The 144,179-nt window shown below is 47.9% G+C and overlaps 1 long non-coding RNA gene and 1 pseudogene across 2 annotated transcripts; one reads left to right on the top strand and one right to left on the bottom strand.

The window, feature by feature from the left end:
* Positions 1–62,766: 62,766 nt before the first annotated feature.
* LOC307096319 lies at positions 62,767–99,643 on the top strand. Its single transcript, XR_013813257.1, has 3 exons — positions 62,767–62,880; positions 94,237–94,358; positions 99,310–99,643. It is a non-coding gene; the product is annotated as an uncharacterized lncRNA (long non-coding RNA).
* Positions 63,372–64,043, bottom strand: LOC307096027 (elongation factor 1-beta-like; annotated as a pseudogene). Its single transcript has one exon. The product of its transcript is annotated as an elongation factor 1-beta-like (transcript).
* Positions 99,644–144,179: the final 44,536 nt, after the last annotated feature.

Genomic DNA, 144,179 nt, shown 5'->3' with positions numbered 1-144,179 from the left:
CCTTAGATTCCTTTCTTGAAGCAGATTTCTCTGTCTTAATCTCTTGGGCAGAGAAAGGGTACGGTCAAAGTTCTTTCTGAGTTTTGTTTATTCATAAACAGCTTAAAATGAATATCCCAAAAAGGCAACTTCAGGAAGGCAAAATTTTGGTTCCCTTAACCACCATCACCATCATCATCATTTTTTTCATCATCATCACTATGATTATCACTATCATTTTAATTATTTATATCATCATCATCAATATCTTCACCATTATCATTATTTTCATTCTCTTATCATTACCATCATTATTATCATCTCATCTTCATCACCATCATCAGCAACTCATTACTCATTTATTTTTAAAAAAAATTTATTGTTTAAGGTATTACAAATAGTAGTACATATGTCTCTTCCCCCGCCCCCACTGACCTCCCCTACCCCCTGGCACTTGCCCTCGTCCCCCTGCCCCCAGTGTCTTGAGTCTGTTGGTTGTGCTTATATGCATGCATACAAGTCCGTTGGTTGATCTCTTAACCCCTCAACCCTCCCCTACCTTCCCGCTGTAGTATGACAGTCTGTTTGATATTTCTTTGCCTCTATTTTTGTTCAACAGTTTGTAATGTTCTTTATTATCCATAAATGAGTGAGATCATGTGGTATTTATCTTTCACTGACTGGCTTATTTTACTTAGCATAATGCTCTCCAGATCCATCCAAGCTGTTGCAAATGGTAAAAATTCCTTCTTTTTTATGGCAGCATAGTATTCCATTGTGTAGATGTACCACAGTTTTCTAATCCATTCATCTGCTGATGTGCATTTAGGCTGTTTCCAAATCTTAGCTATTATAAATTGTGCTGCTATGAATATAGGACTGCATATATCCTTTCTGATTGGTGTTTCTGTTTTCTTGGGATATATTCCTAGAAGTGGTATTGCTGGGTCAACTGTCAGCAATATTTTTAATTTTTGGAGGAAACACCATACTGTTTTCCACAGTGGCTGCACCAGTCTGCATTCCCACCAGCAGTGAAGACTGGTTCCTCTTTCTCCGCATCCTTTCCAGCACCTGTCATTTGTTAATTTGTTGATGATAGCCATTCTGACAGGTGTGAGATGGTATCTCATTGTTGTTTTGATTTGCATCTCTCGGATGATTAGTGACTTTGAGCATATTTTCATATGTCTGTTGGCTTTCTGAATGTCCTTTTTCAAAAAGGGTCTATTTAGGTCCTATGTCCATTTTTTGATTGGATTGTTTATCTTCCTATTGTTAAGTTGTATGAGTTCCTTATAAATGTTGAAGATTAAATCCTTATCGGAGATAACATTGGCAAATATGTTATCCCATGCAGAGGGCTTTCTTGTTGTTTTGTTGATGGTTTCTTTTGCTGTGCAGAAGCCTTTTATTTTGATGTAGTCCCATTTGTTTATTTTCTCTTTAGTTTTCATTGCCCTAGGAGCTGTATCGGTAAAGATATTGCTACAACAAATGTCTACTTGGTTCCCTATGGCTTCTTCTAAGATGTTTATGGTTTCCCATCTTACATTTAAGTCTTTTATCTATTTGGAGATTATTTTTGTGTATGGTGTAAGTTGGTGGTCTAGTTTCTTTTTTTTTTGCAACTATCTGTCCAGTTTTCCCAACACCATTTATTGAAGAGACTGTCTTATCTCCATTGTATGCTCTTGCCTCCTTTGTCAAATATTAATTGAGCATACTGGTTTGTATTGATCTCTGGTTCTCTGTTCTGTTTCCACTGGTCTATAGGTCTGTTCTTGTGCCAGTACCAGGCAGTTTTAAGAACAGTGGCCTGTAGTTTAGCTTGATATCTAGTACTGTGATCCCTTCAACATTGTTCTTCTTTCTCAAGATTGCTGCAGCTATTCAGGTCTTTTTTTATTCCAGATGAATTTTTGGAGAATTTGTTCGAGGTCTTTGAACTATGCCCTTGGTATTTTAATGGGGATAGCTTTGAATTTATAAATTGCTTTGGGTAGTATAAACATTTTAATGATGTTGATTCTACCAATCCACAAACATGGTATATACTTTAACTTGTTCATGTCTTCCTCTATCTCTTTTTTTAGAGTCTGGAAATTTTCTGAGTATAGGTCCTATGTCTCCCTGGTTAACTTTATTCCTAGGTATCTTAATTTTTTGGTGCAATGCTAAATGGGATTGCTTTTTTAATTTCTCTTTCTATGAGTTCATTATTGGAGTATAAAAAAGCAATAGACTTCTGGGTGTTAATTTTGTATCCTGCTACATTGCAGAATTCATTTATTAAGTCCAGTAGTTTTTTATGGAGTCTTTGGAGTTTTCTATGTACAATATCATGTCATCTCTGAATAAAGACAGTTTTACTTCTTTTCCAATTTGGATGCCTTTATTTCTTCTTCTTGTCTGAACATTTCACCCCAAAGCCACAGAATATACATTCTTCTCAAGTGCACATGGGTCATTTTCAAAGATAGACCATATGCTGGGTCACAGGCAAAGTCTCTTCAAATTCAAGAAGATAGAAATTATATCAAGCATCTTCTCAGATCACTGTGGCATAAAACTGGAAATCAACTACAATAAAAACAATCCAAAGAAATCAAACACATGGAGACTAAACAGCATGCTATTAAACAATGACTGGGTTGCCAAGGACATCAAGGAAGAAATAAAAAAACTTCATGGCAACAAATGACAATGAAAACACAACAATCCAAAATCTATGGGACACAGCGAAAGCAGTCTTGAGAGGGAAGTTCATAGCTCTGCAAGCCTACTGCAAAAAACAAGAAACAATGCTAATAAATTACCTAACCCTACAACTCAAAGAGTTAGAAAGAGAGCAACAAGAAAAGCCCAGTGTAAGCAGAAGGAAGGAAATAATACAGATCAGAGCAGAGATAAACAACATAGAGACCAAAGAAAAAATACAAAAGATCAACAAAACCAAGAGCTGGTTCTTTGAAAGGATAAACAAGATTGATGAACCTTTAGCCAGACTCACCAAGAAACAAAGAGAGAGGACCCAAATAAACAAAATCAGAAATGAAAGAGGCCAAATAACAACAGACCTCACAGAAATACAAAGGATTGTTAAAAAATACTATGAAATGCTCTATTCCAACAAACTGGACAACCTGGAGGAAATGGACATATTCCTAGAAAAATATAACCTTCCAAAACTCAATCAAGAAGAATCTAAACAGCTCAATAGCCCAGTAACTATGGACGAAATTGAAGCAGTCATCAAAAAGCTTCCGGCAAACAAAAGCCCGGGGCCAGATGGCTTCACAGGAGAGTTTTACCAAACATTCAAGGAAGAACTAAAACCTATCCTCCTCAGACTATTCCAAAAAATTCAAGAGGAAGGAAAACTTCCAAGCTCCTCTGTAAAGCCAGCATCACCCTAATACCAAAACCAGATAAAGACAACACAATGAAAGAGAATTACAGACCAATATCCCTCATGAACATAGATGCCAAAATCCTAAACAAAATCCTAGCAAATCGGCTCCATCAGTACATCAGAAAGATCATACACCATGACCAAGTAGGATTTTTCCCAGGGATGCAAGGATGGTACAATATCCGTAAATCAATAAACGTGATACATCACATCAACAAACTAAAAGACAAAAATCACATAGTCATATCAATTGATGCAGAAAAAGCATTTGACAAAATCCAACACCCTTTCTTGATAAAAACTCTCAACAATGTGGGAATAGAAGGATCATACCTCAACATAATAAAAGCTATATATGATAAACCCACAGCAAACATCATACTCAATGGACAAAAACTAAAACAATTTCCCGTAAGAACAGGAACAAGACAGGGATGCCCACTCTCACCACTCTTGTTTGACATAGTACTGGAAATATTAGCCATTGTTATCAGACAAGAAGAAGAAATAAAAGGCATCCAAATTGGAAAAGAACAAGTAAAGCTGTCCTTATTTGCAGATGACATGATACTGTACATAAAAAAACCAAAATACTCCATCAAAAAATTAATAGACTTAATAAATACATTTGGCAATGTAGCAGGATACAAAATTAATGCCAAGAAATCTATGGCCTTTCTATACACCAATAGTGAACTCATAGAAAGAGAGATTTAAAAAGCAATCACATTTACCATCACGCCAAAAAAATTAAGATACCTAGGAATAAACTTAACTAAGGAGGTAAAAGACTTATACGCGGAAAACTACAGGACACTGAAAAAAGAGATAGAGGAAGACGTAAACAGATGGAAGAACATACCATGTTCTTGGATTGGTAGAATCAACATCATTAAAATGTCCATACTACCCAAAGCAATCTATAGATCCAATACACTTCCCATTAAAATACCAACGGCATATTTCACAGATTTAGAAAAAACTCTCCAAAAATTCATCTGGAATAAAAAAAGACCACAAATAGCTTCAGCAATTCTGAGAAAGAAGAATAAAGTAGGAGGGATCTCAATACCAGATTTCAAGCTGTATTACAAAGCCACTGTTCTCAAAACAGCATGGTACTGACACAAGAACAGACATATAGATCAATGGAATAGAATAGAGAATACAGATATCAGCCAAACCAATATGCTCAATTAATATTAGACAAAGGAGGCATGAACATACAATGGTGTCAAGACAGTCTCTTCAATAAATTGTGTTGGGAAAACTGGACAAATACATGCAAAAAAATGAAACTAGATCACCAACTTACACCATACACAAAAATAAACTCAAAATGGATACAGGACTTAAACATAAGATGGGAAACCATAAAAATACTAGAGCAATACACAGGCAGCAAAATCTCAGACATATGCCGAAAGAGCTTCTTCACTGATACTGCCTCTAGGGCAATGGAAGCTAAAGCGAAAATAAACAAATGGGACTACATAAAAATAAAAAGCTTTTTCACAGAAAAAGAACCTGTCAACAAAACAACAAGAAATCCCACTGTATGGGAGAACATATTTGCAAATGTTATCACTGGTAAAGGTTTAATCTCCAACATCTACAGGCAGCTTATACAACTTAATAAAAGGAAGATAAATGTTCCAATAAAAAAATGGACAACGGACCTAAATACAATCTTTTCCAAAGAAGACAGAAGAAAGGCCAAGAGACATATTAAAACATGCTCAAAGTCACTAATTATCCAAGAGATGCAAATCAAAACGACAATGTGGTACCATCTCACACCTGTCAGAATGGCTATCATCAACAAATCAACAAATGACAAGTGTTGGCGAGGATGTGGAGAAAAAGGAACATGAGTGCACTGTTGGTGGGAATGTAGACTAGTGCAGCCACTGTGGAGAACAGTATGGAGTTTCCTCAAAAAACTGAAAATGGAACTCCCATTTGACCCAGTAATCCCACTCCTAGGAATATATCCTAAGAAACTGGAAACACCAATAAGAAAGGATATATGCACCCCTATGTTCATAGCAGCACAATTTACAATAGCAAAGATTTGGAAACAGCCTAGGTGCCCGTCAGCAGATGACTGGATCAGAAAACTATGGTACATCTACACAATGGAATACTATGCTGCCATAAAAAAGAAGGAATTCCTACCATTTGCAGCAACCTGGATGGAACTGGAGAACATCATGCTAAGTGAAATAAGCCAGTCCATTAAAGAAAAATACCACATGATCTCACCCATCTATGGATAATAAAGAAAATTATAAGCTGTTGAACAAAAAGATAGATACAGAGACAGTAGAGCATCAAACAGAAGGTCAAATTACAGCAGGAAGGTTAGGGAGAGGTGGGGGAGATAATAGATCAACCGAAGGACTTGTATGCAAGCATATAAGCATAACCAATGGACACAAAACTCTGGGGGGTGAGGGCATGTATGGTATGGGGGGGGGCCAATGATAAGATATGTACACATATAATACCTTAATAAAAAAATGAAGAAAAATAAATAAATAAATAAAAATCCAAAAAATTCAAACACGTGGAAGCTGAATCACATACTACTAAACAATGATTGGGTTACCAAAGATGTCAAAGAAGAAATTAAAAATATCCTGGAAACAAATGACAATGAAAACACAATAATCCAAAATTTATGGGACACAGTGAAAGCAGTCCAGAGAGGGGTGTTCATAGCACTAGAGGCCTACCTCAAAAAAGAAAGAAAGAAAGAAAGAAAGAAAGAAAGAAAGAAAGAAAGAAAGAAAGAAAGAAAGAAAAAGAAAAATAGTAATAAATTATCTAACTCTACAACTAAAGAATTAGAAAGAGAGCAACAAGAAAAGCCCAGAGTGAGCATAAGGAAGGAGATAAAAAAGATCAGAGCAGAAATAAATGGCACAGAGACCAAAAGCACAATACAAAAGATCAATGAAACCAAGAGTTGGTTCTTTGAAAGGATAAAAAAGATTGATGAATCTCTAGCCAGCCTCACCAAGAAGCAAACAGAGAGGACACAAATAAAAAAAAATTAGAAATGAAAGAGGGGTGTGAGTGGCTGGGCAGAAGTCAATGAGGAAAAAAGGAGACATATGCAATACTTTATTACAGGCCAATATCCTTATGAACATAGGTGCCAAATCCTCAGCAAAATACCAGGAAATCCGATCCAGCAGTATATCAGAAAGATCATATACCATGACCAAGTAGGATTTAACCCATTGATGCAAGTATGGTACAATATCCGCAAATCAATAAATGTGATATATCACATAAACAAATTGAGAGATAAAAACTACATAGTAATATCAATTGATGCAGGAAAAGCATTTGACAAAATCCAACACCCTTTCCTGATAAAAACCCTCAGCAAAGTGGTAATAGAGGGATCATATATCAACATAATAAAAGCCTTATATGACAAGCCCACACCCAACATCATACTCAATGGGCAAAAACTAAAACCATTTCCCCTAAGAACAGGAATAAGACAGGGATGCCCACTTTCACCATTCATGTTCAACATAGTCCTGGAAGTGCTAGCCATAGCAATTAGACAAGAAGACAACATAGCAGGTATCCAAATGGAAAAAGAAGATGCAAAACTGTCATTATTTGCAGATGACATGATACTGTTCATAAAAAAACCCTAAAGACTCTATAAAAAAAGTATTAGACTGAATAAATAAATTCAGCAATGTGGCAGGATACAAAATTAATGCCCAGAAATCTATGGCATTTTTATACACCAATAGTGAACTTATAGAAAGAGAGATTAAAAAAACAATTTCATTTACTGTCGCAACAAAAAAAATTAAGATACCTAGGAATAAACTTAACTAAGGCGGTAAAAGACCTATACTTGGAAAAGTACAGGACACTGAAAAAAGAGATAGAGGAAGACATAAACAGATGGAAGGACATACCATATTCATGGATTGGTAGGATTACCATCATCAAAATGTCCATACTACCCAAAGCAATCTATAGATTCAATGCACTCCCCATTAAAATGCCAATGGCATATTTCACAGACCTAGAACGAAATCTCCAAAAATTCACCTGGAATAAAAAATAGCCACAGCAATCCTGAGAAAGAACAAAGTAGGAGGGATCTCAATACCAGATATCAAACTATACTACAAAGCTACTATTCTCAAAACTGCCTGGTACTGGCACCAGAAAAGACATATAGACCAATGGAACAAAACAGAAAACCCAGAAATAGACCCAAGTCATTATGTTCAATTAATATTTGACAAAGGAGGCAAGAACATACAATAGAGTCTCGACCAGTGATCGGCAAATCGCGGCTCACGAGCCAGTGCGGCTCTTTGGCCTCTTGAGTGTGGCTCAACGTTAGAACCACTTCTTTAAAATAGACAAGCCCAGGCCGAAAACCTACTTCTGCGCATGGGCCACGAAGTTTTATTCGCACTGTACGTGCGCGCCCGCACGTGGTATTTTGTGGAAGAGCCACACACAAGGGGCCAAAGAGCCACATGTGGCTTGCGAGCCACAGTTTGCCAACCACTGGTCTAGACAGTCTATTCCATAGATGGTGTTGGGAAAATTGGACTTATACTGAAAAGGAAAATTGGGGGCGCTTGCAACCTAGTTAAGTATCTGGTTAAAACTGTAGTCTTACTTTGCCACTCTGACTGACTTGGGCAGAGCTGCAGAGCCTAACCCCAGGGCCCCACCACAGCTGACTTGAGCAGAGCTGCAGAGCATGCCCCCAAGGCCCCACCAAGACTTACTTGGGCAGAGCTGCAGGGATCCTCAGGGGCCTGACACAGGAGGAGATATTTAGGTCAGAGTCTCCCAATGAGTTCAGTTCAGGCTTTGGATCCGGAGTTCCCCTGGACTAGCAGATCTGAGAAATAAAGGTTAACCTTTCCTCCCTCAGAGTGCTGGCTGATCGTTCTCCCATGCATTCTGCCACAATACATGCAAAAAAATCACACTAGACCACCAACTTACACCATACACAAAAATAAACTCAAAATGGATAAAGGACTTAAACGTAAGAAGGGAAACCATAAAAACCTTAGAGCAAACCACAGGCAGCAAAATATCAGACATTTGTCGTAGCAATATCTTTACCAATACAGCTCCTAGGACAATGGAAAGTAGGAAGAAAATAAACAAATGGGACTACATTAAAATAAAAAGCTTCTGCACAGCAAAAGAAACCATCAAAAAAACAATAAGAAAGCTCACTGAATGGGAGAACATATTTGCCAATGCTATTTCAGATAATGGTTTAATCTCTAAAATTTACAGGGAACTCATGCAACTTAACAAAAGGAAGATAAACAATCCAATCAAAAAATGGGCAACGGACCTAAATAGATACTTTTGGAAAGAAGACAGAAGGAAGGCCAAGAGACATAAGAAAACATGTTCAAACTCACTAATCATCCAAGAGATGCAAATCAAAATGACAATGGGGTACCAACTCACACCTGTCAGAATGGCTATCATCAACAAATCAACAAATGACTAGTGCTGGCGAGGATATGGAGAAAAAGGAACCCTGGTGCACTGCTCTTGGGAATGCAGACTGGTGCAGCCACTGTGGAGAACAGTATGGAGTTTCCTCAAAAAAGTTAAAAATGGAACTCCCATTTGACTCAGTAATCCCACTTCTAGGACTATATCCCAAGAAACAAGAAACACCAATCAGAAAGGATATATGCACCCCTATGTTCATAGCAGCACAATTTACAATAGCTAAGATTTGGAAACAACCTAAATGCCATATCCCTGATGAACATATCCCAAAAAACAGAAACATCAATCAGAAAAAAAAATGCATCTCTATGTTCATAGCAGGAAAATTTATAATTGCTAAGATTTGGAAACTGCCTAAGTGCCCATCAGCCAATGTGTGGATTAAGAAACCATGGTACGCATTTGAGAGACTAATCCAAAAAGATGGTGACCGGCAGGAAGGTAGGGAGAGAGAGAGTGTGAGTGAGGAACCCATAGAGGAGAGTGTAGACGTATGAGGTGTGTGTGTGTGTATGAGCTAGGGTCAGTTAGATTCTGCAGGTCCTCCAAGGGGCTCCCTAAACAGGCAGTCCTAGACGACGGAGCCCCACGCACAAAGCGGACACTTCTCGGCGGCTGGTGCGGACGCGGAGACCACGCCATCTTGGGAAACAGAGCTGCCTGAGACCCGGATCCTGGCTTCTGACACAAACCAGGACCCTGCAGCCACTGGGGACAGAGAACTGCTATCACAGCTTCAGACCAACAAACAACAAGAATCCAGACTTCCCCGCAGATTTCCGTGAGTCAAAGAGCCTATCCCCCTCCCCGCAGGTGCGGGATAGCGCCATAGTAACTGATAGACCCGCCCCTCCCCCAAGCTGCTGAGCTTTGCTCGGGGACTCGCTCCCCCGTAGGGAATTTGGTTCACGCAGGCTGAAGTAGCTCCCAGTTGGGGAAATCTGTCAGTGTGCACAGAGGGCTCCCCTTCAGGGAATTTGGGGAAATTTGGCTTGCGGGTCACAGCTCCCCCTTCGGGGATTCCTAGAGCATGCAGAGAGGGGCTTCCCTTTGGGGAATTTGGCGCGCAGGAAGGACTCCGCCCCACTTCCGGGACTCTGGGAGAGATCAGGGAGCCAGCTTACCTTCAGGATTTTAAGAATGTGCGCTCTAGCCGGTTTGGCTCAGTAGAGAGAGCACACACAGGACGCAGCTCCACTTCAGGGAATTTGGCACGCTGGACACAGCTGCCTGGGATCCCTGACAAACAGCGCATTCACACTAAGAGCCAGCGACCCTAATTGTTGGTGCATGCACACAAAGGGACCCTGATTCTCAATGAGAAACCGCACAAGGCAACAGAGACTTTGACACTCGAGTCTTGGTGCCGACACAGGGAAACTCTTGACTCCTGTCACATGCTAAGGATCTCATTCTCGGCACATACCAACAGTGTGGTACAGACAGGGCCCCTGATTCTAAGTGTGCACACGAGACCACACGGAACACTGGGGACACTAACCCTGGGCAAGTCTGGTTCCCGCCAACCAAAGGCAGCCACACGTCCTAGTGTCAGAGCACTTCAGTGAAACTAGGGTGGAGCGAAGTCCCCACAGCACACGGCCCAGGTCCATGCAAACAGAAGCTTGAGCTTTCTGGTAAAAGCCAGAATGGGGAAACGAAATAACTCACAGAGGAAAGAAAATGTGGAGTCGCCAAGAAAGGAAATTAGTGAAACTGAACCTTGCAACATGACCGAAAAGAAGTTCAGAGTAATGGTCGTGGAATTTATACATCGGATGGATGAGAAAATCAACAACTTATGCAAGAATCAGGAAGAAATGAAAAGTGATATAGCTACAATCAAAAACACCATGGAAAGTTTCAACAGTAGACTACAAGAAGCAGAGGACCGAATTAGTGAGTTAGAAGATCAGGTACAGAAACAAGCTCAATCTGAACAGCAATTGGAGAAAAAAATTAAAAAGCAGGAGGAAAGCCTAAGGGAGCTTCGGGACAACATGAAACGAAGTAACATGCGTATAATAGGGCTGCCAGAAGGACAAGAAGAGCAGCAGGGATTAGAAAATCTATTTGAAGAAATAATGACAGAAAACTTCCCGGATATGGGAAAGATAAAAGTTACGCAAGTACAGAGAGTCCCAAGCAGGATCAACCCCAAAAGACCCACACCAAGACATGTCATAATTTCAATGGCAAATATAAATGATAAAGAGAGAATCCTAAAGGCGGCAAGAGAGAGACAGAGAGTTACCTACAAAGGAACACCCATCAGATTGTCAAATGATTACTCAACAGAAACACAACAAGCTAGAAGTGAATGGAAGGAGGTATACAAAGTGTTGCAAAGCAAAGGACTGAATCCAAGAATACTATATCCAGCAAGACTATCAATCAAAATTGAAGGGGAAATCAGGAGCTTTGCAGACAAGAAAAGCCTCAGGGAGTTTATCACCACCAAACCAGCAATGCAAGAATTGCTAAAGGGAATACTGTAAAAAGAAGAAATAAACAGGTAAGAAGGAATACATACACAAAAATAAATATGACTACAAAGAAATACCTTTCAGTAATAACTTTAAATGTAAACGGACTAAATGCTCCAATCAAAAGACATCGAGTAGCTGAATGGATAAAAAACACGACGCATACATATGCTGCCTACAAGAGACCCACCTCAGAACAAGAGACTCACACAGATTGAAAATGAAGGGATGGAAAAATATCTTTCAGGAAAATGGAAATGAAAAAAAAGCTGGGGTAGCAATACTTATATCTGACAAAACAGACCTCAAAGTAAATGCCATAACAAGAGATAAGGAAGGCCACTTCATAATACTAAAGGGAGAAATCCAACAAGAAGAAATAATTCTGGTAAACATATACGCTCCCAATATAGGAGCACCCAAATACATAAAAAACTCCTGGAAGATATCAAGGGAGAGATTAATAGCAATACAATCATAGTAGGAGACTGTAATACCCTACTATCACCACTGGACAAATCCTCTAAACAAAAAATCAGCAAATAAACAGCAATCCTAAATGACTCACTACACCAGATGGAATTAATTGACATCTTCAGAACATTTCACCCCAAAGCCACAGAATATACATTCTTCTCAGGTGCACATGGGTCATTTTCAAAGATAGACCATATGCTGGGTCACAGGCAAAGTCTCTTCAAATTCAAGAAGATAGAAATTATATCAAGCATCTTCTAAGATCACGGTGGCATAAAACTGGAAATCAACTATAATAAATACAATACAAAGAAATCAAACACATGGAGGCTAAACAGCATGCTATTAAACAAGGACTGGGTCACCAGAGAGATCAAGGAAGAAATAAAAAACATCATGGCAACAAATGACAATGAAAACACAACAATCCAAAATCTATGGGACACAGTGAAAGCAGTCTTGAGAGGGAAGTTCATAGCTCTACAAGCCTATTGCAAAAAAACAAGAAACAATGGTAATAAATTACTTAACCCTACAACTCAAAGAGCTAGACAAAGAGCAGCAAGAAAAGCCCAGTGTAACCAGAAGGAAGGAAATAACAAAGATCAGAGCGGAGATAAATGACATAGAGATCAAAGAAACAATACATAAGATCAACAAAACCAAGAGCTGGTTCTTTGAAAGGATAAACAAGATTGATGGACCTCTAGCCAGGCTCACCAAGAAGCAAAGAGAGAGGACCCAAATAAACAAATTCAGAAATGAAAGAGGTGAAATAACAACAGACCCCGCTGAGATACAAAGGATTGTTACAAAATACTATGAACAACTCCATTCCAACAAACTGGACAACCTGGAGGAAATGGACATATTCCTAGAAAAATATAACCTTCCAAAAATCAATCAAGAAGAAGCTAGACAGCTCAATAGGCCAATAACTATGGACGAAATTGAAGCAGTCATCAAAAAGCTTCCGGCAAACAAAAGCCCGGGGCCTGATGGCTTCACAGGAGAGTTTTACCAAACATTCAAGGAAGAACTAAAACCTATCCTCCTCAGACTATTCCAAAAAATTCAAGTGGAAGGAACACTTCCAAGCTCCTTCTATGAAGCCAGCATCACCCTAATACCAAAACCAGATAAAGACAACACAATGAAAGAGAATTACAGACCAATATCCCTCATGAACATAGATGCCAAAATCCTCAACAAAATTCTAGCAAATCGGCTCCAGCAGTACATCAGAAAGATCATACACCATGACCAAGTAGGATTTATCCCAGGAATGCAAGGATGGTACAATATCCGCAAATCAATAAACGTGATACATCACATAAACAAGTTGAAAGATAAAAATCACATAGTCATATCAATTGATGCAGAACAAGCATTTGACAAAATCCAACACCCTTTCTTGATAAAAACTCTCAACAAGGTGGGAATAGAAGGCTCATACCTCAACATAATAAAAGCTATATATGATAAACCCACAGCAAACATCATACTCAATGGACAAAAACTAAAAACATTTCCCCTAAGAACAGGAACAAGACAGGGATGCCCACTCTCACCACTCCTGTTTGACATAGTACTGGAAGTATTAGCCATTGCAATTAGACAAGAAGAAGAAATAAAAGGCATCCAAATTGGAAAAGAACAAGTAAAGCTGTCTTTATTTGCAGACGACATGATATTGTACATAAAAAACCCAAAAGACTCCGTCAAAAAACTAATAGACTTAATAAATGAATTCGGCAATGTAGCAGGATACAAAATTAACGCCAAGAAATCTATGGCCTTTCTATACACCAATAGTGAACTTACAGACAGAGAGACTAAAAAGGCAATCCCATTTACCATCGCACCAAAAAAATTAAGATACCTAGGAATAAACTTAACTAAGGAGGTAAAAGACCTATACACGGAAAACTACAGGACACTGAAAAAAGAGATAGAGGAAGATGTAAACAGATGGAAGAACATACCATGTTCATGGATTGGTAGAGTCAACATCATTAAAATGTCCATACTACCCAAAGCAATCTATAGATTCAATGCACTCCCCATTAAAATACCAATGGCATATTTCACAGACCTTGAAAGAACTCTCCAAAAATTCATCTGGAATAAAAAAAGACCCCGAATAGCCACAGCAATCCTGAGAAAGAAGAATAAAGTAGGAGGGATCTCAATACCAGATTTCAAGCTGTATTACAAAGCCACTGTTCTCAAAACAGCCTGGTACTGGCACAAGAACAGACATATAGATCAATGGAACAGAATAGAGAATCCAGATATTGACCCAAACCACTATGGTCAATTAATATTTGACAAAGGAGGCATGAACATACAATGGAATAAAGACAGTCTCTTCAATAAATTGTGTTGGGAAAATTGGACAGATACATGCAAAAAAATGAAGCTTGATCACCAACTTAGGCCATACACAAAAATAAACTCAAAATGGATACAGGACTTAAACATAAGACGGGAAACCATAAAAATACTAGAGCAATCCACAGGCAGCAAAATCTCAGACATATGCCAAAAGAAATTCTTCACTGACACTGCCCCTAGGGCACTGGAAGCTAAAGAGAAAATTAACAAATTGGACTACATCAAAATAAAAAGCTTTTTCACAGCAAAAGAAACCATCAACAAAACAACAAGAAGGCCCACTACATGGGAGAACATATTTGCAAATGGCATCACTGATAAAGGTTTAATCTCCAACATCTACAGGCAGCTTATACAACTTAATAAAAGGAAGATAAATGATCCAATAAAAAAATGGGCAACAGACCTAAACAGAATCTTTTCAAAAGAAGACAGAAGGAATGCCAAGAGACACATGAAAACATGCTCAACGTCACTAATTATCCGAGAGATGCAAATCAAAACAACAATGTGGTACCATCTCACACCTGTCAGAATGGCTATCATCAACAAATCAACAAAGGACAAGTGTTGGCGAGGATGAGGAGAAAAAGGAACCCTCGTGCACTGCTGGTGAGAATGCAGACTGGTGCAGCCACTGTGGAGAACAGTATGGAGTTTCCTCAAAAAACTGAAAATGGAACTCCCATTTGACCCAGTAATCCCACTCCTGGGAATATATCCAAAGAAACTAGAAACGCCAATCAGAAAGGATATATGCACCCCTATGTTCATAGCAGCACAATTCACCATAGCTAAGATTTGGAAACAGCCTAGGTGCCCGTCAGCAGATGACTGGATCAGAAAACTGTGGTACATCTACACAATGGAATACTATGCTGCCATAAAAAAGAAGGAATTCTCATCATTTGCAGCAACCTGGATGGAATTGGAGAACATTATGTTAAGTGAAATAAGTCAGTCAATGAAATAAAAATACCACATGATCTCACTCATTTATGGGTAATAAAGAACATTATAAATTTGAACAAAAAGATAGATACAGAGACAGTAAAGCATCAAACAGAGGGTCAAATTACAGGGGGAAGGTTAGGGAGAGGTGGGGGAGATAAGAGATCAATCAAAGGACTTGTATGCATGCATATAAGCATAACCAATGGATGCAAAACTCTGGGGGGTGAGGGCATATATGTGAGTGGGGTGGGCAATGGTAAGATATGTACACATATAATACCTTAATAAAAAGATTTACTCACTGGGAAAAAAAAAAAGAAACCATGGTACATCTACACATTTGAATACTATGCTGCTGTAAAAAAATAAAGAACTCTTACTATTTTCAACAGCATGGATGGAACTGGAGAGCATTATGCTAAGCAAAATAAGCCAGGCAGTGAAAGATAAATACCACATGATCTCACTCATTTGTGGAATTTAATGAACAAAATAAACCAGTGATGGGCAACCTTTTGAGCTTGGTGTGTCAAACTTTGCCAAAAAACTGAGCATAACTCGGGTAGTGTGTCACTTTGAGGAAAAAACATTATTTCGCAAATGTTTCATCCTCAGGAGCAGCAAATGTTTCATCCTCGGCATGCAGCCGCCTCAGCGGCCGGGTGTCATCAGAAATGGCTACGCGTGTCAGTGCTGACACGCGTGTCATAGGTTCACCATCACTGACATAAACTGATGAACAAAAATAGAGCAAGAGACCTAGCAGCACCACACAGACCAACAAACCTCAGAGGGAAGGCAGGGGAGGAGAGAGGGGAGCCAGGAGGGGTAAGAGATCAACCAAAGGACTTTTAAGCATGCATATAAGCATAACCCATGGTCACAGACACTCAGGGGGTGAGGGCAAGTGCTGGGGGTGGGAGTGGCTGGGCAGAAGTCAATGGGGGGAAAAGGAAACATATGCAATACTTTAAACAATAGCGAATTTTTAAGAAAATATATAGCATCTGAACAAAACAAACAAACAAAGAATTTTAAAAACCACCTGAAAAAAACAATTAACATAATAACAATAACAATGAAGGAATTTGTGGTATCTGTCCTGTTTCCCAAGGCATTTGGTTTTGACCTGAGGGGTAAGGGAAAAAAGGGAAGTTACAAGTTATCCTGATGTTTCAATGATATGTTATCATAGATGGAAAAAGACAATAAGCTCAGTTAAGGTAAAGACTGACCTTGTCAAAGACAATACAGGCCTAGGAGGTAACTACCCACCATAACTGTTTTTAGTTAAAGTTTTAGTTTCTGACCATCCTTGTGGTTACTTTAGGCCTTAAAGTTTGCAAGACTTCCATGCAGGCCTTCCCTGAGCTTGTCAGGTTAGCATGTGGCCCTTTTGTCTACACAACTATTTTGAACTTTTAACTCTTAGAAACTTCAGTTTCCAATAATAACCAAAGTAAATGACCAGCATCCCTTAGATTGACTTTAATGAACACAATTTATTTATTTATTTGTTTGTTTACTTATTTTTGTTAATCCTCACCCGAGGATATTTTTCCATTGATTTTTTAAAATATATTTTTATTGATTTCAGAGAGTAAGGGAGAGGGAGAGCTACAAACATCAATGATGAGAGAGAATCATTGGTCGGCTGCCTCCTGCACGCCCCCTACTGGGGATCGAGCACGCAACCCCAGGCATGTGCCCTTGACCAAAATTGAACCCAAGACCCTTTGGTCCACAACCCTACGCTTTATTCACTAAGCCAAACCAGCCAGGGCTCCATTGATTTTTAGGGAGAGTGGAAGAGAGAGGGAAAGACCGAAAGAAACATCGATGTGAGAGAAACACATCAATTGGTTACCTCCCACACAAGCCCCAATCGTGGCCCGGGCCTGGGAGGAGCCAGCAACCAAGGTATGTGCGTTTGACTGGAATCGAACCCGAAATCCTTTGGTCCACAGGCCAACACTCTATCCACAGAGCCAAACCAGCTAGGGCAGTGGTCGGCAAACTCATTAGTCAACAGAGCCAAATATCAACAGTACAACAATTGAAATTTCTTTTGAGAGCCAAATTTTTTAAACTTAAACTTCTTCTAACGCCACTTCTTCAAAATAGACTCGCCCAGGCCGTGGTATTTTGTGGAAGAGCCACACTCAAGGGGCCAAAGAGCCACATGTGGTTTGCGAGCCGCAGTTTGCCGACCACAGAGCTAGAGCTAAGAGCACATTACTGCCACGTGTCCAAAACGTATACCATCCCCACACGCCACGATATTTTAAATTAAATTTTAAAAATCAATTTGCAATGAATATTATAAAAATTAATATATTACTCACAATTTGGGTGTCTTGAATATTTTCAGCTGAAAATTCTCACAAAAAATGATGTTAAAGTTGGTCAGGGCTGCCACTTAGAGAAAACATTTTTTTTTTTATAGACACGTGTGGCATGTTAGGAAGGTCCGCCGCTTGTATCTACAGAAGCTTATGGCGCACAATGGGTTAAACATGCTCTTATTTTCAAGCAACACACCTTTAACCAAGACAATATACCAAGAGTTCCAAATCTATTTTCTAGCTTTTTTGTATTAAGAGGCCCAAAGTAAGTAAAGACATGTCTAGCAATCAATGTTTAACAGCTGAAGTGAGTTAATTTGATTTGCTCACATGGCTAAGGGGTTTTTGGTGTTTTTTGTTTTGTTTTGTTTTTCCTTTCAATAAGGGTAACCTCCCAAAAACTTGCAATTTAAAAGATAGCCTAGATAAGAGTTTTAGACAAGGTATTTGCATTTCAAAAGTCCTAGGAATTTGGTTTCACAAAGTCAATTATCTATAAGTATTTTGAGTCCCATAGGGAATGTTTCAGAAAGGTAAAAGCATTTGGTGGTTTCAATTGTTTTTGGAGCCACACCTCTGACCCTGTGAAGATTTTATCTGTAAAACAAGGACAGTCATTTCTAGTAACTCAGGGATTGGCAAATGTTGGCAAAGGACTAAAATTCATTCATCCAGTTTTTGGAATGTTTCTTTACATTTGGGTATATATTTTTTCAGGCTCTGTACCAATTACAGAGAGATCTAGTTTACAGGTAGCACATAGCTGAGGGTAATTTCTGAGCATCCAAATGGCTTGCACGTGTGGAAAAGACACTGCTCTAAGGAGGCCTCATTCTCCATTCACTTCCCCTGGGAAACAGCAAAACAGGTCTAACTGCAGGATAGCATGAAACTTAATGGTGCCACTAACTGGCCAAACCTCTCCATTTCCCACATTATAGTGGGGCCAGGCTATGTTGCAAAAGAAGCTTGAGGGATTCAGGGTCAAATTTCACCCAAAGGGGCATCTCCAGGCACTGTGCACCAATTCCCCATCTATGGAGACATATAAATTCCCAGCCGAGAGTTAGAGGTGGCCCAGCTAGCCTCTGGGCTGTCCTGGGTCATTGTCGTCCTATGGTCTGAATACCACAGTAGCCCAGGTATCTTTTCACCTGGCAAATACCTGGGGCATGAAATTTTACCCTGTGTCCTGAGGGCAGACTTACCAACGCTCCTCATGATGGCCAGTCACAGGGAGGATGGACTCACTTCACTCAGTCAAATGGACTCCACTCCACGGGGATATCCTGGCATCTGGGTGCCACCCAGCCCTATAGGTTTTCCCCATGTCCTGAGGACAGACTTACCTATGGCTTCAGTGATGGCTGGGCACTGAAACAATGGACTTATTCCGCTCAGACATGTGGACTCCACTCTACGAAAATCCCAAGTAAGGAGTCCCTGCTTGCCTGCCTCTGGACTTAGCCAGCCTCACTGGAGGTCCCCCCTATGGTATCTGTCAGTGCAAGGGGTACCTAATATCTCCATGGTCTTGGAACACTCGTTCTACAACTCTAGTTTGCAATTGTTGGGCTAGTGACCTGTAGCCCTGCCTTTCATGTTCCCCAAAATCCTGATCCCTTAAGAGGCCTAGGAGAGCAGCCATCCCTCAAAGGGAAAGGAGAGTCCCTATTAAGTTATCCCTGAGGTTCTCATAGAAGTTGGAAATAAAAAAAGGGTGGTTAAAAGAGTGTAGAAGTTGAGAGTGGTCCCCTTCCTGGTTTCAGGGACCTTAAGGAGCATATAGAAAAGGTGTATTAAAAGATAGGAGCCCTGCCCAGCCAAGTGTAGCTCAGCGGTTGAGTGTCGATCCAGGAACCAAGAGGTCACCAGTTCGATTCCTGGTCAGGACATATGCCCAGGTTGCGGGCTAGATCCCCAGTGTGGGGCGTGCAGGAGGCAGCCAATCAATGATTCTCTCTCATCACTGGTGTTTCTATCTCTCCCTCCCTCTCCCTTCCTCTCTGAAATCAATAAAATATACATTAAAAAAAAAAGACGAGAGGCCTTCAGGGATCAGAAAAGATTCCTAGTGACTTGTGTCTGGGCCAGCCAGACATAGGTAGCACCTCGGGCCTTGAAGGAAAATTTTGTTGGCCTTCTTTAGGAAAATTGGAAACTGCCAGGTGTCCCTTATTTTCCAAACTGGATGAGTTTAGGCTCTCATTTATCTAGCAAAAGGTCCTGCTCAGACCCTCAGAAAGCAATCCCAATTAAAAAGCCAAAGCTAAAAAGCAGCCACCCATTTTTTTTTTCTGTTTTCTGTCCTTAGTTACCTTGACCCTTATCTATAGCCTAGGGCAGTGGTCGGCAAACTCATTAGTCAACAGAGCCAAATATCAACAGTACAACAATTGAAATTTCTTTTGAGAGCCAAATTTTTTAAGCTTAAACTTCTTCTAACGCCACTTCTTCAAAATAGACTTGCCCAGGCCGTGGTATTTTGTGGAAGAGCCACACTCAAGGGGCCAAAGAGCCGCATGTGGCTCTCGAGCCGCAGTTTGCCGACCACGGGCCTAGGGTCTCAACTCTTAACCTTGGGGATTTCAAAAAGCTCCAAGAAAATCAGCATGAACTTAACCCAGACACAAAGGAAGAGAAAGGGAAGAAAAGAACATCCTTCCAGTGAAAGGGCAAGGATCTCTCTCTCTCTCTCTCTCTCTCTCTCTCCCTCCCTGGGAACTAGTAACCTGACAGGGAACAGCTGCAGGGAAGGGCCTTGTTCGATTTTACAGTGCTCCTGGGTGCATGGACATTGTCTTGCAGTGGGACGGGTGCCTAGTGAAAACTTCCCAGGTGCATGACTGACTCATCCTGTCATGGGAGTCTTCTAGTGGCAAGCACCATTATGGCTTTTAAATGCTTGATCTGTGCCCACTCAGTGTGGTAATCCACAGACATTGAGAGAAAACCCCATGGCCAGAGGAAAAGATGCAGGAGGAGATAGAACACGGTTAGTCATGTCCTTCAAGCCAAGGTGGCAAGGACAACTGGCTTACCATTGAGGAAATGAACAAGAACACTCCGAGTCACGCAGCACCCAATTTTTTGTAGGCAGTAAAAACAGGCACCGTGTGTCTGAACGGTGGAGTCAGGTCAAACCTGGGTTCAATAACCTCAATACTTGAATTCTCGCTAGGAAAGAATTCAGAGCAAGACCCAAACTGTAAGAGAACATTTACTGGGTAAATTACAGACGTAGAAAAAGTAATTCCCAGAAGAAATGGGCTTAAGAAATAAGTTATGGAAGTAAAGGAAGGGCCCTTGGAGCTTATGAGTGGGGAAGCTAATGGTAGCGTGCCTGGGGGGAGGAGTGAGGCGGGGGACAGGACAGCGCCCAAACACTTTCTTAATGCTGGAAATACAACCATGAAAGACAAAAACATACTTGCTCAGATGGGCTCACGTTCTAGTGGGAGAGACAGAAAAATAAGACCAATAAGACACGAATATCATGCTAGATAATGATGTGTGTTATGCAGGAAACCAAAGGCAAGGGGTGGAACAGGGCACAGGGAAAGTGTGGGGATTTGCACCTTCAGGTGTGTTGTGCAGCAAAATTCCCACTGAGAATTTGAAATGAGGACCCAAAGGAAGTGAGGGGAAGTGAGTGTCCTGTGGAGATGTGGGGATGAAAGTTGCTATGAGAGGGAATATCCTGTGCTTCTTACTGAAGCTGTTATGTAATCAGACAATCAATGGGTCTGCACTGCTTATCACTACCTGATCCAATTAAGCAGACACAGGGTTGAATCATATATGAGCTTTATTCCACTACTGCTGGCAGTATGGGAGAGCAGCAGGTCATCCACAAAAATCTGCTCTACCTCCCACCATAAGCCAACTGCTTATATTGGGTAGAAGGACAAAGATTACATGGGGAAGTAAGCAAAAGGGCATGCCAAATGGGCAGTTTACATGTAATGCGGGCTAGAGATCTACTTAGGCCCTTAGGCCTGCGGGTGTGCAAAGGCCGGGGGGGGGGGGGGGGTCTTCAAGGGGCTGGTGATATACAAAGAGCTGGGGGTCTTCAAAGGGCTGGCAACTCTGGTTTCTGCAACAAGGTTGTTAATCTTTCCATGATAATAGGCAGCTCCGAGATGGGGAGGATGGGCCACATTTCCAAGTGAGCTCCCAGGTCCCAGGTGCAACTCCCAGCCAGGTTGTTAAGTTGTAGGAGTTCCTTATATATTTTGGATATTAACCCTTTATCAGATATATCATTGCCATTTCTGTTCTCCCATATAGTTGGCTCCCTTTCATTTTGTAGATGGTTTCTTTTGCTGTGCAGAAGCTTTTTATTTTGATGTAGTCCCATTTGTTTATTTTCTCCTTAGTTACCTTTGCCCCATAAACATATTGCTATGAGAGATGTCTGAGATTTTGGTGCCTATGATTTCTTCTAGGAATTTTATAGTTTCACAACTTACATTTAAATATTGTATTCATTTTGAATGTAATATAATATAATATAATATAATATAATATAATATAATATACTGAATATAATATACTGAGTATATTCGTGTGTATTCTGTAAGTTGGTGATCTAGTTTCATATTTTTGCATGCATCTGTCCAATTTTGCAAGAACGATTTATTGAAAAGACTGTCTTGACTACATTGTATATTCTTGCCTCCTTTCTCAAATTTTAATTGAGCAATAGCTTGGATCAATTTCTGGATTCATTCTTGTGTTCCATTGATCTATATGCCTATTCTTGTGTCAGTACCAAGCTGTTTTGATTACAGTGGTATTGTAGTATAATTTGATATCTGGTATTGTGGTCCCTTCAACTATGTTCTTTTTTTAAATTTCTTTATTGATTAAGTTATTACATATGTGTCCTTATCCCCCCATTACCCCACATGCCCCCCACTCATGCCTTCACCCCCTTGTTGTCTGTGTCCATTGGTTAGGATTATATGCATGCATACAAGTCCATTGGTTGATCTCTCCCCCTTACTCCCACCCTCCCCTACCTTCCCTCTGAGGTTTGATGCTCTGATCGATGTTTCTCTGCCTCTGGATCTGTTTATGTTCATCAGTTTATGTTGTTCATTATATTCCATAAATGGGTGAGATCATGTGATATTTATCTTTCTCTGACTGGCTTATTTCACTTAGCACAATGTTCTCCAGTTCTATCCATGCTGTTACAAATGGTAAGAACTCCTTTTTTACCGCAGCATAGTATTGCACTGTGTAGATGTACCACAGCTTTTTAAACCACTCATCTACTGATGGGCACTTAGGCTGTTTCCAAATCTTACCTATGGTGAATTGTGCTGCTATGAACATAGGGGTGCATATATCCTTCCTAATTGGTGTTTCTAGTTTCATGGGATATAATCCTAGAAGTGGGATCACTGGGTCAAATGGGAATTCCATTTTTAGTGTATTGAGGAAACTCCATACTGTTCTTCACAGTGGCTGCACCAGTCTGCATTCCCACCAGCAGTACACCAGGGTTCCTTTTTCTTGGCAACCTCACCAGCACTAGTCGTTTGTGGATTTGTTGATGATAGCCCTTCTGACAGGTGTGAGGTGGTCATTTTGTCATTTTGTCATTTTGATTTGCATCTCTCAGATGATTAGTGACTTTGAACATGTTTTCTTATGTCTCTTGGCCTTTCTTCAGTCTTCTTTCCAAAAGTGTCTATTTAGGTCCATTGCCCATTTTTTGATTGGATTGTTTATCTTCCTTTTGTTAAGTTACAAGAGTTCCCTGTAAATGGTGGAGATTAAACTCTTATCGGAGATAACATTGGCAAATATGTTCTCCCATTCAGTGGGCTTTCTTGTTGTTTTGTTGATGGTTTCTTTTGCTGTGCAAAAGCTTTTTATTTTGATGTAGTCCCATTTGTTTATTTTCTCTTTAGTTTCCATTGCCCTAGGAGCTGTATCAGTGAAGAAATTGCTTCGGCATATGTCTGAGATTTCGCTGCCTGTGGATTCCTGTAGTATTTTTATGGTTTCCCGTCTTATGTTTAAGTCCTGTATACATTTTGACTTTATTTTTGTGTATGGTGTAAGTTGGTGGTCTAGTTTCACTTTTTTTTACATGTATCTGTCCAATTTTCCCAACACCATTTATTGAAGAGACTGTCTTGACTCCATTGTATGTTCATGCCTCCTTTGTCTAATATTAATTGAGCATAGTGGCTTGGGTTGATTTCTGAGTTCTCTATTCTATTCTATTGATCTATATGTCTGTTCTTGTGTCAGTACCTGCCCCGACCCGCGGGGCAACAACACGGACACCAGAGACGAACCTAAGAGAAAGAGACAAACAAGGGACACGGAGAATGGAGGCATGACAAATGGGTTTCTGATCAAGCCTCAAATTTTTATTCTTACAGCGGTGCCTTATATCCAAGTCAGGGAGTGGGAGGTGGGGCGCGGGGAGTGAACTGTGGACCTATCAGTGCTTGCCAGCAGGGGCTGCAGGCAGGGGAGGGGGTATGAGGAAGTTCTAGAAGGGGAGATGTCTAGGAGGGATAGGGGCTGAGCGGATCATGTGGACTTAGATAATTTGGCTAAGGTCGTAAAGGGTGTTGACTAAAGATAAAGGATGGGGCGGTTGAAGGGCAGCTATGCGAAGAATGCTTTGTCCTCAGGCATGAGGAAGTAAGCCAATGGTGAGGACCAAGTTTCCATGAGGTTCTGTTTCATTAGCTTACTGAAATAATGTTAGAATTAATTTGTCATTGACTCTTGGCTCCTGACATCTCCTCCCTCTCTGTTTAAGAGAAGGGAGTGGGCCTTAACCAACCGGGGAGACATTGACCTGGTTCCTCCCGTGGGCTTTGCACACCCACCGTGTGTGGCTCTTGACATCTTTTGGGGAGGAGAGGCAGAGCCATTATTTTTATTGATGTCAACCTCTATGCAAACCAGGTATACTCTCAGGGAAATCCAGAGGAGGTTGAAAATGTCTGAACCTTCCCTTGCAATGCTTTGCTCTGCACCCGGTTTGATACCCATACCTCTGGCTCTGGCCAGAGCGTAGGTAAGCATCCCTCTGGTTAAGATGCTGTCCCCGTAGGGAAGGAGCGAGTCTGGGTCTGGAGGTTTTCGCGCTCTTGGTAAACCGAGTCCCACCTATCGGCCATTTCCAGGCGTTGATAGTGAACCTGGATGGGTTTTGCTAAAGCTGAATCTATTTGCTGTTATTTTTCTAAATGCCCAAGGGCCAAATGTCTTCATGGCTGGAGCATTCCTGTTAATTCCTCTCTGTTGCAGGAGTCCACATGGTCTAGGAGTTGTTTTCTGAAAATATACAAACACATTCTCGACCAAAAGTTAATAGAGGAATCTTTTCTATAAATTTTACTTGGGATCCTTTATTTTTTGCCCAAACAATTTTCCTTTGGCTATTTTGACACCATATATGTTTTTCATGGGTGTCCTGCTGTATGAAAATTAATTTTCAAAGTAAAAAATTTTTTCTAGATGTAATTTACTTACAGGATATTTTTTCTTACATGGTATTTTTCCACTATCCCCCTTTTTTATTTAATTCTTAGGAGGCTTTGGAAGATTTTTATAACGCAGTCTTGATAACTTTAAATTTTAATTTTTGCACAAAATATGACTGCTTTAGGTTCATTGCATGTTAAGTAATTTTACCATGAAATGAACTATCAATAGAAATTTTGGTTAATACTTTAGGAACAGCTTTTGTACAATTACATTTTCTTGAATATTTACTTATTTTCAATTAGCCAATTTAATTTAATCTGAAAACTTGACTATTTTACTGTCAAATTTAATACTCATTAAATAACAACAATCTTAGTTTAAGCGCGAAGCAGCCATGGGGTAGGAGACCTCCCTCAGAAGGGGCGAGTGTTCAAGCCCCTGCAATGTTGGGGGGGTGAGGTTCTGTGCCCCACCTCTGTTGACCCCCAAGTTCTCTCCTGATGGCCCCTCTGCGACTATGCCTGTCTTAGGTTGTTCCTCCCTTGAGGAATCTTACCCGTCTTTGACTAACCAGCCATCCTCCGGGGCCAAGCAGGGTGATGTGAGGTTCAGTTCTGTCTCCTTGGTAGCCTATGCCCCTATGGCCTCCATGCCCAGCACCTGCCTTGGGATCCCTTCGCCTGCTGGTGGGGCCCTGGCATTGATCACAGATCTTGGGGTACCCAGGTTTCTTCTCCAGGGAGGGCCCATCTCACGCCATTGGGCGAGAGACAGATCCATGGTACCAGTCATTATGAGGCTTTAACCTCAGCATGAACAGAAAACTCAGGCAACAGCTATGGGCAATTGGATTGTGAGAAGAGGTTCCCTCTTGGCAAAAAGAGCAAGAAGGGTCAATATAGAATGCTCAAATGCTTTCCCAAGGGGCCTTCCACAGTGGAAGGGATTAAATTCTTTCATGTCCTTTTTAAATTGCTGCCAAACATTCAAAGAATTAATTTGTAAGTTTGGGATAATTGTACAATGTGCTGTTGTAAAATATCAAAAATTATAATGAAATTGTAAAATATCATGTAAGAATATTTTTTGTTCTAGGCCATGGCAATTCAATCTCAAACTGGCTATCAATTTCCTTTTATATAGAAAAGGTCTTAACCAGTTAAAGTCTCCTAATAATTTCTAAAAGTCATTTAATCTTTTTTTATCTACACCTTCTGAGGCCTAATGTATTGGTTATCAATAACAATCTCTATGATATTTGAAAGAAACCTCTCTTTATTTTCTTCCAAAATAATTTTCAGGCTACAGAGAGCTTCATTTAAGAATCTTTGTCTCTCTTTTTATAATAAGCAATTTGGATGGTTACAGCTTGAAAGGCAAGCCTCAGGCAACTAGCTAGCTATATTACAAGTATTCTTACAGTAAGGCTGACTACTAATTTACTTTCAGATTTAACATTTTAATAACAATTTTCAGTTTATACTGTAAATGTTAGTGAAATAGAATTTAAAATCTTAAAATTTCTTTTTTATAAATTTATAATTATATTTTTAAAGTATCCTCTTAGGCTTATTTGAATATACAGAGGGATCATGGGAAGCCTTCAGTAACCCTTTTAGAAAACTTATTTAAATTGCTTACAAAGACATTGGCTTATTTAAAGGAAGGGGACTGGCCTTTGTTATTACAAGATGGTGGGCAGTAACCACGTGGCCAGAGAGGCAGGCAAGATGGCGGCTGCCTCACAAGCGGCAAATGTTGCCCCGCCTCTAGCTTAATTAAGAATGCTGGCGGCTAAGAGTCAGGATTCAATTACTTATAAAAACATTGGCTTCTCATGTAACTTAATTTATATGAGACATTGATTATATTTTAAAAATCCAATTTATAAGGTAACTTAAGTAGGTATCTTTAATTTAAAAAGCAAAGAAACCTATTCAGTAAAACTTATTTGATACTTTATTGTTCTGATCCAAAAGTATAAACAGTGTCCCACCTCCAGCCGATCCAAAAATGCAGGTTGCTTGAGGCTTTTGTCTTTTTAGAAATTCTACTGCTGTTGAAAATGTTGGCTATATTTAAATATATTGTTTTTGCCCTTCTAACAGGCAAAAACTTTGATTATTTTATAAAGCTTTCCATGAAGAGAGAATAGACTTTTGAAATACATTTAAGGGCCTGTGAAATGTCTTAAAAGCTATTCTCAAAACCTTGAAATACCTTGGAAAGGTCAAACATATAATATATATATATATGTATATATGATTTAAAGATTATATACTTAAATTATCTTAAAGAATATCAATTAAATTTAAACTGTATCGCAGAATTAATTCTCTTTTTTAAATCAGACCAAGAAGTAACATGTTTTGAATTCCTAATTATTTAAGAGAAAACATTTTATTTTCTCAAAAATTAAGTTGCTATACTCTAGGCATTTAGTTACCACAATTATGTAAGTTCTCCCAATTCAATCTGAACCTTAAACTTCCAGAGTTTGTAAGTCAAATATTTAGCAGTTCTTTATTAATAACCCTTTATATTTTTAAGAATAAATTTTAAAATCTAATAGTTAACTTTAAATCATGTTTTTTTTTCTGGCTGGGTTTGGCCTAGCCACTTGACCTTTTCTGGGAAGGTCGGCTAGCAAAAGGTGTAGCCATTGAAATGCAAATTAACATTCTTCTAAGATGGCTGCTGGGGGGAACCAGCCTACCTGCATGCTAGGGGAAGGGCGTGTCCACCCCTCCCTCCATAAAAAAGGGTGTAGCTTTAAAACCTTTTAATGGAGAGTAAAGAGACCTTAAACTTTCAGAGCTTTAAATCCTAGGTAGCAAAATTAAATACTTAGCATTTCTCAAATCAATAATACTTTTACATTTTTAAGGATACATTTCAAATAAAATATAAGGCATAGTCAATTAATAGATTAACTTATATCATCTAGACTTCATACTAGGCATACTCAGATCAACATTTCATTATTTTAAATTTCAATACATTTAGATCATTTGAACTTAAAAGTTTTAAATTTCCAGCCAATAGGCTTGGCACAGCCACTAAATTTTTTAAAGAATTTTTCCTGCTGGGGAAGTCAAGAAACAAACCCATAGCTATTTACATGTAAATTTCAATACATTTCCTTGGGAAACTAGCCTGTATTTCTTTCCCCGGTTCATCTCCGCCATTTTTAAGGTCAAAACAGTCTCGGGTTTTTATTCTGTACACAGCAAAAGGTCAAGTTCAGCTCAAAACTATGCGCACTCGTTTTTAAACTGACCCTTTCCCCTTACATGTGCACAGAAATCCCGGATGCATTTATGAATTTGTAAAAAGCTTTAAGTCATTAGCTGGAAAATAAATAAAGATGACAAAGATGAGGCCTTTCAAATTGGCTGTCTTGGGGAGTGGCGTCCATATTGGATCGCCACGTGTCTCCCTTCCCCCACCTCCTTCTTTCTTAGGGAGAAGATTCAGTAATGGTCTGGCATCTACTGTTTTTATTTTATTTACTTTTTTCAATTTTTATTTATTTTTATTTTTAAGGAAAGAAAAGATTTTTAAGATAAAGAATTATTGGCCGTTGCTGAGAAGTTCCTTTTATTCTTTTTTACTTGGTTACAAGTAGTTTACACGTGGAGGCAGAAGAGGTGCAGATGGTATTATTAGAGACTTGCACCCTTCCATTGCAGGCTGTAAGGCCGTGGCTGCACCCCACTTAGACATTCTTAAACTCTCCTGTGCTGAATCAAGGCCATCACCAATTAAAATAGGAATTTTCTCTGGACCAAAAGTCTCATAATAATCCTGAAGGGCGTGTGGAAGGGGGATGGGAGTTTTCTTTAAGAATTTCCTCCCCCGTTTTAATAACTTCTTGAACGTCAGGGTCATGTGAGTGGATTTTTAGCATGTACGTTACAGGAATTTTTTCAGGGCCAAAGGCTTGATAAAAATCTTGTAAAGCATCTCCTACTCTAACCCATCGTCTATGATTGATGGTTCCTCCTAGGGGGAACCAGGGAATGCCCCATATCTGGTCGGCTGGATGGCTTTTTAGGTAATTATCCTCTCCCACGTAAGCCTCCGGGCTGTATAAACCCCACGCCAGGTCAGCCTGACTTTTCTCGCCAACTGTGAAATCAAAGCGGAACTTTCACCTTTCAATATTGCTCTTTACTCCCTTGCTTGCGTGAAACAGTCGGTAGGTATAACCCGCCTACTCGGACCCTCATAGACGAGGAAGATCCCTGATGTCCCCGTCCCGCAGGGACAGGGGAGGTGAACTCCTCGTGGTTGAGTCTATGAGGTGGACGACCTTTTGTTCGTAGCAAGCTCAAGGTTTGGAGAGCAAATTTACTCAGTGAGAAATTCACGACAGAGAAATCAAGCAGGGATACTAGGTCAGGTGATTCAGAGTTGTCACTACCGAGACTGGGTACCCTTCACTCTTCCCCAGTACGGTGAGGTGACTGCTTATTAGTGGGCTAGAGGAATTGACCCGAAAAGCCAATAATAACAGCCGAGCAGAGAGGGGTGAAAATGTTCTGAAATTCTTGTTTGTAAAATCATCTACTTACCTTACTCCGATCTGACTCGCGGCGGGTGCGCGGCGATCTAGGGCGGAATTTAATCCGAGGGTCGCGGAATTTAATCCGAAGGTCGCGGAATTTAATCCGAAGGTCGCGGAATTTAATCCGAAGGTCGCGGAATTTAATCCGAAGGTCGCGGAATTTAATCCGAGGGTCGCGGAATTCAATCCGAGGGTCGTGGAATTCAATCCGAGGGTCGCCTGGCCAGGCCTTTCCAGTGGATGTTCTCGTCAGAGGGTCTCTAGACCACGTTGGGCGCCATTTTGCCCCGACCCGCGGGGCAACAACACGGACACCAGAGACGAACCTAAGAGAAAGAGACAAACAAGGGACACGGAGAATGGAGGCATGACAAATGGGTTTCTGATCAAGCCTCAAATTTTTATTCTTACAGCGGTGCCTTATATCCAAGTCAGGGAGTGGGAGGTGGGGCGCGGGGAGTGAACTGTGGACCTATCAGTGCTTGCCAGCAGGGGCTGCAGGCAGGGGAGGGGGTATGAGGAAGTTCTAGAAGGGGAGATGTCTAGGAGGGATAGGGGCTGAGCGGATCATGTGGACTTAGATAATTTGGCTAAGGTCGTAAAGGGTGTTGACTAAAGATAAAGGATGGGGCGGTTGAAGGGCAGCTATGCGAAGAATGCTTTGTCCTCAGGCATGAGGAAGTAAGCCAATGGTGAGGACCAAGTTTCCATGAGGTTCTGTTTCATTAGCTTACTGAAATAATGTTAGAATTAATTTGTCATTGACTCTTGGCTCCTGACAAGTACCAGACTGTTTTGAGAACAGTGGCTTTGTAATACAGCTTGATATCTGGTATTGAGATCCCACCTACTTTGTTCTTCTTTCTCATGATTGCTGAAGCTATTAGGGGTGTTTTTTTATTCCAGATAAATTTTTGGAAAATTAGTTCTAGGTCTGTGAAATATGCCGTTGGTATTCAAGCATCCATCTTATATAAAAACTGCTGTTTAAATTTTAACCCTGCTATTTGGCTTCTGTAAATTCTTGCTTGCTAAGACTACTCCCACTTCAGAGAGGCCATTAAAATTTCCCCAGACAAGGTTATCAGTGTGGGCGCCAGACCAGGCCTCTGGTTGAGGTCTCAAGGCCCGAGCACATATGGGCTCTTTAAGAACTTGCAAAAGGGGCTGGAAACAACCCATATTTGGGAGACAAAGAAGGTAAAAACATATAAATAGGGAAAATTCCTGCATGTTGGAACCCAGAATTTGAGAGACATTTTCCTCTGGACCCGCGCGTAATAAATGTAACTCCATCTCTCTAAGTATAGCTTTGTTCTTCTTCGGTTTTCTGTAACATTATCTTAATGGGGAGTGCATTGAATTTATAGATTGCTTTGAGTAGTATGGAAATTTTGATGATGATGATTCTACCAATCCAGGAACATGGTATGTTCTTCCATCTGTTTATGTCATCCTCTATCTCTTTTTTCAGTGTCCTGTAGTTTTTTGCATATAGGTCTTTTATCTCTTTAGTTAAGTTTATTCCTAGGTATCTTAATTTTTTTTTGGTGCGATGGTAAATGGGATTGCTTTTTTAGCCTCTCTTTCTGTAAGTTCATTATTGGCGTATAGAAATGCCATAGATTTTGTGGCGTTAATTTTGTATCCTGCTACATTGCCAAATTCATTTATTAAGTCTAATAATTTTTTGATGGAGTCTTTAGGGTTTTCTATGTACATCATCATGTCATCTGTGAATAAGGACAGTTTTCTTCTTTTCCAATTTGGATGCCTTTTATTTCTTCTTCTTGTCTGATTGCAATGGCTAGTACTTCCAGTACAATGTCGAACAGGAGTGGTGAGAGTGGGCATCCCTGTCTTGTTCCTGTTCTTAGGTGAAATGATTTTAGTTTTTGCCCATTGAGTATGATGTTGGCCGTGGGTTTGTCATATAAGGCTTTTATTATGTTGAGGTATGATCCTTCTATTCCCATCTTGCTGAGAGTTTTTATCTAGAAAGGGTTTTGGATTTTGACAAATGCTTTTTCTGCGTCAATTGATATGACTATGTGATTTTTTTATCTCTCAATTTGTTTATGTGATGTATCACGTTTATTGATTTGTGGATATTGTACCATCCTTGCATCCCAGGGAAAAATCCTACGTGGTCATGGTGTATGATCTTTCTGATGTACTGCTGGATCTGATTTGCTAGAATATTTTTGAGGATGTTGGCATCTATGTTCATGAGGGATATTGGCCTGTAATTCTCTTTCATTGTGTTATCTTTATCTGGTTTTGGTATTAGGGTGATGCTGACTTTACAGAGGAGCTTGGAAGTTTTCCTTCCTCTTGAATTTTTTGGAATAGTCTGAGGAGGATAGGTTTTAGTTCTTCCTTGAATGTTTGGTAAAACTCCCCTGTGAAGCGGTCTGGCCCTGGGTTTTTATTTGCTGGAAGCTTTTTTATGACTGCTTCATTTTCTTCCATAGTTATTGGCCTATTGACATTTTTAGAATCTTCCTGATTGACTTTTGGAAGGTTATATTTTTCTAGGAATATGCCCATTGCCTCCAGGTTGTCTAGTTTGGTAGAATTGAGTTGTTCATAGTATTTTTTAATGATCCTTTTTTGTTTCTGTAGGGTCTGTTATTAGTTCACCTATTTCCTTTCTGATTTTGTTTATTTGGGTCCTCTCTCTTTGCTTCTTGGTGAGCCTGGCTAGAGGTTCATCAATCTTGTTTATCCTTTCAAAGAACCAGCTCTTGGTCTCATTGATCTTTTTTTTTTTCTTTTTTTTTTTTTTTTTTTTTTTTTTTTTGCATCTATGTCATTCTTTTCTGCTCTGATCTTTATTATCTCCTTCCTTCTGCTCACTCTGGGCTTTTCTTTTTACTCTCTTTCTAATTCTTTGAGTTGAAGAGTTAGATGATTCATTACCATTTTTTCTTATTTTTTGAGGTAGGCCTGTAGAGCTATAATCTTCCCTCTCAGGATAGCTTTCATTGTGTCTCATAGATTTCGGATTGTTGAGTTTTTCTTTTCATTAGTTTCCATGATGTTTTTAATTTCTACTTTGATCTCTTTGGAAACCAAATCACTGTTTAATAGCATGCTATTCAGCTTCCAAGTGTTTTCATTTTTTGGATTGTTTTTATTGTAGTTTATTTCTAATATTATGCAATTGTGGTCTGAGAAATGCTTGGTATGATTTCAATCTTCTTGAATTTGGGGAGACTTTGCTTGTGACCCAATATGTGGTCTATTTTTGAAAATATTTCAAGTGCAATTGAGAATAACATATATTCTGTGGCTTTGGGGTGAAAACTTATGAAGATGTTAATTAAGTCCATCTGATCTAGTGAGTCATTTAAGATTGCTGTTTCTTTGCTGATTTTTTTTCTAGAGGATTTATCCTGTGATGGCAGTGGTGAATTAAGGTCCCCTACTATGATTGTATTGTTGTCGATCTCTCCCTTGATATCTTTCAGGAGTTTTTTTTTTTTTTTTTTTATGAATTTGGGTGCTCCTGCATTGGGTGCATATATGTTTTTCAGGGTTATATCCGCTTGTTGTATCAATCCCTTTAGTATTATGAAGTGGCCTTTCTTATCTCTTGTTATGGCCTTCACTTTGAGGTATATTTTATCAGATATAAATATTGCTACCCCAGCTTTTTTTTTTCCTTTCCATTTGCCTGAAAGATATTTTTCCATCCCTTCACTTTCAGTCTGTGTGAGTCCCTTATTCTGAGGTGGGTCTCTTGTAGACAGCATATATATGGGTCATTTTTTTTAATCTATTTAGCCACTCAATTTTTTTTGATTGGAGCATTTAGTCTGTTTATGTTTAAAGTTATTATTGAAAGGTACTTGTTTGTAGCCATTTTTATTTTTTGTGCCCGTTTTCTTTCTTAGCTTTTTATTTCTTCTTTTTACACCAGTCCCTTTAGCATTTCTTGCATTACTGGCTTGGTGGTGATAAACTCCCTTAGCCTTTTTATTATCTCTGAAGCTCCTTATTTCCCCTTCAGTTTTGAATGATAGCCTTGCTGGATAGAGTATTCTTGGATTCAGTCCCTTGCTTTGCATCACTTTGTCAATTTCCTTACATTCTTTTCTGGCCTGATGTGTTTCTGTTGAGAAATTATTTGATAATCTAATTGGAGATCCCTTATAGATAACTTTCTGAATCTCTGTTGCAGACTTTAAGATTCTCTCTTTGTCCTGAACATTTGCCATCATAATTATGATGTGTCTTGGTGTGGGTCTTTTCGGGTTCATCTTGTTTGGGACTCTCTGTGCTTGTGTGAATTTTTCTTCCCCACATCAGGGAAGTTTTCTGACATTATTTCTTCAAATACGTCCTCTTCCTGTTGTTCTGGCACCCCTATTATTCATATGTTGCTTTGTTTCATGTTGTCCCATAGCTCCCTTAGGCTCTCCTCCTGTCTTTTAAATTTTTTCTCCAATTGCAGTTCAGTTTGGGTGTGTTTTGCTTCCCTGTCTTCTAAATCGCTACTTTGGTCCTCCAATTCTCCTAATCTACTGTTGAAACTTTCTATGGTGTTTTTGATTGCAGCTATATCACTCTTCATTTCTTCTTGATTCTTACATAAGTTATTGATTTTTTTCAACCATTTCTTCTTGATTCTTACATAAGTTGTTGGTTTTTTCATTCATCCAGTTTATGAACTGTATGACCCTTATTCTGAATTCTTTTTCTGACATATTACATGCCTCTGTTTCACTTAGCTGCCTTTCTTGTGATTCCTCCTTTTCTTTCCTTTGGGGTTTTCATTGCCTACCCATTTTTGGTCTCACCGACTGATCTAGATGTCGAGTCATGCAGGGGCTACTCCCCCGGGTGGCAATGGCTCCTCGTGCAGCAGGTGCTCCTCTGGTGGGTCCTGTTCACATCAGTGATGTCTCCTCTGGCTGGTGGTGGAGGCTGCTGCTACTGGGATGGGGGCAGGCTGCGCCTGGCTGCTGCTCCTTGGAAGAGGGCGGCCTGTTCACGTGGCTGCTGCTCCTCGGAGTGGGTGGACTGCTCACATGGCTGATGCTCCTTGGAATGAGGCTTGCTGCATGCTGCTACTGTTCCTCAGATGGGGAAGACTGCTCGTAAGGCTGCCCCATCTTGGACAGGGACCGGTTGCTTGCATGGCTACAGCTCCTCATACAGGTGTGGGCTGCTTACGCAGCTGCTGCTCCTCAGGCAGCAGTGAGTTGCCCATGCAGCTGCTGCTCCTCGGACAGTTATGGGCTGCTCAGCCAGCTGGTGCTCGTCAGACAGGTGCAGGCTGCTTGTGGCTGCTGGTCCTTGGACCAGTGCAGGCTACCCATGGCTGTTGCTCCTCGGACGTGGGTGGTCTGCCCGTGTGGCTGTTGCTCCTCAGACAGGGGTGGTGTGCGCAGGTGCCTGCTGCTCCTTGGGCTGGAGTGAGCTCCACCTGCAGCTGCTGCTCCTCGTATGGGGATGGTCTGCTAGAGCAGCTGCTGCTCCTTGGACAGGGGACGGGATGCTTGTGCGGCTGCTGCTCCTCGGGCAGGAGTGACCTGCATATGCGGCTGCTGCTCCTCAGAAGGTGGCGGGCCACTCACCCAGCTGCTGCTCGATAGACAAGTGCAGGCTGTGTGTGGCTGCTGCTCCTCGGACCAGAGAGGGCTGTGCAAGGCTGCCATTCCTCAGATGTGGGCGGTCTGCTCATGTAGCTGCTGCTCCTCGGACTGGGACGGGCTGCTCATGTGGCTGCTGATCCTCAAATGGGGGTGGGCTGCTCGTGGTGCTGCTGTTCCTCGTACGGGGGCAGGCTGCTCACACAGCTGCTGCTCCTCAGACATGGACAGGTTGCTAATGCAGCTGCTGCTCCTAAGGCAGGTGCAGGGTTCAGACTGTGTGCAGCTGCTGCTCCTTGGACAGAGGCGGGCAGGGCAGGGCTGCCGCTACTCAATAGTGGGCGGGCTGCTCGTGCCGCTGCTGCTCTTCGGAAGAGGTGGGCTGCTCACGTGGTTGCTACTCCTCAGACGGGGGAGCAGGCTGCTCTCACAGCTGCTGCTCCTTGGACAGGGGCAGGCCATGTGAGGCTGTTGCTCTTAGGCCTGTGGAGGCTGCTTGCGGGGCTTCTGCTCCTGGAACAGGAGCAGGCTACTCACGTGTCTGCTGCTTGCGTGGTTACAGTGCCCTGGGCAAAAGCATTGGGCTGGTCAGAGGGGAGCTTGCTTCAGAACTCACAGGAGCCTGCACCCAGGTTAGCTGGAGACTCGTTGACCGTGGGACCACAGCCGAGGTAGCAGGTCCATGGCAGGGGTGGCTGTAGAGTCCCAGGTGTTCTCTGAGGGCACCCTGGGTGGAGGTGAGGCTGGGTTCACAGTTTGGTACAAAAAGTCTAGGCCTATGAAGACAAGTCGGCCTTCTGGTACTGTTTACAACAGTAGCAGATGCTGCCTAGTTAGGCGGAGCCCTATTAGCCTGCACCCGAAGGTCCTGCATGATCTAACTGTGCCTCACTCACATACACACACACACACACACACACACACACACACACACACTCACACACACACACAACCCACATGACCAAACACTCCTCTTTTGCTCCCTCCCTTACTCATGCTCTCACCCTCACTGCCGCCTTCTTCCTGCCTCTGTATTTGGGTCTGGGGTGTTATTGACCCATTCGTGGATGGAGTTTCCACTCCAGGTGTCTGGTTATGTGGCTCGCTCTCTAGCACCTGGCTAGACAAGATAAAATTCACCTCGACAAGACACAACACAAAGGGAACAAAGCACGAATGTACTCATGACACCAATAACTGCACTATAAGTGACCACCTGAGAAAAGAGAATTAGGGGAGAGAAAAGAGAGCACAAATGATATCTAAGAGAGATAAAAAGATCAGTGACAAGAAAAAGGAAGAAGAAGGACAATATATATATATACTAGAGGCCCGGTGCATGAAATTTGTGCATGGGGGAGGGAGGGTGGTGTCCCTCAGCCCATCCTGCACCCTCTCCAATCTGGGACCCCTCGAGGGATGTCCGACTGCCTGTTTAGATCGGCAGTCAGACATCGCTCTCACAATCCAGGACTGCAGGCTCCCAACTGCTCGCCTGCCTGCCTTCATGATTGCCCCTAACCGCTTCCACCTGCCAGGCTGATCACGCCCTAACCACTCCCCTGCCAGCCTGATTGATGCCTAACTGCTCCCCTACCAGCCTCTTTGCCCCTAACTTCCCTCCCCATTCAGGCCTGGTCACCCCTAACTGCCCTCCCCTGCAGGCCTGGTCACCCATAACTGCCATACCCTGGAGGCAATCTTGTGTCCACATGGGGGCAGGATCTTTGACCACATGGGGGCAGCCATCTTGTGTGTTGGAGTGATGGTCAATCTGCATATTACTCTTTTATTAGATAGGATAGAAGCCTGGTGCATGGGTGGGGGCCAGCTGGTTTGCCTTGAAGGGTGTCCTTGATCAGAGTGTAAGTTCCCTTGGGGCATGGGGCAGCCTGGGCGAGGGGCCTGTGGTGGTTTTCAGGCTGGCCCCGCCACCTGGAGACCCAAGCAGAGGCCCTGGTATCTGGGGTTTATTTACCTTCTACAATTGAAACTTTGTAGCCTGGAGTGGAGCCAAGCCTTCTGCTCACTCCGTGGATGCAGCGATTTCTGTTGGGACTTATGTATCTAATATAATTGAAACTTTGTAGCCTTAAGTGGAGGCCTGGGCTGGCCAGGGCTGCAGAGGCTTAGCTTCCTCCATTGCCAGGGGCAACCCTTCCCTCCCGCTCTTTCCAGCTCAGTGGCTGCTACCATTTCTGTTTGGATTTGTTTACCTTCTATAATTGAAACTTTGTAGCCCTGAGTGGAGGCTTAGGCTGGCAAGGGCAGGCAGAAAGCTTATCTTCCTCTGTTGCCTGGGAAACGCAAGCCTCCCTCCTGCTCTCTGTGGCTGCAGCCATCTTGGTTGGGTTTATTTGCATATTTGCTCCTGATTGGCTGGTGAGGCGTGGCTGGTGGCCGTGACTTATGGGTGTAGCGAAGGTACAGTCAATTTGCATATTACACTTTTTTTAGGTAGAATGGGGGAGGGGGGAACCACCACATAACCAATAGATAAACAAACAAAAAAATACAAACACCAAACACCCCGCAAAGTGGGTGGGGGCAGAATCTGTAGAGGCTGAGCTTATATACAGAAAATAAGGTTAAGAGTTGGATGATTATGGGGAGGTCCTCAGTTCAGTGTGGAGAAAGTAGAAAGGGGATGGGTGGATAAGAAGAAAGAGAATGAGAAGAAAATAATAATGATAATAATAATACTAATAATAAATTTACAGAAAAAATTGATTTCAAAAATGGTATAAAAATAGCAAATAAAAAATAAAATAAAATAGAGTGATGGAAAAATAATGCGAAAAGAAATAGAAAATAAAGCAACAAATAAAAACAGGGAAACAAAGAAAAAAGCAGAAAAAAAAGATAAAATAATAATTAAAAAAAATAAAAATGAAAATGAAAAAGTGAAGTGTCGTTCCTTTGTCTGGCTTAAGATCCCAGTCTTCTGTGCTGTCTTTAGGCCAGTCCCTTTGTACTCTCAGGGATTATTTGCTTTTTTTTTTTTTTTTTCAAATCCTTTGTACCATTCAGGGTGGGATCTGGGTGTGGCTGTATTGGTTGCCTGGAAACTGGAGGGAGGGGCTATCTCTTCAGGACAAAATGGCAGCCCAGGTCCCTGGCTCAGATATGACTCAGTGCCCAACTCACTGCCACTTCTCCTGGACCCGCTTCTCTCCCTAGACTCCAAGAGCCTTCACCTTCTCCCTCACCTCAGCCACAGGTAAGTGTCTGTATCCAAAAGGTCCTGTGAACTAGGCTCAGTGAAGAAAGGCTCAGGACACAGGAAGGGGAAAGAATGGGCCTCTGCACGCTCCTCTCCTGCCAGCACTGTGCAGTCTGGTTTGCCCTTCATGCTGCCCTCTCTGGGTTCAGCCTTTCGTGACTATGGACCCAGATCTAGAATCCCCTGCCATCCAGCAGTCCTGTGGACCTTCTTTCCACAGTCAGACGCTGTGCCTGTCCCCAGGGACGCGGCTTGGTGCTATGCAGATTCCCTCTGACCCTCTGGACTCAGAGATCTGGCAGACTCTCCTGCCCAGACAGATCCTTGATTTTACCTTTCTCCAGGGGTCCTCTGCCCTTCCTGGCTGCAAACTATCTCACTAGCTGAGTCTCCTTTGCCAGTTCGGGTGGATGTTATTCGTTTCAGCAGCTCATTCTATTTGCTCCAGGACAAGTCTTGGGACACTTCCTTCTATTCCATCGCCATTTTGTCTCTCCCTCTCCCAAAGGTGGTGTGGGGGGTGGCAGCAGCAGCAGACACTTTGAGCCTGACTTTCTGGTGTTTCCAGGTAGCATGTGTGCGCCAAGCAGAGCCTTGACCTACTATTTATAGAGCGGAGCCGGCTCCTGGGGCTGCAAACTTGGAAACTGTGGGCAGCACAGGGCACAGGGCACAGGCCGCGGCTTCCACAGGCTGCTAGGCTCCCACCACTCCCTCGGGCTCCAACTCTCCCCACACTCCCCAGAGAAGTTGTCACCAGCGCAGCCGCCTCTCCCGTGACTCACACACTCCCTGGCACAGTCCGAACTATGTTCTTATTTCTCACAATAGCTGCTACTAATGGGGGTCTTTTTTTGGTTCCATATAAATTTTTGGAGTATTTGTTCTAGATCTGTGACATATGCTACTGGTATTTTAATAGGGATCACATTGGATATATAGATTGCTTTGGCTAGTATGGACATTTTGATTATGTTAATTCTACCAATCCATGAACACGATATATTCTTCAACTTGTTTATATCTTCTGCTATCTCTTTTGTCAAAGTCCTGTAGTTTTCCAAATACAGGTCTTTTACCTCCTTAGTTAAATTTATTCCTAGATACCTTAATTTTTTTTTTTTTGGTATAATGGTAAATGGGATTGTTTTTTGTTTGTGTGTTTCTCTTTCTGTGAGTTCATTATTGGTGTATAAAAAAGACATAGATTCTGGGTGTTAATTTTGTATCCTGCTACATTGCTGAATTCATTTATTAAGTCTAGTAGTTTTTTGATGGAGTCTTTAGGGTTTTCTATGTACAGTATCATGTCATCTGCGAATAGTGACAATTTTACTTGCTCCTTTCCAATTTAGATGACTTTCATTTCTTATTCTTGTCTGATTGCTATGGCCAGGATTTCCAGTAAAATATATATATATATATATATATATATATATATATATATATATATATATATATATAATGGAGAAATATGCAAATTAACTCAGACACCATAATGCTACGACTAAACAGCAGGGACTTGAGCAGCCACAGGCTCCCTGTGCCGCCTGTCCCCCCACCCACACCCCATGCCAGCACACCCTTGGGCCTGGAATAATGACACATTCACAATGAGCCCAGAGATACTGCACAGGGGGCTGCAGATCAGAGGGGCTTTGGATGGAGGTCTGCAGTTTTGGGGGAGCTTCAGATCAGGTGGGCTGCATATTAGGGGGCTGCAGATCAGGGGTGCTATGGACCAGGGGGGCTGCGGACCAGGGGGTCTGCAGATGGGGGGGTGACTGTGGATCAGGGGGGCTGCAGATCAGGGGGATGCATCATTGGGGACCCCTGCTCTGAGCCCAGGGCCTGGCCTCAGGGCTGCAGCTGTGGCTGTGCTGCCCAGTGGGGAGCCCCACAATCTGCCCCCACAGACTCAGAATAGCCAACGGGTCAGCCTGGCTCCCTTTACACCGTGCGGAGGGCCCCATGGATAGGAGCTGGGGGCCAGACTGTGACCAGTGATCAGTGTTTGAAGAGGGAGCCTTCAGCCCCGTGAACTTTCTCTCCCAAGGAAGCTCCGGCTCCTCCCTGCACTCGGGCCCTGCTAGAGGGCCAAGCTGGGCCCACGTGGCCGCTGCCCACACCCACTGGTGTCTGCAGTCCCACATGGGACCGTGAACTGTGTCTGAGCCACTCTGAGGTAGAGCCCATATCACCTCTTTAAAGTTATAATTTTTGCTGATCAGACCTTTGCCTTCTGAGGCATAGAAGCCAGGACGGTGGGCGCAGTGGAGCCCGCAGACGGGCACCCATGAGCTCCTCCACTCAGAGGGCTTCATTCAGAGAAGGCATCCCCCCACTCCACCCCCACCCGCTCCCCGTGCACTACTCACCTCGGTCAGTGGGGAGCAGCATAGTCACCGCAACAGGCACAGCCCCAAAGCTGCTCCTGAAACTCGCTCTTCCTCCCTTGGCTCACAAAGCCCAAAGCAGCCTGTGGCCAGCCCCGCAGAGGGTTGGCTGGTGCCCCCAGCACCTTCCCCAGGGCCCTCCCCAATACCAGACAGGACCAGGCAGCAGGGGGGTGAGGTTGGCCTGGGACAGACTTAGCCCCTGCGAGCTGTGTCACAGCGGATCCTGAGCAGCGAGAACTTACCAATAGGGATGTTTGTGCAGACATTTTAAACAACTTCCACTTTTAAAACTGAATTGAAAAGCATAGATTGTTGCTCTAAAGAGCAATGCTTCGACGGGACCCCGAGGTCACCTTGGAGGCTAGAACCAAAAGTTACATGATAGCAAGTGTTGGCCAGGCTGTGGACAAATCCTAGCCCTCACACACTGCTGTCAGAATGGAAATGGTGCAGCCGCTCCTCAAATGATTAATATCAGTCACATAGGATCCTGCAACCTGCCACTCCGAGGTATACACCCAATTGAGGCAGCAGGTCACAAAACGCCCATTGTGTATGGTCCCATTCCCATGAAATGTCTGAAACAGCAGTGTGCAGATGGCTGGGTGGGGCAGGCAGCTAGATGGGGAAGGTGGCACGGGGTTTATTCTAGAAGCAATACAACATTCTAAAAGTGACTGGTGGTGCCCTGGCTGGTTTGGCTCAGTGGATAGAGCGTCAGCCTGCAGACTGCAGGGTACCGAGTTCAATTCTGGTCAAGGGCACATGCCCAGGTTGTGGGTTCGATCCCCAGTAGGGGGCATGCAGGAGGCAGCCAATCCATGATTCTCTATTGATTGATGTTTCTCTTTCCCCCTCTCCCCCTCCTCTCTGAAATCAATATATATATATATATATATATATATATATATATATATATACACACATACACACACACACTAATAAAAGGGTAATATACTAATTAGACTGGGAGACCTTCTGGACAAAGCCATGGTGGTGGGCCGAGGCAGAGGCGGTTAGGGGCGATCAGGACAGGAGGGGAGGGCAGTTGGAGGCAAACAGGCCAGTGGGGGGGGCAGTTGGGGGCAAGCAGGCTGGTGGGGGGGGCAGTTGGGGGCGAGCAGGCTGGCAGGCAGAGTGTTTAGGGATGATCAGGCAGGCAGGCAGGTGACTGGTTAGGAGCCAGCGGTCCTGGATTGTGAGAGGGATGTCCGACTGCCGGTTTATGCCTGATCCTGAGGGGTCCCAGGTTGGAGAGGGTGCAGGTCGGGCTGGGGGACACACCCCCACCCGTGCATGAATTTTGTGCACTGGGCCACTAGTGTTTAAAAGTGGTGAAAGCAGACATCCCTGTCTTGTTCCTGATCTTAGAGAAAATGATTTTAGTTTTGCCCATTTAGTATGATGTTGGCTGTAGGTTTGTCATATAAGGCTTTTGTCATGTTGAGATATGCTCTCTCTATTCACACTTTGCTGAGAGTTTTGATCAAAAATGGGTGCTGGATATGGTCAAGTGTTTTTTCTGTGTCTATTGATATGATCATGTGATTTTTGTCTTTCAATTTCTTTATGTGATGTATCACATTTATTGATTTGTGAATATTATACCAGCCTTGCATCCCTGGAATAAATCCCACTTGGTTATGGTGTATGATCTTTTTAATATATTTCTGGATCCGATTTACTAACATTTTTTGTTGAGGATTTTAGCATCTACTAGTATGTTCATCAGGGATATTGGTCTGTAATTCTCTTTCCTTGTAGTGTCTTGAAATTATAAAAATAATTTTATAAAAAGAGTTGGAAGTCTTCCTTCCACTTAGATTTTTTGGAATAGTTTGAAGAGTTTAGGTGTTAGTTCTTCTTTGAATGTTTAGTAAAAATACCCTGTGAAAACATCTGGACCCAGGCTTTTGTTTGCTGGGAGGTTTTTTTTATTATTATTGCTTCAATTTCCTCATTTGTTATTGGCCTATTCAGTTTTTCTGCTTATTCCTAATTCAGTTTTAGGAGATTTTATTTTTCTAGGAATTTGTCCCTTCCATTCACATTGTCCAGCTTGTTGGCATATAGTTGTTCATAGTATTTCCTTACAATCCTTTGTATTTCTGTGGTGTCAATGGTTACTTCTTTGCTTTCATTTCTGATTTTATTTATTTGGGTCTTCCCTCTTTGTTTCTTCATGAGTCTGGCTAAGGGTTCATCAATTTGTTTTTTTCCTTTCAAAGAACCAGCTCTTGGTTTAATTGATTTTTTTGTGTTTTTGTTTTTGTTTTTAGTCTCTATGTCATTTATTTCCGCTCTAATCTTTAGTATTTTCTTTCTTCTACTTGCTCTAGGATTTTCTTGTTGTTCTCTTTCTACTTCTTTAAGTTGTAGGGTTAAATAGTTTATTGTTGATTTTTCTTGGGGGTTTTTTTGTGGGTTGTTTTTTGGTTTTTTATTTGTTTGTTTGTTTGTTTGTTTGTTTTTAGGAAGGCCTTTAGTGCTATGAACTTCCCTCTCAGGACTGCTTTTGCTGTGTCCCAGAGATTTGGGTTGTTGTGTATTTATTTTCATGAAGGTTTTTATTTCTTTCTTGATCTCATTGGTAACCCATTCATTGTTTAATGACATGCTATTTAGTCTCCATGTGTTTGAATGCTTTTGAGTGTTTTTACTGTAGTTGATTTCTAATTTCATTCTACTGTGATCTGAGAAGATGCTTGATATGATTTCAATCTCCTTGAACTTATAGGGACTTGTTTTGTGTCCTACCATGTGGACTATCTTTGTGAATGATCCATGTGCACTTGAGAAAAATGTATATTCTGCTGCATTGGGGTGAAATGTTTTATAAATATCAATTAAATCCATCTGACCCAGTGTGTCCTTTAGAGTCACTGTTTCCTTGTTAAGTTTTGATCTGGAAGATCTATCCAGTGAAGTCAGTGGGGTGTTTAAGTCTCCTACTATGACTATATTATTGTCGATCTTTCTTTTAAAGTCCTCTGGACATTATATATATATATATATATATATATATATATATATATATATATATATATATTTCAGTGCTCCTATATTGGGTCTATATATGTTTACCAGGGATATATCTCCTTGTTGGATCGATACCTTTAGTATTAAGTAGTGACCTTTGTTTTCTCTTGTGATTGCCTTCATTTTAAAGTCTACTATATCAGATATGAGTATTGCTACTCCAGATTTTTTTTCTTTTCCATTTTCATGGAAAATTTTCTTCTATCCCTTCACTCTCATCATATGTGTGTCTTTTGATCTGGGTCTGTCTCTTGTAGACAGCATATAGTTGGGTCATGTTTTTGCATCCATTTAGCTACCCTATGCCTTTTGATTGGAGCATTTAATTCATTTACATTTAAGGTTATTATTGACAGGTACTTATTTATTGCCATTTTAATTCTGTATGCCTAGGTTTCTCTATTTCTTCTCATTACAGCAGTCCCTTTAGCATTTCTTTTAATGCTGGCTTGGTGGTGATGTACTCCTTTAGCCTTTTTTTTTGTCCAGGAAGATCTTTATTTGACCATCTATTTTGAATGATAGCCTTTATAGTAATCTTGGTTTCAGATTCTTGCTTTCCATTACCTTGAGTATGTCATGTCATTCCCTTCTGGCCTGTAGAGTTTCTGATGAGAAATCAGGTGTCATCCTTATTGGAGCATCTTTGTATGTAAAAGTTTGCTTTTGTCTTGCTGCCTTTAAAATTCTCTCTTTTTCTTTAATTTTTGGCTTTTTAATTATGATGTGTCTGGGTGTGAGCCGGTTTGAGTTCTTCTTGGGGTTCTCTGTGCCACCTGGACTTCTGTGACTTTTTTGTTTATGAGGTTATGAAAATTTTCTGCCATTATTTCTTCAAACACATTCTCTATCCCTTTCTCCCTTTCTGCTCTTCTGGCACACCTGCTATCAAATATTGTTACATTTCACATTGTCCCCCAGGTCCCTTAAGCTGTCCTCCAGTTTTTCAATTGTATTTTCTCTTTGGTTCTCTGATTGAGTGATTTTTTTCAACCCTTTCTTCTAATTCACTGATTCAATCCTCAGCTTCTCTGAATTTGCTGTGTATCCCTTCCAATGTGTTTTTATTTGTGCTAAGTCATTCTTTATTTCTGTTTTCAAAGTTACTATATCTTTTCGCATGCTCTTGATCATCTTTGCCATCATTATTCTGAACTCTGTATCAGATAACTTTCTCATAATGCGAATGTCGGTACACTTCAAATTGTCCCAGAGACTCCTTACAATATCTTCATATTTTTGGATTATTTTTCCTTTTTGCTCTTCTGATTGGGTGTTTTTTGCTTACTCATATTCCACATTGTTGATTTGATTATCAGAATCCTCTACTCTACTGTTGAATCCCTGTTAATTATTCTTTATTTCAGTTAGTGTATGCTTAATTTCTGACTGGTCCTTTTTCATATTTTAGGCATTCTCATGTGATCCTTGAAAGTCTCACTAAGTCCCTTGAAGCGCTCATTAATTCCCTTTAAGGTCTCATGAAGATCCTTAAGTAACCTTATAACCATTGTTTTGAACTCTGCATCTATTAGTTTGCTTGCTTCCATTTCATTCATTTGTGACAAGTTTCTTTGCCTCCACATTTTGGCTGCTTCTCTGTGTTTGTTTCTATGTATTAGATAGAGCTGCTATGTCTCTTGGAAATGGTAGAGTGGTGTTGTGTAGTAGTTGTCATGTAGGGCAAAGCAGCTCAGCCTTCCCAGTCACCTGAGCTGGGCCTGCTAGCTGCACCCTTGTGTGGGCTGTGGGTATTGTGTTGTTATACTTGAGCCTTTATTGCTGTTGACATCACTGGGAGGAATTGACCTCCAGGCCAATTAGCTGTGAGGACCAGTTGTAACTACAATGGAAAAGCGCCTATGCAGGAGACACCCCTATGGATCAGGACATACTTCAGTGGGCTTTGGAGCTCACTGAGTCTGCCCCTTGAGTGTATTGATTATCTATGTGTAGAAGTGTAATCTGTTATGGTCTGAAATGATCACTGGGTACACTGGTTCTTGGGTCTCCAGGGAGGTTCAAAGTCAGCCATTGCTTTGGGACCCCCAGCAGGAGCTATAGAGAGATATGCAACTTCCTCCTATTTATATCAGGTTTGAAAATGCACAGGCGAGGTCCAGCAGTGAAGCAAGGCAAGCTAGTGCTGGTACTGGGTATTGGGCCTTTTATTCATAGGTATGGGACATGCTGACACCAGCTGCAGATTGTTTGAGAGATTTTAGGAAAGTCTGAAGCTTTAGCCAGGATAGACAATTCATATGGAAAAGCTGCTGCAAACAGCTTGGGTGGGGCTGCAAATTGGATAGGGCAGGATCTCAGATAATCACTAGGTTGCAGTGAATAGTGTGTTCCAGTTTGATGGGAACTCAGATATGCTTGTCAGTCAGTCCTGGAACAAGGGAAGTCTCGGCATAGGAACAATGACTCCTCTAAGCACTTCTGTCTGTAAGATATTCAACCCTGAGTTCCTGCCCTGATGACAGACAATCCAGGTCCTCCACATATCTGTCTGAGTCCCCCAAAGCTGCCAACACAGTGCTGGAGCTCAGAGGGATCCAGTCAGAGTAAGTCCATGCAGGGCCATTTACGAGGGACACCAGGGACTGAGACAGCATCTGTGTTCTGCAGGCACAATCCACGCTGGTTTTTACAGCCCAAAGTTACAGGGACTTTTCTTCCCATCTCTGGGACCCTGGGTGGAGGTCTGGGACACCTTGCTTTTCAAAAGGGGTTCTCCACAGCCTAGATATCTCTCCTTAATAAAAACACACCACGTGTTCCATGCCTCTGCCCTTCCTTCAAGTCTTGATGTACTTTCGTTACTTCTCTAGTTGTAGGACGTCCATTTAGTCAGCTTTTAGGTGGTTCTGAATGATGGTTGTTCTGTATTTTAGTTGTGATTTTGATGTGGTTGTTGGAGGTTGTGCATACATGTGTTTACCTGTGCCACCATCTTGGTTCTTCTAGGCATTATTTCTTTAAATAAGCTCTCTGTCATTTTCTCTCTACCTTCTGGTACACCCATAAGATATATAGTTATTCTCTTAATTTGTCCCCAAAGTTCCATATGTTTTCTTCACTTTTTTATACCCCAATGTGGCTAATTTCAAATGACCTGCTCTTGTTTTACCCCAATCACTTATTTTTATTAGCAGACTTAATTATTAGTGAACTCTGCTTTTTGTATCTAGTGGAAGGCCATATTATTAGAGATAAAAGCAATGCATAATAAAATCAGAGTTTTCTTTCATTTCTTCAAATACGTTTTATAATCCTTGTTCCTTTTCTGGTCCTTCTAGCACCCCTATTATACGTATGTTACTTCGTTTCACGATGTCCCAAAGCTCCCTTAGGCTCTCCTCCTGCTTTCTATTTTTTTTTCTCCAATTGTTGTTAAGATTGGGCCTGTTTCTCTGCCCTATCTTCTAACTCACTAATTTGGTCCTCCACTTCTTGTAGTCTACTGCTGGGATCTTCCATTGTGTTTTTTTTTTTTTATTGTAGCTATATCATTTTTGTTTCTTCTTGATTCTTACATAAGTTGTTTATTTTCTAATCCATCTGGTTTATGAACTTTATGACCCTTATTCTGAATTCTTTTTCTGACATATTGCATGCCTCCATTTCATTTAGTTCATTTTCTGGCGATTTTTCCTTTTCTTTCCTTTCAAGGTTGTTTCTATGTCTCCCTATTTTTGCTGTATCTTTCTGGCCCTGGGATCCCTGCTTGGGGTCTGAGGGGTTGAAGCTTCTCACAGACCAATGGTCCTTGACTCACTAGCCCTGGGGGATGGGTCTGCCTTGAGTTTCAGACCTTTATTGTCTCTGCTCTGAGTTGTACCCCCTCCTCCCACAGATCTGGTCACTCAGTTATCCATTTCTTGAAGTTAGCAGAAGCAGGCGCACAGTTCCTCTGCTGTGTGAATTTCTGTGAGGGCCCAGAGCCCTCTGGCATGCAATTCACTGTGTGTCCCCAGCCCCTAAGTTGGGATGGTGCACTAGGTCCCTCTGTGAGTGAATTTGCAGTGTGGTCTTGTGACCTCTGGTTGGGCACACCAGGTTACACCAGCAGCTCTGACCTGGGCTGAGGATAGGGCACACACCTGGTGACAGCTCTGTCTGTGATGGTGGCAGAGCACCCACCGGTCCAAGACTCTGTCTCTGCTGGGGGCATAGCACACAATGGGCTGTGGCTCTGTCAGTGCCAGAGGAGGGGTGTTCACCAGCCAAAGGGTCTATCTGTGCTGGTGGCAAGGGTGCTCTGTCTGTGCCAGGAGCGGGGCACTCACCAGGAAAGGACTCTATCTGGGCGGGGGCAGGGGGATTAGCATGTACCTGGTTGCCATTCTGATTTGGGATCAGGGATGGAGCAGAGCATGGGGTACCTGTGATTTGCACTCACAGTTCGGGGGGTCTGAAGTGCAGGATACTGGGTTTGGGCTCTGGCTAGGAGGCACAGCTTGGGAGGTCTATCTGGTGTGCTCTCACTGCTAATGTCTGGGAACCACATTATGGTACCATGCTGCTCATTGCCAGAGCATAGTGGTGGTTCCATGTGTGTTATGGCTGGCAAGCAGCTCCCTGCAGAGATCCAGGAGTGCTGTCCGAGGTTGGTCTGGTTGTTGGTATGGCAGCACTCCTGGCCTCCATTGCTCCCCTGTACAAGATAGCATGCATTCTGAGCCAAAGCTGAGCCAGCCTGGGGGTGCCTGCGGTGGTATTAAGGGATCCCTGTCTAGGAGAGCCAAATCTGCCAGTCCTGGGACTCCTGAGATATCTATCTGTTTCTTGTTCCCACACACTCACACACTCCTCTCTCACTTATTTACTCTGTCACACTTTCTCCATTCCTGCCATCTTGTCGGCCACCATGTTCGACTCTCCCAGACATGACTCTTTTAAACATGACACTCCAGTCATGTTACTTCAGAAGATATAATTGATTTGAAAAAATATTACAACAAAACAGTAATTGTCTCCAAATGACAAGGAATTTAAAATGACATGGTTATGGATTTCATTATAATACAAATTACATAGAATCTTGTCCTTTCTACAAAACACAATATTCCACAGTATTATAACTAAGAACCATTAGTTATAACTAGAAGCATATCAGAATCTAGTTTAATAATATGCATATATAAATGGAATATGGTTATTATTTTTTTATTTGATAAAGGTTCCTATGTACCTTCAGTATAAAATTTTCCTTCATAAAGAGAAAACAAATCCTTGAGGCATTCCAGGCCATACTGGAATGACCTAAATCTAATGCAAGGTCAAAAGATTTTTCTTCAAATTCAAACCCTAGGAAAGCTATCAAACCCATCCTAACAAAACATTATATATCATTCAAACTGACAAAAGGGTATAAACACAAACATAAGCTAGTAAAACACAGTTAAGGTCACTTTTTGAAGTAATTAAGTACTTCATTAAAATATCACAATATATAAATATCCCAATAATTTATAGAACTGTTGCTTTCTAGGCAAATACAGCAAAAAACATTTTTCCTTTAACAGAAAACTTTTTCCCTGGAAGAGATATAAACAAATTCTATATTAGCCTACTTTAGATTCACCTACCTATAATTTGCTTTTTAGATTTCTCTTCACAATCCTTCTATAGTTTTCACAAGTCTTTTATTCATTTAGCTTTAGAACAACTTAATTTCCTAATTATGTTAATAATGAATCTTTATACTTCATGCCTTCTATTGCCAAAACCATATAATTTCTTTCCAATTAGCTAGAATGTTTAACTCTTAGAAAACTTAAATTTTAGGTGCCAAGTTAGGTACTTAGCATTTCTCATATTAGTAATACATTCACATTTTAAGAGATATATTTCAAATAAAATTCAAATCTGTCCTCTAGATTCTCCAGAAGAGACAAGCTCAGATTAATATTTCAGTATCCTGGATCCCAGATGGCAGCCGACGGGACAGCAGTCAACAAGAGAGTGTGAGTGAGACAGTGAAATAAGAATGTGTGGACGTGCGGGAAATGTGTGTATTTGTGAGTGAGAAACAATTATATTCCACAGGACTATTGGGGCTGGTGGAACAGGCTACCCTGGCTGGGCAGCCTCTACTACCAGTGAAATCTCTCTCCAAGAGGCCGGTTCTTCTGCAGAGACCACACCATCTTAAAGGGGAGAAGAGCTGTGATCAGAAGCCCAGCCTTACCTTGAGTGTTGTAGGCTGCAGGAGGTGCAGCAAGTGCTGCCAACTCAAAGCTTGATAGAGTTCTCAGGGAAGACCTCGGATACCTCCCAGGACCCTACAGCCACAATGCCCAGGGACCAGCTAACTCAGCTGCAAACTCATGGACAATGAGACTCCAGCCTACCCGGCCGTGGGTGCCTAAAAAGTTTCTCCAGGGGGAGACAAGGTGGCGGCCGAATATGTGAATGGGTCCTGCACCTTCTTACAAAGCAGATAGAAGAAACAGCTGACTCTAATAACATCCACCCGGAATTGGCGAATTAAACACAGCTAGTGAGGCAAAGCATGGATGGAAAGATCAGAGATCGCCTGGAGAGAGGTGGGATCTGGGATCTGGGCTGGAGGGAGAAACATGCACAGCCGGGACTGGAATCTCAGAGGGAGACTTAGCTGCACCAAATATGCAGCCTTTGAGGTCAGTGTAGCCCTCAATTGTTGTAGGGGGTCCATGGGGCTGCTGGCAGCAGAGGACTCTAGATCTAAGCCCACAGCCATGGGAAAATGTGCCCAGAAATTCAGCCTGAAGTTCTATAATCGCTGTGCAGTGCCTGGGGGAGAAAGACGCAAGGCAGCGCAGTTGCTTTGTCTTTATAACTTCCTTACTTTTACTTGCTAAACCCAGTGCTTAGGATCTTTCAATTAAAAACACTCACTGAGTGAACCTCGTCAAGCTCAGCCAGTGATGAACCTGAGGAGGCTCAGTGAAGAATTAAAGAAAACAGACAAGAGAATATATTTGAGGCTAGGTGGGACACTGTTCTCAGATGGAAAGACAGTGCGACAGCCTGTAAGCTGAGTCTTTATTTTATAGTCAGATCCCACAAAAGAAAACAAGGGCATGGTCAAGATGTTTACAATGTTCTCCTGAGTTTTTAATCAATTTAATTACATGCACCTGAGAACTCTATCAAGCTTTGAGTTGGCAGCACTTGCTGCACCTCCTGCAGCCTACATCACTCAGCCACCTTGGACTACAGGTTTGAACTATAAGGTCAAGCTTAGAAACATAAACTTTGGCTATAATTGTGCTGGGAGGGTTTTGTCCTCCAAGCTATGACCTGCACGTGACTGCCACGAGAGGACCATGCCCTCGCATTAGTCCAAGGCTTGAACCTGTCCAAACACTGTAACCGCTCTCCACAATCAAGGAAGGAGGGGAAGGTGGTTTTTGTGGAAACTGGGGAGCAGAATAGGGAGAGACAAGCAGGAAACCAGCTCTGGAACAATCGGTCCCTCCAACACAGACTTGAGTGCAGCAGGGAAAGGAAGAGTCTAAACACCCCAGGGAGCCCTAGGGGACTGGTTTGAGGGGCCATTTGGACCTGGAAACTAATACAGAAACACCACCACCCAGGGGCTGTGTCAGAAATACACATTTGTGTAAATACAACTGCAGGCAGGCAGAGAAACAAAGTGAGCAGAGTGATTTCGCCTGCTTGAAATCAAGGTTGTGGCTTACGACAGAGAGGAGTGGTTCATTGCTGGGAACTTCAACACTATGCTGACTGCATGACAGGAAACAGACGTGCCAGTCAGAACAGTACAGAGGGGTCTTAAACCAGCCACCATGGTTCATTGAAGCTCCGCTGAAGCAAATGAACTTCACTACTTCACTTTTTTATTTTTTATCTTTTACTTAAGAAACTGAATTTTTTTCTCACTTTATTTTACTTTTTTTATTATTATATTTTTATTTTTAACTATTATTAATACTATTATTTTACCATTTTTAAGTTTTTTATCTGTATTTTATTTTATTTAGATTAGTGTTCTACATTCTATTTTTATTTCTATTTTAACATTATTTTACTCTATATCAATTATTCCTTTATGCCACCACGTTCTTCCTCACTTTCCCGTTTTCATCATGTTTCTCTTACACTGTTCCTGCTTTAGTTTTTCTCTACCCTTTCTTTTTACTCCCTGTTAAAAATTGATCTTACTCATATATCTAATTTTCTCTCCCCTGCTCCAAGTCCATGCACATTTCTCTTTTCTCTTACTACACTAGCCAATTTTTTTTTCCTTTTTTTCTGTCATGTTGTTTTTTTGATTGTTTGTTTGTTTTATTTTCTGTTTTTGTTTTCTTTTCTTTTCTTTTTTGTGCTTCTGTTTTCCCTCCACTCACTTGTACTCTTTTTCTACTAATAGCTTAATTAGTATAAATCACCAACTCAGGCCTATCCAATCTTTATTCTCCTTTTCCAAAAATAGATGAATACATAGATAGATAGATTAAAGAAATAGAAATAGAAATAGAAATAGAAATATATATATTCTTAATATATATATATATTTGAGAAGCCACGGCAAGTGTGGCCTTGGGATCAAAGGTTGGAGAAAGGGCTGACACACAAATTGATACACAAGACAAGAAATATAAATTTGGAAATTATGGGGGAAGCTAGAGAAAAGCTTAGCTGTAGTAGCCAAGTTCCTCTGAGTCTCCATTCCCATCCCTTTTATTTACTAGAATACACAATTGCCTTTTAGGAATGCAAACAGACATATCAATGGTAATGTTTAGAAAACAATAAGATTATCAGCTTGGGGGAGTTTGCTTTAGGCCATTGAGTCAGCAGTAGGTAATAAAATGCAAATATTCACCCTGGAATATTCAAAGAGCCCAATTCAGCCTTCTGACCTAACTTCTCACACTTATATTAATTACTGTTGATCATGGTTCTCAGCATATACTTTTCAATATTTGTAGTATTTTGTTTTTTAATTTTGTTCTTATACACTCATTCTATTTTTACCTCCTCTATACTGAATCGTGGCAATTTCCCCATTCATTCAATTCCTTGACTTTACCTTCTGGAAATAATCTCTGCCTCTTCATATTCAGCTTCCCTCCTTTTCTGGGTGTTTGTTGTTTGCATTTTTTGATTAGTTGTTGGTTTTTTTGGAGTTTTCTCCCCATATACATATATTTTCACCCCCTTATTTTTTCTTCTCTTTCTTTATTCTCATACATTTTTTCCTTTTCTCAATATCATTTTTGCACCCTTCTCTCTCCCCTAATTCTCTTTCTCTGCTGGTAAACTTTATTTGGGGTTATTGGTATCATGAATACATTCATGTTTGGTGCCCTCTATTTTGTGTCCTGCCATGTTGTATTTTGTGCCTTCAAGTCAACGCCATAGAGAGTGAGCTACATAACCAGACACCCTGAGAGGAGCAAACATGGGGAAACAAAGAAACAGCCCCCATATGAAAACTAAGGAGGAATCTCCAGAAAAGGCAGTAAATGAGATGGAGGCAAACAACTTGTCAGAGAAAAAATTCAGAGCAATGGTCATAAGGATGCTGAAAAGGTCAGAAGACAAATTCAACAACATATGTAAGAACCAAGAGGAAATGAAGAATGACATCACTACAATAAATAACACAATAGAAAGCATCAACAGTAGACTAGAAGAAGTGGAGGACTGCATCAGAGAGCTAGAAGACAAGGTAGGAAAAAATAACCCCAAGCAGAGAAGCAACTGGAAAAAAAATTAACAAATGGGAGGAGAGCCTAAGGGAGCTTTGGAACAACACAAAATGAAAAAACATCTGAATAATAGGGGTGCCAGAAGGAGAGGAAACTGAGCAATGTATAGAAAACCTGTTTGAAGAAATAATGACAGAACCTCATTGTGGCTGGTACCATGGATCTGTCTCTTGCCCAGTGGGGTGAGCTGGGCCCAGGAGAAGAAACCTGGGTTCCCCAAGATATGTGATCAGTGCCGGGGCCTCTCCAGCAGGCGAGGGTATCCCAATGCAGGTGCTGGGCGTGAAGGCCATGGGGGCATAGGCTACGAAGGAGACAGAACTGGTCCTCACATCACCCTGCTTGGCCCCAGAGGATGGCTGGTTAGCCAGAGATGGGTAAGATTCCTCAGGGAAGGAACAACCTAAAACAGGTACAGTTGCAGAGGGGCCATCAGGAGAAAACTTAGGGGTCAAGAGAGGTGGGGCACAGACCCTCACCCCCTCAACCTTGCAGGGACCTGAACCCTCACCCCTTCTGAGGGAGGCCTCCTGCCCCCATGGCTGTTTCGCTTCCCATGTCCAGCTCAAATCGGGACCCTAGTAATAGACAGAGAATTGGCCGACAGCAGCTGCCCTCTCACTGCAACAAGACTTGTTTGAGTTGTCTTGTACCCATGGTGAGGGGAAGTGGGTTTTTGATACCTAAATCCAACCTAGTACCAGGAATGTTCAGGGCCTACTCAAGAAGGCAAATAGATGCTCATTGCCCACTTTCCTCCAGGAAAGCAGGGTGAATTTTTATGGAGGGTGGAGGAGGAAGGGAAGAACCACATTCAGAGGAAACCCAGCATCATTCTCCTCTACAGTGTCATTCCAAAAAGCCAGATAAAAGCCAAATGAGGAAGCAGGGAAAGAGTACACAACGTAGCAGTTCTGGAAACCACCCTGAGTTTCAGTCTGCAGCAGGGAGGTCACACCCAGGCATCACAATAGCTCCTCTGCTTTCAGAAAATTAACTGGTTCCTCTCAGTTCTTGCTCCAGTACTGATTTCTGCATCCTGACTCCTGCCTCATCGTCTCCTGCAGCTGGACTCATTTCCAGGCCCCTTGAGATTGAACCCAAAACTTTGGTGTACAGTATTGGGACGACGCTCCAACGAACTGAACTACCTAGACAGGACTAAACTATATCCTTTAATCAAAGTCTTGAAAAGGAATAAAGCCAAAAAGTTTCTCCCTGGTCTAAGTGTGCCTCCATTTTAGCAAGGTTCAAAATCTCAGGTTAGAGAGCTGCCTGAGACTCGGATCCTGGCTTCTGACACAAACCAGGACCCTGCAGCTACTGGGGACAGAGAACAGCTATCACAGCTTCAGACCAACAAACAACAAGAATCCAGACTTCCCCGCAGATTTCCGTGAGTCAAAGAGCCTATCCCCCTCCTAGCAGGCGCGCGGAAAGCGCCATAGTAACTGATAGACCCGCCCCTCGCCCAAGCTGCCGAGCTTTGCGCAGGGACGCGCTCCCCTGTAGGGAATTTGGCGCGCAGGACAGAAGCAGCTCCCCGTCGGGGAAATCTGTCAGTGCGCACAGAGGGATCCCCTTCGGGGAATTTGGGGGAATTTGGCTTGCGGGTCACAGCTCCCCCTTCGGGGATTCTTAGAGCGTGTACAGAGGGGCTTCCCTTTAGGGAATTTGGCGCGCAGGACGGACTCCGCCACCCTTCCGGGACTCTGGGAGAGTGCACTGAGCCAGCTCACCTTCAGGATTTTAAGAATGTGCGCTCTAGCCGGTTTGCTCAGTAGAGAGAGCACAAACAGGACGTAGCTCCACTTCAGGGAATTTGGCACGCCGGACACAGCTGCCTGGGATCCCTGACTCACAGCGCATTCACACTAAGAGCCAGCGACCCCAATTGTTGGTGCGTGCACACACAGGGACCCTGATTCTCAACGAGAAACCACACAAGGCAACAGAGACTTTGACACTTGAGTCTTGGTGCAGACACAGGGAAACTCTGACTCCTGGCACATGCTAAGGATCTCATTCTCGGCACATACCAACAGTGTGGTGCAGACAGGGCCCCTGATTCTAAATGTGCACACGAGACCACACGGAACACTGGGGACACTGATCCTGGGCAAGTCTGGTTCCCGCCAACCAAAGACAGCCACACGTCCTAGTGTCAGAGCACTTCAGTGAAACTAGGGTGGAGCGAAGTCCCCACAGCACACGGCCCAGGTCCACGCAAACGGAAGCTTGAGCTTTCTGGTAATAGCCAGAATGGGGAAACGAAATAACTCACAGAGGAAAGAAAATGTGGAGTCGCCAAGAAAGGAAATTAGTGAAACTGAAGCTTGCAACATGACCGAAAAGGAGTTCAGAGTAATGGTCGTGGAATTTATACATCGGATGGATGAGAAAATCAACAACTTATGCAAGAATCAGGAAGAAATGAAAAGTGATATAGCTACAATCAAAAACACCATGGAAAGTTTCAACAGTAGACTACAAGAAGCAGAGGACCGAATTAGTGAGTTAGAAGATCAGGTACAGAAACAAGCTCAATCTCAACAGCAATTGGAGAAAAAAATTAAAAAGCAGGAGGAAAGCCTAAGGGAGCTCCGGGACAACATGAAACGAAGTAACATGCGTATAATAGGGCTGCCAGAAGGACAAGAAGAGCAGCAGGGATTAGAAAATCTATTTGAAGAAATAATGACAGAAAACTTCCCGGATATGGGAAAGATAAAAGTTACGCAAGTAAAGAGAGTCCCAAGCAGGATCAACCCCAAAAGACCCACACCAAGACATGTCATAATTTCAATGGCAAATATAAATGATAAAGAGAGAATCCTAAAGGCGGCAAGAGAGAGACAGAGAGTTACCTACAAAGGAACACCCATCAGATTGTCAAATGATTACTCATCAGAAACACAACAAGCTAGAAGTGAATGGAAGGAGGTATACAAAGTGTTGCAAAGCAAAGGACTGAATCCAAGAATACTATATCCAGCAAGACTATCAATCAAAATTGAAGGGGAAATCAGGAGCTTTGCAGACAAAAAAAGCCTCAGGGAGTTTATCACCACCAAACCAGCAATGCAAGAATTGCTAAAGGGAATACTGTAAAAAGAAGAAATAAACAGGTAAGAAGGAATACATACACAAAAATAGATATGACTACAAAGAAATACCTTTCAGTAATAGCTTTAAATGTAAATGGACTAAATGCTCCAATCAAAAGACATCGAGTAGCTGAATGGATAAAAAAACACGACCCAAGTATATGCTGTCTACAAGAGACCCACCTCAGAACAAGAGACTCACACAGATTGAAAGTGAAGGGATGGAAAAATATCTTTCAGGCAAATGGAAATGAAAGAAAAGCTGGGGTAGCAATACTTATATCTAACAAAATAGACCTCAAAGTAAATGCCATAACAAGAGATAAGGAAGGCCACTTCATAATACTAAAGGGAGAAATCCAACAAGAAGAAATAATTCTGGTAAACATATACGCTCCCAATATAGGAGCACCCAAATACATAAAAAAACTCCTGGAGGATATCAAGGGAGAGATTAATAGCAATACAATCATAGTAGGAGACCTTAATACCCCACTATCACCACTGGACAAATCCTCTAAACAAAAAATCAGCAAAGAAACAGCAATCTTAAATGACTCACTAGACCAGATGGAATTAATTGACATCTTCAGAACATTTCACCCCAAAGCCACAGAATATACATTCTTCTCAAGTGCACATGGGTCATTTTCAAAGATAGACCATATGCTGGGTCACAGGCAAAGTCTCTTCAAATTCAAGAAGATAGAAATTATATCAAGCATCTTCTCAGATCACAGAGGCATAAAACTGGAAATCAACTACAATAAATACAATCCAAAGAAATCAAACACATGGAGACTAAACAGCATGCTATTAAACAAGGACTGGGTCACCAGAGAGATGAAGGAAGAAATAAAAAACATCATGGCAACAAATGACAATGAAAACACAACAATCCAAAATCTATGGGACACAGCGAAAGCAGTCTTGAGAGGGAAGTTCATAGCTCTACAAGCCTATTGCAAAAAACAAGAAACAATGGTAATAAATTACTTAACCCTACAACTCAAAGAGCTAGAAAAAGCGCAGCAAGAAAAGCCCAGTGTAACCAGAAGGAAGGAAATAACAAAGATCAGAGCGGAGATAAATGACATAGAGACCAAAGAAACAATACATAAGATCAACAAAACCAAGAGCTGGTTCTTTGAAAGGATAAACAAGATTGATGGACCTCTAGCCAGGCTCACCAAGAAGCAAAGAGAGAGGACCCAAATAAACAAAATCAGAAATGAAAGAGGTGAAATAACAACAGACCCTGCTGAGATACAAAGGATTGTTACAAAATACTACGAACAACTCTATTCCAACAAACTGGACAACCTGGAGGAAATGGACATATTCCTAGAAAAATATAACCTTCCAAAAATCAATCAAGAAGAATCTAAACAGCTCAATAGGCCAATAACTATGGACGAAATTGAAGCAGTCATCAAAAAGCTTCCGGCAAACAAAAGCCCGGGGCCTGATGGCTTCACAGGAGAGTTTTACCAAACATTCAAGGAAGAACTAAAACCTATCCTCCTCAGACTATTCCAAAAAATTCAAGTGGAAGGAACACTTCCAAGCTCCTTCTATGAAGCCAGCATCACCCTAATACCAAAACCAGATAAAGACAACACAATGAAAGAGAATTACAGACCAATATCCCTCATGAACATAGATGCCAAAATCCTCAACAAAATTCTAGCAAATCGGCTCCAGCAGTACATCAGAAAGATCATACACCATGACCAAGTAGGATTTATCCCAGGAATGCAAGGATGGTACAATATCCGCAAATCAATAAACGTGATACATCACATAAACAAATTGAAAGATAAAAATCACATAGTCATATCAATTGATGTAGAAAAAGCATTTGACAAAATCCAACACCCTTTCTTGATAAAAACTCTCAACAAGATGGGAATAAAAGGCTCATACCTCAACATAATACAAGCTACATATGATAAACCCACAGCAAACATCATACTCAATGGACAAAAACTAAAAACATTTCCCCTAAGAACAGGAACAAGACAGGGATGCCCACTCTCACCACTCCTGTTTGACATAGTACTGGAAGTATTAGCCATTGCAATTAGACAAGAAGAAGAAATAAAAGGCATCCAAATTGGAAAAGAACAAGTAAAGCTGTCTTTATTTGCAGACGACATGATATTGTACATAAAAAATCCGAAAGACTCCGTCAAAAAACTAATAGACTTAATAAATGAATTCGGCAATGTAGCAGGATACAAAATTAACGCTAAGAAATCTATGGCCTTTCTATACACCAACAGTGAACTTACAGACAGAGAGACTAAAAAGGCAATCCCATTTACCATCGCACCAAAAAAAATTAAGATACCTAGGAATAAACTTAACTAAGGAAGTAAAAGACCTATACACGGAAAACTACAGGACACTGAAAAAAGAGATAGAGGAAGACGTAAACAGATGGAAGAACATACCATGTTCATGGATTGGTAGAATCAACATCATTAAAATGTCCATACTACCCAAAGCAATCTATAGATTCAATGCACTCCCCATTAAAATACCAACGGCATATTTCACAGACCTTGAAAGAACTCTCCAAAAATTCATCTGGAATAAAAAAAGACCCCGAATAGCCACAGCAATCCTGAGAAAGAAGAATAAAGTAGGAGGGATCTCAATACCAGATTTCAAGCTGTATTACAAAGCCACTGTTCTCAAAACAGCCTGGTACTGGCACAAGAACAGACATATAGATCAATGGAACAGAATAGAGAATCCAGATATTGACCCAAACCACTATGCTCAATTAATATTTGACAAAGGAGGCATGAACATACAATGGAATAAAGACAGTCTCTTCAATAAATGGTGTTGGGAAAATTGGACAGATACATGCAAAAAAATGAAGCTTGATCACCAACTTACGCCATACACAAAAATAAACTCAAAATGGATACAGGACTTAAACATAAGACAGGAAACCATAAAAATACTAGCGCAATCCACAGGCAGCAAAATCTCAGACATATGCCAAAAGAAATTCTTCACTGACACTGCTCCTAGGGCAATGGAAGCTAAAGAGAAAATTAACAAATGGGACTACATAAAAATAAAAAGCTTTTTCACAGCAAAAGAAACCATCAACAAAACAACAAGAAGGCCCACTACATGGGAGAACATATTTGCAAATGGCATCACTGATAAAGGTTTAATCTCCAACATCTACAGGCAGCTTATGCAACTTAATAAAAGGAAGATAAATGATCCAATAAAAAAATGGGCAACAGACCTAAATAGAATCTTTTCAAAAGAAGACAGAAGGAAGGCCAAGAGACACATGAAAACATGCTCAACGTCACTAATTATCCGAGAGATGCAAATCAAAACAATAATGCGGTACCATCTTACACCTGTCAGAATGGCTATCATCAACAAATCAACAATCGACAAGTGTTGGCGAGGATGCGGAGAAAAAGGAACCCTCGTGCACTGCTGGTGGGAATGCAGATTGGTGCAGCCACTGTGGAGAACAGTATGGAGTTTCCTCAAAAAACTGAAAATGGAACTCCCATTTGACCCAGTAATCCCACTCCTGGGAATATATCCGAAGAAACTAGAAACACCAATCAGAAAGGATATATGCACCCCTATGTTCATAGCAGCACAATTCACCATAGCTAAGATTTGGAAGCAGCCTAGGTGCCCGTCAGCAGATGACTGGATCAGAAAACTGTGGTACATCTACACAATGGAATACTATGCTGCCATAAAAAAGAAGGAATTCTCATCATTTGCAGCAACCTGGATGGAATTGGAGAACATTATGTTAAGTGAAATAAGTCAGTCAATGAAAGAGAAATACCACATGATCTCACTCATTTATGGATAATAAAGAACATTATAAACTTGAACAAAAAGATAGATACAGAGACAGTAAAGCATCAAACAGACTGTCAAATTACAGGGGGAAGGTTAGGGAGAGGTGGGGGAGATAAGAGATCAATCAAAGGACTTGTATGCATGCATATAAGCATAACCAATGGACACAAAACTCTGGGGGGTGAGGGCATATATGGGAGTGGGGTGGGGGGAGGGCAATGGTAAGATATGTACACATATAATACCTTAATAAAAAAATTGGAAAGAAAAAAAAAACAAGGATTAAAAAATAATAATAATAATAATAATAAAATAAAGTGGTGGCCCTGGCCATCTCAGGGAGTAAAAAAAAAAAAAAAAAAAAAAATGAAAAGGAAAATGCAGGGCTTGCAACCTAGTCCAGTATTGGGATAAACTGTAGTCTTACTTCCCCACTCTGACTGACCTGTGTGGAGCTGCAGAGCCTAAACCTAGGGCCCCCGCCACAGCTGACTTGCACAGAGCTGAGGAACATACCCCCAAGGCCGCACCAAGACTGACTTGGGCAGAGCTATGGGGACCCTGAGGGGCCACCACATGAGGAGATATATAGGTCAGAGCCCCCCCAGGAGTTCAGTTCAGGCTTTGGATCTGGAATTCCCCTGGACTAGCAGATCTCTGAAATAAAGGTTAAACTTTCCTTCCTCAGAGTGCTGGCTGATCATTATCCCGGGCATTCTGCCACAACATATTGGCTAGTTGCAAGGAGAGACCAATGGATTTGTAGCACAAGCACCCCTGTGTGTGCCACCCTGCTTCACAATGCCTAAGCCATTTAGACCTCGGTGTCCTGGCACAATGAGTAGTAATTACATCTGTGTCAGTCCAGGGAATGGGGACAGAAAAAGGGCTTTGACTTGGATCTCTGCATGGGGAAGTGGCCACTACTCCCTAAAGTGAAGGATAAGAAACACTGGGAGGAATCCAGCAGGGCAGCTGAGATCCAGGGCCAGGGATTGGTCAGGTAATTCCACCTGGAAGGAGGTGGAGGCTCTTTCAGGCTCCACTTTAAAGGTAGGGAAGTTGTGGCAGAGCATTAAGCAGTCCCTTCACCCCCTGGGAGTTGAAGGCAGCTGGCTTTTGTGAGATTTCCTGTGTTGACCTGAAATGCAAAAAGGCAGCCATCTGTCCAGGAGCCTGGCCAGGACAAAGCACCTCAGGATCCTCACTGTCCTCCTCCCTCCTGCCCTGAATAGTCCCACCCACCGCTGCCCAAACTGCAAGGGAATGAGTGGCAAAAGAGCCCGAGCCCAAGGCTGGGAGCAGCCCACAGCAGTGGTCTGGGGAAGCCTGGGCTCATGCAGGTCCTTTGTGGCCAGTAGAGGAGCAGCAGGAAATTCCAAAGTCCGGGGTCAGCAGGCCCGTGGTGCTGCTGTCTTCCTCTCCCTCTCTGCACCACACGCGGCTCCCTCACCTGAACATGATTTTGCAAGAGGAGCGTGTTCTTTATTCAATAGGAAGGAAGAAGTAAATCAAGGCACCAGTCAGGCGGGAGAAACCTGCCAGTGGCTCTGACTTCGGGCCCAGCACCTCCCCGCCCCCCACCAGGGCTGCAGGCCCGGGAAAACCGAGGACGGGGCGGGGGCTCCCCAGCAGGTCCTTGGGAAAGAGCAGGAGGTGGCGGAGCGCAGGGAGTGCGGCTCTTGGGAACCTGCCTCTCACCTGAGGAGGGAACAGTGAAAGTCTGTTGACCTCGGACAAATGAAAGGTGTAAATTTGCAACATCAACATCGTCTCAAGGCGTTCTTCTCTTAGCCTCTGCTTTCCTCCTCAGGTGTAAATTTGCAACATCAACAAGTTTCAATTATACAAGATAAATAAATTACGTGTTTAAACAATTTTCCCTCCAGCTTTGCGACTGTCGAATGATAAACTTTCCGTTTCATTGTTCCTTCTATCACTTTCACTGTTTGCCTTCTTGCCCGCAGGGAACCTGCAAGGGGGACAAATAGGTTCTCCTGAGGAAATGGCAGAGGACTAGAAGTTTCCCCTCCGACTTTCCCAAGCCCACCTCTCCCCGCCCCTTCTCGCACTGTGGACTGTCTGAGGACCTCCCACCCCTCCCGCGGGCGGGGCCAACGCCTCGGAAACCGGACTGCCTCCTCACCCTACCTGCAATCCGCACCCCACCCCCACCACCCCTGAGGAACGGAAGAACTGGACGCGTGGAGCAGTGGAGGCCCGGCGGCCCCGGGCGAGGAGCAGAGCTGGCCAGGTCTTTCCATGCAGCGTGCCCTCAGCCAGGTGGGTCCGCTCCGCCCTCTTCCCTTTTGCCTTTCCCAGCCTTTCCACGATGCGGGGTGCACACGGGGTGGACGCGGGGGCTGTGCATGGACCTTAACTTACCCGTCCTGCAGTGAGTGGGCAGTTCATTGACCCGGGCCTGTGGTGGCTACTGCTGGTCTTTCGGTGATTTATTTCACTCAGCACAATACCCTCTAGTTCTATTCCTGTTGTTGCTGATGGCAATGCTTTATTCTTTTTTATGCCTGAGTCTTATTCACAAATTGTATATATACACCACTTTTTTCTCCATTCATCTATTGATGGACACTTAGATTGCTTACATATTTTGGCTATTATAAATAATGCCACAATGAACATGCATGATAGATATGTATTTATTGTTATTTTCTGTGAACTGTTAATGTCTTTTTCTGTTGGCTTGCTACTATTTATTTATTTATGTATTTGTGTGTGTGTGTGTGTGTGTGTGTGTGTGTGTGTGGTGGGCTTTAAACCTTGTTGAAAGCAGCCACGTGCATGGACTGCAGGAAGTCCTCCAAAGCAGTGATTTGTGCCTCTAGCATATCTGTCCCAATTTTATTGTCTTCTATTACACACTGTATCTGAATTTGATTCCATACCACACCTGATCCTGTTTAGAAGAGCCCCAGACCAAGCCGTCTGCTTAAATGGTCCCGTTTAAGTGGAGCTCCCCTAATTTTGCCATGTCTGTGCCTCATCCCAAGGTTACACATCTAATAAGATGGAAGACTTGGCAACAAGTGCAGGGTTTTTTTTGGATTTCTTTGACTCATGCTGTGCAAGGCGTTCTTCTCTTAGCCTCTGCTTTCCTCCTCTTCATCTCCAAAGAGATCAATGTCATCTACATCTTTACTATCTGTAGCTGCACTTCATGTGGAGTCTTCCACATGAGCAAGGGCCACACTTGCCCAAAGCTTTCCTCACTCCTAGCAGGCTGACCTTCCCTTTTCATAAGACTTGATGTGATGGTTATACCAACGTGGGGGATGGTACGATTCGGCAAGTGGTGGGTCGAGGACTGCTTCAAATACTGCCACATCTGCTGGTGATGCACATACCCCTCCATGAAGCACCTGGTAGTCTCCGGGCTTCTGGAGGCCAATGGGTCTTTTCAGGTCTCCAAAACCCACGGCGGCCATTGATGTGGGAGCTGGGCGGCAGCAAAGAGAAGTGCAGGTGTTATCGATTGGGGTTACTGGCTGGGATCTCAGTTCTTTTTGTCCATGCAGAAAAGATTTCACGGTCAACAAAAATACAAGTAGTGTAAAATGGGGGTTATTGAAGATCCCTGCCAAATAAGGAGTGGGCCTGTCCAGAGGGAGGGAGGGAGGGAGGGAAGAGGAGAGAGAGAGAGAGAGAGAGAGAGAGAGAGAGAGAGAGAGAAGAGAGATCCCAAATTCCTGGGTTTAAAGGGGATTTTCTCAGTGGAGCCTTTCATCTGCATTCAGGCATGATTGATAGAAACAATATTTCTTCTCAGCATGCCGAAATGCAAATTTCATTTTAATAAGCCCAGGGTCCTAGTAAGGTCACATTGGCATTGAGGTCATGTCCTTTTCCTCTGAGCTTGGGCCAAGAACTGGCTGGCTCCGAACTTGCCTGCTGGCAGTCAGCTGAGCAGTCCATAGAGAGGCGGACTGAAGGCAACGTTGGCCCAACCCATGTTCAGGACCCCAGGGCGGGCTTCATCCCAGCCACTCATGGCTAACTTCCTACCGAATAGTCATCCCCCTCAAGGTATGGGAACCCAATTCTTTGGGGATTTCCGGGCAAAGACCACTCTAGCCTCTTTCAAGCTGATCGGGTCTTTGTGGGGCTTTGGGTTCCCTTACTTGTTAACTCTCATATTGGTATGAGTTGAAGTTAACTGCAGGGCCTCCCTCCTCTGGGTACGATCCTCTAAGGCAGCGGTCGCCAACCTTTTGGACCTTGCGGACCGGTGGCAAGCGCTGTTCCAAAGGTTTCCTTAAACCAGCGGTCGCCAAAAGTTCGGACCACACGGACCACCAGTGGTCCGCGGACCACCGGTTGGCTACCGCTGCTCTAAGGCAAGCATGTCAAACTCAAAGGCTAACACGGGCCAAATAAACAAGGTTTAAGTTTATCTGGGCCACAAAAAAACCCTACAATTTTCATAGAAACCAAGGTTTATTTCGATAGAGATATGCTTAATACAAAGGACTAAAATAAATGAGTCATTGTTAACATAAAATAATAGAACATTTTAATAAAAATCAATACTTTTTTTGAACATTAACTTACTAGACATTGAATAACTGCACAAATTAATAAGAGTAACGCAAATAAACCTATTTTTCTTATTCTCCAAAAGCAAAATATTTCCTGTTACACACACCTAACAAGTCAGTCCCAGACTAATGACGTGGCAATCGACTGCTAAATTATTCCTTGCTGGTATTACTGGAGAGAGAAGGTGCGTAGGCGCGTAGGCGCGTAAGGCGCGTAAGGCGCGTAAGGCGCGTAAGGCGCGAGGGAGGAGCGAGGCGCGAGGGAGGAGCGAGGCGCGAGGGAGGAGCGAGGCGCGAGGGAGGAGCGAGGCGCGAGGGAGGAGCGAGGCGCGAGGGAGGAGCGAGGCGCGAGGGAGGAGCGAGGCGCGAGGGAGGAGCGAGGCGCGAGGGAGGAGCGAGGCTCGAGGGAGGAGCAAGTAAGCCGCTAAAGGGAAGTGAATGCAACACAATTATAGTAATCAGTCATTAGTGAATGTTGTATTTCGTTATTAATAATTATGTATTATAGGATATTGTAAAATTTAAATTACGAAATTTTTATTAAAGTGTTTCTTATATACTGTTATTGGCTGGGCCACAAAAATATTCATTGTGTGCTGCATGCAGCATGCGGGCCGCGAGTTTGACATACTTGCTCTAAGGCAGCAGTAACCAACTGCTGGTCCTCAGACCACTGGTGGTCCGTGAGGTCCCAAAGGTTGGCGACCGTTGCTCTAAAGCGCCTTCCAAGGAGTTGTTATGTCCCATACTTGTTACTTACTGACGAAGGTTGCTGCTGATGTTTGTCCAAGGGCCCAAAATAACAACTTTGTTCTGGAGGAGTGAGGGCTTGGTATCCTTCAGACAGTACCATTTGGAGCTATATGGCTGCTATACAAGAATGAATTGTTTTAATAAATTGAGTACTATGGATCCAAATATTAACCTTTTGCACTCGGATGTTGAGTGTGACTCGACACGGTTAGCATTAGAATAAAGGAATTGAGAAAAAAACAAGTGAGTGCAAAGGGTTAATAGTAGTGTGAAGATATATGGGCACAGCAAAGAGAAGCCAAAATTTAGTAATTAGCCAGGTAAGAGAAGAGCGTGCCTGTGTCTGTCTAGCTACAGTTTTGGGAGAAGGGGCGAGCAAGAAGATCCATCAGTGTTGTCTGACATTTCTTTAGGTTCGAAGAAGTGAGGTAGCCCATGCATTAGAAAAGTGTGTAGAGGTAGATCACCAGGAAGTGTTCCCCAATTCCAGAGACATAAAGGTTTTATATATCCCCAGCTGCAAGATGAGAAACTAAGCCAGCAGGTGATATTGAATTGTAAAGTATTGGCAGTGAGATTGGCCAATTGGCAGGCACTGTCCTTCCTAGCTAGGATGAAGTAATAAAGGGGTAATTGACAAAGGAGACTACTCATACATATAGGGAATATTAGAGGTATTCTGGTTTCTGCAAAAAAAAGAATAGGTATTTGAGGTCCTCTAGCGGTTAACACATGTATGCTCTATCAGGAGAAGGTGATTTGTCCTCCAGCTGTATCCAGCCTTTGACCCTCCGCAGACTGCTCTCTGGGCTTAAGAACGAGCCCGCTTGCCGCTCACAGGCATGCCCCATGGCATCCACAGGTGCAAAGGCACTGATAAAAAACAAATCCACTGGATGTCACTGCTGCACCATAGATCCATATGCCAAAGTAGGAGCTGGGGCTGCAAAGCTGACAAAATGATGGCAATGCAGCTCCCCTCTGTACACTGGAGACAGGCCTCTCCTCCAAACATTTCTGGATAAAAAACGTGCAAAGAGGTGCCAAAAAACTTCCAACACAACTGCACCCATTCCTATCTGGGGTGTTGGGAAGTCTTAGGGGTCTTGTCGCCAGAAGGAATGGGCTTGGAAAGGCCAACAAAGAGGTAATGGAGTCTGGGATACATCTCCTCATCCCTCTGGGGGACCACATTCCCCCATCAAGGGAGGGGGAACCTTGTCCTCACGGCCCACTAGTGGACGGGTATCTTCAGGTGTCTTCTCTGGGTATCCTCAGGGGGTCTTCTCCAACCTGTCCTAGTGCTCTAGTCCCTTGTGAAAAAGTGGCACGGAACTCACTGCTCCCTCTGGAAAGCGGCATCTGGAGTTCCCCTGTTCTCCTGGCACCCTGGCCTCTCTTCTGCTCTCAACTGGCCGCCTGGTCATCTTTCAGGGCTCAGGGGGCCAGCGCCTGTCCACATCCAGGCTTTACATGAAGTCAGGGCACCCACCGGCACAGCACTTTAATTGTCGCGTGCTGCGGGAAATCCAATGGACCAGCAGACAGCTGAGTCAGAAGGACTCCCTGAAGATCATTTATTCAGGAAAGTTCACTTGGCAGTATCTGAACTCTTCCCAATCACTCTCAGAGTGGCGAATTGGGTGAGTACTGGCCTGTTCACATATGATACCCCTGAACCTTTTTTTTTTTTTTTTTTTGTACCAAAGGGCGGAGGGAGAGTAAGGGGGATGGCCCTGGGAAAGGTCTGATTCACATTAGCGATACAAGACTGCCATCAAGCGGTAGCGATCTGCTCCTCGCGAACGCTGCCGGGTCCTTTGCAGCATAGGAGACTGACAAGGGAGTGAAGATATGCACAGGGGCTATGGGTCCAGGTCCCCGAGGTCAAGAGGTTAGCCAGTTGCTGGCTGGTCCAAGGAAGCTGTAGAGACGGGCTTCTTCGCACAAGGCTTAGGGCTTTGGGGTGCCTGTCCCCTGGCTCATAGGAAGCCAAGACTCAGGACCATGGTGGCCGCCATGTCTGGGCGGGATTAGAGAAAGCTTCCGGGAAGACCATTGTGGTCTTTTGGGTTTGCTACTGGTGCCCCTTTAAGGGCTCTGGGTCCTTGTGCGGTCTGTGCCAGAAACATGTGCCAAGTCCTACAGCCAGGACCTGAAATCCAGATTCGGATTGGACCTCAGCCGAAGTAGTCTCAGACTGACCCTCAAGCCAGGCCCACGATTTAAGTTAAAGTACCCGCTGAGAAAATGAGCGTGCTTTCCTGTGTGTGTGTGTGTGTGTGTGTGTGTGTGTGTGTGTGTGAATCCAAGGGCGCGCCTGGATGGGTGTCTTCCTAGGGGGGGCAGGACATAGACTGCTTAGTTACTGGGCGTTCTGGAGGTGAACTGAGGGAAACTGACCTCTATCACCTCCATCCAGCGGATGATGCCCTCTCCACAAAGGGATCCTACCCCCTGTGATCTGTTCCGAGGGTACGCAGTGCCCAGTGGGTGTTGGCACTCTGTCCCACATGGCAGAAAGGGTCCGTGTGGGACGCTGTGTGTCCTGGGACGTAGGCTCTCTTTTAGGCGCGAGCACTAGGATGCCACACACACCTCTTCACTCTAAGCTGCCCTGCACCTGCTGGACTCGGCCTGGTCTGGGACTGGCCGCCAGTGCGCGAGCCCACAAACCCCAGGGGGAAATGGTCAAAGGGGGCAGGAAGACGCTGTCCCTCACGGGGCTGCCGCCTCCTCGCCTTTCCCCGTCTCCCTGGTGGTCGGGTCCCAGGCCTCCGCAGGGTGCACCTCGCATGGAGCGCACAGGTGGACCTGGCTCCCGCAGCCAGCGCAAGCCTCCAGGGCACAGCCCCCATAGAAGCTGGAGCTGCTGAGCTGAGAACATGGCTGCCGCCGAGGCCACGCCCCTCAGCCCAGGGGAGCCGGGGCGCCCCGCTGGCCTAGCGCTGCTGCTTTCAGGGCCCCCGTGTCGCTTCCTCGGCCACAGTGCGGGTGTGCCCGCCACACAGACCCGCCCCACAATGTTCCAGGATGCCCAGACCATGCCCTCCCGCCGCCCGCCCACAGGCCTTCCCCAATGAATCCCCAGGCGCAGGGAATTTTGCTCGCGGCCCTGCTGGAAAAGGATTCCGCCCTCAGGATGGCTCCACAGATCCCTCTGTCCCCGCAAGCCTGGCCTCTCCCTCCGCCCTTTGTGGGTCAAAAAAGGCGCAGGGAGGCACCAGAAGCCTTCCAAGAAGAAGCAGCCACGTTGCCTCTCCTAGGGTGTTGGGGAGCCTTTGTGGTCCTGTGGCCCGAAGGAACGGGCTTGGAAAGGCCACCAAAGCAGTTATGGCATCTGGGATCCCTCTCCTCATCTCTCTGGGCGACCACAATCCCCATCCAGGGAGCGGGAGCCTTGTCCTCTGGGCGCACTAGTTGATGGGTATCTACAGGGGTCTTCTCTGGGTATCCTCAGGGGTTCTTCTCCAACCCTGTAGTAGCCCTCCAGTCCCTTGCGACATGGTGGCACAGCTCTCACTGCTCGCTCTGGACAGCGGCATCTGGAGTTCCCCTGTTCTCCTGGCAACCTGGCCTCTCTTCTGCTCTCCTCTGGCCGCCTGGTCGGCTTTCAGGGCTCAGGGCGTCAGCTCCTACCCACATCCAGGTGTTCCAGGAAGTCAAGGCACCCTAGGGCGCAGCACTTTAATTGTCGCGTGCAGCGGGAAATCCAATGGACCCCCAGACTGCTGAGTCTGAAGGACTCCCTGAAGATCATATGTTAAGGAAAGTTCACTTGGCTGTGTCTACACTCTTCCCTATCTCCCTCAGAGTGGCCAATTGGGTGAGCACTGGCCTGTTGTTCAGATAGGATACCCCTGTACCTTTTTTTTTTTTTTTTTTTTTGTACCAAAGGGCGGAGGGAGAGTAAGGGGGATGGCCTCGGGAAAGGCCCGATTCACTTTAGCGATACAAGACTGCCATCAAGCGGTAGCGATCTGCTCCTCGCGAACGCTGCCGGATCCTTTGCAGCATAGGAGACTGACAAGGGAGTGAAGATATGCACAAGGGCTATGGGTCCAGGTCCCCGAGGTCAAGAGGAGGCCAGGGGCTGGCTGTTCCAAGGAAGCTGTAGAGACGGGCTTCTTAGCACAAGGCGTAGGGCTTTGGGGTGCCTGTCCCCTGGCTCATAGGAAGCCAAGACTCAGGACCATGGCGGCCGCCATGTCTGGGCGGGATTAGAGAAAGCTTCCGGGAAGAGGACTGTGGTCTTTTGGGTTTGCTACAGGTGCCCCTTCCAGGGCTCTGAGTCCTTTTGCGATCTGTGTCAGAATCGTGTGCCAAGTCCTAGAGCCAGGACCTGAAATCCAGATTTGGATTGGACCTCAGCCGAAGTAGTCTCAGACTGACCCTCAAGCCAGGCCCACGATTAGTGTTCAAGAACCCGCTGAGCAAAGGAGCCTGCCTGCGTCTGTGTGTGTGTGTGTGTGTGTGTGTCTGTGTGTGTGTGTGTGTGTGTGTGTGTGTGTGTGTGTGTCCATCCAAGGGCGCGCAGGGATGCATGTCTTCCTAGGGGGGCGGGTATACATCGCTTAGGTACTGGGCGTTCTGTAGGTGAACTGAGGGATACTGACCTCTATCACCTCCATCCAGACGATGATACCCTCTCCACAAAGGGATCCTAGCACCCTGTGATCTGTTCCGAGGGTACGCAGTGCCCAGTGGGCATGGGCACTCTGTCCCACATGGCAGGAAGGGCCCGTGTGGAACACTGCTTTGCCTGGGACAGAGGCTCTCTTTTAAGAGCGAGCACTAGGATGCCAATCACACCTCTTCACTCTAAGCTGCCCTGCACCTGCTGGACTCTGCCTGGTCTGGGACTGGCCCACGGCCCGTGCACACAAGCGCCAGGGGGAAATGCTTCAAGGTGCCAGAAAGAGGCTGTCCGTCACGGGGCTGCCGCCTCCTCGCCTTTCCCCGTCTCCCTGGTGGTCGGGTCCCAGGCCTCCGCAGGGCGCACCTCGCATGGAGCTGATGCGGGGACCTGGCTCCCGCAGCCAGCGCGAGCCTCCAGGCCACAGCCCCCATAGGAGCTGGAGCTGCTGAGCTGAGAACATGGCTGCCGCCGAGGCCACGCCCCTCAGCCCTGGGCAAGTGCTGCTGCTTCCAAGGCTACAGTGTCCCTTCCTGGGCCACTCTGCAGGTGTGGCCACCAGCCAGGCCCAGCCCATTATGCTCCAGGATGCCCAGACACACCACGCCATCCTGCCAGCCCACAGGCCTTCCCCAGCAGATTGCCAGGCGCAAGTTACTTTGTTCCAGGCCCTACTGGAAAAGGATTCCGCCCACAGGATGGGACTGTGGCTCCACACATCCCTCTGACCCTGCCAGCCTGGGCACTCCCTCCGCCCTTTGTGGGTCAAAAAAGGCGCAGGGAGGCACCAGAAGCCTTCCAAGAATAAGCAGACATGTTGCCTCTCCTAGTGAGTTGGGGAGCCTTTGGGGTCCTGTCACCATGAGGAACGGCCTTGGAAAGGCCACCAAAGCAGTTATGGCATCTGGGACCCCTCTCCGCAACCCTTGGGGCCAGTGGTCGGCAAATTCATTAGACAACAGAGCGAAATATCAACAGTACAATGATTGAAATTTCTTTTGAGATCCAAATTTTTTAAACTTCAACTTCTTCTAACGCCATGTCCTCAAAATAGACTTTCCCAGTTAGTGGTATTTTGTGAAAGAGCCACACTCAAGGGGCCAAAGAGCCGCATGTAGTTCGCGAGTCGCAGTTTGCCGACCACGGCTTTGGGCGACCATAGTCCCCATTCAGGGAGCAGGAGCCTTCTCCTCTCCGCCCACTAGTGGATGGGTATCCTCAGGGGGTCTTCTCCAACCCTGCACTAGCGCTCCAGTCCCTTGCAACATGGTGGCACAGCTCTCACTGCTCACTCTGGACAGCAGCATCTGGAGTTCCCCTGTTCTCCTGGCACGCTGGCCTCTCTTCTGCTCTCCTCTGGCCACCTGGTCGGCTTTCAGGACTCAGTGGTCCGGCTCCTGCCCACATCCAGGCTTTTCAGGAGGTCAGGCCAACCTCGGCCGCAGCACTTTAATTGTCGCGTGCAGCGGGAAATCCAATGGACCCGCAGACTGCTAAGTCTGAAGGACTCACTGAAGAAGATCATTTGATCAGTAGCCCATTCAGGAAAGTTCACTTGGCTGTGCTACAATCTACCCTATCTCCCTCAGAGTGGCCAATTGGGTGAGCACTAGCCTGTTGTTCAGATAGGATACCCCTGTACCTTTTTTTTTTTTTTTTGTACCAAAGGGCGGAGGGAGAGTAAGGGGGATGGTCCCGGGAAAGGCCTGATTCACTTTAGCGATACAAGACTGCCATCAAGCGGTAGCGATCTGCTCCTCGCGAACGCTGCCGGGTCCTTTGCAGCATAGGAGACTGACAAGGGAGTGAAGATATGCACAAGGGCTATGGGTCCAGGTCCCCGAGGTCAAGAGGTTGGCCAGGGGCTGGCTGTTCCAAGGAAGCTGTAGAGACGGGCTTCTTAGCACAAGGCGTAGGGCTTTGGGGTGCCTGTCCCCTGGCTCATAGGAAGCCAAGACTCAGGACCATGGCGGCCGCCATGTCTGGGCGGGATTAGAGAAAGCTTCCGGGAAGAGGACTGTGGTCTTTTGGGTTTGCTACAGGTGCCCCTTCAAGGGCTCTGAGTCCTTGTGTGGTCTGTGTCAGAATCGTGTGCCAAGTCCTACAGCCAGGACCTGAAATCCAGATTCGGATTGGACTTCATCCCCAAGTAGTCTCAGACTGACCCTCAAGCAGGCCCACGATTTAAGTTCAAGAACCCACGGAAAAAATGAGCGTGCCTGCGTGTGTGTGTGTGTGTGTGTGTGTGTGTGTGTGTGTGTGTGTGTGTGAATCCAAGGGCGCGCCTGGATGGGTGTCTTCCTAGGGGGGCGGGACATAGATTGCTTAGTTACTGGGCGTTCTGGAGGTGAACTGAGGGAAACTGACCTCTATCACCTCCATCCAGAGGATGATGCCCTCTCCACAAAGGGATGCTACCCCCTGTGATCTGTTCCGAAGGTACGCAGTGCCCAGTGGGCGTGGGCACTCTCTCCCACATGACAGGAAGGGCCGTGTGGGATGCTGTGTGGCCTGGGACTGAGGCTCTCTTTTACGCGCGAGCACTAGGATGCCAAACACACCTCTTCACTCTAAGCTGCCCTGCACCTGCTGGACTCTGCCTGGTCTGGGACTGGCCCCAACGCCTGCGCGCACAAGCGCCAGGGGGAAATGGTCCAAGGGGCCCGGAAGAGGTTGTCCCTCACGGGGCTGCCGCCTCCTGCCCTTTCCCCGTCTCCCTGGTGGTCAGGACCCAGGCCTCCCGAGGGCGCTCCCCGCAGGGAGCGCACGGGTGGACCCGGCTCCCGCAGCCAGCGCCAGCCTCCAGGGCCACAGGCCCCGGTAGGAGCTGGAGCTGCCGAGCTGAGAACATGGCTGCCGCCGAGGCCACGCCCCTCAGCCCAGGGGAGCCGGGGCGCCCCGCTGGCCGAGCGCTGCTGCTTCCAGGGCCCCTGTATTGCTTCCTCGGCCACAGTTCCGGTTTGTCCGCCACACAGACCCACCCCACAATGTTCCAGGATGCCCAGACCCTGCCCGCCCGCCGCCCGCCCACAGGCCTTCCCCAATGAATCCCCAGGCACAGGGAATTTTGCTCGCGGCCCTGCTGGAAAAGGATTCCGCCAGCAGGATGGCTCCACAGATCCCTCTGTCCCCGCAAGCCTGGCCTCTCCCTCCGCCCTTTGTGGGGCAAAAAGGCGCAGGGAGGCACCAGAAGCCTTCCAAGAAGAAGCAGCCACGTTGCCTCTCCTAGGGTGTTGGGGAGCCTTTGTGGTCCTGTGGCCCGAAGGAACGGGCTTGGAAAGGACACCAAAGCAGTTATGGCATCTGGGATCCCTCTCCTCATCTCTCTGGGCGACCACAATCCCCATCCAGGGAGCGGGAGCCTTGTCCTCTGGGCGCACTAGTTGATGGGTATCTACAGGGGTCTTCTCTGGGTATCCTCAGGAGGTCTTCTCCGACCCTGTAGTAGCCCTCCAGTCCCTTGCGACATGGTGGCACAGCTCTCATTGCTCGCTCTGGACAGCGGCATCTGGAGTTCCCCTGTTCTCCTGGCACCCTGGCCTCTCTTCTACTCTCCTCTGGCCGCCTGGTCGGCTTTCAGGGCTCAGGGCGTCGGCTCCTACCCACATCCAGGTGTTCCAGGAAGTCAAGGCACCCTAGATCGCAGCACTTTAATTGTCGCGTGCAGCGGGAAATCCAATGGACCCGCATACAGCTGAGTCTGAAGGACTCACTGAAGATCATATGTTAAGGAAAGTTCACTTGGCTGTGTCTACACTCTTCCCGATCTCCCTCAGAGTGGCCAATTGGGTGAGCACTGGCCTGTTGTTCAGATAGGATACCCCTGTACCTTTTTTTTTTTTGTACCAAAGGGCGGAGGGAGAGTAAGGGGGATGGTCCCGGGAAAGGCCTGATTCACATTAGCCATACAAGACTGCCATCAAGCGGTAGCGATCTGCTCCTCGCGAACGCTGCCGGGTCCTTTGCAGCATAGGAGACTGACAAGGGAGTGAAGATATGCACAAGGGCTATGGGTCCAGGTTCCCTAGGTCAAGAGGTTGGCCGGGGGCTGGCTGGTCCAAGGAAGCTGTAGAGACGGGCTTCTTAGCACAAGGCGTAGGGCTTTGGGGTGCCTGTCCCCTGGCTCATAGGAAGCCAAGACTCAGGACCATGGCGGCCGCCATGTCTGGGCGGGATTAGAGAAAGCTTCCGGGAAGAGGACTGTGGTCTTTTGGGTTTGCTACAGGTGCCCCTTCAAGGGCTCTGAGTCCTTGTGTGGTCTGTGTCAGAATCGTGTGCCAAGTCCTACAGCCAGGACCTGAAATCCAGATTCAGATTGGACTTCAGCCCCAAGTAGTCTCAGACTGACCCTCAAGCCAGGTCCACGATTTAAGTTCAAGAACCCGCGGAGAAAATGAGCGTGCCTGCGTGTGTGTGTGTGTGTGTGTGTGTGTGTGTGTGTGTGTGTGTGAATCCAAGGGCGCGCCTGGATGGGTGTCTTCCTAGGGGGGCGGGACATAGATTGCTTAGTTACTGGGCGTTCTGGAGGTGAACTGAGGGAAACTGACCTCTATCACCTCCATCCAGCGGATGATGCCCTCTCCACAAAGGGATCCTACCCCCTGTGATCTGTTCCGAGGGTATGCAGTGCCCAGTGGGCGTGGACACTCTGTCCCACATGACAGGAAGGGCCCGTGTGGGACGCTGAGTGGCCTGGGACGCAGGTTGTCTTTTAATAGCGAGCACTAGGATGCCAAACACACCTCTTCACTCTAAGCTGCCCTGCACCTGCTGGACTCTGCCTGGTCTGGGACTGGCCCCAACGCCTGCGCGCACAAGCGCCAGGGGGAAAGGCTCCAAGGGGGCCAGGAAGAGGCTGTCCCTCACGCAATTGCCGCCTCCTGCCCTTTCCCCGTCTCTCTGGTGTTCGTGTCCCAGGCCTCCCGAGGGCGCTCCCCGCAGGGAGCGCACGGGTGGACCCGGCTCCCGCAGCCAGCGCCAGCCTCCAGAGCCACAGGCCCCAGTAGGAGCTGGAGCTGCCGAGCTGAGAACATGGCTGCCTCCGAGGCCACGCCCCTCAGCCCAGGGGAGCCAGGGCGCCCCGCTGGCCGAGCCCTGCTGCTTCCAGGGCCCCTGTATTGCTTCCTCGGCCACAGTTCCGGTTTGTCCGCCACACAGACCCACCCCACAATGTTCCAGGATGCCCAGACCCTGCCCGCCCGCCGCCCGCCCACAGGCCTTCCCCAATGAATCCCCAGGCACAGGGGATTTTGCTTGCCGCCTTGCTGGAAAAGGATTCCGCCAGCAGGATGGCTCCACAGATCCCTCTGTCCCCGCAAGCCTGGCCTCTCCCTCCGACCTTTGTGGGGCAAAAAAAGGCGCAGGGAGGCACCAGAAGCCTTCCAAGAAGAAGCAGCCACGTTGCCTCACCTAGGGTGTTGGGGAGCCTTTGGGGTCCTGTGGCCCGAAGGAACGGGCTTGGAAAGGACACCAAAGCATTTATGGCATCTGGGATCGCTCTCCTCATCTCTCTGGGCGACCACATTCCCCATCCAGGGAGCGGGAGCCTTGTCCTCTCGGCCCACTGGTTGATGGGTATCTTCGGGGGTCTTCTCTGGGTATCCTCAGGGGGTCTTCTCCGATCCTGTAGTAGCCCTCCATTCCCTTGCAACATGGGGGCACAGCTCTCACTGCTCGCTCTGGACAGCGGCATCTGGAGTTCCCCTGTTCTCCTGGCACCCTGGCCACTCTTCTGCTCTCCTCTGGTCTCCTGGTTGACTTTCAGGGCTCTGGGGGCCGGCTCCTGCCCACATCCAAGCGTTTCAGGATGTCAGAGCACCCTAGGGCACAGCACGTTAATTGTCGCGTGCAGCGGGAAATCCAATGGACCCGCAGACTGCTGAGTCTGAAGGACTCCCTGAAGATCATATGTTAAGGAAAGTTCACTTGGCTGTGTCTACACTCTTCCCGATCTCCCGCAGAGTGGCCAATTGGGTGAGCACTGGCCTGTTGTTCAGATAGGATACCCCTGTACCTTTTTTTTTTTTTTGTACCAAAGGGCGGAGGAAGAGTAAGGGGGATGGTCCCGGGAAAGGCCTGATTCACATTAGCGATACAAGACTGCCATCAAGCGGTAGCGATCTGCTCCTCGCGAACGCTGCCGCGTCCTTTGCAGCATAGGAGACTGACAAGGGAGTGAAGATATGCACAAGGGCTAAGGTTCCAGGTACCCAAGATCAAGAGGTTGGCCGGGGGCTGGCTGGTCCAAGGAAGCTGTAGAGACGGGCTTCTTCGCACAAGGTGTAGGGCTTTGGGGTGCCTGTCCCCTGGCTCATAGGAAGCCAAGACTCAGGACCATGGCGGCCGCCATGACTGGGCGGGATTAGAGAAAGCTTCCGGGAAGACCATTGTGGTCTTTTGGGTTTGCTACAGGTGCCCGTTCAAGGGCTCTGAGTCCTTGCGTGGTCTGTGTCAGAATCGTGTGCCAAGTCCTACAGCCAGGACCTGAAATCCAGATTCGGATTGGAATTCATCCTAATGTAGTCTCAGACTGACCCTTAAGCCAGGCCCACGATTTAAGTTCAAGAACCCGCAGAAAAAATGAGCATGCCTTCGTTTGTGTGTGTGTGTGTGTGTGTGTGTGTGTGTGTGTGTGTGTCCCCATGCAGGCGTGTTCAGATGAGTGTCTTCCTATGGGGGCCGGACATAGATCGCATATTTACCTGGCTGCCGCCGAGGCCACGCCCCTCAGCCCAGGGTAACCTGGGCGCCCCGCTGGCCGAGCCTGCTGCTTCCAGGGCCCCCGTTTCGCTTCCTTGGCCACTGTGCTGGTGTTCGTGCCACACAGACCCGCCCCACAATGTTCCAGGATGCCCAGACCCTGCCCTCCCGCCGCCCGGCCACAGGCCTTCCCCAATGAATCCCCAGGCACAGGGGATTTTGCTTGCCGCCTTGCTGGAAAAGGATTCCGCCAGCAGGATGGCTCCACAGATCCCTCTGTCCCCGCAAGCCTGGCCTCTCCCTCCGACCTTTGTGGGGCAAATAAAGGCGCAGGGAGGCACCAGAAGCCTTCCAAGAAGAAGCAGCCACGTTGCCTCACCTAGAGTGTTGGGGAGCCTTTGTGGTCCTGTGGCCCGAAGGAACGGGCTTGGAAAGGACACCAAAGCAGTTATGGCATCTGGGATCCCTCTCCTCATCTCTCTGCGCGACCACATTCCCCATCCAGGGATTGGGAGCCTTGTCCTCTGGGCGCACTAGTTGATGGGTATCTTCAGGGGTCTTCTCTGGGTATCCTCAGGGGGTCTTCTCCGATCCTGTAGTAGCCCTCCATTCTCTTGCAACATGGGGGCACAGCTCTCACTGCTCGCTCTGGACAGCGGCATCTGGAGTTCCCCTGTTCTCCTGGCACCCTGGCCACTCTTCTGCTCTCCTCTGGTCTCCTGGTTGACTTTCAGGGCTCAGGGGGCCGGCTCCTGCCCACATCCAAGCGTTTCAGGATGTCAGAGCACCCTAGGGCACAGCACGTTAATTGTCGCGTGCAGCGGGAAATCCAATGGACCCGCAGACTGCTGAGTCTGAAGGACTCCCTGAAGATCATATGTTAAGGAAAGTTCACTTGGCTGTGTCTACACTCTTCTGGAACTCCCTCAGAGTGGCCAATTGGGTGAGCACTGGCCTGTTGTTCAGATAGGATACCCCTGTACCTTTTTTTTTTTTTTTTGTACCAAAGGGCGGAGGGAGAGTAAGGGGGATGGTCCCGGGAAAGGCCTGATTCACTTTAGCGATACAAGACTGCCATCAAGCGGTAGCGATTTGCTCTTCTGGAACCCTTCCGAGTCCTTTGCAACAGAGGAGACTGACAAGGGAGTGAAGACTTGCACAAGGGCTAAGGTTCCAGGTACCCAAGGTCAAGAGGTTGGCCAGGGGCTGGCTGGTCCAAGGAAGCTGTAGAGACGGGCTTCTTAGCACAAGGCGTAGGGCTTTGGGGTGCCTGTCCCCTGGCTCATAGGAAGCCAAGACTCAGGACCATGGCGGCCGCCATGTCTGGGCGGGATTAGAGAAAGCTTCCGGGAAGACCATTGTGGTCTTTTGGGTTTGCTACAAGTGCCCCTTCAAGGGCTCCGAGTCCTTGCGTGGTCTGTGTCAGAATCGTGTGCCAAGTCCTACAGCCAGGACCTGAAATCCAGATTCAGATTGGACTTCATTCCCATGTAGTCTCAGACTGACCCTCAAGCTAGTCCCACGATTTAAGTTCAAGAACCCACGGAGAAAATGAGCTTGCCTGTGTCTGCGTGTGTGTGTGTGTGTGTGTGTGTGTGTGTGTGTGTGTGTGTGTCCCCATGCAGGCGCGCTCAGATGAGTGTCTTTCTATGGGGGCCGGACATAGATCGCATATTTACTGGGCTTTCTGGAGGTAAACTGAGGGACCTAACCTATATCACCTCCATCCAGACGATGATACCCTCTCCACAAAGGGATCCTACCCCCTGTGATCTGTTCCGAGGGTATGCAGTGCCCAGTGGGCGTGGACACTCTGTCCCAAATGACAGGAAGGGCCCGTGTGGGATGGTGAGTGGCCTGGGACGCAGGTTGTCTCTTAAGAGCGAGCACTAGGATGCCAAACACACCTCTTCACTCTAAGCTGCCCTGCACCTGCTGGTCTCTGCCTGGTCTGGGACTGGTCCCAACGCACGCGCCCACAAGCGCCAGGGGGAAATGGTCCAAGGGGTCAGGAAGAGGCTGTCCCTCACGGGGCTGCCGCCTCTTCTCCTTTCCCCGTCTCCCTGGTGGTCGTGTCCCAGGCCTCCGCAGGGCGCACCTCGCATGGAGCCGATGGGGGGACCTGGCTCCCGCAGCCAGCGCCAGCCTCCAGGGCACAGGCCCCCGTAGGAGCTGGAGCTGCTGAGCTGAGAACCTGGCTGCTGCCGAGGCCAGGCCCCTCAGCCCAGGGGAGCCGGGGCGCCCAGCTGCGCAAGGGCTGCTACTTCCAGGGCCCCCTTGTCGCTTCCTAGGCCACAGTGCGGGTGTGCCCGCCACACAGACCCACCCCACAATGTTCCAGGATGCCCAGACCCTGCCCTCCCGCCGCCCGCCCACAGGCCTTCCCCAATGAATCCCCAGGCACAGGGGATTTTGCTCGCGGCCCTGCTGGAAAAGGATTCCGCCAGCAGGATGGCTCCACAGATCCCTCTGTCCCCGCAAGCCTGGCCTCTCCCTCCGCCCTTTGTGGGGCAAAAAAGGCGCAGGGAGGCACCAGAAGCCTTCCAAGAAGAAGCAGCCACGTTGCCTCTCCTAGGGTGTTGGGGAGCCTTTGTGGTCCTGTGGCCCGAAGGAACGGGCTTGGAAAGGACACCAAAGCAGTTATGGCATCTGGGATCGCTCTCCTCATCTCTCTGGGCGACCACAATCCCCATCCAGGGAGCTGGAGCCTTGTCCTCTGGGCGCACTAGTTGATGGGTATCTACAGGGGTCTTCTCTGGGTATCCTCAGGAGGTCTTCTCCGACCCTGTAGTAGCCCTCCAGTCCCTTGCGACATGGTGGCACATCTCTCATTGCTCGCTCTGGACAGCGGCATCTGGAGTTCCCCTGTTCTCCTGGCACCCTGGCCTCTCTTCTACTCTCCTCTGGCCGCCTGGTCGGCTTTCAGGGCTCAGGGCGTCGGCTCCTACCCACATCCAGGTGTTCCAGGAAGTCAAGGCACCCTAGATCGCAGCACTTTAATTGTCGCGTGCAGCGGGAAATCCAATGGACCCGCATACAGCTGAGTCTGAAGGACTCACTGAAGATCATATGTTAAGGAAAGTTCACTTGGCTGTGTCTACACTCTTCCCTATCTCCCTCAGAGTGGCCAATTGGGTGAGCACTGGCCTGTTGTTCAGATAGGATACCCCTGTACCTTTTTTTTTTTTGTACCAAAGGGCGGAGGGAGAGTAAGGGGGATGGTCCCGGGAAAGGCCTGATTCACATTAGCCATACAAGACTGCCATCAAGCGGTAGCGATCTGCTCCTCGCGAACGCTGCCGGGTCCTTTGCAGCATAGGAGACTGACAAGGGAGTGAAGATATGCACAAGGACTAAGGGTCCAGGTTCCCTAGGTCAAGAGGTTGGCCGGGGGCTGGCTGTTCCAAGGAAGCTGTAGAGACGGGCTTCTTAGCACAAGGCGTAGGGCTTTGGGGTGCCTGTCCCCTGGCTCATAGGAAGCCAAGACTCAGGACCATGGCGGCCGCCATGTCTGGGCGGGATTAGAGAAAGCTTCCGGGAAGAGGACTGTGGTCTTTTGGGTTTGCTACAGGTGCCCCTTCAAGGGCTCTGAGTCCTTGTGTGGTCTGTGTCAGAATCGTGTGCCAAGTCCTACAGCCAGGACCTGAAATCCAGATTCAGATTGGACTTCAGCCCCAAGTAGTCTCAGACTGACCCTCAAGCCAGGTCCACGATTTAAGTTCAAGAACCCGCGGAGAAAATGAGCGTGCCTGCGTCTGTGTGTGTGTGTGTGTGTGTGTGTGTGTGTGTGTGTGTGTGAATCCAAGGGCGCGCCTGGATGGGTGTCTTCCTAGGGGGGCGGGACATAGATTGCTTAGTTACTGGGCGTTCTGGAGGTGAACTGAGGGAAACTGACCTCTATCACCTCCATCCAGAGGATGATGCCCTCTCCACAAAGGGATGCTACCCCCTGTGATCTGTTCCGAAGGTACGCAGTGCCCAGTGGGCGTGGGCACTCTCTCCCACATGACAGGAAGGGCCGTGTGGGATGCTGTGTGGCCTGGGACTGAGGCTCTCTTTTACGCGCGAGCACTAGGATGCCAAACACACCTCTTCACTCTAAGCTGCCCTGCACCTGCTGGACTCTGCCTGGTCTGGGACTGGCCCCAACGCCTGCGCGCACAAGCGCCAGGGGGAAATGGTCCAAGGGGCCCGGAAGAGGCTGTCCCTCACGGGGCTGCCGCCTCCTGCCCTTTCCCCGTCTCCCTGGTGGTCAGGACCCAGGCCTCCCGAGGGCGCTCCCCGCAGGGAGCGCACGGGTGGACCCGGCTCCCGCAGCCAGCGCCAGCCTCCAGAGCCACAGGCCCCAGTAGGAGCTGGAGCTGCAGAGCTGAGAACATGGCTGCCGCCGAGGCCACGCCCCTCAGCCCAGGGGAGCCGGGGCGCCCCGCTGGCCGAGCGCTGCTGCTTCCAGGGCCCCTGTATTGCTTCCTCGGCCACAGTTCCGGTTTGTCCGCCACACAGACCCACCCCACAATGTTCCAGGATGCCCAGACCCTGCCCGCCCGCCGCCCGCCCACAGGCCTTCCCCAATGAATCCCCAGGCACAGGGAATTTTGCTCTTGGCCCTGCTGGAAAAGGATTCCGCCCGCAGGATGGCTCCACAGATCCCTCTGTCCCCGCAAGCCTGGCCTCTCCCTCCGCCCTTTGTGGGACAAAAAAGGCGCAGGGAGGCACCAGAAGCCTTCCAAGAAGAAGCAGCCACGTTGCCTCTCCTAGGGTGTTGGGGAGCCTTTGTGGTCCTGTGGCCCGAAGGAACGGGCTTGGAAAGGACACCAAAGCAGTTATGGCATCTGGGATCGCTCTCCTCATCTCTCTGGGCGACCACAATCCCCATCCAGGGAGCGGGAGCCTTGTCCTCTGGGCGCACTAGTTGATGGGTATCTACAGGGGTCTTCTCTGGGTATCCTCAGGAGGTCTTCTCCGACCCTGTAGTAGCCCTCCAGTCCCTTGCGACATGGTGGCACAGCTCTCATTGCTCGCTCTGGACAGCGGCATCTGGAGTTCCCCTGTTCTCCTGGCACCCTGGCCTCTCTTCTACTCTCCTCTGGCCGCCTGGTCGGCTTTCAGGGCTCAGGGGGCCGGCTCCTACCCACATCCAGGTGTTCCAGGAAGTCAAGGCACCCTAGATCGCAGCACTTTAATTGTCGCGTGCAGCGGGAAATCCAATGGACCCGCATACAGCTGAGTCTGAAGGACTCACTGAAGATCATATGTTAAGGAAAGTTCACTTGGCTGTGTCTACACTCTTCCCGATCTCCCTCAGAGTGGCCAATTGGGTGAGCACTGGCCTGTTGTTCAGATAGGATACCCCTGTACCTTTTTTTTTTTTTTTTGTACCAAAGGGCGGAGGGAGAGTAAGGGGGATGGTCCCGGGAAAGGTCTGATTCACATTAGCCATACAAGACTGCCATCAAGCGGTAGCGATCTGCTCCTCGCGAACGCTGCCGGGTCCTTTGCAGCATAGGAGACTGACAAGGGAGTGAAGATATGCACAAGGACTAAGGGTCCAGGTTCCCTAGGTCAAGAGGTTGGCCGGGGGCTGGCTGGTCCAAGGAAGCTGTAGAGACGGGCTTCTTAGCACAAGGCGTAGGGCTTTGGGGTGCCTGTCCCCTGGCTCATAGGAAGCCAAGACTCAGGACCATGGCGGCCGCCATGTCTGGGCGGGATTAGAGAAAGCTTCCGGGAAGAGGACTGTGGTCTTTTGGGTTTGCTACAGGTGCCCCTTCAAGGGCTCTGAGTCCTTGTGTGGTCTGTGTCAGAATCGTGTGCCAAGTCCTACAGCCAGGACCTGAAATCCAGATTCAGATTGGACTTCAGCCCCAAGTAGTCTCAGACTGACCCTCAAGCCAGGTCCACGATTTAAGTTCAAGAACCCGCGGAGAAAATGAGCGTGCCTGCGTCTGTGTGTGTGTGTGTGTGTGTGTGTGTGTGTGTGTGTGTGTGAATCCAAGGGCGCGCCTGGATGGGTGTCTTCCTAGGGGGGCGGGACATAGATTGCTTAGTTACTGGGCGTTCTGGAGGTGAACTGAGGGAAACTGACCTCTATCACCTCCATCCAGAGGATGATGCCCTCTCCACAAAGGGATGCTACCCCCTGTGATCTGTTCCGAAGGTACGCAGTGCCCAGTGGGCGTGGGCACTCTCTCCCACATGACAGGAAGGGCCGTGTGGGATGCTGTGTGGCCTGGGACTGAGGCTCTCTTTTACGCGCGAGCACTAGGATGCCAAACACACCTCTTCACTCTAAGCTGCCCTGCACCTGCTGGACTCTGCCTGGTCTGGGACTGGCCCCAACGCCTGCGCGCACAAGCGCCAGGGGGAAATGGTCCAAGGGGCCCGGAAGAGGCTGTCCCTCACGGGGCTGCCGCCTCCTGCCCTTTCCCCGTCTCCCTGGTGGTCAGGACCCAGGCCTCCCGAGGGCGCTCCCCGCAGGGAGCGCACGGGTGGACCCGGCTCCCGCAGCCAGCGCCAGCCTCCAGAGCCACAGGCCCCAGTAGGAGCTGGAGCTGCAGAGCTGAGAACATGGCTGCCGCCGAGGCCACGCCCCTCAGCCCAGGGGAGCCGGGGCGCCCCGCTGGCCGAGCGCTGCTGCTTCCAGGGCCCCTGTATTGCTTCCTCGGCCACAGTTCCGGTTTGTCCGCCACACAGACCCACCCCACAATGTTCCAGGATGCCCAGACCCTGCCCGCCCGCCGCCCGCCCACAGGCCTTCCCCAATGAATCCCCAGGCACAGGGAATTTTGCTCTTGGCCCTGCTGGAAAAGGATTCCGCCCGCAGGATGGCTCCACAGATCCCTCTGTCCCCGCAAGCCTGGCCTCTCCCTCCGCCCTTTGTGGGACAAAAAAGGCGCAGGGAGGCACCAGAAGCCTTCCAAGAAGAAGCAGCCACGTTGCCTCTCCTAGGGTGTTGGGGAGCCTTTGTGGTCCTGTGGCCCGAAGGAACGGGCTTGGAAAGGACACCAAAGCAGTTATGGCATCTGGGATCGCTCTCCTCATCTCTCTGGGCGACCACAATCCCCATCCAGGGAGCGGGAGCCTTGTCCTCTGGGCGCACTAGTTGATGGGTATCTACAGGGGTCTTCTCTGGGTATCCTCAGGAGGTCTTCTCCGACCCTGTAGTAGCCCTCCAGTCCCTTGCGACATGGTGGCACAGCTCTCATTGCTCGCTCTGGACAGCGGCATCTGGAGTTCCCCTGTTCTCCTGGCACCCTGGCCTCTCTTCTACTCTCCTCTGGCCGCCTGGTCGGCTTTCAGGGCTCAGGGGGCCGGCTCCTACCCACATCCAGGTGTTCCAGGAAGTCAAGGCACCCTAGATCGCAGCACTTTAATTGTCGCGTGCAGCGGGAAATCCAATGGACCCGCATACAGCTGAGTCTGAAGGACTCACTGAAGATCATATGTTAAGGAAAGTTCACTTGGCTGTGTCTACACTCTTCCCGATCTCCCTCAGAGTGGCCAATTGGGTGAGCACTGGCCTGTTGTTCAGATAGGATACCCCTGTACCTTTTTTTTTTTTTTTTGTACCAAAGGGCGGAGGGAGAGTAAGGGGGATGGTCCCGGGAAAGGTCTGATTCACATTAGCCATACAAGACTGCCATCAAGCGGTAGCGATCTGCTCCTCGCGAACGCTGCCGGGTCCTTTGCAGCATAGGAGACTGACAAGGGAGTGAAGATATGCACAAGGACTAAGGGTCCAGGTTCCCTAGGTCAAGAGGTTGGCCGGGGGCTGGCTGGTCCAAGGAAGCTGTAGAGACGGGCTTCTTAGCACAAGGCGTAGGGCTTTGGGGTGCCTGTCCCCTGGCTCATAGGAAGCCAAGACTCAGGACCATGGCGGCCGCCATGTCTGGGCGGGATTAGAGAAAGCTTCCGGGAAGAGGACTGTGGTCTTTTGGGTTTGCTACAGGTGCCCCTTCAAGGGCTCTGAGTCCTTGTGTGGTCTGTGTCAGAATCGTGTGCCAAGTCCTACAGCCAGGACCTGAAATCCAGATTCAGATTGGACTTCAGCCCCAAGTAGTCTCAGACTGACCCTCAAGCCAGGTCCACGATTTAAGTTCAAGAACCCGCGGAGAAAATGAGCGTGCCTGCGTCTGTGTGTGTGTGTGTGTGTGTGTGTGTGTGTGTGTGTGTGTGAATCCAAGGGCGCGCCTGGATGGGTGTCTTCCTAGGGGGGCGGGACATAGATTGCTTAGTTACTGGGCGTTCTGGAGGTGAACTGAGGGAAACTGACCTCTATCACCTCCATCCAGAGGATGATGCCCTCTCCACAAAGGGATGCTACCCCCTGTGATCTGTTCCGAAGGTACGCAGTGCCCAGTGGGCGTGGGCACTCTCTCCCACATGACAGGAAGGGCCGTGTGGGATGCTGTGTGGCCTGGGACTGAGGCTCTCTTTTACGCGCGAGCACTAGGATGCCAAACACACCTCTTCACTCTAAGCTGCCCTGCACCTGCTGGACTCTGCCTGGTCTGGGACTGGCCCCAACGCCTGCGCGCACAAGCGCCAGGGGGAAATGGTCCAAGGGGCCCGGAAGAGGCTGTCCCTCACGGGGCTGCCGCCTCCTGCCCTTTCCCCGTCTCCCTGGTGGTCAGGACCCAGGCCTCCCGAGGGCGCTCCCCGCAGGGAGCGCACGGGTGGACCCGGCTCCCGCAGCCAGCGCCAGCCTCCAGAGCCACAGGCCCCAGTAGGAGCTGGAGCTGCAGAGCTGAGAACATGGCTGCCGCCGAGGCCACGCCCCTCAGCCCAGGGGAGCCGGGGCGCCCCGCTGGCCGAGCGCTGCTGCTTCCAGGGCCCCTGTATTGCTTCCTCGGCCACAGTTCCGGTTTGTCCGCCACACAGACCCACCCCACAATGTTCCAGGATGCCCAGACCCTGCCCGCCCGCCGCCCGCCCACAGGCCTTCCCCAATGAATCCCCAGGCACAGGGAATTTTGCTCTTGGCCCTGCTGGAAAAGGATTCCGCCCGCAGGATGGCTCCACAGATCCCTCTGTCCCCGCAAGCCTGGCCTCTCCCTCCGCCCTTTGTGGGACAAAAAAGGCGCAGGGAGGCACCAGAAGCCTTCCAAGAAGAAGCAGCCACGTTGCCTCTCCTAGGGTGTTGGGGAGCCTTTGTGGTCCTGTGGCCCGAAGGAACGGGCTTGGAAAGGACACCAAAGCAGTTATGGCATCTGGGATCGCTCTCCTCATCTCTCTGGGCGACCACAATCCCCATCCAGGGAGCGGGAGCCTTGTCCTCTGGGCGCACTAGTTGATGGGTATCTACAGGGGTCTTCTCTGGGTATCCTCAGGAGGTCTTCTCCGACCCTGTAGTAGCCCTCCAGTCCCTTGCGACATGGTGGCACAGCTCTCATTGCTCGCTCTGGACAGCGGCATCTGGAGTTCCCCTGTTCTCCTGGCACCCTGGCCTCTCTTCTACTCTCCTCTGGCCGCCTGGTCGGCTTTCAGGGCTCAGGGGGCCGGCTCCTACCCACATCCAGGTGTTCCAGGAAGTCAAGGCACCCTAGATCGCAGCACTTTAATTGTCGCGTGCAGCGGGAAATCCAATGGACCCGCATACAGCTGAGTCTGAAGGACTCACTGAAGATCATATGTTAAGGAAAGTTCACTTGGCTGTGTCTACACTCTTCCCGATCTCCCTCAGAGTGGCCAATTGGGTGAGCACTGGCCTGTTGTTCAGATAGGATACCCCTGTACCTTTTTTTTTTTTTTTTGTACCAAAGGGCGGAGGGAGAGTAAGGGGGATGGTCCCGGGAAAGGTCTGATTCACATTAGCCATACAAGACTGCCATCAAGCGGTAGCGATCTGCTCCTCGCGAACGCTGCCGGGTCCTTTGCAGCATAGGAGACTGACAAGGGAGTGAAGATATGCACAAGGGCTAAGGGTCCAGGTTCCCTAGGTCAAGAGGTTGGCCGGGGGCTGGCTGGTCCAAGGAAGCTGTAGAGACGGGCTTCTTAGCACAAGGCGTAGGGCTTTGGGGTGCCTGTCCCCTGGCTCATAGGAAGCCAAGACTCAGGACCATGGCGGCCGCCATGTCTGGGCGGGATTAGAGAAAGCTTCCGGGAAGAGGACTGTGGTCTTTTGGGTTTGCTACAGGTGCCCCTTCAAGGGCTCTGAGTCCTTGTGTGGTCTGTGTCAGAATCGTGTGCCAAGTCCTACAGCCAGGACCTGAAATCCAGATTCAGATTGGACTTCAGCCCCAAGTAGTCTCAGACTGACCCTCAAGCCAGGTCCACGATTTAAGTTCAAGAACCCGCGGAGAAAATGAGCGTGCCTGCGTCTGTGTGTGTGTGTGTGTGTGTGTGTGTGTGTGTGTGTGTGTGTGTGAATCCAAGGGCGCGCCTGGATGGGTGTCTTCCTAGGGGGGCGGGACATAGATTGCTTAGTTACTGGGCGTTCTGGAGGTGAACTGAGGGAAACTGACCTCTATCACCTCCATCCAGCGGATGATGCCCTCTCCACAAAGGGATCCTACCCCCTGTGATCTGTTCCGAGGGTATGCAGTGCCCAGTGGGCGTGGACACTCTGTCCCACATGACAGGAAGGGCCCGTGTGGGACGCTGAGTGGCCTGGGACGCAGGTTGTCTTTTAATAGCGAGCACTAGGATGCCAAACACACCTCTTCACTCTAAGCTGCCCTGCACCTGCTGGACTCTGCCTGGTCTGGGACTGGCCCCAACGCCTGCGCGCACAAGCGCCAGGGGGAAATGGTCCAAGGGGCCCGGAAGAGGCTGTCCCTCACGGGGCTGCCGCCTCCTGCCCTTTCCCCGTCTCCCTGGTGGTCAGGTCCCAGGCCTCCCGAGGGCGCTCCCCGCAGGGAGCCCACGGGTGGACCTGGCTCCCGCAGCCAGCGCCAGCCTCCAGGGCCACAGGCCCCGGTAGGAGCTGGAGCTGCTGAGCTGAGAACATGGCTGCCGCCGAGGCCACGCCCCTCAGCCCAGGGGAGCCGGGGCGCCCCGCTGGCCGAGCGCTGCTGCTTCCAGGGCCCCCGTGTCCCTTCCTCGGCCACTGTGCGGGTGTGCGGGCCGCCCAGACCCGCCCCACAACGCTCTGTGGTCCCCAGCCCCAGCCCGCCCGCCCGCCCTCCCCAGCAGAGCCCGAGGCGCCGGGGCCCTAGGCTGCCTGCCCTGCTCGAAAAGGATCCCGCTGGATGGCACTGTGGCTCCACAGATCCCTTGGTCTGCGGGAGCCTGGCCTCTCCCTCCGCCCTTTGTGGGGCAAAAAAAGGTGCACGGAGGCACCAGAAGCCTTCCAAGAAGAAGTAGCCTCTTTGCCTCACCTAGGGTGTTGGGGAGACTTTGTGGTCCTGTAGCCCGAAGGAATGGGCTTGGAAAGGACACCAAAGCAGTTATGGCATCTGGGATCCCTCTCCTCATCTCTCTGGGCGACCACATTCCCCATCCAGGGAGCGGGAGCCTTGTCCTCTGGGCGCACTAGTTGATGGGTATCTACAGGGGTCTTCTCTGGGTATCCTCAGGGGTTCTTCTCCAACCCTGTAGTAGCCCTCCAGTCCCTTGCGTCATGGTGGCACAGCTCTCACTGCTCGCTCTTGACAGCGGCATCTGGAGTTCCCCTGTTCTCCTGGCAACCTGGCCTCTCTTCTGCTCTCCTCTGGCCGCCTAGTAGGCTTCCTGGGCTCAGGGCGCTGCCTCCTACCCACATCCAGGCATTTCAGGAAGTCAAGGCACCCTCAGGCGCAGCACTTTAATTGTCGCGTGCAGGGGGAAATCCAATGGACCCGCATACAGCTGAGTCCTAAAGACTCCCTGAAGATCATATGTTAAGGAAAGTTCACTTGGCTGTGTCTACACTCTTCTGGAACTCCCTCAGAGTGGCCAATTGGGTGAGCACTGGCCTGTTGTTCAGATAGGATACCCCTGTACCTTTTTTTTTTTTTTTTTGTACCAAAGGGCGGAGGGAGAGTAAGGGGGATGGCCTAGGGAAAGGCCCTATTCACTTTAGCGATACAAGACTGCCATCAAGCGGTAGCGATCTGCTCCTCGCGAACGCTGCCGGGTCCTTTGCAGCATAGGAGACTGACAAGGGAGTGAAGATATGCACAGGGGCTATGGGTCCAGGTCCCCGAGGTCAAGAGGAGGCCAGGGGCTGGCTGTTCCAAGGAAGCTGTAGAGACGGGCTTCTTAGCACAAGGCGTAGGGCTTTGGGGTGCCTGTCCCCTGGCTCATAGGAAGCCAAGACTCAGGACCATGGCGGCCGCCATGTCTGGGCGGGATTAGAGAAAGCTTCCAGGAAGAGGACTGTGGTCTTTTGGGTTTGCTACAGGTGCCCCTTCAAGGGCTCTGAGTCCTTGTGTGGTCTGTGTCAGAATCGTGTGCCAAGTCCTACAGCCAGGACCTGAAATCCAGATTCAGATTGGACTTCAGCCCCAAGTAGTCTCAGACTGACCCTCAAGCCAGGTCCACGATTTAAGTTCAAGAACCCGCGGAGAAAATGAGCGTGCCTGCGTCTGTGTGTGTGTGTGTGTGTCCATGCAGACGCGCTCAGATGAGTGTCTTCCTATGGGTGTCGGACATAGATCCCATATTTACTGGGCTTTCTGGAGGTAAACTGAGGGACCTAACCTATATCACCTCCTACCAGACGATGATACCCTCTCCACAAAGGGATCCTACCCCCGTGATCTGTTCCAAGGGTACGCAGTGCCCAGTGGGCGTGGGCACTCTGTCCCAGGGCACAGGAAGGGCCCGTGTGGGACGCTGTGTGTCCTGGGACTGAGGCTCTCTTTTAGGCGCGTGCACTAGGATGCCACACACACCTCTTCACTCTAAGCTGCCCTGCACCTGCTGGACTCTGCCTCGTCTGGGAATGGCCCCAGCGCACGCGCGCACAAGCGCCAGGGGGAAATGGTCCAAGGGTTCAGGAAGAGGCTGTCCCTCACGGGGCTGCCGCCTCCTCGCCTTTCCCCGTCTCCCTGGTTGTCGGGTCCCAGGCCTCCCGAGGGCGCTCCCCGCAGGGAGCGCACGGGTGGACCCGGCTCCCGCAGCCAGCGCCAGCCTCCAGAGCCACAGGCCCAGGTAGGAGCTGGAGCTGCTGAGCTGAGAACATGGCTGCCGCCGAGGCCACGCCCCTCAGCCCAGGGGAGCCGGGGCGCCCCGCTGGCTGAGCACTGCTGCTTCCGGGGCCCCTGTGTCGCTTCCTTGGCCACTGTTCGGGTGTACCCGCCACACAGACCTGCCCCACAATGTTCCAGGATGCCCAGACCCTGCTCTCCCGCCGCCCGCCCACAGGCCTTCCCCAATGAATCCCCAGGTGCAGGGGATTTTGCTCGCGGCCCTGCTGGAAAAGGATTCCACCCACAGGATGGCTCCACTGATCCCTCTGTCCCCGCAAGCCTGGCCTCTCCCTCCGCCCTTTGTGGGGCAAAAAAAAGGCGCAGGGAGGCACCAGAAGCCTTCCAAGAAGAAGCAGCCACGTTGCCTCACCTAGGGTGTTGGGGAGCCTTTGTGGTCCTGTGGCCCGAAGGAACGGGCTTGGAAAGGACACCAAAGCAGTTATGGCATCTGGGATCGCTCTCCTCATCTCTCTGGGCGACCACATTCCCCATCCAGGGAGCGGGAGCCTTGTCCTCTCGGCCCACTGGTTGATGGGCATCTTTAGGGGTCTTCTCTGGGTATCCTCAGGAGGTCTTCTCCGACCCTGCTCTAGCGCTCCAATCCCTTGCGTCATGGTGTCACAGCTCTCACTGCTCGCTCTGGACAGCGGCATCTGGAGTTCCCCTGTTCTCCTGGCACCATGGCCTCTCTTCTGCTCTCCTCTGGCCGCCTGGTCGGCTTTCAGGGCTCAGGGCGCGGGCTCCTACCCACATCCAGGCGTTTCAGGAAGTCAAGGCACCCTAGGGCGCAGCACTTTAATTGTCGCGTGCAGCGGGAAATCCAATGGACCCGCATACAGCTGAGTCCTAAGGACTCCCTGAAGATCATATGTTAAGGAAAGTTCACTTGACTGTGTCTACACTCTTCCCAATCTCCCTCAGAGTGGCCAATTGGGTGAGCACTGGCCTGTTGTTCAGATAGGATACCCCTGTACCTTTTTTTTTTTTTTTGTACCAAAGGGCGGAGGAAGAGTAAGGGGGATGGTCCCGGGAAAGGCCTGATTCACATTAGCGATACAAGACTGCCATCAAGCGGTAGCGATCTGCTCCTCTCGAACCCTGTCAAGTCCTTTGCAACATAGGAGATTGACAAGGGAGTGAAGACTAGCACAGGGGCTAAGGTTCCAGGTCCCCGAGGTCAAGAGGTTGGCCGGGGGCTGGCTGGCCCAAGGAAGCTGTAGAGACGGGCTTCTTAGCACAAGGCGTAGGGCTTTGGGGTGCCTGTCCCCTGGCTCATAGGAAGCCAAGACTCAGGACCATGGTGGCCGCCATGTCTGGGCGGGATTAGAGAAAGCTTCCGGGAAGACCATTGTGGTCTTTTGGGTTTGCTACTGGTGCCCCTTTAAGGGCTCTGGGTCATTGTGTGGTCTGTGCCAGAAACATGTGCCAAGTCCTACAGCCAGGACCTGAAATCCAGATTCAGATTGGACTTCAGCCCCAAGTAGTCTCAGACTGACCCTCAAGCCAGGTCCACGATTTAAGTTCAAGAACCCGCTGAGAAAATGAGCGTGCCTGCGTGTGCGTGTGCTTGTGTGTGTGTGTGTGTGTGTGTGTGTGTGTGTGTGTATCCATCCTAGGGCGCGCAGGGATGGGTGACTTCCTAGGGGGGCGGGGCATAGATCTCTTTTGTACTGGGCGTTCTGGAGGTGAATTGAGGGAAACTGACCTCTATCATCTCCATCCAGCGGATGATGCCCTCTCCACAAAGGGATCCTACCCCCTTTGATCTGTTCCGAGGGTAAGCATTGCCCAGTGGGTATGGGCACTCTCTGTCCCACATGGCAGAAAGGGTCCGTGTGGGATGCTGTGTGGCCTGGGACGCAGGCTCTCTTTTAAGAGCGAGCACTAGGATGCCAAACACACCTCTTCACTATAAGCTGCCCTTCACATGCTGGACTCTGCCTGGTCTAGGACTGGCCCCCACCGTGTGCGCGCGCGCGCGCGCGCGCGCGCGCACACACGCAAGCGCCAGGGGGAAATGGTCCAAGGGGCCAGAAAGAGGCTTTCCCTCAAGGGGCTGCTGCCTCCTCACCTTTCCCTTTCTCCCTGGTGGCGGGTCCCAGGCCTCCCGATGGCGCTACCCGCAGGAAGGATGTGGGTGGACCTTGCTCATGCAGCCAGCGCCAGCCTCCAGGGCCACAGGCCCAGGTAGGAACTGGAGCTGCTGAGCTGAGAACACGTGTTCCGCCGAGGCCACGCCCCTCAACCCAGAGGAGACTTGGGCGCCCCGCGGGGCAAGCTCTGCTGCTTCTAGGGGCCCCATGTTGCTTCTTGGGCCACTCTACAGGTATACCGGCCACCCAGACCTGGCCCACAATGCTCCCAGATGCCCAGACCCTGCCCTCCTGCTGCCCGCACGCATACCTTCCCCAATGGATCCCCAGGCACAGGGGACATTGCTCGCGGCCCTGCTGGTAAAGGATTCTGCCCACAGGATGGCACTGTGGCTCCATAGATCCCTCAGTCTCCAGGAGCCTGGCCTCTCCCTCTTCCCTTTGTGGATCAAATTAGGCACAGGGAGGCAACAGAATCCTTCCAAGCCAAACCAGCACCATTGCCAGTCCTTGGGTTTTGGGGAGCCCGTGTCTCTTCCTTTGGGCTTCTTATTGACAGGAGGAAGGGGCCTGGAAAGGCCACCAAAGCAATTCTCGCATCTGGGATCCCTCTCCACATCCCTCTGGGCGTCCATGTCCCCCAGGCCCAGGGAGCAGGGACCTTGTCCTCTCTGCGCACTGGCCCACGGCTATCCTCAGGGGTCTTCTTCTCCGACCCACAGGCCAGACCTGCTCCGAGCACTCCGGACACGTGGGACATGGGTTTCCAGTTGGCCCTGGACACCGATAGATACAGTTAGATTTCTAATCCCCTGTGCCACACACACTTACAAACTTCATCTCCCCCACAGCACCCTCCCGCCATCCCGCACTCCCTGACTCCCACAAAAAAATAGGTAAGCAACTGTGGAGCTCCAGGTACGAGGCACTGCAGACAGAAGGCATGTTCTTTAGCCCTGAGTAGGAGGCAGTCTTGCCCTCTTCTCCTGGCACACTTGCCTCACTTCTGCTCTCCTCAGACTCCTGGGTCAGGTTCCAGGGCTCAGGCACCCGGGACCCTGCCCGCCTCCGGGGATTTCAGGCGGTCACTCCTACCTTGGGCGCCCCAGTTGCATGGTGTCGGGTGGCAATGCGGTCCACGGACCCGGCGGAGACACCCGGCGAGGGCCATCTTTTCAGTAGGCCCTTCTTGAAAGTTCACTTTGGCAGTGTGTGTTGTGCATTCTATCTGGATCACACACACATACCCACCCCCTCATTCATTCTTTTGGTCAGTCAGTCATTCATCCCACGCGTCCCTTAGTGCAAGTGTTCATTCTCGCGCGCCTTCATCCGTTCGTTCATTCATGAATACAAACGTAGCAGTCACTACACACGTGTGCGTCGCTAAGGTGCGGGCATGTGCACACGTGTGTAGTCCTTTTCCTATCCCATTCCTGGTGACCCAGGCCATACCCCTGTAGATAAGAGTTCCTCCCCAGGAACACAAATGCCCCTCGCCGCGAGGGCACCCTGCGGCAGCGCGATCCGCAGTTCCGTGTTGCTTCCTTGGGGTGCTTCTGGGGCCGCGTGCAACGGTCAGGCTCCGAGGGCCCACGGCACTGGGCCTGTGTCACAGCGTACGGTTCCGCTGGCCGTGACACATGCGAGCAGAGTGGGCCTCCGGTCCGAGCGCCCGATGCTCTCCAACGGTTTGGTGACGGCTAGCCGGGCTGGGGTGGCCTTGTCCCCGCCTCGGTGTAGGAGCCAAGGGCATTTCATGGTTTCACGGGTCCCTTCTCCTCGGACACCAGGTTCCCCCGGCTCTCCTGCTCTCCTGTCTTCTGTCTTCGGCCCAACTGGCGAGGAGGCGGCCTCCAGACCGGGAGGGACCACAGTGAGAGTGTGCGTGTCCAGCGTCCGCCCAGGGAAAGAGGTTGGTACCGCGTCACGTGGGCCCATCCCGGGACACATGCCCTCCTCCCCGGACGGCCGGTCAGTCCCGTGGAACCGTGTGGGGCCAGAGAGGAGGTGGCCGGTGCCTGTTTACCAGCCGATCGGACCAGCGGCGGGTGGGTTGAGGGTCTGGGCCCGGGCCTGTTTCAGGCCTCAGCTCCATCAAGCCAGCCTTCGCTGACCTGACCTTTCGAGTGTCCCCACCCTGGTCCAGTTGCAGCAGCAGTCCCGGCCCCACGCGGGAACCTTCCCGGTCAGGGCGGCCGCTCTGTCGAGGAGGGCCAGGCCCTGGAGGCCTTTCGCCTCTTGTTGCGTGAGTGCTGCCCTCCGTACACATGGGCCTCGTCCTGTGGTCTCCCGTTCGCTCCTGGGCCCAGCTCACCGAACCTTGAGCCTCCCCCAGGCCGGGGAGTACTCGGGCACTGCTGATGCAGGAATATGGGGAGGGTGTGCTGCCTGTGGGGGTCAGGTGGGCATGGAGGTGGTGTGGGTGGAGGGTGTGGGAGATGAAGCGGGCGTGTGGCGACCCTTGGCATCCCACCGCTGGAGACCAAGCAGAGGGGCCGGCCCTGCGGTGACTGGCGAGTATGCCCCATTGAGAAGGTGCCCCTTTCCTCCCTCTCCCCCCCACACCAACTATACACACACACTAGCTGTGGGTGGCCTGGCGGACTGTGTCTGCGACTTCCCCGGAGTCTCGGGGCGGGGTGGTGGTGGTGTGTGTGGGGGGGGGGGGGGGGGAACCCGGACTGCTAAGGTTAGAGCTGTGTATACCCTCAGGTCCGCCCAAGGGCGCCTGGATGGGGAGTCGCTGCTTTGGGGTCAGGAAAAGGCCTCAGAGGAACCCTACCCAGAGGAGAGAGGCCCTGCAGGCTGGAGCCCCAGACCTGGAGGCACACCCCCACCCTCACAGTGGGGTTCCTTTTATTTGAGTGGTGCCCTGGTGCCAAGCCATTCATTGGCTGGGGACTCTGAGGTCTTTTGCTTTTACTGAGGCCCTCCCTCTGGGTCAGCCTGTGGAGAGACTCAGCTTGGGTGACACGGGTCGTGTGGAGAAATACAGCCCTTCCTTGGGTCGTGTTTCTTTTTAAGGCCTACCCTTTCCCGTGGCGTGCCATGAATCAGATGGTGGGCCCATTTCTTCCCGAATGTGTGGATTGGAAAGGGCGCTCAGGACAGGCCACTCTCCCTGGTTGGGCCCGAGAAGCCTGCGCCAGCCTGGCCTGCTGTGCGGTTGGGACACGGGTTGACAGTTTTTTCCTTCGCGAAGGGCGGAGGGAAGAGCACAGGTTGGCATTTGTGGTGCAACACTGCCATCAAGCGGAATGGCTTTGCGCTCCCGCGAGCCCCGCGCGGTCCCTTCCGGCGGCGGAGAGTGACCAGAGAGTGAGGCCTGGCACAGGGGGACAGGGGTGGGGATCCCGGGAGGTCGAGAGCTTGGCGAGGCACTGGGGGTTCCCAAGGAAGCTGTCGAGGTGGGCTTCGTGAGGACAAGACGCCCGGCCCCGGCGCCCGGCCCCTGGCTCACAGGAAGCCAAGGCGCTCTGGGAACCAAGGCGGCCGCCATGACTGGGCGGGACAAAGGAAGCTGCTGCTGCTGCTGCTGCTGCTGCTGCTGCTGCTGCTGCAGCTGGGACAGAGCCCAGGCCGGGGCCTGTGGGCATTTGGCCCGGTGCCTCTTCTCCTTGGGAGGGAGAGAGTGAGGGAGCGCAGGTGCGGCCAGGGCCAGGGCCACTTCCCCACCCTCCAGACCCCTCCAGAGCGGGCACGGGAGTTCCTTGGAAGTTGGCCGCCTTAGAGGCAGGACACTGACATACTCAGGGAGCACACGTGGAAGCCCGTCTTCCCGGAGCCACGGGACCCAGCAGCCCAGCGGGCGGGCGCGAGCAGAGCCCAGAAGGCAGCGCCCCTCACCGAGGAGGCCCTCACCCAGACGAAGGAGGCAGGGCAGAGGGAGTCCTTCACCCGTGAATCCAAGTGTGGCAGGCATGGCGCCATCCCTAGGGGTCTTCAGGATTCCGACCCAGGCCTGCCCCCAAGCATCCCCGACACACCTCCCCGAAGGGAGAGGACCTTCTGGTAAACCTGGGAGCGGAACCGAGCTGAGCGGACAGACGACCGGCCATACATTGGCCGACTTGGGCGTTCTTGGCCACCTTCCATCAAGAGCCCCTGAGCAGCTCTTGGGCGAGGACAAGGAACGGCCCTGGCTTGCACTCACCCCTGAGTCTCCAGGTCTGCACTGAAGCAAGACCAAGTGTGAAGATGCTGCCTCCAGCTCAAAGCAGTTGGGTTGGCAGAAAGGAACTCGCCCGCCCCTCCTCCCCCGCGCCCCCCCCCCCCCACCCACCCATTGTGCACCTGCCCACCACAGAGGCAGCCCGTCTGCCAAAGCCAGGAATGAGGAGCGTTTCCATCTAGACCCCGAGGGTCCGGAGAGCCCGCTCTGGGGAAGAACTCCTGGGGTGGCTCTTCTGTGGCCCCTGGCCAGCTCTTCCCTGCTGGGGGTCAGCTGGTATCTGGGAGCTGGACTCCAGGCTCAGCTCCTGGCTGAGCTCACACCCTTTGCTTTCCCGTCTCCAGGAAGGGTGCCGAAACGTGCTCCCTTGCGCCCTGTCCCTTCTTTTCTTAGTTGTGAGTCCCCCGACCTTTCGCCGAGCGGACTTAGGCCTGGTGCTGGCGGAGCCCTGGAGGCCAGTGTCCTGAGCCGAGCCTTGGCAGGTCCTGACCTACGTGTTCGAATTGGCCTTCAGCCCCAGGGGTTCTCAGTGTACCCTTCTGGCCAGGGCCAATGGCTGCTTCCCCACATCAAGGACCCGCCGGGCGGAACATGGACCCGCTGCCCGGATCTGTGTGTGTGGTTCTCCGGGCGGGGCTGGGGGGGGGGGGGAGCTGGGGGTGCGGGTTGCACGGCCATATATGTGTGTGTTGGCGCGCCCCTGAGGGGCACGGAGCGCCTAGGCACTGGGCCTTCTGGAGGAGAAGTGAATCGATCACCTGAATCCGGAGAATGCGGTCCCTCTCCACATAGGGATCCTAGCCCGCTGTGACCTCATCCGAGGGTACGCGCCCAGTGCCCAGTGGGCGTGGGCACTCTGTCCCAGGGCACAGGAAGGGCCCGTGTGGGACGCTGCTTTGCCTGAGACGCAGGCTCTCTTTTCGGCGCGAGCCCAAGAATGCCACACACACCTCTTCACTCTAAGCTGCCCTGCACCTGCTGGACTGGGCCTGGTCTGGGACCAGCACCCCCGCGCGCGCGCTCCCGCGCGAGTGCGCGCTCAAGCGCCAGGGGGAAAGGCTCCAAGGGGGCCAGCAAGAGGCTGTCCCTCACGCAATTGCCGCCTCCTGCCCTTTCCCCGTCTCTCTGGTGTTCGGGTCCCAGGCCTCCCGAGGGCGCTCCCCGCAGGGAGCGCACGGGTGGACCCGGCTCCCGCAGCCAGCGCCAGCCTCCAGGGCCACAGGCCCCGGTAGGAGCTGGAGCTGCCGAGCTGAGAACATGGCTGCCGCCGAGGCCACGCCCCTCAGCCCAGGGGAGCCGGGGCGCCCCGCTGGCCGAGCGCTGCTGCTTCCAGGGCCCCCGTGTCCCTTCCTCGGCCACTGTGCGGGTGTGCGGGCCGCCCAGACCCGCCCCACAACGCTCTGTGGTCCCCAGCCCCAGCCCGCCCGCCCTCCCCAGCAGAGCCCCAGGCGCCGGTGCCCTAGGCTGCCTGCCCTGCTCGAAAAGGATGCCGCTGGATGGCACTGTGGCTCCACAGATCCCTCGGTCTGCGGGAGCCTGGCCTCTCCCTCCGCCCTTTGTGGATCAAAAAAGGCCCAGGGAGGCACCAGAAGCCTTCCAAGCCTACCCAACCCCATTGCCTGTCCTGGGGTGTTGGGGAGCCCGCGTCTCTACCTTCGGGGTTCTTGTTGCCCGGAGGAAGGGGCCTGGAAAGGCCACCAAAGCAATTCTCGCATCTGGGATCCCTCTCCACCTCCCTCTGGGCGGCCGTGTCCCTCCCCGCACTGGCCCACGGCTATCCTCAGGGGCCTTCTTGTCCGACCCACAGGCCGGACCTGGTCCGAGCACTCCGGACACGTGGGACATGGGTTCCCAGCTGGCCCTGGACACCGAGATCTGGACTTGCCCTCTTCTCCTGGCACCCTGACCTCTCTTCTGCTCTCCTCGGGCCCCCTGGGGCAGGTTCCAGGGCTCAGGCGCCCGAGCCCCTGCCCGCCTCCGGGGATTTCAGGCGCTCACTCCTAGCTTGGGCGCCCCAGTTGCATGGTGGCGGGTGGCGGTGCGGTCCACGGACCCGGCCGAGACACCAGCGGTTCCATCCATGGATGGAATGACCTAGGCGAGGGCCATCTTTTCAGCAGCCACTTCTTGCAAGGTCACTTTGGCAGTGTGTGTTGTGCACCCTACCTGGATCACACACACACCCGCCTGCCCCCCCATTCATTCTTGCGGTCGGTCAGTCATTCATCCCGCGCGTCCCTTGGTGCAAGTGTTCATTCATGAACACAAACGTAGCAGTCACTACACACGTGTGCGTTGCGAGTGTGCAGTCCGTTTCCTGTCTCCGGTCCCGTTCCTGGTGACCCCGGCCATGCCCCTGTACATAAGAGTTCCTCCCCGGGAACACAAATGCCCCTCGCCGCGAGGGCACCCTGCGGCAGCGCGATCCGCAGTTCCGTGTTGCTTCCTTGGGGTGCTTCTGGGGCCGCGTGCAACGGTCAGGCTCCGAGGGCCCACGGCACTGGGCCTGTGTCACAGCGTACGGTTCCGCTGGCCGTGACACATGCGAGCAGAGTGGGCCTCCGGTCCGAGCGCCCGATGCTCTCCAACGGTTTGGTGACGGCTAGCCGGGCTGGGGTGGCCTTGTCCCCGCCTCGGTGTAGGAGCCAAGGGCATTTCATGGTTTCACGGGTCCCTTCTCCTCGGACACCAGGTTCCCCCGGCTCTCCTGCTCTCCTGTCTTCTGTCTTCGGCCCAACTGGCGAGGAGGCGGCCTCCAGACCGGGAGGGACCACAGTGAGAGTGTGCGTGTCCAGCGTCCGCCCAGGGAAAGAGGTTGGTACCGCGTCACGTGGGCCCATCCCGGGACACATGCCCTCCTCCCCGGACGGCCGGTCAGTCCCGTGGAACCGTGTGGGGCCAGAGAGGAGGTGGCCGGTGCCTGTTTACCAGCCGATCGGACCAGCGGCGGGTGGGTTGAGGGTCTGGGCCCGGGCCTGTTTCAGGCCTCAGCTCCATCAAGCCAGCCTTCGCTGACCTGACCTTTCGAGTGTCCCCACCCTGGTCCAGTTGCAGCAGCAGTCCCGGCCCCACGCGGGAACCTTCCCGGTCAGGGCGGCCGCTCTGTCGAGGAGGGCCAGGCCCTGGAGGCCTTTCGCCTCTTGTTGCGTGAGTGCTGCCCTCCGTACACATGGGCCTCGTCCTGTGGTCTCCCGTTCGCTCCTGGGCCCAGCTCACCGAACCTTGAGCCTCCCCCAGGCCGGGGAGTACTCGGGCACTGCTGATGCAGGAATATGGGGAGGGTGTGCTGCCTGTGGGGGTCAGGTGGGCATGGAGGTGGTGTGGGTGGAGGGTGTGGGAGATGAAGCGGGCGTGTGGCGACCCTTGGCATCCCACCGCTGGAGACCAAGCAGAGGGGCCGGCCCTGCGGTGACTGGCGAGTATGCCCCATTGAGAAGGTGCCCCTTTCCTCCCTCTCCCCCCCACACCAACTATACACACACACTAGCTGTGGGTAGCCTGGCAGACTGTGTCTGCGACTTCCCCGGAGACTTGGGGCGGGGTGGTGTTGGGGGGGGTACCCGGACTGCTAAGGTTAGAGCTGTGTATACCCTCAGGTCCGCCCAAGGGCGCCTGGATGGGGAGTTGCTGCTTTGGGGTCAGGAAAAGGCTTCAGAGGAGCCCTACCCTGAAGAGGGAGGCCATGCTGGCTGGAGCCCCAGAACTGGAGGCACACCCCCACCCTCACAGTGGGGTTCCTTTTATTTTATTTTATTTTAAATTTCTTTATTGATTAAGTATCACATATTTGTCCTCCTCCCCCCCACTCCCATCCCACACCCCTCCCCACGGATGCCCCAACCCCCTGTTGAACTCAACCATTGGTTAGGCTCATATGCATGCACACAAGTCCTTTGGTTGATCTCTCCCCCCTCCCAGCACCCTCCCCTATCCTCCCTCTGAGGCCTCATAGTCCGATCGATGCCTCCTTGTTTCTGGTTCTGTTCTGGTTCATCAGTCTATGTTGTTCATCATTTCCCCTAGATGAGCGAGATCATGTGTCACTAGAGATATACTTATATGAACTGAATGTGAGATGAGCAATAATAGTTATGCTGACAGGCAAATGAATCAGTCTGTAGTGAGTTTCTTTCTGGTCCAACAGTTCTTTTGAGACGCAATATCAATGTCCACCAGTTCCTTATGTGTAATGTCGGCACTGACCCCTCTGCTCTGGATGGTGGACAAATGGTGGTAATGCAGGTTCGATTCCCTCTGGTTGGGTCTCGGCCGGACCCAGGGGCACGGCTTCATCTGGACCCAGGGGCACGTGGCCTCACCCGGACCCAGGGGGTGGTGCGTGGCCTCGCCTGGACCCAGGTGCGTGTGGCTTCACCCGGACCCGGCACCCAGCCTCACCCGGATCCAGGGGCACATGTCCTCACCTGGACCCGGGATCCAGCTTCACCCGGACCCAGGGGCGCATGGCCTCACCCGGACCCAGGGGCACATGGCCTCACCTGGACCCAGGGGCGCGTGGCCTCTCCCAGACCCAGGGGCGCGTGGCCTCACCCAGATCCAGGGGCACACGGCCTCGCCCAGACCCAGGATTCAGCTTCTCCCGGACCCAGGTGCGCGTGTCCTCACCAGGCCCAGGGGCGCGTGGCCTCTCCCTGACCCAGGGGCGCGTGGCCTCACCCGGATCCAGGGGCACACGGCCTCACCCGGACCCGGGATCCAGCTTCACCCTGACCGAGGGGCGCGTGGCCTTACCCGGACCCAGGGGTGCGTGGCCCCACCCGGGCCCGGGACCCAGCCTCACCCGGATCCAGGGGCACACGGCCTCGCCCAGACCCAGGATTCAGCTTCACCCGGACCCAGGGGCGCATGGCCTCACCCGGACCCAGGGGCGCGTGGCCTCTCCCGGGCCCGGGACCCAGCCTCACCCGGATCCAGGGGCACACGGCCTCGCCCTGACCCGGGATCTAGCTTCCACCGGACCCAGGGGCGCGTGGGCTCACCCGGACCCAGGGGCGCGTGGCCTCTCCCAGACCCAGGGTCGAGTGGAGTTCGTTTTATTTGAGTGGTGCCCTGGTGCCAACCCATTCATTCGCTGGGGACTCTGAGGTCTTTTGCTTTTACTGAGGACCTCTGGGTCAGCCTGTCGAGAGACTCCGCTTCGGTGACACGGGTCCTGTGGAGAAATACAGCCCTTCCTTGGGTCGTGTTTCTTTTTAAGGCCTACCCTTTCCCGTGGCATGTCATGAATGGATGGTGGACCCATTTCTTCCCGAATGTGTCCATTGGAAAGGGCGCTCAAGACAGGCCACTCTCCCTGGTTGGGCACGAGAAGCCTGCGCCAGCCTGGCCTGTTGTGCGGTTGGGACACGGGTTGACAGTTTTTTCCTTCGCGAAGGGCGGAGGGAAGAGCACAGGTTGGCATTTGTGGTGCAATACTGCCATCAAGCGTAATGGCTTTGCACTCCCACGAGCCCCGCATGGTCCCTTCCATCCCTTCCAATGGCGGAGAGTGACAAGAGAGTGAGGCCTGGCACAGGGGGACAGGGGTGGGGATCCTAGAGGTCGAGAGCTTGGTGAGGCACTGGGCGTTTCCAGGGAAGCTGTCGAGGTGGGCTTCATAAGGAGAAAGAGCCTGGCTCACAGGAAGCCAAGGCGCTCTGGGAACCAAGGCGGCCGCCAAGACTGGGCGGGACGAAGGAAGCTGCTGCTGCTGCTGGGACAGAGCCCAGGCCGGGGCCTGTGGGCATTTGGCCCGGTGCCCCTTCTCCTTGGCAGGGAGGGAGCGCAGTTGTGGCCCTGGCCGGGGCCACATCCCCACCCTCCATCCCCTCCAGAGCGGGCACGGGAGTGCCTTGGAATTTGGCCAACTTAGAGGCGGGACACTGACATACTCAGGGAGCACACGTGGAACCCCGCCTTCCCGGAGCCACGGGACCCAGCAGCCCAGCGAGCGGGCGCGAGCAGAGCCCAGAAGGCAGCGCCCCTCAAGGAGGAGGCCCTCACCCAGACGAAGGAGGCAGGGCAGAGGGAGTCCTTCACCCGCGAATCCAAGTGTGGCAGGCATGGCGCCATCCCTAGGGGTCTTCAGGATTCCGACCCAGGCCTGCCCCCAAGCATCCCTGACACACCTCCCCGAAGGGAGAGGACCTTCTGGTAAACCTGGGAGCGGAACCCAGCTGAGCGGACAGACGACCGGCCATACATTGGCCGACTTGGGCGTTCTTGGCCACCTTCCATCAAGAGCCCCTGAGCAGCTCTTGGGCGAGGACAAGGAACAGCCCTGGCTTGCACTCACCCCTGAGTCTCCAGGTCTCCACTGAAGCAAGACCAAGTGTGAAGATGCTGCCTCCAGCTCAAAGCAGTTGGGTTGGCAGAAAGGAACTCGCCCGCCCCTCCTCCCCCCCCCCACCCCCCATTGTGCACCTGCCCACCACAGAGGCAGCCCGTCTGCCAAAGCCAGGAATGAGGAGCGTTTCCATCTAGACCCCGAGGGTCCGGAGAGCCCGCTCTGGGGAAGAACTCCTGGGGTGGCTCTTCTGTGGCCCCTGGCCAGCTCTTCCCTGCTGGGGGTCAGCTGGTATTTGGGAGCTGGTCTCCAGGCTCAGCTCCTGGCTGAGCTCACACCCTTTGCTTTCCCGTCTCCAGGAAGGGTGCCGAAACGTGCTCCCTTGCTCCCTGTCCCTTCTTTTCTTAGTTGTGAGTCCCCTGACCTTTCGTACTTAGGCCTGGTGCTGGCGGAGCCCTGGAGGCCAGTGTCCTGAGCCGAGCCTTGGCAGGTCCTGACCTACGTGTTCGAATTGGCCTTCAGCCCCAGGGGTTCTCAGTGTACCCTTCTGGCCAGAGCCAATGGCTGCATCCCCACATCAAGGACCCGCCGGGCGGAACATGGACCCGCTACCCGGATCTGTGTGTGTGCTTCTGGGATCGGGGAGGGGGGGAATGGGGGGGGTTGCACGGCCATATATGTGTGTGTTGGCGCGCCCCTGAGGGGCACGGAGCGCCTAGGCACTGGGCCTTCTGGAGGGGAAGTGAATCGATCACCTGAATCCGGAGAATGCGATCCCTCTCCACATAGGGATCCTAGCCCACTGTGACCTCATCCTAGGGTACGCGCCCAGTGCCCAGTGGGCGTGGGCACTCTGTCCCAGGGCACAGGAAGGGCCCTTGTGGGACGCTGACTGGCCTGAGACGCAGGCTCTCTTTTCGGCGTGAGCCCAAGAATGCCACACACACCTCTTCACTCTAAGCTGCCCTGCACCTGCTGGACTCGGCCTGGTCTGGGACCAGCACCCCCGCGCTCGCTCCCTTGGGAGTGCGCGCACAAACGCCCAGGGGAAATGCTCCAAGGGGCCAGGAAGAGGCTGTCCCTCACGGGGCTGCTGCCTCCTCGCCTTTCCCCGTCTCTCTGGTGGTCGGGTCCCAGGCTTCCGCAGGGCGCACCTCGCATGGAGCCCATGGGTGGACCTGGCTCCCGCAGCCAGAGCCAGCCTCCAGGGCACAGCCCCCATAGAAGCTGGAGCTGCTGAGCTGAGAATATGGCTGCCGCCGAGGCCACGCCCCTCAGCCCAGGGGAGCCGGGGCGCTCAGCTGGGCGAGCACTGCTGCTTCCAGGGCCACCGTGTCGCTTTCTCGGCCACTGTGCAGGTGTGCCGGCCACCCAGACCCGCCCCACAATGTTCCAGGATGCCCAGACCCTGCCCGCCCTCCACCCGCCCACAGGCCTTCCCCAGTAGATCCCCAGGTGAAGGGGACTTTGCTTGCTGCCCTGCTGGAAAAGGATTGCACCCTCAGGATGGCCCTGTGGCTCCACAGATCCCTCTTTCCCCAAGAGCCTGGCCTCTCCCTCCGCCCTTTGTGGGTCAAAAAAGGCGCAGGGAGGCACCAGAAGCCTTCCAAGAAGAAGCAGCCTGGTTGCCTCTCCTAGGGTGTTGGGGAGCCTTTGGGGTCCTGTGGCCCGAAGGAACGGGCTTGGAAAGGCCACCAAAGCAGTTATGGCATCTGGGATCCCTCTCCTCATCCCTCTGGGTCACCACATTCCCCATCCAGGGAGCGGGAGCCTTGTCCTCTCGGCCCACTGGTTGATGGGCATCTTCCGGGGTCTTCTGTGCGTGTACTCAGGGTTCTTCTCTGATCCTGTCCTAGCACTCCAGTCCCTTGTGACATGGTGTCACTGCTTGCTCTGGGCATTGGGATCTGGAGTTCCCCTCTTCTCCTGGCACCCTGACCTCTCTTTTGCTCTCATCAGGCGGCCTAGGTCAGGTTTCAGGGCTCAGGGGACCAGCCTCTATCCTCATCCAGGGGTTTCAGGTGGTCAATCCAACCTTGGGTGCAGCAGTTTGTTTCATCCAGTGGGAAATCCAATGGACCGGCAGAAAGTTGAGTCAGATGGTCTCCGTGAAGGTCATTTGTTCAGTAGCCCATTCAGGAAAGTTCACTTGGCAATGTCTGTATTCTTCCCAATCACCATCAGAGTGGCCAATTGGGTGAGACATGGCCTATTGTTTAGATATGATACCTGTATATGTTTTTTTTGGTAGCGATGATTGGCGGGAAAGTATTTGGACCTTGCCAGGGAAATGCCTGTTTCACATTAGAGGTGCAATACTGCCTTTAAGCAGTATATATTTCCTCTTCCCGCCAACCCTGCACTGTCCTTTCCAGCATTGGAGACTAAGAAGGGCGTGAAGTCATGGATAGGGGCTATGAGTCCAGAGGTCAAGAGGTTGGCCAGGTGTTGGCTGTGTCAAAGTAGCTGTGGAGTTGATCACTGGGTATCGTGTGTACAGATCCATGGTGGGGGTATCTGTCCCACTACTCACAGAAGACAAGACTCAGGACCATGGCTATCGCCATGTCTGGGCAGTACTAGAGAAATATGCCAGAAAGAACCTAGGCCTGACTGGTGGGTATAGTATAGTATAAGTGCTAGTTCATGTGCTTAGGACCCTCGTGGCTGCCTTGTGTTGCCAAAGGAGTCCTGGTCTCAGGCTCTAGGCATTTTGTTGAGTCACTTCCTCTAGGAGCAGAAGTAGGTTCATCTTGGATGGGCAGTATTCCTAATACTTGTTCTAGTCCATGGTGAATGTAATGGTAATTCCACTACAGTAATTGGAGGTCTGTTGTCTTTAGCCCTAGAGTATGGAGCCTGGCTATATAGTTCCTTGTGGTCAAGGTGAATATAATGTGGTAGTAGGAATTGCTGTGTTATAATCCAATGATTTGTAGAGGGACATGGGTCATTAATTTTTTCCTTGTTTAAAATGTTTCTTATCACAGTGTACTTAAGGATCAGTTTGTTTTGTCCCAAATTTGGGACACATGTGCAATTGCCCCCAAACACCATTAAATCATAACCACAGAAAATTTTATTTGTATTTTTATATTTTACAGCAAAAATCAAAAGTTTTCATTAGGAGTAAATTTAAAGAAAGCCCATATATGGTTATACTTGTAGCCACAGAACTTTAATTTTCGCATTTAGAAATAAATACCATTATTTCGTTTTTTCTTTCTGGATTCCCCCCTCCCCTTCCCCCGAAACTTAATTAGTATTATGTGGAAAACCTACTCAGACATTTTAAAAATAATATTGTAAAACACAACTTACCATATAACCAGGTTTTACTGTACTGGTCAATAGTGTTAAGTACCTGTTATGCTATAGATCTCCAAAATGTTTCCATCTTTCAAAAGTGATCTCTACAGCCTTTAAACAATAAGTCCCTGTTTTCAATCGTCCCAGTTACTGGTATCCACCATTTTATTTCGGTTTTTTTTTTTATTATTATTAATTTGGCCACTTTACATAACCATATATATGTGGAATCCTAATAGTATTTTTTATGTGACTGGCTTATTTCACTTGCATATTGTCCTCAAGTTCATCCATGTTGTTTCATGTGACCAGACAGCCTTCCTTTTTTTAAAAAAATTAGTTCTTTATTGTGGAAAGTATTACTTATGTCTCCTTTCCCCGCACATTGACCCCTTCCAGCCCGCCCCTATACCCCTCCCTGGATCTCACCACCCCATTGGCTGTGTCCATGGGCCATACTGCCTTTTATTTTTTTAAATCTTTATTGTTCTTACTAGAGGCCCAGTGCACGAAATTCGTGCAGTGGGGGGGGGGGGTCTGCCCCTCAGCCCAATCTGCACCCTCTTCAATCTGGGACCCCTCAGGAGATGTCCAACTTCCAGCAGTCGGACATCCCTCTCACAATCCAGAACCGCTGGCTCCTAACCACTCACCTGCCTGCCTGCCTGATTGCCCCTAACCCCACTGCCTGCCTGCCTGCTCGCCCCTACCTTGATCCCCTGCCAGCCTGATGGCCCCTACCTTGCCCTCCCCTATCAGCCTGATCACCCCAAACTGCCTGTGCCTTGGCCCCCAGTCTGGCCTCCCTCTGGGGGGACCGCCCCCATTACCCCAATGCTGCTGCCACTGCTGGCCTGAGCCTCAGCGCTTCGCAGCTGGTAATGGCTGCCTGAGCCTTGGCCCTTATAGGCACTGCGGTTTTGTCTGGAAGACAACCACTCTAATTAGCATATTACCCTTTTATTAGTATAGATTTGGGGACCATTACAACCACGCAGAACTTGAAGAAAACACATGGCCCTGGTCAGTTTGGCTTAATGGAGAGAGCATCGGCCTGTGGACTGAAGAGTCCAGGTTTGATTCTGGTCAGGGGCACACATGCCTGGGTTTCAGGCTCAATCCCCAGTAGGGGGCCTGTAGGCGGCAGCTGATCAGTGATTCTCTTTTTTTTTTTTTTAAATATATTTTATTGATTTTTCACAGAGAGGAAGGGAGCGGGATAGAGAGCTAGAAACATCGATGAGAGAGAGACATCGACCAGCTGCCTCCTGCACACCCCCCACCGGGGGATGTGCCCGCAACCAATGTACATGCCCTTGACCGGAATCGAACCTGGGACCTTCCAGTCCGCAGACTGACGCTCTATCCACTGAGCCAAACCGGTTTCGGCTGATCAGTGATTCTTATCATTGATGTTTCTATCTCTCCCTCTCCCTTTCTGAAATTTAAAAAATATATATTTTTTAAAGAAAACACATGATCTTCACTTTGGGCTTTGTCATCTTACAATATCCTTTGTGCAGTGTTTTAACTTCCCTCAACTTTCCTTTACCCACCCTTAAAATGCAATCTATTTGGGGGAAGATGATCAGGAAAGTGATTCCAGTGGGTAGAAGTTTTTTTTGGAGGGGATGGGTCATGAAGATATTTAAAAATTGAGCATGGTGATGGTTGTACCACTCTGAATTTACTTTAAAAAAACAGTTCATTGTACACTTTAGGTGACATGTACAGTATATGGGTTATATCTCAACAAAGCTGTTCTTTTATTTCTTTTTAAATAAAGACCAGTCTTATAATCAATTGCAGATGTTTTCAGAGGCCCCTCAAGATTTGCTTACCACGTCCCAAATCACGGCTGTGATTCCCAGTTGCCTCCAGTCCTGGTGGATCTGGATGGTGTGGTTTGCAAAGGAGAAGGTGACAAGAGGCTTATGGAATTTCTGCAACCCCATTTCCCCGGTCTCCTCATAGGGCACCAGGGCCATTTACACTGTGCCAGCTCTGCTCCCTTTAACCTGTTGGGCAAAAGAATCCTGCGTGCTCTGGCCAGAAAGAGCATTCTCTCTTAGGTGGCCCAAATGCTTTTTATAAGGTCGTTTTATGGATTCAAAAGAATAAACAGAGATGTGGAAAGCTTTTGTCAAAATCCTTTTACATGGTTCTTCCAGTCTCATGGGAAGTGAGATGTGGCTCTGAATTCATCCCAATGTGTGTCTTTGGGCAAAAGCACCCAGAACGGCACAACTCCTGCAGGATGCCCTACACACTTTGCTGTCAGGACTCAGGGGGGCTTGAGGGTGAGCGAGGCGGCGGTGCCAGCACAGGCCCCGGGAGAAGGTAGCGCTTTCTACACTGCCCAGGCCACGTGGACTGCAACTGCACCCGCCCAGGTGGGCAGGGTGTTTCTGCTGTTTTGTTTTGGTCTGGCCTCCACCCCGTCAGCCACGACCTGTGCCTGCACTGAGACTGAACGGTTGATGGTCCTACATTTTGGTGGACAGTGGATGCACTCCCACCTCCCCGAGACTGGCAGTTAGGCTCTGGTGGCTTCTGAGTCCCTCCCGGGGAGAGCCCGGCCCTAGGTCAAGAACAGACTCGGGCATCCTCGGCCAGGAGGCCTCCTTGGGCTAGGGGCCGCCACAGTTTGAAGGCCGGCCATGACCCCAATCCTGGCAGGGGTCTCCTCTGGGGAGCTGGCAGGCCTGGGCTAGGGCTGCGGGCGGTTTGGAGGCCGGTCACGCCCCCGATCCTGGCAGAGGGGTCTCCTCTGGGGAGCTGGCCAGCCTGGGTTAGGGTCACTGGCGGTTTGGAGGCCAGTCATGCCCCCGATCCTGGAGGGGGTCTCCTCTGGGGTGCTGGCAGGCCTGGGCTAGGGCTGCAGGCGGTTTGGAGGCCGGTTACGCCCCCGATCCTGGTGGGGGGGATCTCCTCTGGGGAGCTGGCCAGCCTGGGTTAGGGTCACTGGCGGTTTGGAGGCCAGTCATGCCCCCGATCCTGGCGGGGGTCTCCTCTGGGGTGCTGGCAGGCCTGAGCTAATGGCCGCCTGTGGTTTGGAGGCCGGTTACGCCCCCGATCCTGGTGGGGGGGATCTCCTCTGGGGAGCTGGCCAGCCTGGGTTAGGGTCACTGGCGGTTTGGAGGCCAGTCATGCCCCCGATCCTGGCGGGGGTCTCCTCTGGGGTGCTGGCAGGCCTGAGCTAATGGCCGCCTGTGGTTTGGAGACTGGTCACGCCCCCGATCCTGGTGGGGGTCTCCTCTGGGGCGCTGGCAGGCCTGGGCTCTGGGCTCCGCAAAGGGAGAGGTTCCTGAACCTGCTTCCCACACACCTAGGCTAGGATACATCTTGTAGGAGGCGGCTTCAATGCCGGGGGTCGGTGACCAGGTCCTCCAGAGCCTCGCCTTCTGGGATGCAGTCCCATGTCTCCCAGTGCCCCAGCCTCGGATAGGCCCCCGCAGTTGCCCCCACAACCAGCCACCTCAGCACAGGCCACAGCAGCTGAAGCCAGCCTCTTGGAAGCCAGGCCACCACACCCACCACTGCTGGTAGCTCTCTGCTGCTCGCTCGCTCGCTGCCGAGCCCTGTCTGCTGGGGTGGGGGAGTGCTCCCAGCCCAGAGGCCCTCCCTCCCTCCACAGCCTGGCTTGGGAAGCTGGCCTCGTTGCTGGGGCTATGATGCCAGCGTCCCCACACAGCCACTATGGGTGCGACGTGGACCCCACGGAGGCCAACCTGGAGAATGCGGACCCCGAGCTCTGCATCCGGCTGCTGCAGATGCCCTTGGTGGTCAACTACCACCCGCTCCTTCCGCTGGCCCCATAGGTCCCTCCTCAGCACCGGCCTTTAGGCTGGCAGAAGGAGCGGGGGGCGGGGACTCATGAGTCCCCGCCCCCCGCTCTTCCAGCCAGCCAATCGGCCACCCTGAGTCCCGCCCCCCGCGCCTCCAGCCGGTCCAATCGTGGGCGTAGCGGAGTGATGTAATTTGCATATTACCTTTTTATTATGTAGGATTACAGATGTTCCTCTTTTTTCCCCTAAGAGCTCCCCTCCACCCGGTTCCCCCCCCAAGCCCTCGCCCTCGCCCCCACTGTCCTCGTCCATAGGTGTAAGATCTTTCTCCAATCTCTTCCCGCACCCCTCACATTCCCTTCCCCCCGAGAATTGTCAGTCCACTCCCTTTCCATGCCCCTGATTCTATTACATTCACCAGTTTGTTCTATTCATCAGATATTTTATTCATTTGATTTTCAGATTCATTTGTTGATAGATATGTATTTGTTGTCACTTTGTTGTTCATAATTTTTTATCTTTACCTTTTTCTTCTTCTTCCTCTTCTTAAAGAATACCCTTCAGCATTTCATATAATACTGGTTTGGTGTTGATGAACTCCTTTAGCTTCTTCTTGTCTGTGAAGCTCTTTATCTGACCTTCAATTCTAAAGGATAGCTTTGCTGGGTAGAGTAATCTTGGTTGTAGGTTCTTGCTATTCATCACTTTGAATATTTCTTGCCACTCCCTTCTGGCCTGCATAGTTTCTGTTGAGAAATCAGCTGACAATCGTATGGGTACTCCCTTGTAGGTAACTAACTGTTTTTCTCTTGCTGCTTTTAATATTCTCTCTTTGTCTTTTGCCCTTGGCATTTTAATTATGATGTGTCTTGGTGTGGTCCTCTTTGGATTACTTTTATGTGGGGTTCTCTGCACTTCCTGGACTTGTAAGTCTATTTCTTTCACCAGGTGTGGGAAGTTTTCTGTCATCATTTCTTCTAATAGGTTTTCAGTATCTTGCTCTTTCTCTTCTTCTGGCACCCCCATAATTCGGATGTTGGTATGCTTGAAGTTGTCCCAGAGGCTCCTTACACTATCTTCATATTTTTGGATTCTTTTTTCTCTTTGCTTTTCCGGTTGGGTGTTTTTGCTTCTTTGTATTTCAAATCTTTGACTTGATTCTTGCGATCCTCTAATCTGCTGTTGGATCTCTGTATATTATTTTTTTATTTCAGTCAGTGTATGCTTAATTTCTAGTTGGTCCTTTTTCATATCTTCGAGGGTATCAATAAATTTATCAGCCTTTTCTAGAAAATTCTTGAAAAATCTTATACCCATGGTTTTGATCTCTATATCCAGTCATTTGCTTTCCTCCATTTCTTTCATTTGTGACCTGTTGCTTTGTCTTCGCATTCTGGCTTCTTCCCTGAGCTGATAGGGTGACTTTGTGTGCTAGGTGTCCTATAGGGCCCAGTGGCTCAGCCTCCCATTACCTGAAGTGGACACTCTTGGTGCACCCCCTTTGTGGGCTGTGTGCACAGTCTTGTTGTAGTTAAGCCTTGATTGTTGTCGGTATCACTGGGTGGAATTGATCTCCAGGCCAATTGGTTGTGAGGATCAGCTGTGTCTACAATGGGAGAACTTCTGTGCTGGAGACACCCTTATGAGGCAAGACTTGCTTCAGTGGGGCTTTGGTGCTCACTGAATCTACCCCCTGAGTGTGTCCCTTATGGATCTGAGGAGTTGTAATCTGGATGGTCCTACTCTGACCCCTGGGTACACTGGCTCTTGGATCTCCAAGAACGTGCAAATTTAGCCTCTGCCTGAGGCCACCCAGCAGGAGCTACAGAGATCTGTAGATTCGTCTTCTTTGTTTGGGTTTTGGAGGTGCCCAGATGAAGCCCAGCTGTGAAGCAATGCAAGCTGCTGTGGGGCCTTGGGCCTTCTTTTGGATGTTCTGGGTCTCTCTGACTCAGCTGCAACTTGTTAGGTAAGTTTCGATTTCAAAGGACCAGGCCATTCATATGCAAAAGCCTCTGAGCACAGCTTGGATGGGGCGGGGTCTTAGGTCAGAGCAAACAGCAATGGCTTCCCATCAGCCCTGCCCTAAGAGGCCCCCAGGTCTCAGTGTCCTGCAGTAATCGCTGCAAGCACCTCTGAGAGAAAGCTGCCCTTGAGTTCTTCCCAATGCTAGACAGTCCAGTTTCTTCCCCGTATAAGTCTGGGTCCCCAGAGTCTCGCCCGCAATTGGAGTTCAGAGTAGTCAGGAGCTTGTGTCTCCCTGAGATTGAAAAAGCCAGCCGCGTACTCAGTTGCCATCCCTCTCTGCGCGCGCGCGCGCCTCCGTACCTCTGCACTTTACTTCTGCAGCTCCTCTGAGTCTCAGTGTGCTTTTCTCTTCTCTTCTAGTTGTAGAATTTCCACTTAACCAGCCTTCCTGTGGTTCTGGATAAGGTCTGTTTTGTCTTTTAGGTGTAGTTTTGAAGTGGTTGTGCAAGGCAGCAAGTTCAGGTGTTTACCTATGCCGCCATCTGGTTTCTCCTCCCTCCTACTAGTCTTGATGTGCTTTCTTCTTTATTCCTCTAATTGTAGGACTTCCATTCAGCCAGATTTCAGGCAGTTCTGAATGATGGTTGTTCTGTACTTTAGTTGTAATTTTGATGTGATGTGGGAGGGAGAGTGCAGGCATTTACCTATGCTGCCATCTTGGTTCCCTCGGATCTATAATTATTTTAATCAAAAATTAATTTCTATGCTCTATGCCAGTGGTCGGCAAACTCATTAGTCAACAGAGCCAAATATCAACAGTACAACGATTGAAATTTCTTTTGAGAGCCAAATTTTTTAAACTTAAACTATATAGGTAGGCACATTGTTATTAACTTAATTAGGGTACTCAATTCTTAAACTGGAGAGCCACAATCAAAGGGCCAAAGAGCCGCATGTGGCTCGTGAGCCGCAGTTTGCCGACCACTGCTCTATGCTATTAGGCAACTATCAATTCTTTCAAAAAATTCTCCATTTAAAATCTTAAATAATTAACATTCCACTGCCTAGTAGTAAATATCACAAATAGCCTAGTCATTTAACCTATTTCTGTTTTGTTTCTTTGGATTTTACCATGTATTAGTGATCAACAGCACATGTATATGTGTATATACATGCCAGAAACAAAAATATATGTATATAACAGACTTTTGTCCTTTGTTAATTTGTATAAATGTAAGTATCTAACCTACATTTTATTCAGATTTGTCCAGGACTCAAAATGAAAGTGAAATTTCTTACAAATAATCGAATACAAACAATGTATTCGTAGTGAAGGATGGCAGAATATGCCATTCAAAATTGTGCCACTTTGCTGCCCCTAGGGCAATGGAAGCTAAAGAGAAAATTAACAAATGGGACTACATCAAAATAAAAAGCTTTTTCACAGCAAAAGAAACCATCAACAAAACAACAAGAAGGCCCACTGCATGGGAGAACATATTTGCAAATGGCATCACTGATAAAGGTTTAATCTCCAACATCTACAGGCAGCTTATACAACTTAATAAAAGGAAGATAAATGATCCAATAAAAAAATGGGCAACAGACCTAAATAGAATCTTTTCAAAAGAAGACAGAAGGAAGGCCAAGAGACACATGAAAACATGCTCAACGTCACTAATTATCCGAGAGATGCAAATCAAAACAACAATGCGGTACCATCTCACACCTGTCAGAATGGCTATCATCAACAAATCAACAAACGACAAGTACTGGAGAGGATGCGGAGAAAAAGGAACCCTCGTGCACTGCTGGTGGGAATGCAGACTGGTGCAGCCACTGTGGAGAACAGTATGGAGTTTCCTCAAAAAACTGAAAATGGAACTCCCATTTGACCCAGTAATCCCACTCCTGGGAATATATCCGAAGAAACTAGAAACACCAATTAGAAAGGATATATGCACCCCTATGTTCATAGCAGCACAATTCACCATAGCTAAGATTTGGAAACAGCCTAGGTGCCCGTCAGCAGATGACTGGATCAGAAAACTGTGGTACATCTACACAATGGAATACTATGCTGCCATAAAAAAGAAGGAATTCTCATCATTTGCAGCAACCTGGGTGGAATTGGAGAACATTATGTTAAGTGAAATAAGTCAGTCAATGAAAGAAAAATACCACATGATCTCACTCATTTATGGATAATAAAGAACATTATAAACTTGAACAAAAAGATAGATACAGAGACAGTAAAGCATCAAACAGACTGTCAAATTACAAGGGGAAGGTTAGGGAGAGGTGGGGGAGATAAGAGATCAATCAAAGGACTTGTATGCATGCATATAAGCATAACCAATGGATGCAAAACTCTGGGGGGTGGGGGCATATATGGGAGTGGGGTGGGGGGGGCAATGGTAAGATATGTACACATATAATACCTTAATAAAAAAATTGAAAAAAAATTGTGCCACTTTGGTTTAAGGATTATTTTGATCACAAGACAATTAAATAGATATCCCCTATTTGCCTAAAAGCAGGACATAAATTTTGAAAGGTGTCCCTCTTACCTATCAGGAAAGAGAAAATTGATCCCTGGAGAAAACAATAGACCTTAGCCTGGAGATGGCACCAGAGGAATTTACATAATCAACTTTATCAACTAACTCTTATCTACCATTATCTCCCCATATATTTGCCTTCTCATAATTTGCTCCCCTAGAGACTTAAGGTCCTTTCCCTTAATCTTGTCACTCTCCTAAAAATGTATTGTTCCTTTGATAAAATACTAAGTTCTAACCAAACCATTGAATTACTCATCTCTGGTGACTCCCCTGTTTCTTTTTCTCTTGTAAATCAGACTTTTGTTATAGTGGTCCCAGCTAAGAATTTGGAAGCGTTAATGGAAAATTATATTTTCTTCCTTACAGTGGGCAAATGATGTCTGTCATGGAATAATAAAGTGGAAAATTTGCCATTCACCATTCACAAAACTATTTTGAGGTAAAATAAGTTTAAACAAGTACACTTTCAAAACCTGTTACAAGCTTGTATCATTCATAAGCATGAGGACATGACAGCCTCAGTTGCTCCCTTCCCATATGAAAAATGAAAACCAAAGAAATGGGTATCCCTGAGTGTTTTTATGCTAGATTTGATAAAGAGTAGAAAGTCATGGAAAGATATGACAGGACAGAGTATGAGCTAAGTGGAGTAAAATGGGTGAAACTTAGCAAGTCCATTCAGATTCTTCTGTCTCCCTTCTAATTCAGAGATAAGGATGCTCCTTTTCTCCAGGTATAGGGAAGGCACCTACTACCCCATACCTGCCACATGAGGGTATTATGATCTGCTTTAGGGAAAGGTCAGAAAGCCCTTCTTGCACATGCCAATTTTCTAATTCCTTCCATTTAAAAATATCCAATAGGCCAAGGTAGCATATCCTTAACCTCATCACTTTCTCCATGCAAATTACCAATAAGTACAAGAAAGGATGCTCAACACCATTGGTGATTGGGAAATAGAAATAAAAACCACAAGGAGATACCACTTCATACCTACTAGGGATTTGTCTATTTTCATGTGGCATCAGGGAATAAATGTAATTTTTATTAGATGCAATAATGATATTTGGGGTTTTGTAAGATATTATCTGTTAGCGTATGACACTTTAGAATAATATGGAATGTATAACTTAGGGTTTATGGTTAAAGTATTTTGAAGTACTGCAGTAAAAAAAAAAATTAGAAAAATGTTGATTATTGTTGAAGTTGGTTGGTTGTTAAAGAGGTTAAGAACATACTACCCCCAAAATATGCCATTTTGGCATATATGTTATTTTGAGCTAATATGTATCATTTTGAGCACCCTTTTGAAAAATATAGGAGCAAATACCAAAACTAACAGTTGGATTATGTTTATATTTACAGAGCTATAATTGATTGTATCTCTAGTTAGAACTGGACACTGGTGATTTTTGTTAAATGTATTATAGAAATATTCGAGAGCATAGGCTCATGCATAAGAATGTAAATATGTAGAAGAAAATTCTGAAGGACACACTGTACAATTAACATGGTGACCTCTGGAAATGGCATGAACATTATGGCTGGTGGAAAAAGGTGACTTCCATTAATTTGCTGATTACCGAATATGTGTCAGACACTATTCATAATGCTGGAAATACAGCCATGAGATAGACAAAAAAAATACCTGCTCAGATGGGCTCACATTCCAGGGGGGGGGAGGCTGAAAAATAAGACCAATATGACACAAATATTGCCATGCCAGTGTGCTTCAGAAGTTGAGCGTCAACCCATGGACCAAGAGGTCACCACTTTGATTCTGGGGGCACATGCCCAGGTTGTGGCCTCAATCCCTGGTGGGGGGCATGCAGGAGGCAGCCAGTCGATGTTTCTCATCAATGTTTCCATCCCTCTCCCTTTCTCTCTCAAAATCAAATAGAAACATAATTAAAAAACAAACAAACATAATGATAGGTCATCATGACACATGCTATACAGCAAATCAAAAGCAGGATGGAACAGGGCACGAGGAAGGTGTGGGGATTTGCACCTTCAGGTGTGTTGTGCAGCAAAGGTCTCACTGAGAAGGTGAAATAAAGACCAAAAGGAAGCAAGTGCTGCAACCTTTTGCAGCAAGGATTCAGAATCTGGAGAAGGGGCCATGCACAAATGGATATACTAGATAAGAAATATAAATTTAGGAGGCATGGGGGAAAACCAGGCAGAGGCCTTACCCTCTAGTGGAGTGGATCCCCGAATCTCTGGACCCACAGCTTTTTATTTTTATTTTTATTTTTTTATTTTTTTCATTTTTTTATTAAGGTATTATATGTGTACATATCTTACCATTGCCCTCCCCACACCCCACTCCCATATATGCCCCCACCCCCCAGAGTTTTGCATCCATTGGTTATGCTTATATGCATGCATACAAGTCCTTTGATTGATCTCTTATCTCCCCCACCTCTCCCTAACCTTCCCCTTGTAATTTGACAGTCTGTTTGATGCTTTACTGTCTCTGTATCTATCTTTTTGTTCAAGTTTATAATGTTCTTTATTATCCATAAATGAGTGAGATCATGTGGTATTTTTCTTTCATTGACTGACTTATTTCACTTAACATAATGTTCTCCAATTCCTCCCAGGTTGCTGCAAATGATGAGAATTCCTTCTTTTTTATGGCAGCATAGTATTCCATCGTGTAGATGTACCACAGTTTTCTGATCCAGTCATCTGCTGACGGGCACCTAGGCTGTTTCCAAATCTTAGCTATGGTGAATTGCGCTGCTATGAACATAGGGGTGCATATATCCTTTCTAATTGGTGTTTCTAGTTTCTTCGGATATATTCCCAGGAGTGGGATTACTGGGTCAAATGGGAGTTCCATTTTCAGTTTTTTGAGGAAACTCCATACTGTTCTCCACAGTGGCTGCACCAGTCTGCAATCCCACCAGCAGTGCACGAGGGTTCCTTTTTCTCCGCATCCTCGCCAACACTTGTCGTTTGTTGATTTGTTGATGATAGCCATTCTGACAGGTGTGAGATGGTACCGCATTGTTGTTTTGATTTGCATCTCTCGGATAATTAGTGACGTTGAGCATGTTTTCATGTGTCTCTTGGCCTTCCTTCTGTCTTCTTTTGAAAAGATTCTATTTAGGTCCGTTGCCCATTTTTTTATTGGATCATTTATCTTCCTTTTATTAAGTTGTATAAGCTGCCTGTAGATGTTGGAGATTAAACCTTTATCAGTGATGCCATTTGCAAATATGTTCTCCCATGCAGTGGGCCTTCTTGTTGTTTTGTTGATGGTTTCTTTTGCTGTGAAAAAGCTTTTTATTTTGATGTAGTCCCATTTGTTAATTTTCTCTTTAGCTTCCATTGCCCTAGGGGCAGTGTCAGTGAAGAATTTCTTTTGGCATATGTCTGACATTTTGCTGCCTGTGGATTGCTCTAGTATTTTTATGGTTTCCCGTCTTATGTTTAAGTCCTGTATCCATTTTGAGTTTATTTTTGTGTATGGCGTAAGTTGGTGATCAAGCTTCATTTTTTTGCATGTATCTGTCCAATTTTCCCAACACCATTTATTGAAGAGACTGTCTTTATTCCATTGTATGTTCATGCCTCCTTTGTCAAATATTAATTAAGCATAGTGGTTTGGGTCAATATCTGGATTCTCTATTCTGTTCCATTGATCTATATGTCTGTTCTTGTGCCAGTACCAGGCTGTTTTGAGAACAGTGGCTTTGTAATACAGCTTGAAATCTGGTATTGAGATCCCTCCTACTTTATTCTTCTTTCTCAGGATTGCTGTGGCTATTCGGGGTCTTTTTTTATTCCAGATGAATTTTTGGAGAGTTCTTTCAAGGTCTGTAAAATATGCCGTTGGTATTTTAATGGGGAGTGCATTGAATCTATAGATTGCTTTGGGTAGTATGGACATTTTAATGATGTTGATTCTACCAATCCATGAACATGGTATGTTCTTCCATCTGTTTACGTCTTCCTCTATCTCTTTTTTCAGTGTCCTGTAGTTTTCCGTGTATAGGTCTTTTACCTCCTTAGTTAAGTTTATTCCTAGGTATCTTAATTTTTTTGGTGCGATGGTAAATGGGATTGCCTTTTTAGTCTCTCTGTCTGTAAGTTCACTATTGGTGTATAGAAAGGCCGTAGATTTCTTGGCGTTAATTTTGTATCCTGCTACATTGCCGAATTCATTTATTAAGTCTATTAGTTTTTTGACGGAGTCTTTCGGATTTTTTATGTACAATATCATGTCGTCTGCAAATAAAGACAGCTTTACTTGTTCTTTTCCAATTTGGATGCCTTTTATTTCTTCTTCTTGTCTAATTGCAATGGCTAATACTTCCAGTACTATGTCAAACAGGAGTGGTGAGAGTGGGCATCCCTGTCTTGTTCCTGTTCTTAGGGGAAATGTTTTTAGTTTTTGTCCATTGAGTATGATGTTTGCTGTGGGTTTATCATATATAGCTTTTATTATGTTGAGGTATGAGCCATCTATTCCCACCTTGTTGAGAGTTTTTATCAAGAAAGGGTGTTGGATTTTGTCAAATGCTTTTTCTGCATCAATTGATATGACTATGTGATTTTTATCTTTCAATTTGTTTATGTGATGTATCACGTTTATTGATTTGCGGATATTGTACCATCCTTGCATTCCTGGGATAAATCCTACTTGGTCATGGTGTATGATCTTTCTGATGTACTGCTGGAGCCGATTTGCTAGAATTTTGTTGAGGATTTTGGCATCTATGTTCATGAGGGATATTGGTCTGTAATTCTCTTTCATTGTGTTGTCTTTATCTGGTTTTGGTATTAGGGTGATGCTGGCTTCATAGAAGGAGCTTGGAAGTGTTCCTTCCACTTGAATTTTTTGGAATAGTCTGAGGAGGATAGGTTTTAGTTCTTCCTTGAATGTTTGGTAAAACTCTCCTGTGAAGCCATCAGGCCCCGGGCTTTTGTTTGCCAGAAGCTTTTTGATGACTGCTTCAATTTCGTCCATAGTTATTGGCCTATTGAGCTGTTTAGATTCTTCTTGATTGATTTTTGGAAGGTTATATTTTTCTAGGAATATGTCCATTTCCTCCAGATTGTCCAGTTTGTTGGAATAGAGTTGTTCGTAGTATTTTGTAACAATCCTTTGTATCTCAGCGGGGTCTGTTGTTATTTCACCTCTTTCATTTCTGATTTTGTTTATTTGGGTCCTCTCTCTTTGCTTCTTGGTGAGCCTGGCTAGAGGTCCATCAATCTTGTTTATCCTTTCAAAGAACCAGCTCTTGGTTTTGTTGATCTTATGTATTGTTTCTTTGGTCTCTATGTCATTTATCTCCGCTCTGATCTTTGTTATTTCCTTCCTTCTGGTTACACTGGGCTTTTCTTGCTGCTCTTTTTCTAGCTCTTTGAGTTGTAGGGTTAAGTAATTTATTACCATTGTTTCTTGTTTTTTGCAATAGGCCTGTAGAGCTATGAACTTCCCTCTCAAGACTGCTTTTGCTGTGTCCCATAGATTTTGGATTGTTGTGTTTTCATTGTCATTTGTTGCCATGATGTTTTTTATTTCTTCCTTGATCTCTCTGGTGACCCAGTCCTTGTTTAATAGCATGCTGTTTAGTCTCCATGTGTTTGATTTCTTTGGATTGTATTTATTGTAGTTGATTTCCAGTTTTATGCCACTGTGATCTGAGAAGATGCTTGATATAATTTCTATCTTCTTGAATTTGAAGAGACTTTGCCTGTGACCCAGCATATGGTCTATCTTTGAAAATGACCCATGTGCACTTGAGAAGAATGTATATTCTGTGGCTTTGGGGTGAAATGTTCTGAAGATGTCAATTAATTCCATCTGGTCTAGTGAGTCATTTAGGATTGCTGTTTCTTTGCTGATTTTTTGTTTAGAGGATTTGTCCAGTGGTGATAGTGGGGTATTAAAGTCTCCTACTATGATTGTGTTGCTATTAATCTCTCCCTTGATATCCTCCAGGAGTTTTTTTATGTATTTGGGTGCTCCTATATTGGGAGCGTATATGTTTACCAGAATTATTTCTTCTTGTTGGATTTCTCCCTTTAGTATTATGAAGTGGCCTTCCTTATCTCTTGTTATGGCATTTACTTTGAGGTCTATTTTGTCAGATATAAGTATTGCTACCCCAGCTTTTTTTTCATTTCCATTTGCCTGAAAGATATTTTTCCATCCCTTCACTTTCAATCTGTGTGAGTCTCTTGTTCTGAGGTGGGTCTCTTGTAGACAGCATATATATGGGTCGTGTTTTTTTATCCATTCAGCTACTCGATGTCTTTTGATTGGAGCATTTAGTCCGTTTACATTTAAAGTTATTACTGAAAGGTATTTGTTTGCAGTCATATCTATTTTTGTGTCTGTATTCCTTCTTACCTGTTTATTTCTTCTTTTTACAGTATTCCCTTTAGCAATTCTTGCATTGCTGGTTTGGTGGTGATAAACTCCCTGAGGCTTTTTTTGTCTGCAAAGCTCCTGATTTCCCCTTCAATTTTGATTGATAGTCTTGCTGGATATAGTATTCTTGGATTCAGTCCTTTGCTTTGCAACACTTTGTATACCTTCTTCCATTCACTTCTAGCTTGTTGTGTTTCTGATGAGTAATCATTTGACAATCTGATGGGTGTTTCTTTGTAGGTAACTCTCTGTCTCTCTCTTGCCGCCTTTAGGATTCTCTCTTTATCATTTATATTTGCCATTGAAATTATGACATGTCTTGGTGTGGGTCTTTTGGGGTTGATCCTGCTTGGGACTCTCTTTACTTGCGTAACTTTTATCTTTCCCATATCCGGGAAGTTTTCTGTCATTATTTCTTCAAATAGATTTTCTAATCCCTGCTGCTCTTCTTGTCCTTCTGGCAGCCCTATTATACGCATGTTACTTCGTTTCATGTTGTCCCGAAGCTCCCTTAGGCTTTCCTCCTGCTTTTTAATTTTTTTCTCCAATTGCTGTTCAGCTTGAGCTTGTTTCTGTACCTGATCTTCTAACTCACTAATTCGGTCCTCTGCTTCTTGTAATCTACTGTTGAAACTTTCCATGGTGTTTTTGATTGTAGCTATATCACTTTTCATTTCTTCCTGATTCTTGCATAAGTTGTTGATTTTCTCATCCATCCGATGTATAAATTCCATGACCATTACTCTGAACTCCTTTTCGGTCATGTTGCAAGCTTCATTTTCACTAATTTCCTTTCTTGGCGACTCCACATTTTCTTTCCTCTGTGAGTTATTTCGTTTCCCCATTCTGGCTATTACCAGAAAGCTCAAGCTTCTGTTTGCGTGGACCTGGGCCGTGTGCTGTGGGGACTTCGCTCCACCCTAGTTTCACTGAAGTGCTCTGACACTAGGACGTGTGGCTGTCTTTGGTTGGTGGGAACCAGACTTGCCCAGGATCAGTGTCCCCAGTGTTCCGTGTGGTCTCGTGTGCACATTTAGAATCAGGGGCCCTGTCTGCACCACACTGTTGGTATGTGCCGAGAATGAGATCCTTAGCATGTGCCAGGAGTCAGAGTTTGCCTGTGTCTGCACCAAGACTCGAGTGTCAAAGTCTCTGTTGCCTTATGCAGTTTCTCGTTGAGAATCAGGGTCCCTGTGTGTGCACGCACCAACAATTGGGGTCGCTGGCTCTTAGTGTGAATGCGCTGTGAGTCAGGGATCCCAGGCAGCTGTGTCCGGCGTGCCAAATTCCCTGAAGTGGAGCTGCGTCCTGTGTGTGCTCTCTCTACTGAGCCAAACCGGCTAGAGCGCACATTCTTAAAAACCTGAAGGTGAGCTGGCTCAGTGCACTCTCCCAAAGTCCCAGAAGGGGGGCGGAGTTCGTTCTGCGCGCCAAATTCCCCAAAGGGAAGCCCCTCTGTGCACGCTCTTAAGAATCTCCGAAGGGGGAGCTGTGACCCGCGAGCCAAATTCCCCCAAATTCCCCGAAGGGGAGCCCTCTGTGCGCACTGACAGATTTCCCCGACGGGGAGCTGCTTCTGTCTCCTGCGCGAGCGCGCGCCAAATTCCCTAAGAGGGAGCGCGTCCCTGCGCAAAGCTCGGCAGCCTGGGCCAGGGGCGGGTCTATCAGTTACTATGGCGCTGTCTGTGCGCGCGCCCGCCCGTGAGCAGCTTGGGCGAGGGGCGCGTCTATCAGTTACTATGGCGCTTTCCACGCGCCTGTGGGCGTTCAGCAGCTTGGGGGAGGGGCGGGTCTATCAGTTACTATGGCGCTATCAGCGCCTGCGAGGAGCGGGATAGGCTCTTTGACTCACGGAAATCTGCCGGGAAGTCTGGATTCTTGTTGTTTGTTTGTCTGAAGCTGTGATAGCAGTTCTCTGTCCCCAGTGGCTGCAGGGTCCTGGTTTGTGTCAGAAGCCAGGATCCGAGTCTCAGGCAGCTCTGTTTCTCAAGATGGCGTGGTCTCCGCGTCCGCACCAGCCGCCGAGAAGTGTCCGCTTTGTGCGCGGGGCTCCGCCGTCTAGGGCTGCCCTGTTCGGGAGCCCCTTGGAAGACCTGCAGAATCTAACTGACCCTATCTCATACACACACACACACCACACACATCTACACTCTCCTCTATGGGTTCCTCACTCACACTCTCTCTCTCCCTACCTTCCTGCCGGTCGCCATCTTTTTTTCTCTGGACCCACAGCTTTTTATTTACTAGAATACACATTTGCCCTTCAGCAAAGCAAACAGACATATCAAAGGTAAGGTTTGGTAAACACTAAAAGATTATCAAGTTAGGAGATTGCCTTCAGCAACCATTGTCTCAACAAAACAATCGGTGCACGGCTTTTAGCCCTTGCTAAAGCCCAAGGTCCATCAGCCTTCTGACAGACCTCTTGAATTTATTATGCTAACTACTTGTTGGTCTTTGCCTCCAGCAAGCCAGGGGAAGGGAGAGCCCTGTGGAGATCTGGGGAAGTTGTAATGAGAGGGAATATCCTGTGCTCTTTACTTGTAGAGGGGCATCCCTTTTCCTCTTCCAGCATGGATAGAAGGTGATCCTGTTCCTGAGTAGGGGCGATGGGGGATTGAGAAAATGAAAGGAGACAGACACAGATACAGTAGGAAAAGCTGGGACCAGGTGGGACCACTGTCCTCTGATAGAGAGACAGGGACCCAGAGCCGGTATGGTGTGTTTATTTTATACCCAAAATACCAGGAAGTTTTACCAAAGGTCAAGACAAGGAGATTATGCACATTCTTGGGCTTCTTTGTAAATCGTCACTTCTGGGTGGGCCCGAGTCTATTCATTCCTGGTACTTGGCTGGATTTAGATAATAAAACCCACTTCCAGGCACCTGGGCTGAAGGCACCTGGGCTGAAGGTCAAGCTGACCACACCCTTGCCTTTTGGCAAAATGTGTCTCCAGGATGAGGCTCTGCCGCCATCACTGGATTCAGCTGACAATAATTAAGAAATGCCCAATGTGCATACCCAGGTGCTCTCCACACTTACTGATGTTGTTACTCTGTTATATCTTTGAGTCACTGGGAAATAGTCATTTGCCCATGGGTTTTGTTTGATGTAAGAGGTGCCATTGTATTTTGGCGGTATGGAATCAGTCAGGTTTAAGGCCACAATTACCCTGATGGTTTATATACTTAGGGTATAAGACCTTTGCCACTTTGAATAAATTGAGGCTCTAGCCACATGTACTAAGTGTGTGCCTCTGTAAAATGGATCTTGTTGGAATATGTGTAGAAATTGGTCCTTGCCTGGCATGTTAAGTGTCCCTGTCTAGTTTGGTAAGCTGTTCATAGCTACTTGAGCACCAGTGGTGTACAAAACCCAACAGCCACTTGGCACCCAGTGCCAGCACACTCATCTATCTCTGGAATCAATGAGTTCTGAGAACATTTCTGTATCCCTGGATGTAGGGATAACAGGTTCCTTATTTCATTAACCTCATAGACAGTAGCTAAAGTAAGTAGAAAGGCTGAGTAGTATATTGGCCATAAGCCCAAACCCCAGCAATGTACTGTGTGATGTCACTACATGGTCACAGTTGATTACATCACAATGGGTCTGCAGGATCAAGTCCAGACCATCTTTAGACCTAGGCTTATTTCTCCTAAGCATGTGCAGTGGCTGGAAAGGTTTATTTTACAGACCTTGGAAAAGACTGGTGATTATTTTGTTTTTTAAATGATGATCTTTACTTAGAGATGTTGATTTATATTTGTGGCAAAAATAGTCACAATACTTTATTTCCTTTTCAGGTCCCAGTTTTATTAGAAAACTGGACAGCGTGATCCAGAGCTCCTGCGGTGCTGCCATGGGGTAACCCAGAATTCAAGCACAGGTGAATATCGGATCCTGATCTCACCCTTCTGTTAGGTATGTAACTCTCAGTTGGACTTTGATTCTGTGCTACCCCTCTCTGAACAGCAGACTCCTTTTTCAAGGTAGGTCTCTCACTGAACCTCCTCTGTCAAGATCTGGTTCGGCACTGTCTGTGCATACTCCATTGCTATAATTGTTCATTATGATGATCATGACAGTTCTGCCTGTGCCCTCAGAAATATTAGCCCATTGTGTAAGTTCCAACACCACTGAACTCAGTTCAAACTCAAAGCCCAGAGAGGCCATTGTTTTGCTAGAACTGACTTCACACATCTAAGAGGTATGGATTCCATCTCTCAGTTGTACTCTGTGTTGTACCCCTTTAGTTTTACAAGCATGACTTTCTGCAATGTTTGCATCCACTTTATACTGGTGCCAGGGAGGCTTGGTAGAAATCATGTGTATGTTAGGCTCCAACAAATATTACATTGCTATGTTCTTAGTGCCCAAGATTGAGCAAAGGAAGACAGACAGGGTTATTTCAGTAGCCTGAGGCCTTTTGAAGCTATCAGACTAGCCTGATCTTTTCACAAACCCTAGAGCTAGGAAAGCATTCAAGGAGGTCTGGTTTGTCCCCCTGATGACTGAGGAGAGGACCTTCTATCATCCCACATTGGAATCTTTACAGGATCATGTGAAACTTCCCTTGTCAAAGGTACTTTGCTATAGGGCCTTCTAGTTAAGTGGTTTTATTTATTCCTCATTGAAACCTCCACTGGGAAGGAGACAGCATGACCTCATTTGTCATTTCTTTACAGGAAGAAAAGCACAGCTATCAAATGCCAATTTTATATTATTCTTTTGGTCTAGATCAAATGGAGGCTCAGAATAATATTCAAAGATGCATAGTTTATTACCACCTATGATGTATTATTCTTTTTTGATTTTAATAGTAATATACATGTAGATGATTTAGAACATTATACAAGTTTGATGAGTGTGTCAAAGGTACTCTTATCCAATAGTTGTACTGGCTTATGAACCATATTGTTATCACACTCTCTCCTATTGACATGGTAAGCATGTCAATATTCAGCAGACATTGGCTGTGTGCCAGCTGCTTATGACTGTTCTGTGAATCAGCAGTTGGGGGAGGGAGAGAAGAGGGGACCAGCGGAGAGAGGGTAGTCAGCATCATAGATCCCTTATGGCCTCACCAACTTGCCACCTGTGATTATAAACAAATCATTAACTAGGAAACCATGTCATTGATTGATCATGAGCATAACGACTTTCGGGGAGGTTTTGAAATTTAAAGAACCTAGAGCAGATTTTAATCAGCCACAGTGGCCCATTTTCCAAGGACTCTGATATGAATGGATAAAGTAATTCTTATATAGTATTTCATATTGCTCACTGGCTCTTTCTTCAGACTTGAATCTAAGTGACTTTTTACAATTTCCAAAGGCCAAATCTACTCTGAGAATGAATATTTACTAACAATTAAAATAATTTTTATCCCACACTCTAGAAAGAATTCTGGCTAGGAAGATACATCAGTTTTAGAAACAGAAATCATGTCATTTGGAAGCAAGTATACCATTCTAAAATAACTCAAGATGAAGTATCCAACAAAGAGCAAAGAAGATGGAAGTATTACCTTTATTTTTTTTTATACTGAGCCTGTAATTGCTGGTATCAAAATATACATCTGTGTCACCATAAAAAACTGCATTTGCTGCCCCTCATGTCTTACAAGAGGTATAAAAAAATTATAAATATTTAATCCCTCGTCCCCACCCCAACATGAACACTTGGGGTCCAGGCCCAAGGAAGAGGAGCCAGCCAGCACAAGGTTTGTGCACAGGGAAGCCCCTTGGGCCCATGAGTAGGACTATACAAGGTAAAGGAGACAGTTAAGACTCGAGGGCTATTGTCCCACCTTAATGGGTCTCAGCATTAGAGGCAGACAAAAAAAAACAACCACAAAACTTTGGTCCATGATTTGCAGGAGGAAGTATTACCTTTATATAGTCAAACCCTAGTTGTGTTCACCCTCAGTATTCAGGTTTGTTTGAACCTATATAGAGGCCTGAGGAAGGTGGACTGGGACAGGATGCACCAGATGAATGGTCCTTGTAAGGGAGGAAAAAACCCTTTTCTTCCACCCATTTTAGGTTCTAAACCTGGAGCCCTGTAAATTAGACTGGCTAAAGACAGATTAATAAAATAAACAATCAGAAATCTATTAACATGCATATTGCACAAGCACATGTTGGAGCACCCTGTGATGAATAACCCAAAGGGGTGGTTAGAACTTGGGTTTATAAACCATTTTGATCTAAACCAAAAACAACAGTGACCAGCAAAAGTATGGTAAACAAGGGTGGTTTAGTTAAGTTCACAGTATCCAAGATATGGTTCACAATAGCCAAGACATGAAAACAACCTAGGTGACCATCTATGGAAGAATGGATAATGAAAATGTGGTATGTATATATACAGTGGACTATCATTCAGTCATAGAAAAGAAAATCCTACCACTTGCAACAACATGGATGAACCTGAGGGCATTATGCTAAGTGAAATAAGTCAGACAAATACTAGATGATCTCACTGTATGTGGAAACAGTAGGTTGGTGGTTTCCAAAAGAAGGATAGGAAAATGGGTGAAGGTGATCTAAGGGTGCAAACTGCCAGTTGTAAAATGAATTCATGCTAGGGATGTAATGTACAGCATGATGACTATAGTTAATGATACTGTATTGTATACTTGAAAAAAGTAACTATGATGTGATGGATGTGTTAACTAACCTTATTATGGCAATCCTTTCACAATATAGGGTATCCCAAAAATGTATACACATACTTGGAGTAATTATAAAGGAAGTGTTTATTAAAATAGATTTCATTTTCTTTTTTTTAAATATATATATTTTTTATTTCAGAGAGGAAGGGAGAGGGAGAAAGAGATGAAAACATCAATGATGAGAGAGAATCATTGATCGGCTGCCTCCTGCACAGCCCCCACTGGGGATCGAGCCTGAAACCTGGGCATGTGCCCCTCTCAGGATTCGAACTGTGACCTCCTGGTTCATAGGTCGATGCTCAACCACTGAGCCACGCCAGCTGGGCTCCATCTCTTCTTTACTACTGAGATGCCAGGCAGAGGACAGCCCTGATCTCAAGAAGTTCCCATTCTTGAATTCAAAAGCACATCATCAGTGCCATCGTTATGAGCAAGCTTTAACACCACAGCCTTAACATTTTATTGATTTCTCTGGATCTCAGATTTTCAAACTTTTAAGGACAGGTTGGCTATTGGGTCCTTAAGCAAAGCTACCTTGATGACAAGAGAGTAAGAAATAAGTAGAAGAATTGAAAATCAAATACAGGTCTATCTCCAGATAGTGCAGTTCAATAGAAATGACAGTCACATATACAATTGAACATTTTCTAGTAGCCACACTTAAAATGTAAAAAGAAACAGGTGAAATTAATTTTTGTAATGTCTTCTTTAATGCCACACATCCAAAACAATATAAAATATCATCAGGAGTAGTTTACAGTCTTTTGTTCATACTAAGATCTTAGAAATCCGTGTGTACTTTGCAGTTACAGACCTTCTTCCATGAACTGGCCTCCTTGTGAGCACGCAAAAGCCCTAGGTGGTAGGTAAATGGCAGTCATACTGGACTAGAGGCCTGATGCATGAAGATTCGTGCAAGAATGGGCCTTCCTTCCCCTGGCTGCCAGCACTGCCTTCCCTCCAGCCGGAGCCGCCTTTCTGCCTTCGCTCTGGCCTGGAGCCGCCTTTCCACCTTCCCATGCTGCCCAGAGGCCCAGAGTGGCTGGGGCAGTGTGGAATGCCTGCATCGTTGCCATGGCAACATTGCAAGCACCCTGCCCCTGGCCACTCGGTGGGTGTGTATGCAAATTAACCAGTCATCTTTGTTGGGTTAATTTGCATACTCACTTTTGATTGGCTGGTGGGTGTCATGAAGGTAGGGTCAATTTGCATCTTTCTCTTTTATTGGTGTAGATCAGTGATGGGCAACCTTTTGAGCTTGGTGTGTCAAACTTCACCAAAAAACTGAGCATAACTCGGGTAGTGTGTCACTTTGAGGAAAAAACATTATTTCGCAAATGTGTCATCAGAAATGGCTACGCGTGTCAGTGCTGACACGCATGTCATAGGTTCACCATCACTGGTGTAGATGATGCAGGTGTAGACTCTGTATTTTTCCCACTGAGCCATTAGTCCTACAACGCTAGCCCCACTGGATGTTGGGGAGGGAAATCTTTGTCAAATGTCTGCTGTATATTTAAAATTTAACCTCACTGTGTGTATTTGATTCCTTCCTGCCCCTCCCTTCCATCAACCTTTGTGATGCTTTATAACACATTTGGATTCGAAGTCTGGCACCGGCAGTATTTCTCACACTTTTTCTGGGAGTGGGAGGGAAGGTTTCTAGGCCCCACCCTAGAGAGACATTAGGACTGGAACACGCAGCCTTAGGGACCTGGTGATGTGTTAGGGTAGGTCCACCAGCAATAGAAACAGGTCTCGGTTAAAATCCCAATGGTTCCACTGTCCAATTTTCTTCGGAGAGACAGCTTTACCAGGCAGTTCCATCGCTTGTTAAGGAGTGAAATGAGTTCACGTTACAGAACTGGTGGTCATCGTCCTACTCTGTGAACTTATTAACTCAACAAATACTCCTCGAGAGCCCGAGTAGGTGCATTCATGGACGAAAGAGTTGAAAAGCGCCGTCTCCCAGGAACTCAGGCAAGGGGAAGGTGGGTCCCAATGACACCTCTGCACCCCTCTCTGCACTATCACATTCAGCAGGAATGAGATTGAGTCTCATTTTGTTTTTTGTTTGTTTGTTTTAATATTTTAATTGATTTCAGAGAGGAAGGGAGAGGGAGAGATAGAAACACCAACAATGAGAACCATTGATTGGCTGCCTCCCGAACGCCCCCCACTGGGGACCGAACGCACAACCCAGGCATGTGCCCCCAGCAGGAATCGAACCCGGGACCCCTCAGTCCGCAGGCCGACGCTCTATCCATTGAGCCAAACCAGCCAGGGCGAGTCTCATTTTGTATGGCAGTAGCAAGCAGTTGGGTAACTTGTTAAAACCCCAAGGCATCACCCCACAAGGCCGCATTCTGAGCCCCACAGACATGCGTGGGTGCCACGGTCCCCTCCAAGCATCCCCACAGATGCCATCCGCCACCGCCACCTCAGGTGACCAGAACCAAGGGATCTCACAATGCGCTGGAAGTGGCCCCTCGCGGTCCCTGGATCTCTCCAAGCCCTTCCTCGCACCGTCGGGGCCACGGGATCATCTCAGCTGGATGGATCAGCCGCCCCCATTCCCCCCAGCCTCCCTCAGATGCCTGGCAGTCCTGGCGAAGATTTGGGATTGGGACAGAAATTGCTCAACCATCTGCCACCTCACGAGCCTCATTTTAAAAATTGAGCTATTAGTTGTCAGTGTGTATATATTTTGGGAGGCATGCACTGATATACATAAATCATGTTGTATAACTCAAACTTATTAAGTTTTAAGGTGTATATTTATGTCAATTACATCTCAATAAAATTGGGAACAAAATAAAATTGTAAGAGTCCTCCTCTTCCTGGTAAGGGAGAGTGACACTTTTTACAAATGGAAATTTCCTTTACAAAAGGAAATAATCTCTAATCCAAAAAGGCATATTTTTGGGTGGCATATTTGGTACCCTTTACCCTGATTTAGATATTCTCTTTGGCTTAGCACCTCTGATCTTCACTCTCATAACATTTTGTATTATTTTTTTAAAAAAAATTTTATTGATTTTTTTAGAGAGAGATTTTTTTAGGGAGGAGGTGAGAGAGAGAAACATTGATGAAACACTGATCAGCTGCCTCCTGCACCCCCCCGCCCAGCTGGTTTAGCTCAGTGGTTAGAGCGTTGGCCTGCAAACTGAAGGGTCCCGGGTTCGATTCCACTCAGGGGAACATGCCTGGGTTGTGGGCTCCATCCCCAGTAGGGGGCATGCAGGAGGCAGCCAATCAATGATTCTCTCTCATCATTAATGTTTTGATCTCTCTTTTCCTCTCCCTTCCTCTCTGAAATCAATAAAAATATATTTTTTAAAAGAAAAAAATGTTTAAGAATTAGATGAATAGGTAAGGCTACGGTTTAAAATAAAGCAGGGAGAAAAGAAAAAAGAAAGAAAAGAATTGAAAAGGAAAGTAGAGGAGAGAGAAGATAGTCCTAAATTTAGGAGGTGGAACAAGTTAAGAAATTAGGAGAAGAAAAGAGAAAGAGAAGAGAAAAAAAATTTTTTTAATCGAGTGGTAAAAAAAAGAATAGAGAAAGGGAGATTGAGTAGGAGCAGGGAAGAGGAAATTAGATATATGAACAAAACAACAGAGACTAGAATAATCCTCTCTATAAAATGGTAATATGCAAATTAACCATCACTCCGCTACATAAGCCACACCCACCAGCCAAGCCACGCCCACCAGCCAATCAGGGCTAGTATGCAAATTAACCCCAATCCAAGATGGCTACAGCCACAGAGAACAAGGTTTCCCAGGTAACAGAGGAAGCCAAGCTTTCCATAGCCGTTGCAGGCCTAAGCCTCCACTCAAGCTACAAAGTTTCAATTATAGAAGGTAAACAAATTCAAACAAATGGCGGCAGAATGGAGCTTGAGAGAGCAGGCCCGGGTTGCCGGCGGCAACAGGGGAAGCAAAGCTTTCTGCACACCCTGGCCGGGCTCACCCGCTTAAGGCTACAAAGTTTCAATTGTAGAAGGTGAATTAACTGCCACAGAAATGGCTGCTGGAGCCCCAGGCTTGGCTCCGCTCCAGGCTACAAAGTTTCAATTGTAGAAGGAAAATAAATTCCAGATACCAGGGCCTCCCTTTGGGTTGCCAGGGGACGTGGCCGGCCTGCAAACCACCACAGGCCCCTCGCTCAGGCCGCCCCACACCCCAAGGGAACCCCCACCCTTACCTGTGACACCCTTCAGGGCAAACCAGCTGACCCCCCACCCGTGCACCAGGCCTCTATCCTATCTAATAAAAGAATAATATACAGATTGATCATCACTGCAACACACAATATAGCTGCCCCCATGTGGTCAAAGATCCTGCCCCCATGTGGACACAAGATGGCCACCACAAGATGGCCAGCAGGAGAGGGCAGTTGGGAGGCACCCGGCCTGCAAGGGAGGGCAGTTGCGAGGGACCAGGCTTGCAAGGTAGGGCAGTTGGGAGGGACCAGGCTTGCAAGGGAGGGCAGTTGGGAGGCACCCGGCCTGCAAGGGAGGGCAGTTGCGAGGGACCAGGCTTGCAAGGGAGGGCAGTTGCGAGGGACCAGGCTTGCAAGGGAGGGCAGTTGGAGGTGATCAACCCTGCAGGAGAGGGCAGTTAGGGGTGACCAGGCTGGCAGAGGAGGGAAGTTGGGGGCAAACAGGCTGGCAGGGGAGCAGTTAAGCATCAACCAGGCTGGCAGCAGAGTGGTTAGGGGGTGATCAGGCTGGCAGGCAGAAGCGGTTAGGGGCAATCAGGAAGGCACGCAGGCAAGCAGTTGGGAGCCAGCAGTCCTGGATTGTGAGAGGGATGTCCCAGATTGGAGAGGGTACAGGCTGGGCTAAGGGACAACCCCCTGCCGTGCACGAATTTCGTGCACCGGGCTTCTAGTAAATCAATAAAGAGATAGGTAAGGAAGATTAATTCTAAAAAAGAGGAAAAGGGAAGAGAAAAATTAAAAAGGAGAAAGGAGAAGAAAAATGGGAAGAAAGAGAAGAGAGGAATTAAGAGGTGCTAAAAATAAAAAAATGAAGAAGTGTCCTTCACTTCAGCCCCATGGGAGCCGACTTAGGACCCCACTCTTCTGTTCTGTCTGCCAATTCTGGGTTCCTGTTAGGTATTTAGGTGCTAAACACTGTCAGGCAGTCTTTTGACTTTTAGCACCCAGCTTGAAGCTCCAAGCGATCCACTGGTGCACAGCTTGTGTCTGTCTCTGCCAACTGTCAATCTTAATCACTCAAGAGTCTGTTTCTGACAGGGCTCTAGGTGGGTTTAGTATTGTTTTGCTTTCAGGTGTGGACGAAAGGGGCCACATGCTAACCTGACAAGCTCAGGGAAGGCCTACATGGCGGTCTTGCATATTCAAAGAGCTAAGTAACCTCAAAGGATGGCCTGAAATTAAACTTTAATTGACAAGGTCAACCTTTACCTTAACTGAGCCTATCCCTCTTTTTGCATCTAGGATAACATATCCTTGAAATGTCTAGGTAACTTGTAACCTCCCTTTTTTTCCGGACCCCTTGGGGCACAACATAATGTGCCTGGGCGACAGGACAGATACTACAAATTCCTTCATTATTATTGTTATCATGTTAATTGTTGACTGTTAACACCTCCTGCACCCACCTAAGTATGTGTCTATCATTTTACTTTTTATCCAATCCCAGAGGTTCTTCCTCCCCCCCCCCCCCCCCGCCCCCCGCCCTTTGCTTTCTCACACCTCTCTGGAGCATTATCTCAACCCACTGAGGTTTTGCTTCCCAGATATTGTCGACAGTTTGGCTCAAATAAACTCACAGAAATTCTTTACAGGTTTGAATGTTTTTACATTAACTCAAGGGATATGGTGGGTATTTTTTCTGTTCCACATCTACTCCTCCTCGAGTTGCCCTAAATATTACTCTCGCCGAAACCGGTTTGGCTCAGTGGATAGAGCGTCGGCCTGCGGACTGAAAGGTCCCAGGTTCGATTCCGGTCAAGGGCATGTATCTTGGTTGCGGGCACATCCCCAGTGGGAGGTGTGCAGGAGGCAGCTGATCGATGTTTCTCTCTCATCGATGTTTCTAACTCTCTGTCCCTCTCCCTTCCTCTCTGTAAAATATCAATAAAATATATTTTTTAAAAAAAATAAATAAATAAATATTACTCTGCCCTTGGTCGGACAGAGGTCCTTGTAAAGAGATCAATGGGATCAGCTGGGACGCTGGAGTTTTTATCAGTCTGGTTCCTAGAATAGTGGGGCGGATGGCCCCTCCTCCACTCAGGCCACTGAGGGCTCCTCGAGATTGTTCAGACTAGTAAGGTTGGCCTCTGCCTTTGTTTCCTCAGTGAAGCTTAAATTGCAGAGTGTGGCAGGCTGTATCACGTTTGTTTTTTTCCCCCAGGTAGCTCCTCCCAGGGAAAATGGCCCTTTTGTTTGGAAGTATATGAACAACCCAATGCAGGACTCCTGCCCTGCTTCCCACCCCCACCTGTCCTCAGGCACCTCAAGTCCACACCTCTTTCCTTGTGCCAATGCCTCCGGTATGTAGTTGTAAATGAATACTCCTGTGCTCTGGGATTAGTGATTTTTATAAAAAGGCAATGGAAACCGCAGCTCTCTCCTGCACTGGCTCTGATTTGCGGGGCCTAGACTCTGCTGCCACCAGCAGTCTTACTACCTTTCATAGCTGCTTGGATGATAGGGGTCCTGTGAGTCATGCCACTGCAAATCCGGGGGCGCTTCTGGTTGGTCGCTGCTGCTGCAGGCAGGAGTGTGTGCCCCAGGCCACCCCCCTCTCTAGATCTCACCCTTCCTATCAGTCTCCAGGTACCTTCTGTTCTTCCTTGTTATAAGTCACCTCCTCAGCTGGACCACAGTTGGAAATTCCAGGTGAATGTTCTCCAAGTTAGTTGTATTTCTAGCCTGGCTCTGGGAAGAAGTGCCCAACAGGTCTGCCTATTCAGTTGCCATTTTCTCTCTCTCATTCGTTTCTTAAACTTCCATGAATATTGCAGAAGTAAAATAGTTGAGAGGAAATTTTTATTATGATTTAAAAATGGGGTCCACAGTGTGAGAATAAACAAGTCATCTTTCCTGTCAAAGAACAGTTTAGACAGCTGCCATTTTGGACTGTGACTTGGCAGTCACCATGTTGGGCACATGGCTTGCAGCTCCCCTGGGGGCTGCCATCTTGAAACAGTAAAGGCCAACCCCTCCCTTTGAATTGGCCAATCGTGAAAGACTGTGCGCCTGAGCTCCAATCAAGAGCAAGGGACAGGTCACGTGCATTAGGAATTATAAATCCGAGCATACTGCCTGCTCGGTGTGCATGTGCTTCCAGACCATGTGTGCGCACCCTTCTACATAGAAGTAAAGATGTTTGCCTTGCTGCCTGGCTCCCGAGTGTGTTTTGTATTCTAATAGAACCCCTGACTTGGGGGGCCTGCCTTATTTCTAACAATTTGGGGGCTTGTCCGGGATATCGTCTGTCACCACAGGGAAAATGGACTCCTCTCCTGAGCTGGTGCACTCCGCTGCCAAGTTGTTGCGGCCTCGGTGAGGAGGGACAGCCATTACCTCTGGGCCAACTACAAGATTGGGATCAAGAGTCAGCCAGCAATGCAGGAAGGGCCCAAGCAAGACCCGCAGCAATCAGGTAACCTCATGCATGAGCCAAGGTAGGAAATGGACTGAGTACTACTTTGGTGATTGGGTGTCCTCGGAGGTCGGGCATATGTGACTGGGATGTGTCTTGGACATAAAGCAAGTGCGGAGTTCTGATCTGTAGTTTCATTTTCCTGCAAGGGAAGTGGCCAGGGAGGGAAGAAGCAGATCTCGGGGAGTACAAGAAACCTCCAATATGGGGGGTTGAGTACATAGTTACAAGGGACCTGCCAAGGATGGGAAACAGAAATTATAGGCCTAGGGAATACATTCCCCTGAAATAGCCCATTGGGAAAATGCTGAGGTTCTGGGGAAGCAAATTCCCGAACCCAGGACAGAGACATTGCTCTTGGTGTAAATGTTTAGTGTTGTGCGCGCCTGTATGAGAGTGTGTGTTGATGTTATGTCTGTTTTTTTGTTTGTTTATTTCTGTCTTTATGTGTGTAAAGTAGGGACTTTAATTTGTTCTCCCTGATTTATGAATTTCTGTGCTGGGTTAAAATTTTAAGATTCTAAGATTAATTTAAAAGTGTAAAATTTGTAAAGGTTGCAATCCAGAGGAGTTTAAAGCAAAGGCCAGCCAGTTCCAAGACTGCTTGTGGTTAACAAAACATTATCTTCCCCACCTGAGGCAAAGTGGAAGGGGGAAAAAAAAAAGCCCGAGGTTTCCAAGCGGCAGAAAGGGAGGCAAGTACTTGGTGAACTGGGCAGGGTGGAGAAATTTGCAAAACCCCGCCCAGCATCATGTCCATTTAACATCCAGTTGTCAGCATTGGTATTAACCAGAACGGGACCAGAATGGGACTGGAAAGGGACCGGAACAGAAGCGGGTGGCACAAGAAGGGAAGTGGGTGGCCTGTGCCTGCTTGTGATGTCACAAACCCGCACAGGCCAGCAGGGGCTGACCTTGGGCCATGCAGCAAGAGAATGAGTGGTTCTTGAATGAGGATGGACTACATTCCAAGGGTGGTCCTGGAGGCATAGGACTCCCAGGCAGATTAGCATGTCCTTTCTTTGAACAGAAAGGGCAATCATAGTTAACAGCATAATTCAAATCCCTGTTAAAAAATTAGTCAAGAAAATGCTTTAGGTAATAATTGGCTTTAAAAATCTCAAAGTTAAGATATAAAGCTTTTCAGTAAAAATCTAAAAGAGAAAAAGGGCAGACAAATGGGATCCCTTGAATTGCCTCACCCCTCCCTATGCCACCAGGAGACAATCTGAGGAAACATCCAAGATGGCTGATTTACAATCCCAGCCTCCCCTTCAGGCTCCAACAGGCCCTTTGGCCACCACAACACCAGAAACCAGCTTTTCTAGGCTGTGAAAGAAGTTGGAGCAGTTAAAAAAAAAAAAAGAGTTAAAGCCTCTACTGGAAGACCCACATGGTGTAGCTGGCCAATTAGATCAATTTCTAGGCCCACAATATATACGTGGACCAAATTAATGTCCATTTTGGAAATCCTATTCTCGGGAGAAGAGAGAGCAATGATTCGAAGATCAGCTATGGTGGTGTGGGAGCGAGAGTACCCGACTGGCCCTAGGGCACTTCCAGCACATGTAAAATTTCCAAACTCGGGAGCCTCAGTGGGAACTTAACAACATGGACCACAGAGGGCACATGAGAGACCTTAGGGAAGTAATCATTAAAGGAATTAGCAAAGCAGTTCCTGGGTCTCAGAGCCTAAATAAAGCCTTTAATTTTCAACAAGGCAAAGAAGGGCCTTCCAAATTTACCAAGACTAAAAGAATAAATGAGAAAGTACTCTGGGCCAGATCCTGAGGACCTGTTGGGACAATAAATATTATAAATTACATTTTGTCACCAATAGTTGGTCTGACATCTCAAAAAAGTAGCCTAGGGAAGGGCTGGCCGGGAGGGCCAGAAACAGAAGCTGCAGCACTAACCTTAGGTGATGTATCTCTAAGGAAGAGTGTAGCAGTTTATACATAATTTTCCAAAGTCTCTGGTAACTTAAAACTTCGGAATTTGCTGAATTAAATAATAAAAATAATTAAATATCTAGGTATTTTAAAATGAAATATATGTGTGGTAAAATTTCACCTAGGATATAATGTTGTATTGGCCTGATTTTAAAAAAAGAGGATTAATTGGTCTGAACAAAATTTTTAATATTAAAACTGGTTTAAATTTAATTAATGTCTTAGAATAATTACAAAAAGTGTGTTGATAAATGTTAATCTAAAAAACGCTGGCTGTTTACTTTTTGGTAAATGATTGAAAAATTAAAGTTTCTAAGAATGAAGAATTTTAATACATTAAAAAAAAGAAAACGTCTGTACAAATTGCTGATGGTGTGACAGAAAGAAAGAATATTGGAATGAAGATGCTTACTGGAAGGACTGAGGCATGGTTATGTATTTTGAAGGAAAAAGAAGGTGGTTTCTAAAGGTGGTTATTTCTGGAAATTGTAAAAATGTTTTTGAAAGTTGTAAGAATGTCTGTGGAAATTATAAGAAGTTCATAAAAAAGAAATGTTAAAAGGAAATTGATTAAATGATACAGGCCAGTAAGCCAGGACAGAGCTGGGAAACTGAAATATTAAAACAGCAGTTTGCAACCATGTAGAAAACTCTGTCTTCCCTAAACCAAGGACACTTAAAAATCAGTGATTTACATTTTGCCTCCCTAAACAGAGGGTAAATAGCTTATGCCAAAGTACTCAGGAAGACTGATGGGAGAAATCCAATTAGTGTCACTTGCTGTCCACACCCAAGGACAAATGAAGTTAGAAAATAAGCCTTATTTTGGTCAGTTCTTTTCTAGTAAAATAATTATGTTATATTAATCAGGTATTTAATAAAAAAGATAATCTTTTGCCCTGACCGGTTTGGCTCAGTGGATAGAGCATCGGCCTTCGGACTGAAGGGTCCCAGGTTCGATTCTGGTTAAGGGCATGTACCTTGGTTGCAGGCACATCCCCAGTGAGGAGTTTGCAGGAGGCAACTGATCCATGTTTCTCCTTGTTGTTTCTAACTCTCTGTCCCTCTCCCTTCCTCTCTGTAAAAAATCAATAAAATATATTTTTAAAAAAGATCATCTTTTAATCATAGGAACTGAAGTTTGCTGGCCTATGTTCCTGTCTAATATACTTTAATATATAATCTTTTGGTAAAATCAAGTTTGACAACCTTCCTAGGATTTGAATTTCAAGAAAAGTTTTTTTTACCTAGAGTTGGCTGTAGGTGATTCCAATAGGCCCTGGAATGCCTCAAGATCTTCCTACAATGGGACCAATTTCTTAAGAACTGTGTACTGGGTATCTCTTCTACTTTCATCTCTCTCAGGTTAGACGGCCTCCTTCCTGACCCAAGGCCCTCTTGAGTTTCCTGTTCATCGCCATTGACTGGAAGACTACGTTTGTTCTAATCAAGATTTGGAAGGGAAGCAAGTTGGAACCCTCCTGGGAAAGACCTTACCTGTCTTACTTACCACAGAGACTGCTGTTCTGACTGCAGAGCGAGGTTGGACCCATCACACACGGGTTAAGGGCAGACACACCTCAACTTGAACAGCCATACCAGGGCATGTCTCCTTGAAAGTGATGCTAAAATCTGTGAGCTGTCTTAATAACCATCATGTACTGGGCTCTATTTGCTTAAGAAATCTGGCAAATTGCAGGGGCTTACAATGTGGGCTGGAGAAATGTGTACAATCTGGATCATGCTTACCCAGTTAAGTTATTGGTTATAGATAACTTGAATGACTTGGATATTTCAGCCTTTAGGTCAAAAGATTGGCTAGGACTCGATTTAGGAATAGATGTCACAGGACAAGATCCCCTAGGCTACTGCCACCACCATGAAAATAAAAGTAGGATATAAGGGAACGAATGCCTGGGTGGAATGGATTAAATATTCTGTACACGCCCTGAATAAAAGCGACTGTTACACTTGCGTGGCAGGAAGGCTAGAGGCCCAAGTGGTCCCATTCCCATTCGGATGGACCTCAGACAGTAACAGGATGGAATGTGTGCTTGCCTTGTACCAGGAGGAAACCGCCTGGGGAAACGCTTCCTGTAAGACTCTCACCCTGTTGTTCCCATCGAACAGGGGTAAAGAGCTAGGACTGCCCCAAAACATCCGGCCCGTCCTCCGATATAAACTATACCTCCTGCCTCTCAAGGGGGTGAACAGTGCTCGGAGTTTATGAGAAATGTATCCGATGCGTAAATGGTCGAGTATCCGCAGAAGCCCATCGTGCTGCACTGTGTGTATCCCGTGCTGATGTCTGGTGGTGTCATGGGGGACCCTGACTTGTGGCCTTGCCCAGCAACTGGAGTGGACCTTGCACTCTGATACAATTGGCTATTCCTTTCACATTGACATATTGTAAACCTTTTTCAATGGACAGACAGACTAGGAAGAGGAGAGAGTCCAGGGGGGCTCCTTTGACCCCCATATACATACAGATCCCATTGGGATTCTAGGAGGACTGCCAAGGAGTTGAAGGCTAGAAATCAAATTGCTGCAGGGTTTGAGTCTGTCCTGTGTTGGTGGCCACTGTGAACAAGGATGTGGTGGATTAGTTATATTTTCTAGAACCAGCAAAGGCTCGTTAACTACACTCGAGACACAGTTAAAGGGATAGTGAACACCTAGGTGCCAGCAGCAGGGTGCCCTGGGAGAATAGGCAGAAGGAGGAAGATGTATAATGTTAGGGCCAGTGCTGCACATTCATCCTGACAACAAAGCACATAGACTGTCACTGACCCTAAGGCACTGGCAGCTTTAGGGACAAGTGAACTGGAGCCTGGGATCGAGGTCATTTCTCTGATGCACTAGAGCAATGGTGTCCACTTCACCCCTTTGTTTAGGAGCTACAGTGATGGGATGTCACATCATCCCATGTCTTATCCAAGGGTTAATTGAAACCACATGGACCAAACAGCTAATTAGTCTTCTCCTAGACACTGCAGAGCAGGAAAGTCAATGGATGTCAGCCGAGTTTGAAGAAAAGAGTTTAAATAAAGAAAAGGGGGGAATTTGTGGGAAACCGCCTATTGTCTTCACTAGCAGAGAGATGTGGACAAGGAACCTGGAAGGCTAGAGACCTTGAGCTCTGGCAAAGTTCAGAGCCATACACCCACTGTCTAGTTGAGACAAAGGTAGCTAAAGCAACATCCACCTTTTAATCTTATGTAAATCTGTGCTGATAGGCTATCACTGAGCTATTACTGGAATTGCTTGCCTAAGGGCAATGGGTGTACCCCAAACCTGAGTAAAATGGATGGCAAGGCCAGAGCAAAGCAGAGTCCTTCCTTGGGCTTCTGCCTGGCCCTCCATTTCCAAATTATTATTTCTTGTCTCTTTCATCTGCGCGTGGCCTCCTCCAGAACCTGAACCCTGAACCATGCGGGATGTGTGACACTTGCAGGAATTGTGAGAATAAACAAGTCATCTTTTTTGTCAAAGAGCAGTTTAGAAAGCCGCCAAGTTGGCCACATGGATTGCAGCTCCCCTGGGGGCTGCCATCTTGAAAATGCAAAGGCCAACCCCTCCCTTTGAATTAGCCTATCAGGAAAGACTATGCACCTGAGCTCCAATCAAGAGCAAGGGACAGGTCAGGTGCATCAGGGATTATAAACCCGAGCAGACTACCTGCAAGGTGCGCGTGCGCTTCCAGACTATGTGTGTGCACGCTTCTACATAGAAGTAAAGATGACTGCCTTGCTGCCTGGCTCCCGAGTATGTTTTATATTCTACCAGAACCCCTGACTTGGGGGGCTTGCCTTATTTCTAACACAACAACCCAGGAGAGGCACCTGGGCTCAGTATGCTTGGAATATTCCTGGTGCCTCCCTGGGCCTTTTTTGATGCACAAAGGGCAGAAGGAGAGGCCAGGCTCCCAGAGACAGAGGGATCTGTGGAGCCACAGTGCCATCCAGCGGGATCCTTTTCGAGCAGGGCAGGCAGCCTAGGGCCCCTGCGCCTGGGAATCTGCTGGAGAGGGCCAGCGGGGGGACTGGGGACCACAAAACATTGTGGGGCAGGTCTGGGTGGCCGGCACACCTGCACAGTGGCCGAGGAAGCGACACGGGGGCCCTGGAAGCAGCAGTGATCGCCCAGTTGGGCGCCCCTGCTCCCCTGGGCTGAGGGGCGTGGCCTCAGCGGCAGCCATGTTCTCAGCTCAGCAGCTCCAGCTCCTACAGGGGCCTGTGGCCCTGGAGGCTGGCGCTGGCTGTGGGAGCCAGGTTCACCCGTGGGCTCCCTGCGGGGAGCGCCCTCGGGAGGCCTGGGACCCGACCACCAGGGAGACGGGGAAAGGGCAGGAGGCGGCAATTGCGTGAGGGACAGCCTCTTCCTGGCCCCCTTGGAGCCTTTCCCCCTGGCGCTTGAGCGGAGCGCGCGCGCGGGGGTGCTGGTCCCAGACCAGGCCCAGTCCAGCAGGTGCAGGGCAGCTTAGAGTGAAGAGGTGTGTGTGGCATCCTTGGGCTCGCGCCGAAAAGAGAGCCTGCGTCTCAGGCAAAGCAGCGTCCCACACGGGCCCTTCCTGTGCCCTGGGACAGAGTGCCCACGCCCACTGGGCACTGGGCGCGTACCCTAGGATGAGGTCACAGTGGGCTAGGATCCCTATGTGGAGAGGGACCGCATTCTCCGGATTCAGGTGATCGATTCACTTCTCCTCCAGAAGGCCCAGTGCCTAGGCGCTCCGTGCCCCTCAGGGGCGCGCCAACACACACATATATGGCCGTGCAACCCGCCCGCACCCCCTCCCCCAGAACCACACACACAGATCCGGGTAGCGGGTCCATGTTCCGCCGGGCGGGTCCTTGATGTGGGGATGCAGCCATTGGCCCTGGCCAGAAGGGCACACTGAGAACCCCTGGGGCTGAAGGCCAATTCGAACACGTAGGTCAGGACCTGCCAAGGCTCGGCTCAGGACACTGGCCTCCAGGGCTCCGCCAGCACCAGGCCTAAGTCCGCTCGGCGAAAGGTCGGGGACTCACAACTAAGAAAAGAAAGGACAGGGAGCACGGGAGCACGTTTCGGCACCCTTCCTGGAGACGGGAAAGCAAAAGGTGTGAGCTCAGCCAGGAGCTGAGCCTGGAGTCCAGCTCCCAGATACCAGCTGACCCCCAGCAGGGAAGAGCTGGCCAGGGGCCACAGAAGAGCCACCTCAGGAGTTCTTCCCCAGAGCGGGCTCTCCGGACCCTCGGGGTCTAGATGGAAACGCTCCTCATTCCTGGCTTTGGCAGACGGGCTGCCTCTGTGGTGGGCAGGTGCACAATGGGTGGGTGGGGGGGGGGGGCGCGGGGGAGGAGGGGCGGGCGAGTTCCTTTCTGCCAACCCAACTGCTTTGAGCTGGAGGCAGCATCTTCACACTTGGTCTTGCTTCAGTGCAGACCTGGAGACTCAGGGGTGAGTGCAAGCCAGGGCCGTTCCTTGTCCTCGCCCAAGAGCTGCTCAGGGGCTCTTGATGGAAGGTGGCCAAGAACGCCCAAGTCGGCCAATGTATGGCCGGTCGTCTGTCCGCTCAGCTCGGTTCCGCTCCCAGGTTTACCAGAAGGTCCTCTCCCTTCGGGGAGGTGTGTCAGGGATGCTTGGGGGCAGGCCTGGGTTGGAATCCTGGTGTTATGGAATATGGAATTTATGGAATTGGTGCAGAAGACAGTTGGACACTGTGAGGTTTCTGTAAAAGCCTTTATTCAAAGCAGCGCTGCTGATTCAGGGGACTCTTAAGATCCAGATCCTGAACAACTTAGACCAGTGATGGCGAACCTATGACACGCGTGTCAAGCACTGGCACGTGTAGCCATTTCTGATGACACGCGGCCACTGAGGCGGCCGCATGCCGAGGATGAAACATTTGCTGCTCCTGAGGATGAAACATTTGTGAAATAATTTTTTTTCCTCAAAGTGACACACTACCCGAGTTATGCTCAGTTTTTTGGCGAAGTTTGACACACCAAGCTCAAAAGGTTGCCCATCACTGATAGACAATGAGATTTTCTCGTTATATATTTCTGAGTTTTTTTCCTAACTACCAGCTTCTGTGGTGGACTCACAGTCCCTCCCCAACCCTTGACATCAGTTAGAATGGTTAATTTAGATTGTATCTAATGTCCATCCTGGATGGCGCCAGTGAACCCCTCTAGTTAAGCTGTTACATCCTTGGTTTATGGCCCCTTGTAGATTGGAAGTATTTAGGTAAATAGGTCTTACAAGACTAGATAATTAAGGAAGGGCCAGTGACTTCAGGAATGTGCATTAGGGACAGTGATTAACTAGGTACAGAGTCCTGCTGCTAGTCTCCTACATTCTTTCACAAATGGAGTTAATTATCAGCTAGCAAGAGTGTACAGTAGAAGCAGGTTACTGGGACAAATTCAGATTGCTAGCCCCAAAAATGTCTTATGCTCCCCATCATTTCCCCCACCCCTTCATCCACAAGCTAGCCTTAGCCTTGCGGATTATAGAAGACTCAGTGATTGGGATAGGGATGACGACCACTCTAACTACTTCCGGCTGAAGGGGGCCGTCGAGATAAAGGGGTTCAGCATGTTGAGTCTTCCTCATCTTGCCCAAGGGGGTCGTAGTAGTGCAGGGTCCTGGCTTGTAGTACCATTTGGAGCTTAAAGGTTTCTAAACGAGAAGAGGTAAACTGTGATAGCATATTGAGTATACAGGAGCCAAATAACAGAGCTACGAGTATCATTAAGAGGGGACCTGCTAGTGGAAGTACCCACAAGGCCCAGTTCCGTATATTATTCCAGGAACTCCAAGATTCCGATAATTCCTGTCTTCTCTTTGAAGCCCGATCAGCTAGTTTCTTGGCCCCATCCCTTACAATACCAGACTGGTTGGCATAAAAACAGCACTCCTCCTCAAGGAACAGGCACAGCCCTCCTTTTTCTGCTGTGAGAAGGTCCAGTCCTCTTCGATTCTGGAGAGTAACGGCT

This window comes from Cnephaeus nilssonii (assembly GCF_951640355.1).
Source record: "Cnephaeus nilssonii genome assembly, chromosome: X".
Classification (NCBI taxonomy): domain Eukaryota; kingdom Metazoa; phylum Chordata; class Mammalia; order Chiroptera; family Vespertilionidae; genus Cnephaeus; species Cnephaeus nilssonii.
This window is presented reverse-complemented; position numbering and strand designations above follow the sequence as displayed.